Source organism: Achroia grisella, unplaced genomic scaffold, assembly GCF_030625045.1.
Source record: "Achroia grisella isolate CSIRO2021 unplaced genomic scaffold, CSIRO_AGI_Agris_v1 utg1062, whole genome shotgun sequence".
Lineage (NCBI taxonomy): Eukaryota > Metazoa > Arthropoda > Insecta > Lepidoptera > Pyralidae > Achroia > Achroia grisella.
Window position 1 is genome coordinate 189,784 of NW_026712566.1, and position 144,179 is coordinate 333,962.

Genomic DNA, 144,179 nt, shown 5'->3' on the forward strand with positions numbered 1-144,179 from the left:
TTTAGTAATAGTTTATCACGGCGTCGCCTTAAATATAAAAGGAGTAACTGACAGATTATCATAATATATAGTCCACCTTGTATATTGTACATTACATACATTACAATTTTAAATGGTACTTCAGTGACAACTATGTAATATTATATTATCTGTGGTAACAACACATACTTATTCGAAAATTCTGTTCGGTTTTGAAAATACTGTAATATTAGTATTTGTAATAATATGTACATACATGTACGTTAAGTTATATAAGTTCATTCTCTATATGACGGAATGAGCTGTAATTCTGCCTGGATATAAATTATGGTGGATGGTATTCTTTGTTTATAATCACGATTAATATCACAATATCCGTGTTACATTTACTACAAAAAAAAATGACAAATATAGTACATGGTATATATATCTACTATATTTATTATCTGTCTGTCTATTCTTATCTTCAGCTATCCATTCTTCTGTTATTTATGTTTATGTAATGACGGTTAGGTATCATCCTAACCGACATTACGACATGTTCCGCCTGAACAGAGGCGAAAGAAGTATGGTTATGTAGTGTGTACCATTGTATATGAATGCCTGTTGCCTCCAGGCATGTCAGGCCCAGACAAACTTTTGTTTGTTTCTATTTCCCTTCCCTTGTCATGTCAACTAGGTATCAAACTATTATTTGCTTTTCCATTTCTATAAATATTAAACTACTGAACATTTCGCAAAATTACTGTACTTTAATGTAGTAACGTTATAGAAATAAATTAATGACTATATCAAAACTAGTTGGTTCCGCAAATACTGTTTGTTTATACCTATTTTATACTTGGCTGGCTATATATTTTTTTTATAAACAACTAATCTAAAAATTATTGCGTAAATAATAGTCAAATCAATTAGACGATTTTACTCAAATTTCTGGCGGTTCCTAATTACGCAAAACGTGTAATTTAACCGTCTTTTGCCATTGAAAGATCCTGATAACCACCACTAAGGTCACTGTGACCTGCTTTGATTGAATACAAACTTCATAGTTCAGTTTAGTACCGTGCCGGCAGCCGTTGTGTACACACGAGTGTTAAAATTGTATTCATTTTGTTGGCGAACAAGTTTCTAATCAGGTATTCAAATTGTTCATTTAATTAATTTCTTCTATTTTGATTTTATCAAACGATTTTTATGTAATTAAAAAAAATATATTTTTTAAAATTTTAATCGAAATCTAGTGATGTGAATAATTAGCAACTACGACCTTTATTTACTATAGTGATCAGCAAGTGATTGATAACGAGGGGTTATACATACGAGACATGGCCGCAAGGGGACATACAAGGGTTAAAGAGTCAGATTTTTGATGCTTTCAAAAAGTCCTAGCCTTTCATCCTGTGAACATCCAAATTCCCAGCCAGGAATAGCTGTAATACTGGGTAGTGACTGACACACAGTTTTGTGTCCTTTACCTTGCGAAATTTTTGTCCATTAGCAATTTCAATAGCCAAGGCGGAGTTTTGTAGATATTTTTTAAAGCATAAAAATAATAATATAAACCAATTTAGAGTAACACAGTCTGTACTTTGTCTTCATAATCACTTCTGAAACATTTGGTATTTTATCATTAGTAAGGTCCTTCAGGGTATTTATTATTTTTAATTGCTTAAACACAAATTCTTATTTTAAATATCCTGTTCTTTTCACACCATTGCACTATTAATATGTTTTTATAATTTTTCTAATGTAAGTATTTTTTTCTATATATTTTACCTATCTTCTGATTTTAGAAAAACTAATAAAACTGATGCATCTGTTGTACAACTGTTATTTATGAGTCCACAAATCAGAGGTCGTATGAGGATAATTATAAAAAAAAACAGTTTAAGGAAAATTGCAGTCGTGTGGCCTACTACTGCAAAAAAGTCTTATGTACCTATATGTTTATTTACGATTCTATACGTAACTATTGAATATTAATATGTTATGTGTAACAATAATATTTTGTGAAGCATCGTCATTTCAGAGGTTTCTGTAGAAAAGTTCTGAGAAGGTTTCGTCAATGTCGCGAACGCGCAAGCGCGCGCTATGCCCTTGCTTTATCATAGGTCAACATATACTCCTGTATCTTCTCAGCTTCGGGCGTGCCGTACACTTGTATACCATATTCAAAGAACTCTATGAAAAACCATAATGATGAAAGATCTAGAAAATTTGTCGAGGGTAACATAGACGCCATTCATGTATTACGTCACCCGTTAAGCTCACTCTCCGGTCGATAAAGCGGGACATAGTGAGATGAGACCTAAATTTCGTGATGTCACATTTCAAAATTAAGACACGAATATTGAATTAATAATGGAAAAAATAAAAACGTTTCCATCCGATTCATAATATATATGACGGCCTCGGTGGTCTAGCGGTTTCGCACACCGCCTTCCTCCGATGGTCGCGGGTTTGATTTCTCGCACGGCACAAACATTTATATTCATGAGTATGATTGTATCTGTCCAGGTGTTTTCTATGTTTTATATATAGGAAAGAAAACATATAATATCTGTGTATTTGTATAGGTTATCTAATACCCATAACACAAGCTATAGCTATCTTAACTTAGGCGCTATGTGAATTCTGAGATTATTATTATTATAATATATTCTGAAAATATGTAACATCCAATAGGAATATCTCACAAATGTGAGGCCGAAGGGTCACAAAATTATGAAATTTGTGTAACATAATTCATTGATAGCCTCTAGCAAGAAGTAGGTATCCATCTGTAACTAACTTTAACAAGCCCAATCCTTATGACCTTAGCACCGTATGTCTGTTGGACGGTGCTATATTTAAATTTTTCATTTCATGAAGGTGGTTCTAATGTATAAAAAATAGTAAATTTAATAATTAATAATAAAAAATGTCAAATTTACTATTATCTTTGTAACAGATATTATTATTACCAACTGATAAATAGAGCTTACGTAAAGCATTTATTTACATTATATTTTCGTATAAAAGTTCATATAAATTCAATAACTGCATGCCATGGCAGTGCAATCGGTTACAATAAATATATTAAATATTTACCGCTGTTTGATAAATAGACAGTATAAGCATTTAGGTACCTACCTACAGGATTTATGACTAACCCATCCCAATAGAATAACACAAGTAATTAAGTATAATATTCATATATTCCCAAGTTGCATCTGATCAAGTCCATGTTATCCTACTGTTATATTTTCTTTTTTTATACTGTCTAATTTGTTCTTTAATAGAAAATCCATAAAAATAATTGAATGTTGTTTTTCTAAATCAATTTTTTAACGATTAAAGTCGTCTTTCTTATTGTGGTAACAACCAAATATAATTATTTCAATTATTATCTCTCTGCTTTCGATTTGAGATAAATAAACGTCTTAAATCCCCTCATTTACCTGCGCCACGTAAAGCGTTATCAGGTTTCGACTATTGCGATAGGAGGTCGATAATCCTAAATAACACTCGACGAGTTCAATGTCCGCCATTGGCACTCATTTGATTCAACTCAGGGCCGCAACTCATTAAAGCAGCATAACATTTATTTTCTTCGTATTCCCACATTACACTTATGCATTTTATATGCAATCACTTAAAAGAAAATAAATTATTAAAAGAAACTACAGTAAATAATTGCAGAGACTAATTACTATTAAATAACGATTACTTATTTATTGTACTTACTATTTTTTATAGCTTTATTAGGTAATCTTTATACATGCTTTGCTTTTGAAGTTGTGTTTTGATTGTAGGGTATATAATCGAAAAGTAGTAGATAGAGGGCGATCACAATAGATCTACGTAGGTCGCAGTGCTACAGGTCTTATCACCTGACAATAGCCCAAAAAGCTGAATAAAAAAAAATAGGGTACCGATAAATATGGTAGTGTAATTCAGTGTACGAAGGCATGACGTGATGTACATTGTGTTGTTCATGTTGCCACTTACCATCAGTTACAAAAAAAATCCTGTTTCATGAAAGGCTAGAATTTTTAAACGTAACGTCACACTGCCGAATCTGGAGATAAAATACAATTGAATACATATCCTTAATTAAAAAAGACGCATATATTGGTTCATAATTTTTTGACATAAATTATTATTTCTCTATATCATTAATCTTTACAATGGGTTCAGCGAGTTCACATCCACAGTCTATCTTTTGATTGCGATAATTATGAAAGTCCATATCAATAGCCGCCTGTCCTTTGGACTTTCGGAACCAAGATCCAAACCGTTTTAGACGGATATCTAGATATATTGTTTCAATCAATATGTTGTGATTGTAATATATATCGTAAATTTCAATACAGATATCCCTTTAGTTCATATTGAATTCTTACATTTTTTAAGTTTTACAACTAATAAAATTCTGTCTTATTTTGTTTATACACTGTGTGAATAAATCCGTTCTTGAATATTTTGGGTTTTGGAGTTGACTTGAAAAGTACCACGCGACACGAGTTGATCAAGGTATTTTTAATTATGGGTGTGCAATACTTTAAATTTCTGAAACAAATGTTTAAATTAAACTCTAATTAAATCTAGTACGACTGATTTTAACATTGATATGTTAAAATTAGTTTTACTAGATAGAACTAAATGCATATAGGTATACAAGTATGCTGTACTTGTTTCAACATTGTTTTCGGTGAGTCGCAAACGTTATAGTAGGTACTTCAGTTTAGAAATTGTATTAATATTGTGTATTTACATGTAAACTATTTGTATGCGCCAAGTAAATGTTTTGAAAGAACATAAACAAGCAAATCAATTAGAATGCAACGCTTTATCAACATGTTGCTAATTGAATTGATACTCATACAGACACAACTGAGCACTGTCTCCAGGCTCTGTAGCTATTATTAGTAACATACCTATACCAAGTTAATCAAGCTTGCTGCCCCTAATTGAAACTTCGCATCATTCAAGGGAGGTCATATAACGCCTGCAAATAATGGAAGGAAACCTGTAATGTCGCTTCAATATGTAGATATATACATTAAAAACTTCAGTTATCCATCCATATACTGACACCACAATACCGCTCTTGCGTTGTTATTCCTGAAGACATGTATCTTATCATGTAATGTCACTGCTTCATTTCACTCTTCAACATGGAGGAGAAGGTTCTCGATTAGGCTTTAATGTTTGTTATTTCATAACTCTGTCATTTATAAACTGTTTTTGTTCTGTAGTATTTGATAGAGTTTATTTTTAGATTAGACCAATCTAAAAATAAACTTAATATTCTTTTTGAGTTATTGGAGTCGGTTTTTTTATGAAGAAATATCTTTTGACGATGTTTTTGTTTCTGATTGACGTACTTAGTTGCATTATTTAACTAATACTAATATGTGTATTTTGTCTCCTACCAAGTATGCATAAGTAATCCTAACAAAGCATATGTAGCCAGACGTTTATTAGTTTTGTATTCATAGATGTAGATGAATAAACATAATAGGAAAACGCATACTACTGAATGCATATGCAAGGTACATGCTGTCGCATACAGTAGATATTAATAGCATGATAACATTCATTATTTGTTATACAATCAACGCACTCTCTAACAATATGCATTCACGGATGATATTTGTAATTTTTTTACATGTAACATTTACGCAATTAATAATTGCAGTACATTTATAAAAGATATTTAAAATTATATGTATAATATCTTTTGTAAATATACTCTTCTTTTATATTTAATGGAATCTCAATCTTTTGTTAAAATTAAAATTTATAGACAAACTAACACGACAGAGAGTAATCTTTACAACTAATAAATTAAAGCAAAAATAATTATCAAAGAAAATATCGTGTGACATAAAGATAATATTGTAATGATTACATTACTGTGGTTTCACGGATTTTTTTAAAATTTACCTCTATCTCTCTATTAAGAATAATACAATTATTAGTGCTGTAGTGCAATTATTAGTGAAAATTTTCAACGGCAGTAGTTCATTGAAAATTTTCACTAGTTCAACAGTGGCTATTAACAATTTGTTAGTTGATCTTAGCTTATAAAATATTTTTTGTCCAAAATAGAATAATTATTTTAGGGTGCTCATACATAACATTTCGTTGTTTAGAGGGTTAGAATTTTGTGTCTTTTTTATACTTTCATATTGTGAACTATTAACATGCAAATGTCTTAACTACATGTTTACAATAACTAGAAGCATTATACCTTGGTGAAATCGATGTTGTGCAGTTATTCTAATATCATAATGACATGACATGCCCACTTTCCTTTTAATATTTCTCGTTCTATATCAAGGTACAGATTATTTGATGTTAGATATCCAATCGTATTGAATAAGTACTAAATATTAAAGACCCACAAATATCTAAAATTTCTAATGTGGTACAAAAAATTCTGATACTAATTCAAAGAGGAAATAATGTTAAAAATATTACCTAATTAAAATTGCATTAGGTTTACGTTTTGGTCCAGAAAACATTACGAGGTAAATGACCTTTCAGGGTTAAGACTTGGTTGTGAGGAAATTACCATTTGCTACACTGGTATGCACTCGATTAATGTAAATTATTGTAAATTAACACCAATGCAAAACTGTTTAGAGTTTATTATTAACAATCTAGCTTCGTTAGTATGTGTCCAATCAATACTTTGTTAGGATTAGAACAATGTAAAGGTTTTCATCTGATAAACCTATTTATAGAGAAGGGGACTCGTTGCTTCGCTAAAAATGTACTCTAAAGTAGGATTTCACGCAGTCACCCAGGGACTAGCTGCTCCCCTAACAACTAAGATACCCTGGATGCCATCGTGGTTAAGTCCTGACAAAATCCCGGTTTCCCAATTGACCTAACTGCATCATTCTCTTCTAATTTCACTAAATTTAGCGTAGCCGGCTTCACTATTTCATAACCATTCACAAAATAAATCTATTTCACATGTGTTTTCAATAAATCTATTTCACAGGTCATAGTGTTTTCCTTTTTTTTCGATATGAATCTCTTTCTATGAAATATCTTTATTTGAATAAAAGGAACAAAACACATTATTTAAACATACCATATAATCTCATTTACTGTGGATATGCCGATTGTAGTGATGATGAAAAACAGGCCATGTTTTACATTAAGTGAATGTAATATTGAAAAAAAAGTACGATAATAATGCGTCATCTGTCAGATTCAATTATATTATTTATTTGTGGTGACGCAGATCACTGATTTTGTATTTTGAACACGCTCGTTATATGTTGAAGAATCCTTTATAAATAAATATAATAAAAACGTGTAACGAATATGACATCAATTATCTGTAATAATACTTCGCACGAATGAACGTTTTGAATTTTAGTAGATATCCCTAATTTTTTCTAGTACTAATGTTCTACGTGTAGTGTAAATGTTCTACAAGTAAATGTTGTACTCAAAGAATGATAATACAGTAAACTAATAAAAAATATAACATACACTACGAAGCGCTTGACTCACACATATATACACAAATAATAGACTCATTTATAAATTTAGAAAATAGAACCTTAATTGGGAAACTTGGAAAAATAAATAAATTATCTACTAGTCTATTACTAAGTCTACTAGAATTATTACTAAATCTTGTGAGACCACTATTTTAAGCAAATTAATTACTTTAATGTTTTTTTTATATTTTGAAGGGGCTCTTTTACACTTCATTAATGTAATAATTCGACGGGAATCTCCCATCTAAAGAGAGACGTATGGTCTTATTTAATATGCAACAATGCTCGTGTCTTTAGACCATATTGAATATTTATGTAAAACTAACGACGTGTACTGAATCAGAGTCTTAAACTAAATTCATTTTCAATAGGGTTCATGTCGCTATTTTATAGATGGGTTTTCTTTTATAAAATGGCGTCAAATGTATTATAATATCAGTGTTCATACTTCACTAAACGAATATTTATTTACCAACAATAAATAATTTTTTTGTGACTAATTGTTTTTTGCTTAAACTTTCGCTTACATATCTGGCGAATTGAGTACAAATTCCATGTTTTTATTATTACGTAAGTTCATTATTTTGTTTCATTATATCATTATGTAGTAATACTTATCAATTTATATCTATAATCTATGTACTCATATCTGTTATCGGATTTAATTATGTCAAGAATTTTATCCACAAGATTGTACATTACAAAGCATGCAATCGTTTTCCTATTTTCAAAACGGATTTAGTACGATAATAGGATCAAAATACGATATCAACAATAGTATTTTTAAAAACAAACCTTCGATATTTCATGTATATTTTGTGAAATATAGTAGAGAGAATCGCAGTTAAGCTTTAGATTTTTGGTGCTATTTTTGGAAAATTATTTTTCTGATAGATAAATACGATCCTATACTAGTTTAGTAGTTAGTACCCCCTACTTCGTCTGCTTGTTTGAGATAACATAGTATATGCCCGGCCACGTGAGACTATTTGCCGATCTTAAAACGTTTAGTCATCAATAGCAATGTATGAAACAGACATACCTTTTATTAATATTAATATCGAAGTATGTATTATATATATGTATATCAATAATTTATAATTGTGGAACACTATAATTTAATACATTTTCTGAAAAAATGTTAATTTATCAACTCATCATTGCTGAGATTTTTTTTTGTACAATAAACAATCACTTACGTATCTGTACAAAGTTCACATATTATTATTGCTTTGGTTTAATACTCGGTGGTCGCGTATATGTGTCTATGATAACCATTTAGATAATGTCTACAACCGGATTTAGACGTGACAAAAAATCTTGCATCTCTTAGGTTGATTGTTATAGTTTATTTTATATCATTTTTAGAATCGTCGTAATTGGAGTCTGGTTTTTAGAACGAACTAAATATGTATGTTCGCCGACATTTAGATATTTAGTGCATGGTCACTAAATCTTTGTTTTGTATGCAACTTGGTTTCTTTTCGACTGTGAAAACGAAATATCCTATGTATGTAGTACAAAGTCGTCTGTATGAGTACCTCTGTCTCATCATTTTATTCTGCCGCATAGTACTTTCTTTTTTAATTTTGTTTCGGATGGAGGGTCCAAATATGACAGTGAAATTACGAGGTCATGGAAGCATCTTAGTTCTCTGAAATGGCAATGCAGTAAGAAATACTATAGTTGTCATTTAACACCAGATCGGTAGTAGTAGTAGTAGTAGTACGGTACCCACCGTACTCACGTAGCTTAAGTGGTTCATAAGTATTTGTCTTTAAACTAGCGTCTACAAAACAAGTACGATGATAATAAAGAACTGCAATTAATGTTTACATGTCGATAAGACTGCCTTTTGTACCTACCTAGTTACCTATTAACCAATCTTTGAATTATCATTGTACATATTCTATATAATTTCAAATGAGGTCTACTAAATCACTAAACAAATAAATAAAGATTATTTTAATATATACGTGCGTATTTTTTACATCAAACCCCTCATATAAAGACCGTGTCCCATATAAACGTTTTCATTAAATTAAATTAAATAAATAATCAAATTTGGAATTTGATAGTCTAGTGGTTTAGCACACGCCTTACTGGTCGCGGGTTCGAATTCTCGCATAGCAAAACATTTATAATCATGAGTATGATTGTTTGTATCGGTATAATATGTATATATTTACGAATAAAAAATATATCTATGTATTTGTATTAGGTATCTATTACCTTTAGCTAGCTTAACTTGGTCCATCTGTATGGCGCTGTGTGAATTGTCCTGAGATTATTATATTATATTAGATTTTCAAAGAAGCAAAATGTACAGGTTCAAACACTGGCTGGTATTAGATTTAAACGGTTATTTTATGACAGTCCTATATGCTGAGTCATTGTCACCATATAAACTCTATTGAACTTTAATTAACATAAGTATGCAAAATTCGAACTCTAAATACCTCGATGAGATTATGAAGTTACTCGTAGAAGACGACTATAGAAAATAAAATAAAACGACCTTGTAGATTTTTTACTTATTTGTTTTGTATGAATGATTATCTGTACCTATATGATAGATCTATGTGTTTGATATGACCGTAGTGTTTACTGTTGAATAATAGATATGGTCCGTATATTTTGCTTGTTTTTAACTATAATAATAATTTTATTTATCGATAAAGCAGGCAATTAGAGCATCTGTTATTTGGCGGTATAAACAAAATAAAATTTTTGACAACGATAAAACCACACCCTATATTGCTTCTATCTTATTATTTTAATTGATAACTTTTGTTTTGTTACAGATAAAGAAACACGCCTAAAGCAAGACTGAAAAGAAACGAGATAGATGAAAATCTAGTCAAATTATTTATTATAAGTACCTAAGAATATTATAAAAATGAAATAAATTTATTAAATATATTTTACCATTTAAACAAGTTACCAGTACTTACGTTTATATATTTTATTAACAATTTTAAAATTTATATTTGATAAACATGCAAATACTTAAAGCACGTTTTGCGCTACGCGCGTCAGCCTCCCAATTTCAAGCATGGAGCTCATCAAAGACTCGTACAGCAACTACGGTAAGCAATTTTACTATACTTTGCATTTTTATAATATAACTAAAAATAATATTGCTACTATAAATTGAGATGAAAGCAATCCTATATTTCAAGTTGAATCAAATTGCACACATTGTGTAAATTAAATTTGCAACCGGTTCAGTAGTTTATGAGTCCATCTCGTACAAACAACGTGACCCGTAATTTTTACTATAAAGATGGTAATAATAAACAAGCTGACCACCACATGATAAGTAACCTTTGCCTATATACCTGAACAGCACTACGGACATTATGTTTCATATCCTTTCAACTATTAGCTGTGAAAATGGCATTAATCCATCTATGAAATCAATTACAAGATTTCTCACAGATGGGGGTTTGTACTCATCTGTGAAGTATCCAATAATTTTTAAAACTGAGGTTTCTAAAATTGTTGGATGCTGTCCAAAAATTAGCTCCTTTGCCACTGCCATTCCGGAGAACTAAGATAACACAGTTCTTTTTCTATAATATTACTGTCTTTTGTCCCCTACTAAGCAAGCTACTTGACAGCTCAAATACGTGAGACTGGAATACTCTCACGCACACGCATTTTTACTGTCTATCTCGGTATAAACGAATTATCTGTACAATGGAAGTTCATTGTAGTAATTTATTAAATGTATTAGCATTGTTATGCTCTATTTAATTGCAGAGGTATCGCCACAACTTGTCCGGTTACTCTCCCTTTTTACTGTAGTTACACGTCTTTTGGTGATAATAAGCTAATAACGTGATAATAAATGTAATTATGCTGTTATATATTAAATAAGACACTTCATCAATAAACACTAATAAAATTATGCTTTATTGCATAAAAGATAAACTATGTTAATCGGGGCCGCCTGTAATAAATAATAATGCAAAAAGAATCTCTGAAATTGTAGAAGATATCGCATTACGTACAAAAAAGTTGCCTTGAGAATAGGGTTGCCAACTTTTGTTTTCATCCAAAAGAAACAAATGATCAAGAACGAATAAAAATAACGGATTTCTCTTTTTCAGCCGCGACTAACAAACTTCACTGCAATTTTGTGGTATTCCGTGTTATTTAGACTTAAAACTATCACAAAGGTCTCACTCGCAGCTCGAGTTGGCTCCGCTCGGTGTTAATTGATTTTTGTAAATATGGGACAGTCTAGTCTTGTCCCGGCGCGGCGGGTGATTGCATTTTATGTCAGAAATATGGAAAACTACGTGAAATTTATTTGTTACATTAAGTACATTACATTAAAAAAAAATTCGAGGCTCTGTTGGCAAGTCGGCTACTCTACTTCTAGTATTTCTCTCGTATGACGCTTGATTTTTATAAGTATAGCACTGCCTGTGTGCTAGGTACATATGTCACATCGCATGTTTTAAACAATATTATATCAGGAGGTTCTATTGATGAAAGACCAATGCTTACTTATATTGCAAAAGAATAAATTAAACTCAGGGCCAACTTGTTAACATTACCAAACACAGTTACTTTCCCATAGTTAGTTATTCACAGTAATTATAACTGACGGTAATCCATATAAGAACTATATTATATTATTACTTTTGTCGTCATTATATTAACTTTAAGTTTAATTATTAGTTGATGTTAACATCGAAACTAATAAATACCTAAATCTTGGTTGGTTGTTTAAGAAATGGTCAGGATAAGATAATATAAAATTATCTTCTACTGCATAGTAAAAACGAAAACGCAATATCTTTTGTCTTGAAAAATCGTAAATTAACGTGTAATTTCTTATAATTAAGTTACCGTTACGTCTGCTATTAAAGTTATGTAGTTTCCTTACAGTTAATATTACCGTTTTGTAATTAAAACCTTACCAGTTAACAAAACTAGTTATTGTCAAGAATTTTCCTATTAGAAAATTAGAAGTAATATTATAAAAAGAAAAAAATTGGTGTATAGGAAGCTTTAAAAAATACTTAACATATATGACGGTTGGTGGTCTTGGTGGACTTGGTGGTCTAGCGATTTAGCACAACGTCCGATGGTCGCGGGTTCGGTTACTCGCACGGTACAAACATTGTATTCATGAGTATGATTATTTGTATATGTATTGTGTCTGGGTGTTTTCTTTTCTTTTTTTAGTTTGTATGTATTTTTATTGTACAAAATAAAAACAATCTATTTATGTATATCAGTAGTATCACTAGTTGTCAATATATGAACGAAACGCAAACTTAAATTCCACTATTTGTGACATTGACGCAGTTATTTTAGAAAACCAATTTGTACAAAACATTCAGCTTTTGTTTGAAATATGACTTATTAGGTACTTATTTCAACTCAAAACAAGGTAACGTAATACAAGACAAAGTCACGAGCCAAGTGTAAAGTAAAACGTTTGCCAGTTACTAAACTAACTCATTAATAAATACTACTATAATACGTCTCATATATAATATATAAGTACACTGCCAACAATCTTTCTCTGCTCCACTCATGGTTGACTGGTAAAGAATGACGTCAGGTGTTAAGGCCGCCATATGTACCTTTTGCCTTTAGGATTATGTGTATTAAAGTTAAATACCTGTCCATAAAGTGTTATCTGGCAATTATAACGAGAGGTAGATATGTGTAAATGGTGGCGTTAGTATTAAGTGTACCTAATAATATGCATTTATTATGATAAAAAATATCACACCTACTGTTAATCGATAGCCCAATACAGCCAAATCATGGTTTTGATAATTACAGAATATAAACAAATTAGTCCTTAATGTAATATATGTACTATTTTTGAATATGACTAACCTATAGATTTGCTAATCGTAACGAATAGATTCTATGTATTACTATTTACTGACGGAGATATTTTTTTATACTTACAGCTGAACACTTATAATATTTGGTTAGTCTAACAATAGACTTCTTAAGAGTTCAAAGCACGTGACAGCCTTTTGGACGTCTATAGGGTAGTGCAACCCTTTACAATCAGATAATATACACATACGTACAATCAGATAGTATGCTTGTTTGCCACCATGGTAGTATAAAAAAATAGAGTAAGGGTAATTAAAGAAGTGCTTAAATTTGGCACTAGCTGTTAGCTGCTATTTCGTCTACTTTCTTGATATAATCTATGTGCACATCATATTTCATTAAAATGCGTTTAATTGTGAAAAGGTAACAAGCAAACATATGAAACTTTTGTTTTTATAAAATAAATATGGATATATGATTAAATATTACTTATTTCCTCGTGCCACATTTCGGGCACCGATTATCTTTATTCATTATACAATATAAATATAACATTATATGATAGTATTTATACCGATAATGTGACGAGTACTTAACTATTTATGTTGCCTTATATCAAGCCTCTATACATATAATTAAAGTTTTAAGGGATCAAAGTGTGCCTGATAATGTATTTTATATTGATAACTTCCCCCACCTTTTATCAATGGACAAAGCTTGTAGCGTTCTAGGACGGTGTCTTAACTGTTAACATAAATTTCATAAATATCTAATTGTTAAATACGAATGATAAGACGTTGCATCCATTTAAGTTTAACAAATAAACAGTTTTGCTTATATTTTTTTTTCTTTATAATTTAGGGACTTTTGTAGCAACTAAAAGTATATGCCAGTCTCATTGTACCCTAAAACTAGCTTAGATTTTTACACTAGCGCAATTTAATCTGTATTACATTGTCCCGACTTTTGCAACATTTTTTCATTGGTTACATGAGACATTATTTCAAAATAGAACTTAATAGGAATGACTGTAGTATACGGACTTTGTTATTACATAAATACCAGAAATGATTGTTTGCAGTGGTCACTATATAATGACACTTTAAAACAAACACTTAAAGTAAAATTGTCACCACATGAACAAACATGATGGTGCAAACATAACATTATTTACAGTAGGTACGTATACTACGCGAAATTAAAGTGAGACAATTGAGTAAATTATGAATATCTCGTGTGTATACTTAATATGGCATAAAAGTAATTATCTGTTAGCGTTATAACACTTGTATCTTTTTTATGAAATAAATGTGTACACAATTTGCAAAGGATAAAAAAGACGTAGTAGTTATGATACAAAAAAACTGTACCTCTTTTAGTGCTATTACAAATAATGTATTTTATTTACTTTTATATATATAGATTACAAATATTATATGGCGGCTTTGGAGGGTTTAGGACACCGCTTTTTAGACGGTTGCGAGTTCAATTCCTCGTACGGTGCAACATTTGTAATCATTAGTATGATTGTATCGGTCTGAGTGTTTTCTATGTATATTATGAATGTATTTATAAAAAATATGGTATCTTAAGTATTTATATCAGTTGTCCAGTGCCCATAACACAAGCTCTGATTAGATTCGGATTAGATGGCGCTGTGTGAATTGTTATTAAGATTATTATTATTAAATCATTGCAGTATAACTAGCAGTTTGTAAATTTCTTCTTCATATGCATATATTAAATTTATGCATTGTACGATCAAAAATACTACATGTATTTATTGCTTGTATCTATGTTTAGGAGGAGAATAATAAATAAATAAATCATTGTAAAACGAAGCAAAAAAATATTCATTATAAATTATTTCCGAAAGCCGGAGCTGATTGCTAGTTAAGTTTGCAATTTGCCAATTGCGTCGTTTTACAACAGATGACAAAATATAACAACTGCCAGTGACCTATAACAGCGATGAAACCGAAACACGTTTTACGATAAAAATGTTAAAGACCTCGTTAAATATTTGCGGAACAAGTGCCTACAGTGAATACGAGCGATACAATCTCCACATCTATCGCATATCGCAATGGTGGACATAACAACATGTCTAATCGTATCACAATTTGTCAAGTACATGTGATAAAATTGACAAACAAACTATAATCATATATTTGAGTTTTGTACAATTTTGGAGATTAGGATATCTAGGTGTAATTATATATTTGTTAATGCAGGTTCTGTAGTTACAAAACTGAACAAAAGTATCCATGTAGCCTCTTATTTCTGACTATGTTAATATTATTATTAATAACATAATTATCATTAACATACATATAGGTAGACTTTGTAGAAAGTCGGCTGGGTAACTTTGTCTGACCTATTTCCAAGCAGTTTTTTAAGAAGTATACGAGCTGAGTTTCATGTAAGTTCTCAGCACGAAAGCACCCCGAACTGATGGTAGAGTTGACATATCATGAAAGTCTGTAATAGACCTATATAAATAAAGATATTTTGATTTTTTATTTGTTGGTAAGATATTGTATTTTGTTTTTTAGTATGACTTATTAATTATATTATAGTAATATGTACAAAATCCACAAAGTTATACACGGGAAAAACTGGAGCGGACCATTAGTTAACGATTTGATAACGTAGGCCAAGTGCACGAAATAAAAAAAATATACGAGATAATAAGAATTAAAAAAAAGCTACAATATATTTAAAAAAGTTTATAGCTGCTACCTATTTATAAACGACAATGATAAGTTATCAATATGTCTATGTATACATTGTTTTGTGTTTCTACCCATGTTAGGTCATTATATCTCTCATACTATAGCTCTGACATTATCGTGTTTAGTTTAAAGATAATAAATACATAATTTTTATTTACAGACAAAAAATTAACTAAATTATACGCCACTTATTATCGTGAATGTGGAATGTGGTATAAATATATAGACATTTAAAATAGAATCTATCATTATTGTTATTCATTAAACAAAATTATCTATATTTTTTTCAAGTCAAACTGTAATACGACTAAAACGGCATGCTGGGATTTACTCGCATTATTTCTTGTTTTTTTAAAAAACAGATAAATAGTAATAAAAGTATTATCAATTAGATATGTTACGAACCAATTGCCAATATCAATGACGAATTTCACAACTTTTTTAAAACAAGTAACTATTGTAACTGAGTTACATGGCTATTCGCCATATTTATTTGTAATTACTTAGACTATTAATAATTTAATTTAAGAACAGCCATCCATACAAATATACACGACTTAATTCCTAATAAATCTTATAATAATACACTAGATATTATGTTAGTCTAAAGTACATAGAGAACAATATCACGTAAAGACACACTACACTACTACACTTATTAAATTTCCTTAAAAATTACATCTTATTGCTAACAACATAAAAATAATAAGATGATAAAAACACTTTTTAAAAATAGAAGTTAAATATATTTCTCTATTACGCTTCATTTGACAGTAGGGCTTTGTATAATCATCAATTCCCACATACAATGATAACGATAATATCCGAGGTTAACGTTACTTACGTGACTGTGTCAATCAAGAATCAGTTATCACGAATATGTCGTTAGTTTAGTATCGTTACTATTGTAATTGGCAACACAATTAACGATAAAAACCACATTAACCGCAATAAGATCTGCGGACGAAGCGACCTATATGACAAGTCGTTGGATTGTAAAAAAAAATGCTAAAATTGGCATTAACTGACCTCACAATTCAGGAAACTGAAAAGTGATTCAGGAGACTGAAAAGAAACTATGTCAAATGGCAACCCCGTACATGAAATCGCAGTATTTATATGTAGGTCGAACGCCGATCTGTAATGTTTTTCTCGATTAGTGACCCCTCAATATATTTTACTGCGCGTTTATGAAGATAACTTTTTCGGGTCATCTAGTATTTACTTTTTTTTATGAAATTGGTATAAAAAATCAAGCTGACTACCCACTTGATGAGATAGTTCACTTATACATGAGCTACTTCGCAGGCCCTACTGAAGCTTGTGGCCTATATCAAGTGTTGCGAACCTTGTGGACATCATCCCATCTCTCCTTATACATTGGATCTTAGCTTGCATCGCTAGCTGTTTACTGACAGAATTAGGGGGCTATACTATACCAACTCTCCTTGGTTTACTTATATACTTTTACATTTCCAATGATATATCCGTATCATTTCCCATAATCATGGCTATAAAATAAAATATATTTTATTGAATTCCATGTTATTTTGTGCATTTATATTATTGTAAGTTTGGGGTTGTAGGTTGTGTAACATTCTGGTCCCGGACCGACAGCAGTAGGCTTTTTCAGCTATATCCGACCTCCGTAAATTGCCTGATAATGTGATTTAGAAGTTAATAACGTCGCAATTATGTTAAAGTTTTTTTGTGGTAGTCAGGTTTTCGCACTGAATACTTGTGGTCTCACACATACTAATGGTAAAGGAATTTAACAAAATACAATAATAAAACACAAGAAATCCATTATGTAATAAAAAAAAATGTTTACAGGACACGAAACCCGTGGAATACAAACCCATCAGAAGTGTTCTGGTGGCAAATCGTGGAGAAATCGCAATCAGAGTGTTCCGAGCATGCACAGAACTGGGCATCCGGTCCGTCGCCATATACAGCGAACAGGACAAATTACAGATGCACAGGTAATTTGTTTGTAATTTTATCTCCTGTGACATTTATGTTTTTCGCATTGTAATCCACTTTTACGGTACAGTATGACATTAGAAAAATGATAAATAATGTACATTTGTATATAAAATATAATAATATAAATCAGATCAGTCGTTTCAAATGAATTGAGCAACAAACGTTTATAAATTTAGAATATATTACTCAATTTAATTAAAGTAATGTAAATTGAAAATTGGTATTTTGTTCTTCTATCAACAAATGTATCACAGAGAATTATTGATAAAAGTACTATGAATATAATACAAATAAAATTATTATTTATACATTCTTAACAAAAATATATTGTCTTACACACAACACACAATAATATAAAATCCAGCTAAGGCTTATGATATTAATAATAATGTTTATATCCGTCAAGTACTAATATAATACAAAGTAGTAAAATATTTATTAAATATTTGCAGACAAAAAGCCGACGAGGCTTATATAGTTGGAAAAGGTCTGCCGCCAGTCGAAGCCTATCTCAGCATCCCGGAGATCATTCGAGTGGCCAAGGAAAATGATGTGGACGCAGTACATCCTGGTTATGGATTATTATCAGAAAGGTTAGTGTATTTTTTTATTTTCTTTTTTTATGTCGTTTCTACGGTGTTGGTTGTGCAACAATATACTCGTACAATATGTTTCGTTAATAAAATATTTGTTTATATACACTGTTTCTTACCCCAGATAAATTTTGAAAAGAGTCCAATATTTTCATAATATTATGTGATCTTTAAATACATTATATAACTGTAAAGAATTTTTAGGTCTGTTGAATAGTTTCTATTTTAATAATTTTATAGCTATTTTATAGTTCTGTATATAAATATTATAGATACTCTATGTTGATCAATCATTCCTTCCATGTGACGTAATTATCCAGGCTTGGTGTTTAAACTTTTCTGTTTGGAAACCTATTGTACAATATATAAAATATTTCATTTAGACTTGGAACAATACAATGACATAAATATTCCTTATAAGAAATTCAAAGTTATTAAAGGAGTTTGAACTTTAACTTTATTTGAAAAAAAGCTATTTATATTTTTATTTAACATTTAGCAGTTATATTAGTTTGAAGAGTATTTAGCGTGTAAGTGATTATTTATGATAAAGAACGAGCTTCCGATTCCATTGACAGATAGCATCGTGATACGACTATTTAGATGCTCTTGCCAACAAGTAATATTCCGCGCGCTATAACATCGTGATTTTATATCCATTACTCACACATAAAAAACTGTAAACATAACCTTATTCTTAAAAAGTAAAAACTTCTTCGTCACTTTCTCACAAAGAAAAAAAATAGCTTGAATTTATTTGCACGTTTACATTTCCTTAGAAAAATGAATTTGATGTTCAATATAGAATTAAGAAATAACTCCACAATTCTTCATCAGGTCCGACTTCGCCCAAGCCATCGTGGATGCAGGCATGCGATTCATAGGTCCCTCCCCGAAGGTTGTACAGCAGATGGGTGACAAAGTCGCTGCTAGGAAAGCCGCTATCGATGCCAGTATGTATTCCTTTTTTTTATATGGGGAAATCCATCGTAGAGATCCACCCGCCCCGGGGGAGGAGAACGGATGCCGTACATACTTCACACGCTTTCACTAAAATTCAAATTGAAGAACTCACGGGATCATTATAGATTTCAATTCGATTAAATGTAATTTAATCGGGTTACTTTTTTTGTAGAATTAACAAATATTCATTTCACACGAGTACATAGTTTATTTACCTTTTTTAATTTCTATTTATTTTTCTAAGATACATATGATCTAAGATGTTATAATTAAATTACTATTTGATCGTATTCAAAGATTAACCTGGTGAATCTGTTTTCCATTGAAATTATATAAGAACATCAAGAATATAGGTCAAAAATAATAAAAAAAGTATACAGCATCACGCTTCAGATCTCCAAGCACACAGATCACAAGCAGATCAGACAGATCTCCAAGCATAAACAATTAATAATTATATTAACTAGCGGAAAAATCGAATTACTTCTAATATAATTTTTGTAATATTGCAGAGGTACCCATAGTTCCTGGCACTGACGGTCCGATAACTACAAAGGAAGAAGCTATGGAATTCTGTAAGAAACATGGACTTCCTGTTATATTCAAGGTAATTAATTTTATTATCCACTAGTATGTTTTTTAATCTTGAAGATAAAATTGACTAGAGTGAGTTTTTTTATTATTTTAGACTGACTAGTGTTTTCAATACTGTGAAAACACTAGTCAGTAAATTTAATTATTTAGTAAGTAAATTTTAGAAATTTCGTAGTAAGCTTTAAAGCTAATCGTCTAAAATAAAATAAAAATATAAAACGCAAAAAGAACCCTATACCTTATTAATGATATGTTAATGCGTTTTAAATTACTGTGGTTTTGGATAGTTAGGTTTTCTCGCTGAATATTTGTGGTCTCCCACATGTTAATGATAGCGGATTCAAAGAAATTAATATCCCGCTAGGCCGACGGCATCGTCGGTTTAGCGGTTTAGCACACCGCCTTACTTGCGATGGTCGCGGGTTCAAAAATTTGTATTGATACATGAACACTTTTTCCCAACCAGGCTGCGTACGGCGGCGGTGGTCGAGGTATGCGTGTGGTCCGAGAGATGAGCGACGTGGCGTCATCATTCGAAAGAGCGTCCTCAGAAGCTTTGGGTGCTTTCGGCAACGGTTCCATGTTCATCGAGAGGTTCATTGAAAGGCCGAGACACATTGAAGTCCAATTATTAGGTTAGTTAAAGCAATGGTAATAAGAAATACGGCAAATTGAACTATGTTCTAAAAATTGAGACTATTATATATATTCTAAACTGAACTATACACGTTCCAATCTATCTCCCGTCCAATTCAATGGGAATTGAAATTATGACGACTTGAGCCAAAGTTCGAACCTTTAACGGTGCCCTCAGACTAAAGTCAGGCGGGAGTTGTCCTTCAGACGCACTATAAGTCATTGCGTGGGTTTGGAGCACCATCTGCACTCGCCCTTGTCTTCTTCTTCTTATCGCCCTGTTTAGCAAATTCCAGCTACAGCCAACAGCATTAGAGTACTTTGAAACAAAAATGATACGACACTGGCTTTCCACCCCAGCTTAGAAGAACACCAACTGTTTCAGAGATAAACAAGAACAGACAGACTTTAAATTTATTTTCTTAATTAAATACCTCATATACTTTGATATGAATTTAGTGAAAATTAAATTATAAATTAATTTCAATTTTATTTATTTGTATAGATTTATGTAATACAATTAAATTCAAATATTATGAAGACAATTAAAATAATTGTCTAACTTACAAACTTCGATGTATATTTTTGTATTAGTTTTATTCGAATGTTATAATATTTCACTTGCGTTATACAGGTGACAAGGCCGGTAATGTGGTGCATCTATACGAGAGAGACTGCTCTGTACAGAGGCGTCATCAGAAAGTAGTTGAGATCGCACCCGCACCTCGCCTCGATCCTGAGGTAACTTCGTCTATATTTGTTATTATACGTCCCTTATTTAAAAGTTATTTGACATTTTTTTATGGTCGAACTATTCTGTTGCTAAGTTTTCGTCCGTTTAGTCGTTGTTCTGTCTGTCAAGATATATTTCAGTAATTAATAACGTTATTGTTTATTTTGTATGACGACGTTACAATCTTTAGTAAAGCTAGAAAATTATAAATAGATCATAAAATAATAAAAATAAAAGAAATTGTTGATGCAATAATAAAATTAAATTTATCCAAGTTGTAAAACATTTATTTGTGTTATTATAAGAAATGATATCTCTAATAATACCATGTACATTTCGTACTATTCTTATTGACATATTAATTTCCTTGAAGGTTCGTCAAAAAATGGTAGACTGCGCAGTACATCTTGCCAAATACGTGGGATACGAGAATGCTGGCACAGTTGAGTTCCTACTAGACGATAAAGGCAATTTCTACTTCATTGAAGTCAATGCTAGGTACGTATAAAATGTCACTTAAAAGTGATTTAAATTCAGTGATAATTTGAAAGAAATAGTGAATAGAAAACATTTTCAAAATTAGGCTACATTCTGAATTAACAGCATTATCTAATATTGTAGAAAAGTTGTCGAGTATAAACCGAAACATTTCCTATATAAATAAATTTGCCTTTGGTTTTGTTGGTATTTTTTTAATTGTTTAATATATTTAGCCTTTATTTTCTTAATACATTAACTAATTATTACAATAATTATAATTAACATGGAATTTAGCGAAGATATTCTGCATAATTAAGGACAAAGTACTTTTATCTCGATCAGTTAAAATATGGCCGAAGTCGCGGTAAAAACTAGTACAGGTCGATTAAAAAAACACAAATACACAGGTTACAAGTGGAGCACACAATAACAGAAGAAGTGACAGGCATTGATCTAGTACAGTCACAAATCAGGGTGGCCGAGGGTATGACCCTGCCTGAATTGGGTCTCACACAGGAAAAGATCAGGACAGAAGGGTACGCCATACAGTGCCGAGTTACTACTGAGGACCCAGCTAATAACTTCCAGCCCAGCACTGGCAGGATTGAAGTATTCCGGTTAGTATACCAGAAGATGTTTTAACTTGAACTTGACTAACTTAACACTCTTATTTTTCTCATTACAACGCCATCTAGCGGTGTGGTTTCACACTATAATAAAATGTATAAAAAATATTTATTGTTTGCAAATAAAAAGGAATTCTCTTGATAGCCTTAAAAGCAGGGAATAAATAAATGGCTTAATATATATACGCTATACATATCAGAAAGTCTTTAATGACATGATTTTTAATAATGTTCTGCTTTTTTGGTGTATGGGAAGTTAGGTCAAAACAAGTTACGTCGACTTTTTTCTTTTGATACTAACCAAACCATATGTAAAAATTACACTAAACTAAAAAATATTGCATAGTCAGTTAATACTTGACTTTAATGCAATAATCAAAGAAAGTATGTACAGTCATATACATAATGAATATAAAAATATTAATTCTAAGCGCAGTTTTCAGAAATGTCTTTTAGAAATGAAGAAAAACTGCTCTTTATGAATATATTTACTTTTCCACTCACACTCATTATCCTTGCATTTAAACATCTCGCTATAGATCTGGCGAGGGTATGGGCATCCGACTTGATTCTGCGTCAACATATGCCGGCGCTGTTATATCACCCTACTACGACTCTCTACTAGTCAAAGTAAGTCAAAAGCATATGTACATATAAGCCTGAAACCCCTATTTTTACCGTTATATTTAAACCCATACTAAACTCCAACAACATCTGGACGTCTTTTTCCTACTTGTCGTATCGCGTCTATGTGCGAGCGAGATAGATAGATGATTATTTTATATATCATAAATTTTAGTATATAACATAATATGAAAATAAAGGATATAATACAACATATCGGACTTAAGTCTCCACCTATTATAAAACAAAGTCCCACGCGGCATCTGCTTGTGTATTCGCGACAATCTCATAAATTACTGAATGGATTTTCATGCTGTTTTAATTTCAGAGGAAGGTTTAGATGTGTAATTTGTTTTTTGTAAATTAATTAAGAAACCGGAAAAGGTAGCTGTTAGGATAAAATATAATTGAAATATATTTATTTTCTATACTAACATACATATTATGAATATTGTTTTTTCTTTGGATTGTTTTTAAGGTGCAATAAAGAGTTATAAATAAATAAAAAAAAAAAAATAACATGTAAAAACAATATAAGTCTATCAAATAAACATATATTTGTCTATATTGCATTTATTTTAATTGCACAAGTAAATATGTAATTTATTGTGCATAGAAATATATCCTAAACAAAAGGCGGCCTTATCGCTTAATGCAATCTCTTACGGGCAGAAAATATATTGTTTTTAGGTAATTTCTCACGCTCAAGATCTCCCAGCGTCTGCAGCCAAAATGAACAGAGCTCTGCGCGAGTTCCGTATTCGAGGCGTGAAGACCAACATACCATTTTTGCTCAATGTGTTAGAAAATCAAAAGTTCCTTAATGGTAAGTTAAATTGATTCTTTTGTTACTTATGCGCTTGTAACTATCTAAACAGTCCTGGCACCGTCCAACCATAACTTCCTGGCAATTGGATTCCATTTTTCTCTTCTTCGTTTTAAATATAGTTGATTCTTAATAAGAGTCGACGTTTTAGTTTTTCTGAACATACAAGATATATAAAGTAGAAGTAACTATGTATTACACCGTATTTTTATAAAGTCATTTTAAAAAAATGCGTTCATCCTATCTTTTATATTAATTAAATCATTAGCTGTTACCCGCGACTACGTCTGCGAGGAAAAATAACTTTATTTTATATTAAAATAAGCAATACTTCTGGATAAAAGTAGCATAAGTTACTCTAAAATTAGCTACCTGTGAATGAATGTCCTGTGAATATACTGTCATAAGCATTTAGTGAAAACTGGTAATTAGAAATTTCAAACAGACACTTCAATTTTATATATTTGTAAAGATATAATTTTGTTCCCAAATATGTGAAACTAATTATATTATTTACAACAGGCGCAGTGGATACTTACTTCATCGACGAGCACCCTCAGCTGTTCATGTTCAAAGCGTCACAGAACAGAGCACAGAAGATTCTCAACTATCTCGGTCAGGTGCTGGTGAACGGTCCCGCCACACCACTCGCCACCAAGATACCACCATCCGACGTCAAGCCCTACATCCCACCAGTGCCCCTAGGTGAGTGAACGAACGAAATTAATGAAACGCCGTAAAAGGGAGATTCATTTATGAGGTTAACATTCATATTAACGGGGCATGACTCAAAAGTATTAGAATTTAGTGTTCATATTGTCCGTTTCAATAGATTTAGTCCCACAAGTAAAAATATCATTTGCGGTCAAACTTTCCATTAAAATGTTCATAGTTTGATCTATTAGTGTAGATACAGGTGTAAGTTTATACATACAATTAGGAAAAATCACGGAATCTCACCACGTTTTTATTTATTTTTATTGAGTTATAGCGCGATGGTTATCCTCACCACTGGAGAGGTATATATGATGCGATGAGGTGTCGCTACTTAATTGATAGTTTATTGTATTATGTAGGTAGTGAGTAGTGAGTATACAGGTTTAATAATTGTACTATTTATTGTACATTAGTAATTTAATTGGATAGTATGCTACAAAGTTTTAATAGAAACGCAAGTACTCAATGCGGAGTCGTAATGCGGGCTATTTTACACTGAAATTACATCTATGTTAGCGGAGAGAACTAATGGAAGGGGGCTCAAGGGTTGACAGTAATATTACAAGAGTAGGCACAGAGTCAACACTGCCGAAATATCGGGAACTGAATAAAAATAAATAAAATGTGGTAAGATCCCGGCATTTTTCCTAATTGTATGTATAAATAATGACCGTGTCAAATTTAAAACAGGTGTATTTTACCTATATATTAATGTTTATTACAAAATTGTTCAATATATTGGACTATCTCTCAAAATGGTAGTTTTTGTCATATAAGAGTCTGTAATAGACCTACACGAATAAAGATATTTAGATTTGATTGAACAAGTAATACTGTTGGATAGCAGCCAGATAGAAACTGATTTTTCTTTAATATACTTACAACAAATGACTGTCTTTAGTGCTGTAAAGGCAATTTGCTTACTGGTGAAGTGATATAGTTATTAGTTTTAGGGTACAATGAGACTGGCATGTAAATTTAGTATAAAATTCCATAAATTTTAAAGAATAAAAAAGAAGTGTTGTCTATAATTAGTATGTATTAAGGTAGTAAAATGCAGTTTATTTTCATGTGGTCATACTTCAAATCGTAGCTTAAATTAAAAATTTATTAAAACATATGGTTGTGATGAAGTGTGAAATTTTGTTTCACAACTCACCTGCAATTCTCCTGGGGTTGTTGGTGTTTATGGGCGGCAGTAATTACTCACCATCAGGCGTACCCCAAAATAGTTTACCCTGGATGCTAGACAAATTAACTGTGACCTTAAAAACCTCTATATTTCTTTTACAGGCCGCTATGGCTATGGTATGTGAAATCTTATAGGAACTGTGTTTTACAGTTAATTAATTTTTAATTAGTGGTGTGTCATTTTTTATTTAATGCTTCGAATTTATTTTTTTATTTTTGAGTAATGTCAGCTAGTGTACTACTGACCGCAAAATTGGCTATAGAAAGTGTTTTATTATGTTGTTGTACTAAAATTTCATGCTTCAACTATTAAAATTTTGTGGCAATAATCATGTAGTACATATATTCGTATTAATTATACTTCATGCTACATTAGCACTAATTTTATGTATCTGCAGTATTATTACTAAATAAAACTAGATCTTAAGGCTAGTTGGGACTGCAAATGTAATTTAGCCTCATTGTATTTACAGCTAAATGTCTCTGAACAGCAAAGTTTTAGTAATATTTAGTCGAGGTTTTTTTTAATTCCACTTGACTAAATTACTAAATCAGTCTGAACTATTCTTTAATGACAGGTATACATGCATTCTTTAATACGGTGTAGCGCTGGGTTCATGTCCATTTAATTTGTATGCACACTGTAGAAATTTCCGCGCACCACCATTATTTTAGTGAACATATTTTTCAGACCTTTCCCCAGAGGCATTAAAAAGACAGGAATTAACGGGCGAGAATACAGGTAAGATTTGTTTTATTTTATGTCACGTCATGCTTTTAGCTGTTGTATGACGGTTTAATTTTAATGTTTTTTGAGTATATGGTATATAATATCTATATAGATATTTTTGCTATAACATATTTCTTGTTTCAATATCCAAGATAAATGGTATAAAATTAATTTCAACGGTAACTTTTCCTATAAAGTAACATCCGATCCGCGACTTTCATTTTATTTAATTAATATTAATCTGAAAAATAAACTCTAATAAAATTTAATTAAAAAAATATTATTCTTAACATTTATCTAGGATGCCACATAAACACACGAAAACACAGTCAAAGTTTATTACTGAATTCGGTAAAAATATCTATTAAGATATTGTTTTTACAATATTTTTTATAAATAATAATGACTCAGGACAATTCAAGATGGCGCTCATCTTGTCTCCAACTATGTAGTACAAGCTCTGCTTAGTTTGAGACAAGGTACTCATAACTATGGGTACTAAACAATTAATATAAATATATCAATATATATTTTTGTAAGTACATACACAATAATAGAAAACACCCAGACTAATTCAAACAATTATACTCATGTACACAAATGTATCGGGTGAAGAATTGAAACAGGGACCATCGAGAGTGTAAATCTGCTATAATATCATGCTAAATCGAAATATTACTTTTTTGTGACTGTGATTGTTTTTTCAATCTTTTGTATAGCAAATCTTTACCTTCTTTTAATTTCATGTATTTTTTATTCTAATGTTTATTATAAATAAAGGTATTAAAACGTATTACTTTATGTGCGGCCCGCCAAAAAATTTAAAAATTGCCACGTCGAAGAAATAAGATTGCTCACCCCTGAGCTAGAACACTGACACTGTCATAAAACATAACAATACACTGATAAATAAAAGAGTAGAGCATTAAAAATAATTCTAAGCCTTTGTCGTCCAGCCATCGAACCTCCTAGAGGTTACAAGCAGATCCTTCAAGAAGGCGGCCCTGAAGCCTTTGCTAAAGCAGTGAGGCAAAATAAAGGCCTACTCCTCATGGACACAACCTTCAGGGATGCCCATCAGTCGCTGCTCGCGACTAGAGTACGAACACATGACCTGCTCGCAGTTTCCCCTTATGTGGCGCATAACTTCAGTAATTTGTACTCACTTGAAAACTGGGGTGGAGCCACTTTCGATGTCGCCCTTAGGTATGTTAATACTTTTTATATGCTTGATACGTTGTATAAAACAAATCTAAAGCTAATATATAAAATGATCAAGTCACAGTGTTTCTGTGTGTTCATATGATCTTCTTTGTTTATATAATTCAGTAAGGCTGAGAATAGGATGTTAAACTGTTTTTCATACCTCTTAAGTGTTGAGGCTAGTCCACCCCTAAATTACTTTTTATATTTTAGTCATTTTTTTATGATCAGCATTAGAAAATACATATAACCCTTAATTATCACCCTTCTACCTTCAACCACTATTTTTTAATAGCAATATTAACTTATATGGCAAAACAACGTCGAGTTAAATGAATTCACTGATTGCGTCACGTGATTAAACTAATATCCACAGGTTCCTTCACGAGTGTCCATGGGAACGTCTTCGCGAGATGCGGCGGCTGATTCCCAACATCCCGTTCCAGATGTTGCTCCGCGGCGCAAACGCTGTAGGATACACCAACTACCCTGACAATGTTGTCTACAAGTTTTGCGAAATGGCTGTAAGTTTGTCTGCTATATATCCTCACGTCGGGAATATTAATAATTAAGCAGAGAGAACAACATAAATGATGCGTATATTTTCTACACGTTCATAATAAAATTCAAGCATCTAAAATTTCACAAACTCGTTTCTGTCCCAAGAATAATATTTTGGAATTATATATATACTTAAGATTTACATAAGTCAGATATAAAATAAATAGAATAGTATAATAGAAATTAGAAATACTTAAACGAAATATTATTAATTGACTAAAATAAAGTATAAACAATCGTACATTTTATATGTTCGTATTATATATTTTGTTCCCTAGTTGCTTGTCTTCTACTACATTAAAGTGTTTCTCTCTGGCATTAAATAAATTTTCATATTTGATGTTACTGATGTTCTGAATTTGTTTTAAAATGGAATTTACTAACGAACCTTGTTAATTTCTAATTAATGCGGTTTATTATGAAATATGCAAAATGGTAAAAGATTTTATATTGTACATTTGTAGTTATTACTCCGAATGAAAAATATGGTATAACATTTGTAGTTAACCAAAGTTTTAAGCATGTACAATTAATTAATGCACTAATATTGAATTCATATTTTCAGGTTAAAGAGGGCATGGATATATTCCGCGTGTTTGATTCCCTAAACTACCTACCTAATTTAATGCTCGGTATGGATGCGGCAGGCAAAGCTGGGGGTGTTGTCGAAGCGGCAATATCTTACACCGGGGATGTCTCAGACCCTAAGAAAACCAAATATGATCTCAAATATTACTTAAATCTCGCTGATGAACTGATTAAAGGAGGCACTCATGTTCTTTGCATCAAAGATATGGCTGGATTACTAAAACCACAAGCTGCAAAGTAAGTATCAATATAATATAACTATGCTAATATTATAAACGCGAAAGTGTCATATGTGATTAAAAAAAAATTCTGTTTAACGTTACCTTTTTAGGATTAACGAACGAAACTAAACAAAATTTATCGTATAAATATTGAGATAGTTTGATTTAGTGGTTCATAATCATTTTATTCTAAGGAAGAATTCTGTTGTCTGTCCCTGTGGATGAGAAAGCTTCTCCCTCGACAGAGAATTCATCCTCATAACCTGAGTAAGTCATGGATAGTGCCGTTTCAAAAGAATTTCCTGCCTTGTGAAAGAACCTACTCGTAAAGGCAGCTACTAGCGATATAATAAAACTACATAAAGCGGTGTGCGTGTCGCAGGCTGCTGATCTCCGCGATCCGCGACAAGCATCCGTCGACGCCGATCCACGTGCACACGCACGACACGTCAGGCGCGGGCGTGGCCGCCATGCTCGCTTGCGCGGAGGCCGGCGCGGACGTCGTGGACGCCGCCGTCGACTCCATGTCCGGCCTCACCAGCCAGCCCAGCCTCGGGGCGCTCGTCGCCTCGCTGCAGGCCACGCCGCTCGACACAGGTACCGCTCCATGTCCGGCCTCACCAGCCAGCCCAGCCTCGGGGCGCTCGTCGCCTCGCTGCAGGCCACGCCGCTCGACACAGGTACCGCTCCATGTCCGGCCTCACCAGCCAGCCCAGCCTCGGGGCGCTCGTCCGGCCTCACCAGCCAGCCCAGCCTCGGGGTGCCTCGCTGCAGGCCACGCCGCTCGACACAGGTACCGCTCCATGTCCGGCCTCACCAGCCAGCCCAGCCTCGGGGCGCTCGTCGCCTCGCTGCAGGCCACGCCGCTCGACACAGGTACCGCTCCATGTCCGGCCTCACCAGCCAGCCCAGCCTCGGGGCGCTCGTCGCCTCGCTGCAGGCCACGCCGCTCGACACAGGTACCGCTCGTACTCCCCTCTGTCTGTACTCTACACCGCGCATCATCCACTCCATGTCCGGCCTCACTAGCCAGCCCAGCCTCTAGCTCTTTTAGAAGCAAATGCATTGTGTCAATTACATTTACACATAGGTCAATTCTGTAAGTTTATACAATATAGCTTAACAATACATAACATATTGTTTATTTACTATCTATTATGTAAAAACAACCATGGAAACATTTTGATCTAGTCAATATTCAATTGGTAATATTTTCGTATATTCTTCCAGGAATACCTCTACAGACTGTGTCCGAATATTCAGCGTACTGGGAACAAGCCCGTACATTATACGGACCGTTCGAATGTACGGCGACAATGAAATCAGGCAATGCAGATGTGTACATCAACGAAATTCCCGGCGGACAGTACACCAATTTGCAGTTCCAGGCGTTCTCCTTAGGATTGGGAAGTCAATTTGAGGAGGTCAAGAAAGCATATAGGTGAGTTGTTTTCCGTATAGATATATTCCTTATTTTTTAACTGCAATAGCAAATACACTGACTCACCTGATGGAAAGTGGTAATGTCGTCTATATACAGGAACAGCACAACAGACATCAAATGTCGCGTTAACTTCCCCTCATGCGTTGCCATTCCTAAGAACTAAGGTTTTTAAAGACCTTGTAATTTCTCTGCAATATCTTTTTGAACAACAATTTAAAAAAGAAAAGTAATTTCCAAATATTCTTGAGAAATTTGCAAGTTTGGTATTGTGTTTAACAAAAAATAACTATTTTGTTAATAAACCGATTGAAACAAAAACTTGGTATAGTATATCTGTAAAAGCCGTATTCAAATTATTTAGCCGTTTCTGAGATTAGCATTCACAAATGCTCAGATAAAATTTAATGTATAATTATATATTAAATTGTTGTGTTTTATAAGTATATCTTGTCCTAAAAGACAGATAAACATTTTATAAAATAAAATGATGAACAGGGAAGCGAACTTGCTCCTCGGCGATATAATCAAAGTGACGCCCTCGTCGAAAGTGGTGGGCGACTTCGCTCAGTTCATGGTACAGAACAAACTCACCGCCGCCGATATAGAAGCGAAAGCAGAAGAACTCTCGTTCCCCAAGTCCGTTGTGGAGTACCTCCAAGGCGCTATTGGCATACCACCCGGTGGTTTCCCTGAACCCCTTAGGTAAGAATATATATTTTTTCTGCTATGATAGTATAGAGAGAAGAAATAAAGTAACGAATGATAGATCTATAAGCAGAAGGAGAAAATGTTGAAAAATTCAAGTAATTGACGACCTAGATGATCTAGCAGTTTAACTCAACGCTGTCTTTCCAATGGCTTAGGGTTCAATTCCTCGCACGATGCAAACATTTGTATTTATGAGAATAAATATCTAGTTTTCTATGCATATTATATATGTATGGTAATTCCAAAAAAATGTGTTTTAAGTTACTTGAGACTAGATTAGGCTGTGTGAATTGTATTTGGTCATTATTATTATTATTATTATTATTATTATTATTATTATTATTATTATTATTATATACATTTATACGAATATTTTTAAATTTGTTATTGAGTACGTTAAAGTTAAATTTTATTAAGTCTTCCAACCACTGTTTTTGTTCAGGTCAAAGGTGTTGAAAGACATGCCTAGAATAGAAGGTCGGCCAGGTCAAGAGTTACCTCCATTGGACTTTGACAAATTGAAAAAGGACATCTCCGAAACATACCCAAGTGTAAGTTAATGATGAAAACTAGGACTGTTTTGTTTTTTTAAAGAGTTTTATCATTGAACAGGCTTAATTTGTTATTGTTGTGTATAGTCAGGTTTACTTAACCAGTTTCGACTTTGAGTTTTATCAGACTTTTGCTTTACTTCGAGAAAAAAATATCACTCCCAACTTGCACTCTTGTTAGGTACCAGTATTTTTTTTTATCATTATGTTTATAACTACAAACTGGTCCGTGCCCTTTTTTATTTATTCTTTTTATATTTACAATTACTTTATTATATATTCGTGGTATTACGCGCTCTTTATTAAAGTATAATTAAAATTACACTACAATTACAATAAATTGAGGTAAAAGGGTGCATTATTTTTTTAATAAGTTGGGCTATTTTACTATCTAATAACGTAGCTTTTTAAAATCTATAATTATATTTTTTAAGTTTATCAGTTACAAACAAAAGAATATAGTCTTTCAACTTAATAATATAAGTGTGCATGTTTTAAGGAAGTGCTTGACGTTGCAGATTACAGACGTGGACGTGATGTCGGCAGCGATGTACCCTCAGGTGGCGAACGACTATCTTCGCATCAAGGACAAATACGGGCCCGTCAACTTGCTAGACACCAAGACCTTCCTTGTTGGACCCACGGTAACTTTTTGTCATTATCTTGCATTCTAAAAAAATGCTAAGGTCACTTATTATTAAAAAATATAGCAAAACAAACTTGTTTTTGCAATTAGAGTATAATATAATAACACTGGACAATTCACACAAGTCATCTAGTGCCAAGGTAAGCAGATCTTGTATTATGAGTATTTAGACAAGTGATGTAAGTACTTAGTTTTTAATACATGCTTAATATACATATAAAACACCCAGACCGATACAAACAATTATACTCATGAATAAAAATGTCTGTCCCACGCGAGGAGTCGAATCCGCGACCATCGGAAATGAAACGGTGTACTAAACCGCTAAATCACTAAAGCAATCAAGAGTACATATTTTGTTTATTTCAAATTAAGAAGAAAGAAACAAACAAAACAGTTTAAAATCTAGAATGTGCAATAAATCTATTTGACTTATTTTTATAAATAAGGGGGAAAATCATTAGACACTTTATAAACCAATTTTAAACATTGCATTCTTTTTAAATCGAAGTTTATGTATACTGTATGAATGATGAATTTGCATTATTGTAAACAATATTTAAAAAGAATACGAGCTATGTTTCTTGTCAGTTCTCATCTCGAAATCACTCCGAACTGACGATAGATTTGACATGTCATAAGAGTCTGTAATAGACTTACATGAATAAAGATATTTTGATTTGATTTGACTGTATATTCTGTGACGGTATTTATTTAATTTTGCCGGACTTAAAACTACAAGTCCTATGAGGTGTCTATGTAAACCTTTAACAACTCATAAGTATATATATTTAGGTCGGCGAAACAATAGAAGTGAAAATCGAGCGAGGCAAAACGCTAGATATCAAGACGCTCGCAGTGTCGGAAGAAATGACGGCGGCCGGAGAGAGAGAAGTTTTCTTCGAACTTAACGGACAGCTGCGATCGGTATTCATCAGGGATGAGAACGCAAGCAAGGTACTATACTTTACCAAATGTTAAATATTATAAGTGTTAATGTCGTATGAAAAATACTTATTATTTGGTGCAGGAATATAACATATTGTAATAATTATAATATAAAAAAACATATATTGCCTTGCATTCGGATGTGATTATTGGTGACACCATGTACGCTGTACGAGAAGAATATGTATAATTTTACAAAAAGAAACAAAACATGTGGATGGACAAAAATATTAATATATACATTCAGTTATAGAAGTATACATCCTATATATATTATGCATCTAGGGATTGACCGTCGTTGTTATCTTTACAGGAAATGAAGATTCATCCCAAAGCAGTAAAAGGCGACAAGAATCAAGTAGGAGCTCCTATGCCTGGAACAGTACTCAGTAAGTTACCTATTTATTTTAGTATTTTTAAACAACATTGTGGTAATCATCCTTCTATAAACGGGAACATAGCTTACAAAGTTTATTATATTTATAGAACACTATATATTCAATGTTACGCCACAATTGAGTATCTCTGCACTTCCAAAAGTTGACTGGTGGAGAATATCTATAGCATTTATTTTGCCTTTTATAATATGGTACATATTTTATTGGTCAATAAAACATAAATAAACAAACAAAATGTTTTATCTTTACAGCAATTAAGGTTAAAGAAGGAGACAAAGTAGACAAAGGTCAACCTATCGCCGTTCTATCAGCCATGAAGATGGAGATGATAGTCCAAGCGCCCAAAGCTGGCACCGTCAAGTCCGTCAACATTACCAATGGACAAAAACTGGAGGGAGATGACTTGATCTGTACTTTAGAGTAAATATACTATTTGTTTAGTGTTTTCTGACGTGTGAAAGTAATGGATGATAGCGTATTATGGGATGTACAAAAAACTCAAGATGTATGACTTAAAACTAGCATCATGAAACGAAATTGTTAGTTTCAGACTTTATTTTTTCGAAAAGATTTCTTTAAAACAAACAAGCAATTCGACGTTAGCTCAGAAAGCCAGTAATGGTAATCGTAAAATTGCAAATTTTTCTACAATTTTCTTGGTGAAAATAGTTCAATTTTATGAGTATTCTGTCTGGCTTCTGGTTTGGTACACCCTTTACCAGTGACCCTGTTTATTACTGTTTTCTTAACTTTAATTGATGAGTAACGTGTGGAAACAGTAATGTAAATCTTTAGTTTTTTGTACATCGATGATTATAGAGGGAAAAAAGACAATATTAGTATATATTATTGATCTAAATATAGATTATAATATATAGACGAATCAAAGCCGAATTATATGTCAATAGTATGAAATATATATTAATTACCACAGAAAAAATACAATAATTTTCCTATAATATTATAACACCATTAATATTTCTCAAAAAGACATTTAATACATTTATTGTTTTGGCGATAAGCAAATAAAATTTTTTATTATAGAAAAATGTGAAATTATTATACACATGTAAAATAAAGATTTCATTAATGTATAAAGACATTTTTGATGTGAAACATCTAATGCAGCGACTGCATCGTTACACTATATAATAGTATAAAACACTTAATACGGTGAGAGACGCCTCGTCATATGAAAGTGACTATCAAGTTTCTACTTTTTTCTTTCCTTTTATGATTGTTTTTCCAAAAAGTAGAAATAGAGAAGCGAGAGTAGACAATTATCTCTCCTAAGGCTGAAGATAACCGACTTCTTTATTTTTACAATTAACTTGTGGAATGTCGAAGGTATGATTGGTGTGTGATCGCATAAATTATAGGTAATATATATGTATACAATTTATATTTGTTTAAAAACAACCTGTGATATTAATATCACTATACAATAGTGTAGACAAGCGACTTTACTGCATCTCAGTACAAAATGTGACAAACTGGATAGTAGGTACTTACGTAATTTTTATATTAAAAATTTGTTCACTTAATTGAGAGCCTGCCAAAATTGATAGAATCGTCGCTGTCGTAAGAATTGTTTTTGTTGTTATACTACAATCTAAGCTACAAATTTAAGAAGCAAAAAAAACATACATAGTTATTTCTAAAGGTGGAATTAGACTAATCGGGCGACAATGTGAGCGACAATGTTTTACTTCTCTGATTTTTGTTTTATTGTCATCGTGGTAAAAGACGGTACAGGGAATATGAAAAACGGGATAAAATCTTGACATGTAATAGTCGTGAAAATACACACTTCGCACAATGTTTTTAGCCCGGGGACAAAACCACATGCACATGACTAAATTGATTCAATTGTAAGTTAGTACTGTAGTCATTTAATCTAAGTCCACCTTTATAGCGCATTACGTACAATTTTGCTTTTAAAGGCAAGAGATTGTTATGTTACTTTGAAACTTCATTTTCAAGTGATTATAAGTAAATAAAAGTATGAATTAAAAACAAACGATTCCTGTCAGTGAGTTGAATTGTGAATTTTCCGCAAAATAATACTGAATTCACGCGATGGTAATGGGCAAAAAATTCCTTTTCGACAAGTTATAAATTGTTAAAGTCCAAAAGACATATATTGTAATATTTTGTAAATTTATGTTTAAGCATTCAACTAAGTTGTTATTTTTACTTTTTACAATAGACCTTAGAATAATGGTGCTTTCTTGTTATTTTTTTTTTCTTATTGTTGTTTTTTTCGTATGTTTGTATTTTTTAATAAACTATTTATATTAAAGTTAATGTGTTTTGATAAAACTATCTCACAGTGAAAACTAAAGGTTTTAAGAGAAACTTCATAGTTATTTCCAAAAATTATGGCTTTGTATTTATTATATAATATAATATAGATCCATAGACAACTTTAATCATCAAATATATATGATATAAACATTATGTATAAACCTCATCAACTTACATATATTTAGAAAATTGAATTCAAAAAGTCTAGAAAAGATTCATCTTAACTGTGGAACAAATTATACTTTTAAACTGCCTTTAATCGCAATCGAATTTGTTTCAAATCAAATTCGATTGTATATTAGAATACAAAAAATATAGAAATGTAAAAATAAACTTTCAACAATGCCATAGAAAATTTTTACAACGACCGTATCAATGTCCATTCGTGTGATTTTGCAAATCTCTTGAAATATATACTAAATATATAGACTCTAAATCTTTGTGAATTCATTATTTGAGAATACATTGTCTTTTTCCACATTTCACACTATGTGCACACAAGCGTGACAAGGGCAGGAAGCAGTCAGTTTCATGATGTGATACTTATTTAAAAATTTATATGAACACAAATTCAAACATAACATGAACTATTGACAAAACGCTTCAAAACTTTATAGGATAATAAGGTTTATATTTTCTTCAAACACAATTAGAACTAATAACAACACGCTTTGAACTTTATAGAATAATAACGTTTACATTTTGTTCAAACACAATTTGAAGTAATAACAAAGCCCTTTAAACTTTATAGGATTGTAACGTTTGTATTCCGTTAACAAGTTCACGCTCGTTCTACTCCGAACCTATTTGTAATAAGGACGAAGGAAGACAGTTATGAAAGTGTGACGTAATTTATGAATGACCGCTTTCGGCATTATAAGTGTGTAAATTATCACTAAAACAGCGATGGAGGACACAATGCTACATATAAACCGCTATAATTATCACTATACTATGTGCGTATAATGAGATTTCTAACGCTAGAATAGAATGTAAGTACAAATAACGATCTTATCATTGTCAATACATGGCACACGATCGTATTTAAAATTGTTTTATTTACAAAAACGCACCGATTTCAGTTAGGCGTTATACAAACGTATAGCGCAGGCATTAAAATATATATATATGTTGTTAAAAAAATTAACATGCAATCATTCTGATCTAATTGTATTTACAAATAGTAGGATCAAGGTAAGTCTTCACGGTAACAGTAAGGCAGACGGCCGAACTGAAAGCTGTGATCCTGATAATACACAGTTGGTCGATATAATTAATGAGGCAAGGTCAGGAGGATAAAGAGAAATAAAGTAAATATTAAAATTTTCTTCTTCATAATTTCAAGAAAATGTAAATAACAATTTAGTTTTAGTTCCATTTAAATATTAATATAGATTATTTTTCTAATAAGTCGACTAATAGCAAATCAGTCGCTACACATGCAATGAGAAAGACCATTCATCAAATTTAAATATCTTTTAGACATAAATTTTATGTTTACGTTTCTATATTGACATTTTCGTCATAACAAATTCACACATATATTTTGTCATAAATACTCATTCAAACTCCATAAATCCGTTCTTAAGTACATAATTAAATTGATTAAAATATAATCACGGCTGTAATAGTAGATGGGGTAGTCATTAGGCCGGTTTAAATCTGCAAATTTTAGTGTAATCAACATTAAACGTGCACCCTCTAATTTAATCTAATTTTTTGCACAATAATGCATTACATCAATTACGTAAATAAAATTTAAAGAAGTAAATACATAGTTATTTTTAAACTTTCGTGGTTAATACACATTTTTTTATATTATTGACTACGAATATTTTAAATAGTGTTTCCATAAAATTATTTGTGTTAGGGCCCGGTTAACAATACGTATAATGTTGCAAACCTTATATAAGTCGGCAGTGCTGTTGAATATTTGAATTCATGATAATTACATGTCTCTTCTACAGTCACTTAAAATCTATAATAATCTTCATTAAAAAATTATCAACTTCGAAATTTTAAATTGATCTGAATAACAAAATAAAAGACCAAATTAATAAAGAATCTGCATAAATTGTTGCGTTTTAAATTGTAAGTGGAATGTACTATTATATTCTTGAAACCATTTTAAACCAAAACAGGAGCTAATTTCTAGCAGTTTTGAGGATGTTACATAGTCAGACATTATCACTGATATAGGCTATCTAAAAATCTAACTTTACAATGTAATTGCATAGGTATGCTTTTAACTTTTATATTATCATTATTTTTCTATATAAGTATATGGAAAAATAATGGTAAGATAAAAGTTTAATGATTCAATGTCAAATGCAAAACATAAACGTTTTTTATATTGTCATGATACATTGTGATATTACGAACGGCTTACGGCTTGGGAAATACCAAGGACGTTACCTGCTTCTTCCTTAGCCCATTTATGTTGTGTCGGCGTAATATGTTTTTCTCTTCCATTCATCCCTATTCGCAGCAATCTAGTTATTTACTCCATTTCTTACCATGTCATCTTTCACACTGTTCGTCCATCTCTTTTTCAGCCTTTCTCGGCCCTTATAACCATCCACATTCATATGTAACACCTTCTTTAAAATATTATCTTCATTCCTACGCATTACATGCCTACTAGGACGTTACAATATACCTCACACCTAGTACAATGCTGGAAAATTTAAAATTTTGAAATTAGACTGTAACCAGAAAGCTATAGAGAGTATTTTTCAAAGTTTGTAGTTTTTTAGTTAAAAATACTGGATTTTAGGTGTGCGATATTATGTGATAGCCATGACTGTTACCAGTTTCCCCATCAGCTTATTCGCTATTTCAATTACATAAAAATACTCTGAATCTCCAAGTTACTGTAGAATATATATATAAATCAATATATGTGTTTGTTCGTATTTTGTGTGCTGCCTTTACATACAATTGCTATAAAGCTTTGCCAACTTATTACTCGCACTTGGAAGAAATGCCTACGCATAGCAATATTAATGTACACAGAGTAGTAATTACTATCAAACAAAATCTCATAAACACAAAACGATTTTTTTTTCTAACTGAAAAACGAAGATTTCCTATCACACATGTTCAATAATAACATAAATAGATGAGATCGAACTTCGAAAGTTGTGTAGACTTAAATACAATCACCTAATTTTAAAATTATGATATTATTCACAGTGATAGATTTAAATAGATATTTCAATTGCATGTAATTTGCATAAAACTAACCTATAGACAAAGATCAGTGATTAGATGATAAAATTCGAGTTATGGCTTTGGCTTTATGGATGTCTTATTTATGGAGAAGATATTATTGAGTCCTATTATAATTTGAATACTGGTTAAGAATTTCCACTAATACAAGTGACATTAGTGTTCATACAAAATGAGGAATTTGTGTAATCTATATATATCTATACCTGTGATATTATAATGGATTTATCCACTTATTAATATAGTATATTAATTACATCTTAATACATTGGCCACGTAATCAAATACACCAATTCTAAACATTAAAGAAAAAATATAAGTAATTATTATTTATTAAAAACCTTCATAATGTATAAAATACTAAAATTTTATCAGTTTTAAGACAAAAACCTGTTTTCAATATTATATTAAACCCTGAAATTTTAACTCTATTGAATAAATGGCGTTCAATAAAATAAACTACTATAAATAAAAAACATTGGCAGTAGTTTTTTAGTTAATGCAGTTTATTATTAGTAATGCACTATCTTTGCAATGTCCTAAAAAGACAAGTGCTGTAACTGCTTATTCCAATTCGAAATATACAATAAAAATATTCTCTTTTGCAAAACTTTTTGTGTAGCACAAAAAGAACATTTTCTCGCCCTCTCTCTCACACACAAACGTGCACACACAGACTACTCAGTGTTTCTGTATATCTTAGATTACATCTAAGTATAACATTATAAATTAATCCACATCACCTGGATGCAATAACGATTTATCAACTAGAGTATGAGAGAATGTATCAACCAATTCTTGTGCAGCTGTGTCAGACGCGATCGCTTTCTGGACGTCCGATATCAGATCTGGAGTATCGTCAAGGTCATTGATAGAAGTCACCGAGTTCTGATCACTGAGACTCAGGCTCGAGTCGGCTTCATCGCCATAACACCGCCTTTTGTGGTCTGAAGGGAAGTTCTGGTAAGAATGCTCTACTCTGATCGCTTGCATTGTATTGCTGCAACAAATGTTAAAATTCTGATAATTGGAAATACCCTGTAATCTCTTTAGACAGGGGACATGTTAAGTCGACCTCTACGCGGTTCCTGCAATAAACCAAGAGACTTTATCACAATGGGATAACTGACCTAACCTCATTACCATCTTATCATCCTCCACTATTAACTTATAAGACATCAGTTTTCCTTTCCACATCACTACATTAACTTCTTTCACAATGTATAGCTGATGGAGAATGGCATATAGCATTGAGCAAACATTTAATACCACCAAGGCAGGGAGAAGGGTATGGTAATTGTTAGGACTAATGTCCCCATTGCTAGCAATGTACCATGGCAGTTTGATCTCCACGCAGTTCCCCTGGAAACCATTGCGATTAATTCCTGGTGAATTTGTCATGATAGGCTAACTGACCTGACCTCGTACTCATTTTATCATCCTCTACTAGAGCCCCGCCAACGTAAACCGTTAGCTCTGGCGGTGATCCATTTCATTATCATCTATAGAAAAATACCACGGCCTCTATTGTCTAGCTGTATAGCACACCGCCTTACCTCCGATGGTCGCAAGTTCGATTCGCACGTCTCAAATATTTGTATTCCTGAGTGATGTGCTGAGTTCACTGCAGTTTCAATAACAACATAACTAAGGGTAAAACATATCACTGACCTTGTCTTCCTTAGAACTGGACGACCCATCTCTACTTGCAATTCTAGAGAATACAATTTAGCCAATGACTCCAATTTTTCTCTCTCTTCCGGGTCATGGAAACTCGGCAACTTCAACTCTGTCTGACATGAATCCTGTAGAAACTTAGATAGCTGCTCATTAGCTGCACTCAGTATTAAAAAACCTGGACGCTCTTCGCGGATTCGCCGACAGCCTGCTCGTATCTCTCTAACCTCTGCCATCGCACCATTCCCCATTGAATGTTCACTACAATAATGATCGCTTTGAGGAGATTTTTCACTCTGATTCAAGTCACTGGAGGATGTTTTCTGCAAAGAGAAATTACTACGCGGCGTCTGGCTAAACAATTCATCCTGCTTGCTTGACTTCTCTTGGAAAGCCTGAAAGGATTGAAAAAATGATTCGTTGGCATTCTGACCTAGCACACCTGCATTTTTTATATCGCTAAAACTAGTAAAAGACGAGTGTGGCTGAAGAATATCTCTGTTTTCTTTAGGTACGATAACTTCATCATCAAACTCAACAACAGTTTTGGAGTCCGACATCATCGCGTCATCATCGTTTCCGGAATCGACTTTCGGTCGTTTTTTCTTGAATCTATTCTTACAGCTAGCCCAACCACTTTTCACTAATAACTTCTCCTTTTTTAATCGCTTTGGTGGCGGCATATTGTTCATCGAGGTTGGAGAGTTATTATTTATAGATTTTGAGGATTTGAAAGTGAGACTTTTGTTAAACACTTTCAGCTCCTCTATGCCAGGCCAGTCTGTGAGTTCGTCATCACCTTCTCTATCACTGTCATTTGTTACAACGCTATCAGAGTCACTGCTGCTCAGTGAGCTTGATTCATTACCAGCACAATCCATTCCGCTGTTTGAATCATCAAATTGTAATCGGTTCCTTAAAAAGTTAGGTGGATGAGATTTATTGAGCATTTTGAATTTCCTCTGATATTTCCCAGTACTAGTGGAAGGGTTAAAGAATGGTGGCAGTTCTGTGGTAATCTTGTATCCTGTCATTTTAGTAAGAGTTGGTGTTCCGTTCTTGCTGTTCTTGTAAACAAAGTTAAAACTGGAACTACCAGGCAATGAAAGAGTGTTTGTGAATGTGGATGTTTTCATACCTTCTACATTTTGAGATTTGAGAACAATTTTCCCAGGTTGTAGCACAGACTCCTTTCTTTTCTTTTCATTGTCATATTTCTTACATTTAAAATCATTCTTTGTGAAAAATGTTGACTTAGATGAACAACCCCCACTGAATGATCTTTCTCTCATCTCACACACATCGCCTTTGTCTCTATGTGACCACTTTCTTTTCCCACAAAAGGCATTCCTGTAAGTGTACAAATAAAAGTAATGTCTATATAAAAAAACAAGTAATAAGTATTATTGGAATGGTATAACACTAACCTTGATTCTGGTTTATGTTTATTCAAATGTGCTAATGATGATAAACCATGGGTTTGTAGCATGATTGTTGCAGGCAAAGTGTTAGTCTGAAAAAGAAAAGGTTATTTTTTTGTTGTAAATTCTGTTTTATCTTTGTAATTTGACAACACTAATAATAAATTGGATATTTTTTTTATTCACTGAATTATACAGTATATATAAATTATTTTAAAAAGAAAATATGATAGAATAATTTTCTTATTTTTCTTCCATCTGCTGTTTTTATTTTACCAACTGAAATAATATATAATATAAGAGGATATTTGATTTGGCATCTCTTAATTTGTATCCTTAATAAAGCATGAACCTATCTACTTTGTAGCTCAAGTTACTGATTGATTATTTCGACCAGCATTTCTAATACCATAAATTATATTACACTAACTTAGTAGTTATTTTTACCTTTTAATTAATTATTATTTAATTTTAATTATTACAATGTTACTAGTTGTGTGGGAGAGGGGCCACACAACATTACAGACAGATATGCACATAACAATAAAGCCCCATTTGAATATTTTATTAAAATAATTACATATATTAATATCTACATTATAACAATTATAATATTCTGATGATATTCTTTATTATTATTTAAAAATTTTTTAATAGTATTCCCAGAAGTTACTTTTAACTTAATTTTTCAAATATTTTTCAATTCTGTTTTTCTTTTCTACATATGTTTCCAATGTCACATTTTTTGACACCTCATTGGGGGCCTTAACAGGTGACATTTGTTTAGCAAACCATCTATTATATTCTGATGATATTCAATTCTTAAAAATTTTTTAATGGGAATACTTCCCAGAAGTAACCCTTCAAATATTTTTCAATTTTTTCTTTTCTATATGTTTCCAATGTCACATTTTTTTGACACCCAGGGGGCCTTAACAGGTGACATAGTTTTGATTAACCAATAAGTAATCATGTGCTGTGATTAGCTAAAGACTGGTTTAATTTATAATAGAAAGTATTAAGTATAAGTACTTTTAATTTAAATTTAATAAAAATACATACCTCAGTTGTGACACTTAATATTTCAATTGGTGGGGATGTCTTTCCATCAGCATATTCTACAGGCATCTTTTTATATTTGCGTTTCCGTCGAGCATTAGCTGGTCGGGTCGGTGAAAAGTTCTCATTGAATGAATCCGATTCAAAATTGCCTATCTGACAATAGTGTCTAGATTTGAGGCTTGTCGACTTATGCAGGTTTAAGTGTGGATCATCCGAGTCTGATAGTGGTTGAGTGATGAGTGGAGCCTGAGGTGGGCTGCTGGAGCTACCATCTTCTACCAGACTCACAGTGACAGCGGCCGCTATGGATTAATGTACATTTATTAAATTCCTCACATGGAACCTATATATGTTTGTAACCATAAGTATGATTGTTTCTATTGGTCTAGGTATTTTCTAGGTATATTATCATATATTAAATAAAAAAAAGTCTGTGTATTAATATCAGTAGTCTAGTACTACAACACAAGCTCTGTTTAGCTTGGGACTAAATGGAGCTGTGTGAATTGTACAGAGATATTACTATAGCAATAGTAATCATTTGTAAAAGTTGATAATATATAAGCACTAACTAGGTAATATTCAAAGTTTAAATGGATAAATTAAGGTTCATATTATAAACCTATAGCAGATAGTATATGGACAAAGAAAGCTAAGGATAGAGAGAGATGGAAAATGTTGGAGTACAACTTTACCATCTAGTGACTTACTGACAGGTTCTCAATGACTAACTAGTTTATATGGTGTATATCAGTACACAATAAATTTATAATGTAAAGATTTTTTTTATCTATCCTTAGCTTTCTACTGTCTCAATAAAGGCTTATATTATTACTGTTCTCTGTGGCCACAATTGCAGATGAGTGAAAGTGAAATTTCATATTCCCTCTTTCACCAATGATTCACCAATGATACCATGACCCCATACTGTTTACTAGATATTTAATTTGTGGATAAATAGAATAAACTTATAATGGTGATGTTTTCTATAACTGAACAATAAAAACATGCTGAGACTGTTTACTAAATGTTCACTTTAAAAAGTAGAATTTTTATAATAAATTATAGACTTAATATAATTAATATACTTATAAAATACTTTTATGTAACTTAACTAACTGACAAAGTTATATTATTCATATGATTATGTGTAAGAGACAGAATGTTTTAAACTTTTTCTGTTACTGAAGATTCTATAAAAATGAAGTCAAACTTACGCAAGTTCCCTGCGGAGCGAGTCCTTCTCCTAAGACCAAGCTTCCTTCTCTCTTGCCGGCCGCAATTACTCTCCTCGAGCGCCAGATTCAAGTCATGAGACAATCGTTCCATTCTCACAACACTGATTTACCCCAAATCACTAGTCACTGCCATTCCTAATCTAGAAGTTCTAGAACGTACGATCTTGATATCTAGTAAACTGGTGATCATTTCACTATAATTCAATAATAACAAACAGAAGTTTTATAGTTTGTTACTAAGTAAACTATATTTCACTTAGGAATCATCAAAAAAAAGAGTTTATCTAAATTTTATTGTTTACACGACAACAAAGCGAGAGAGCAAGATGTATCCAAAACACTGTATAAACTACTGTGTAACAAATCTAATATTTTTAAGTGATGAAATATTTACAAAATGAGTTGGAATAACATTTCTAATATAATCATATCCATTAATTAAACGTTTTGCTATAATATAGTGGTGAACAATTAGAAGAAAGTTAAAAAATACAAAACTGAAAGTTATTATGCCCACAGTGCCCAATGCACTTGATTGACGTACTGACAGTGGCGACCAGCGAGTTTTGTATAACTGACAGTAGCATGACAAGAGCAAGATCTCGTTATTTATTTAATTATCCAATTTTATAAATGGGTCCCCATTTTTATTGAATATTTTTCTATTTTTTATGTCTGCTTTAAAATATACAATTGTATTTTTGTTTATTACAATTTAATTATATAATTCAGTTTTTATTTTCCTCAAACGCGCAAAAACTATTCGCGATAGTGATAATCAGATAATGCAATCGGCAAGAATCGCCGACCACACTGATAATCCAGTTATTAAAATTAATAAAGGTTAAATAATATGCTCTCTGCTGCTCTGCTTTTCAGCACTCTCCAAGAGGGGTTAAACATATGACATTGACATATTTAAGTCAAAAAATCATAGGAATTGCACATTATAAGTTTTTATCGTTATTGATATTCAGAAGTGTTTTCGATAATTAAAAAAAAATTAAAGACCATTACTTTCTTTGAAGAAAAATAAGAACCACGTAATATGTATAAACTAAAATGCAACGGACACAACTTTTAAATATTGCGTAGTGTAGTATCAGTGGTGTTATCTCATTCTAATAATTATCGTCATTATGTATATATGTATCACATACTCATAACACTTGGAAATAGTATTTGTAGGTACACATATTACCTATTTCAGATTTGACAAGAATCAATATTTCACATTATCGATGTCCTGGAAACGTAATATGTCACATCCCTAAAATAAGAAAAAAAATGACCGTTGGCTTACCCTCTATTAAATGTCAACTTTTGCGCCAATTTCGTTTGTTTTGTTGTTTTCGATTTTCGTCCGTATTTCATATTTTAACAATTATTACTATTTCTATTCTTTGTGGTGGTAAGTTGATTAAGTAATTAATCATGTATGTTATATTATTTTAGTGTTTAATAGAAGATTTATTGTATTGTAGAAGATTTAAACTTTTTGATAGTTTCAAGAAACTACAATTTTTACTACGTTACTTTTATTACAATCCAATGAATTTTAATATACAACCATAGTTCTACTCTATATATATAACATTTATTTTCATTAAGTAGCTATATGATAATGGTAACTTAAGTATATAACTTATATTCTTAAGTAACATAATCTGTCGATGTTACATAAATATATATTATATACTATCTGTTTTCTGCGATTTTGTTTGCTGTTTAAAAATAAAAAATACCATACGTAGTTTCTGATCATACTAGCTATGTCCACATTAAATATCATTAAGATCTGATGAGCCATTGAAAAGACAAGTTTGTGTTATTTTTTTTATCTTATTTCATTATGTGAAACAACAATAAAAACCAAATTTAATTAACAAGAGCATGGTTTGCCTTTTGTTACATTTCAAGTGTTGTATTTATGGAGATAGATTCTGTAAAATTGTCTGTGGGTGTTGCATATTTTCTGTCTAGTAGCTTCTTTTGTAATTATTTAAAATCGTAGAATAGCAAGTGCAATGTTATAGCATGATATCCTTTATTCTTTGTCATATTATAGATTATAGATAGAGATTCTTCATTTATATAGGTTGATACAGTTCACTCACCTCACTGGAGCTACAGTTCTCTCCCATCAACAGATTCCTACAAAATATATAAAAGCTTGGTAAGCTGATTGTGAGATCTATATTATTACAACATTACTTATTTATATATGGAGTTGGCAGAATAAGGTGATAAAGAGGTACTTAGAATAAAACCAACAATTTCTGATAACAGTGTTCTTTAGTCTTCTTTTTTTGTGAAGATAATGGAGGGTGCGGTGACTCCGGAGGGTGGGCGCCGCACTCGTGCAGCCCTGGCCGAGATCCCTGCTCGCTTGGACCGTCTCCGAGTCACACCTTTACAGCCGCTAACAAATACTAGAGACCGCTCACCGGCTCTACCTCCCAGCTATCTTAGTCCGGCGCCATCACCTGATGAATTGCTTATTCAACAGAGAGGTAAAGAAGTTGTATAATTAGTTACAATTTTGTGTTAGAATTTTTTTATATTGTATAATAGATGATTTTAAAAACTTTTAATATTAATATCTCCAGACAATTCTCCCAATGCCATCAAGTACCAAGGTACATATAACTTGTGTTTGTAATACTATATATAATAAACTAATACAAATAAATAAATACATATTTTTTGTTTCTACATAGAAAACATACAAACTGATACAATGATACTCTAACTACAAGAGAGTATATTAGATATAATATCACTTTAGAAAGAAAAGGCTATTCAATTCATTATTATAGTAATATAAGTCTGATAATTCTTGGTGGTGGAAGAACTAAAGTGTAGTCTTTAGTTCTTCCACCATCAAGATTATGATATATATATATTATATTATGATAGGTTTCTGATGTAGGATTACAGAAAAAAATATCTAGGTTAAGTGTATGTATTGGTATTCCACAATGCTGACAGTTTTCAATTCCTTTTTATTCTCAATTATTATATTTCAGTCAGCACCTTAGTTTTTGATGGCATTTGAAAGTATATTGTATGTATTTTGTTGTTTTTCTATATAATTTTATCTGAGTTTACAACAGGTCGCAAACGTCTGCCGGTCACGTGGTCGCCGGACATTGACATAAAAAGAAATTCTACATTCCACTCGGCTGTTCGCACGCCACCTAAAAACTCGGGCCGCTTTTCTCCACTGAAACCAGCAGTTACTTTACGGTCCACGCCACGTAAACGTTTACTCCTAGGCGACTCTGACAGAATTCCTTTGACACCAGAGAAAATAGACTTCAGTGATATAAGTACACCACAGAAATTTAAAATAACCAGCCCTATTAAAGGCACTCCTCCAAATAAAAGACCGAGGATTGAAAAAACATTGGAGTGTAAGGGACCTATTGATGTGGCGTTGAAAGGTTTAAGCCCTAGTCAGCTAATTGACATTATTAAAACGGTCACATATAAACATCCGAATATTGAAGATGAGATCAGAAGAGATATGCCGATGCCTGATTTGTCGCCACTTGAAGAGAGACTTCATTATTTGAAGTCAAATATTTTTAAAGGCCTTCCGACGTCGCGACTCACTTCCAAGACCGATTCGCCGGCGTATTCACGTGTTTCCACTCACTTGGCAGCATTCAAGAAGTGTTTAGTCGAACAAGGGAAACTTTTAGTGGAATCTCAACATTGGGAGTCTGTCATTCAGTATGTTTTTCTGGCTTGGAATTACGTCAGAGCCACGCCTGTCTGGGATCATCAGGCGCACAACACTTACAGAAAGCAATGCTTTCGTGCATTGACTACATTCTGCATGACAGCTCTGAAGAAAGGGATTTTGGAAAAGGATCTATTGATCGATATCCAAGACAAGCTACAGAGCATGATTGCAGATAGTGAAGAAATCCAATCATGTTTAAAACAAATTCATGGACAACTACTGGATTTGTGAGTGGTTACGATTATTTTAAGAGTGTTCCTTTTTTATTTTTCTTACTATTATGGCAAATATTTGTTTTTAAGCTATTCTTTGCATTTTAATTTATAATTTGATTTTATGGTTTTGTTTGTCAGATATTATGGTATGTTTTATTCTGAAGCCATAATCATGATTGGAATCAAATACTTCATGAAATTTTAAGCTTGTGTTCCTCTATTTCTTTTACCTAATATGGTCTTGTATTATGCATTTGATGAAGCATATTTGTTTCTTTTCAATGAAGCTGTGAAAAATACCAAAACAATTTTCTTCCATGTAAGATTATAATCATTGTTAATTCTATAAATATGTGTAGAAGAATGAAATATGGCAGTGCCTTTGCTGTAATTAGAAAAGACTGATAAATAAATGCAATTATAAAAATCTAAAACTAATAGGTACTTAATGGAAAGAAAATCGTACCTACAATTATTTATGTCATGAAAACAATCCCTAAATTTTTGGCTGTTTGTAAAAGTCATATTATTTAACAACATCATTTATTAATGTTTAACACACATATTTATAAGACAAGACTATGTTCAAGTTAATCGAGTCAAACCAATATAATTTTACACTCGAAACTTATTTGAGCCTATTTCAATTTTGACCGAAATAGTACGGGGTTAATCCATGAAAATAATCATTAATCTTGAACTTAATACTTTTGTAAATGTTCTTTCTCAATAAGTAACAATATAGTAGTGCCTTTTGTATAAAGTACATTTTTTTCATTGCATAGTAATACCAATATATTGTAATCGTACAATAAGTAGTTTCTAAAAATGTCATCAGTCCTAGTGAAATGATAATTTAGTGAATAATGTATATGTTTCGTCTAATTGTTTGCGATTAATTAAATACTTTGTTCAATTTAATGATGTGCCTTAGTTACACAAATTGACCAAATATCATATTGATATTATATCCAATTTATTCATTGTGTATTAGTTTTAAGCACGATTTTACGCTTAATTAAATGTATTTTTTTATAAAATGAGTGTTATATTTTTCTGAAGACCATGACTCAATATACCGTATTAATATATAGGGCTATCCCTGTAATATCTATAAACCGTGTTACAAGTTAACGGGTAGGGATAAGATACATTGTGACAAGGCGGTGGGAGGGGACATAGATTTGTTGACGTCACATTTAAAAATCTAATATAGAAATATGTATTAAAATAAGAAACGGGGCGGATGATGAGATGAGCATGAAGTCAGTTTCATAAGCCCATCGTAAAGAACCAGGAATAACCATGATGGTTTCCAGAGAGGCCTTGTGGAGGTCGACCTGATGGTACATTACTGGCAAATGGGACACTAGTCCCCATAATCCCCTACCACCTGACGTATGTTTTTTTAATATCATCCATTAATGGTGTGTTTCATCTGCTTGCGTTTTTTAATGGAGGGATATGATCAATTAGCCCATGTGTTTCATCATGGTTTCATTCCATTCATTCTAATAATGGGGTTATTAGTTAACACATTACTAGCGATTCCATTTACCACCTCTGGCGTGTGTATGTTTTTAGTATAATTATTTACTAGTACATAATACTGGAACCCCATCCCGGGTTTGCCAGGCTTGAAGAAAAGAACGAAGCCTGGGCAAACCAAGAAATAACTTCAATGAACTAATTTGCAGCGCGGTGGTTATCCTTATCACTGTAGCGTTATATGTATATGTTGTGATGAGGTGGCGCTACATAATATATTACTTATTGGAGTATGTAGTTAGTGAGTATACCGGTAAAATAATTGTACTATTTATTAGACATTATTAATTTTATTGGCAGTGTGCTACATGGTTTATTAGTAACGCGTACAGTCGACGCGGAGTCGAGACGTAGACTGATTTTACACTTAACTTAAGTCTATGTTAGTGGAGTGGAGACGTAAACTAATGGAAGGGTCTCAAGTGTCGACAGAAATATTACAAGTGTAGGCACAAGTTAATAGGGCGTTAAGCGAAGTGAAAAGTGAGACGATGCTAGTATACCTACCCTCGACGCTAGAATACCTACCCTACTGTATTCTGAAAACGAAAAACCACCTGTTTTGTTATATAAAAATAAATTATAAATGCAAGGGCGTTACATTATCATGTCCTATATCAAATGTAAGGTCAAATAATTGTACATAAATATTATATTGAAAAATGAATACAATAATACAGTGTCCTATAAAATATCATAACATGTTTGGAGACAATATTGAATTTGACTTCCGTAACACCTGATACAATAAAATATTGTCATCATAACCCATTTTCGTCTAACTGCTGGCCAAGCAGCTTGGTATTGAGTTCTATTTCGAGTTTGATACCTCTTACAAGAGGCATGAAACTGCTGGCAGGAGCCAACCTATTATTATTATGTGATTTATTCCTCTAATAGTTTCTACGTTATCCCGGGATTGAAAGGGGGTGATGACACCTATATGTATGCATGCTTGTTGCTTCATTATATAAATACTGTAATATAGAATAAGTTTATAAATAAAGCGGCGTTAATAACATGTGTCATGAATAACGTGACCATGTATTCTTTGACTCAAAACGGGACATTTATTTATATCAATTAATAGACAGTCAATAAAGGAAACAATTTATTAAAGCTAATTCTTTAAAAAAAGTATTACTCCCGTAAAAAGGGAGATGTAACATATATAAAAGAATAATAATAATTAACTCTTTTTGAGACAAAATAAACAATAAGAAAATACAGTAAATAGAAAAGTAATTACAATAGGCAGTCTTCACGCTATATGCAGTCTCTTACAGACAACCTAGAGGAGAGGACGTAAAGTCGATTAAATAGAAAAATGTCATTTTTAAAAATTAGCCTTTGTTGCCACCTTTTATAAGTCAATTAAATTAACCACGCCGTCTTAATCATTATCTAAATACTTTTAAAATGATATATGATACTTCTTTGTGAATTTAAAACTTTAAAGGTAGAAATAATTTAAAAACTAATTGCTTGTCTACAAGACAATACATCTACATCACAACCGGCCCGCTCGACTAAACATATTTTCACCGAGTTTCCAAAAACGGGACAATTTTGCGTCCCAGAGTTAATTTCGGGGACACCGGGACTTGTTGTTATAAAAAGGGACAGTCCCGTTTAAAACGGGACGTCTGGTCACGTTAGTCATGAATAAAGTCTGCAATAACAAACTATTGAATAATATTGCAATGAAATGCGAAAATAGTTCTGTCTGTCTATATGACATGTATCTACCTATATTATATTAAAGTAAAATATGTATGACCTAATAAAAAATAATTAGGTACATTCAAATATATCATTTTAAAACAAAAGATGAACCAGAAAACATTAGTATAAAAACTGTGCGTTGATCAGATTAATAATTTGAGTAGCAAAAAACTGACTTATATTTAATTATATTCAAAATTATATGAAACAAAAGAGAAGCCAGAAAAGAGTATATTTAAAAAACGGTGATCTAAATTCTTTATTTATTTTCAATGGCAGCAACCTGTCAGCCCGTCTAATGGTAACCGCACAACGGATGTGTTATCGGAAGTACCACTTATTCCTGAGAACTTATTAATAATATAATTTGTTAATAATTGGTGAAATATTCCATAATGATGTAGTATCACAACTTACTGCACGTCTGAACGTGTTGTAAGATCAGTATCAAATATGATAAACCATAGAGCGTGTGCGTGTGATAAAGTCTTATGTTATTTCAATTGAGGTCACGTACTATCAAAGTTTTTATGTGACCTGCAGATCTGAATACCGGCCGTCGCGTGTCGTTTTTATATATAGCACCACGAAGATGACGTTTCCATGTAACGCTCGTTCCTTACCATTTTATAAGTGCCATGCCTATACTTATTCTGCCATATCACTAATGTATGAGAAACATAGCTTACAAAACATGCTTGGCAGCAAAAATAGGCGACGCTTAATTTAAATACTAAAAAAATCTAATTCGCGCTACACATTTAATTGGGCCATTCCCGCCATTTTTACAATACATTATAAGCAGACTCCGCAAATGCACAGAGTACGTTATAAACATCCACTAAAATCTTATGGATAAATTAAAAGCAAAAACTATATGTATAGATAAGTACTACAATTTTATACAATGTTTAACTTGTTACATAACTCAAACAACTAAGGTAGACTCAAACAGCAAAGAGTACCATAATATGAGAGAAGTAGTACCATGACACTCATGTTCGTAGAATAAATATTAAGTAGTTAATTATATCAGAATATTCTCACGAGCAGGCGATTCGATCCCAATTTTTCCAACTTAGGAGAAATATTTAGCCCACTAATTTTACGCAGCCGAAGACTTCCTATTGGCTTCGTTTATTCGCTCTGTGCTGGTTATTAAAGTTGTTTCTTACATTTTAGAATTAGAAAGATACAAAAAGGACATGAAGATCCGAAATATATTGTCATAGGAGTAGCATACGCCACGACAGGCTGACTTGACTGATGATGCATCGCCAGCATATGTACCGTTAGCTTATACGGATGCAACATTTCATACTTATCTATTAAAATATCTTCATTATGAAGAAATTACACTAACAATTGTCATTTGAAACACTAAAATCTACAAGTTTGTATTTTTAAGGTCTTTAACCTTAAAAATTGTTAGCAACTCTCAAATTAGTCGTAAAAAATAGTATTTCTTTAAGATAAATGTATTCTAAAATTATATAATCCACTACAATTAAGAATTGTTAGGCATTCCGTTATCTCATCTTTTTGTGGGTGAAATTATATTAAGCTAACGAAATCGCGGGTGAAAGCTAGTCATTAAATGAAGTAATTGTTAAATTTACTTTTAAAAACATATTTGCGTACTTATTTAAAGTATTTACGTCGGTACTTGACGTACCAACTTGGTCAACAATAATTGTCTACTGCGGCTTATTGTTTGTTATTTATACCTAATAAATAACAAACAATAAGCCAAACAATAATATTTTTTTAAAAAGATTGAAAATAGGTAGGTACCTAGGTAGGTACCTACCTATTTTCAATCTTTTTAAAAAAATAATTACGGTTTGTTATCTAGTAAATATCAATATTCAATCAATTTTAGAAGAATATTAATATTTCTAATTAAGTATTTCTTTTATATATGATTTTACAATATTTAATTTATTTTTTAATTTTATCCACAAATTAGTTTTTGGTATATCTATATTCATACTGTTAATATAATTAATACCTACATTAAATTTTACATTCTTTACAAATAGATCTTTTAATATTACTGGTAAACATAAACCAGCCAACATTAAGGAGTGTGTCTACACTCCGTTAGGTTGCAAGGCTGGTAGAGAATGCTATTAGGATTAAGTCGCCCTATTGTACAAAATTCAATAAAGTTTATATTATCATCATCATTACTAGATTGTATAATATAAAGTCACTATCTGTCCCTAGGTATGCTTAAATCTTTAAAATTACGCAACGGATTTCGAAACGGTCTTTTTAAATAGATAGAGTGATTCTAGAGGAAGGTTTATATATATATAATACATGTACACCCGTCCGAAAATGGGGCGAGTAGCTAGTACATTAATAAAATACAGATACGTTAAATTTTCAGGTACAGGAGTATCATGCAGAAAAGTTGCAAAACTATATATTAGTAGCTGTGCTGTACCGCCTTCATCCGCATAAAGTAGTGACCTTGACCGAATAATGAAATATCTAATATTTAGTAATCTAACCCAATAAAATGTAAATAAAAAAATTTCATCGTTCTAACTTCAAAAATTACGAATTTCCTTAAATGCTGTCATCCCCTATTTTATTTCACCTCTTTATTTCTATAAACCTCGAATTATTTAGATATATTTAATCAGAAGTCTCAGAAATAAGTTTCAAGTTTCAAGCGTTAAAAATAACGATCGTTCCTTGCAACTTTGCATCTCCCCTTTCAACCCTTTTTTCGGATTAAAAAGTAGCCTATCTTCTTTCTCAGATTCTAAACTACCACCAAATTTACTTTAAATCGGTTCAGTAGTTTTGGCGTGAAAGCGAGACAGACAGAAAGGATTAAAAATATATTTATACACGTACTACAATATGTTTCTAACTAGGGACGGCCTAGCACCGCCAGTTATTCCAGGGTTTCTATACAGCAGAGTGATATTGAGATTATGGTAATGTAAAGCAGAGTCAGTTATTAGCAGTTTTATTATATTGGAGAGGATAACTATTTACAAATTAGAATTGGTATTAAATCGATAAAAATGATAGGTATATATATATATCTATGAAATCACAGGTCTGAGTACTCGTTCTTGGGATATTAGTCCTTAGGAATAACAACGCATGGTATGAGAGATACCACATGCGCCAACATGTGTTCTGTGATGTACATCGCCTAAGTATACTATTTGCCATCACTTTCGAACATCTTGTTTTGCCGCTCCAAGTTCATACAGAAAATATTCGATTGTAAGACGCAAATTGTAAATAATTATAATTTTTGAAAACAGTTTGTAAACTTAGATCTCACAGCAAGTAAGTATTTTTACAACTTATTTACATTACGTATTTTAACAGTTGCGGCTTGTTTATATTTCTGAATTTTTTTTAAATATTTTGTGACATCTAAGTTTACAAAGACTGCTTTCAACAATACTATTTGCCTGTCATGGTCGCCATTTTGTGATGGACGACAGAATATTATTATATTACATGTTTTGTTTCCACTAAACTATAACTAAGTATAACTCGATATCAGAAAAAATATTTTTTGCAAAGAAACTACATTGTATATTTTTCTTAGAACTAAAATTTATAGTTTAAATTACATATATATGTTTTTATAGTATAAAAATATTTTTTAAGCGGCCAGTAACATAGGTCCTATGGAGTCCACAACACGTAGACTATTTTCAAGAAGTACTATTTTCTACCGCCTTCAAAACTAAGGTAAATTAGAAGATTCTTAATGAATAAATATTCGGCTTTGGAACAATTATTCAGTATACAGACTATTATGATTTTGTATGAGATATTCGACAGTAAACTAATTCGCTATCAATGAACCCCTGGATATGTATATGGCGAGATTCAGCAGCGAAAATCTATTCTAATTATGATAAAGCCATAGTAGCAATACCTATCATAGTTAGTTATACTTTGTAAGTTTACCAGTTGCCTGAGGCCTGACAATGATACGTAACATATCTCCTTACATATATAAGAACCAGAGGATAACTGAGAAATGAGTCAGTCAATAAGTGTTGTGAAAACATGTCGTGTATTGAGTTTACGGTTAACGAAAAAAAATGTTCAGGTAAGATACAAATTTTTAAATATTTGTACAACAAAGGCGTATTCGAGCGTACGTTTAATTTCGCTGCGTATCTTTTTTTTGTCGGACTACTCTGTCGGCCGCAGCAAACCCGTAAACGGACTTGACTGGCCAACTCCCACCTGACGGATACGACTTTAATCTGAGGGCACTGTAAAGGATGTTGCGTATCGTGCATATTTTTTTTCGGACTTCTCTAATGCTGTTGGCGGTCGCTGGCTTTTACAGCTTTACCGGACGATAGGGGGCGAGTGCAGTGGCACTTCAAATCCGCGGAAGGACTCATGGAGTGGCTGATGGTCAACTCCCACCGGGCGGAGCGGTTTTAGTATGAGGGCACCGCTAGAAGTTCGAAGTTCGGCTCAGGCCATCGTAATTTCGATCCCCGTCTGAAGTGGACGGGGATCGATCGGAGGGGTATCGTGCATATGCATGCTGCATTATATATCAAGTGTTTCATTCATCAATACATTGACAATTTGTCGTGAAGGTTTATTTTATTATTTATAATATTTATTTACTCTATTATTAAAGTTTTATAAACTTGTCGATTTCATGAGATCTCAATTGTGTACGATCATATCATTAATGTTTGTATTAGGAGCGTGATGTTATGTAATATAAATGGCATAGAAGAACCAGTAGAAATTTCCTGAAATTAGCGTGTTTAACCATACAAATAAACAAAGTGTAGATTTATATATAAATAAACTAGACCCTTAGAGACTACTTTTTAGTGCGAAAAATGGGTTGTAAGGGAGTGGAGTTTTTTTATATATTACAATTTGACCGCAATCAGATGAAAGGTTGTGTAAAAGTATCGTCATTTTTGAAGTGAAATACCGAAACTTTTTTGGGTTTTATTTTAACTAAATAAATTTTCTTTATTTAGTCAAGGTCACTATACTATCCGGACGATGTCGCGGGCACAGCTAGTATATTAATATATACAACACTAACTCAAAAGTCCTTTACTTTGTTTATATTGTTTATATAATTGTCCTTGCAATGACAATATATTTATTGTATAGATAATAAATATTTTCTTATAGGTACCTACATCGTGTCTGTGATTGTACCCTATATAACATCTGTTAAACAAAGTAATCACCAAGTTTGTCTAGTTTACAAAGTCAATAGAACTCAGTAATAAAAGAATACATATTTTGCTGTTTACAGCGTTCACGTGTGCTATAAGAAAATAAAAGTACAGTTGTTTACATAAATATCTACACATATAAATAAAATTGGAGTGTCTGTTTGTAAAAAAAAAAAATACATATGAATATTTCACCAAAATATTTTTTTTACAATTTTTGTCTGTCTTTTGGATAAAAACGGTACTGAGTGAGTGAGTTGATGTAATAAGTAGTAAATTAGGTTACTTTTATTTTAGAAAAATTCCTTTATTTTAATATAGAAGAAAAATAAAAAAACAAATGTTAAAAATAAATGTTGAGATTCTTAAATATATTGCACATAAATAAATCCAACAGCACCCGTTCTATTTTTTTATATTTTTTTTATTCTCCCTTTAAAAATATATATTTTTAATTTCAGTGGACAATACATTTATAAAAACTCATCCCGCAGTACGACTCAAAAGAGTTATGAACGCGTAACAATAACCGATTTTACCTAAATGTCGTTTGGCTGTTAATTCGTTTTTGCAATTGCGTAAGGACGAAGAGTCTATTATAAATCTGCCACGAAAAAAGATTTAAATGGCGCGTTCCTTTCAAAAAAGCGCGCTATAAGAGAAGAATTTGTTAACGATAATAATGTTTTTCAGTTAATTCTATAAGTGGAATAATTATTTAACAGATATCAACGTTTTTGTTTTGTATTTTTATACGTTTAAAAAGAGCAACAACGACGATTCTTCTTGTGATGAAGATAAATGTGATCAAAATTTTTTCAAAAGTGCTTTTTTTATTTGAATAAAGATTATTTCTATCCACATAATTCATATGTTTTTTCAAGATTGTCTATTTTTAATTTCTTAGAAATACATAACTATAAAGAGTCGTTAACGGAAAATAAGGCTGCGGCGCATGATGCGTGTCGGTGCGCGCGCTCAGAGAGCGTCAAATGCGATATCTTAATTTGCAAGTGCAATAATTATGAAGTGTTTTTTTTTTGATCGTAATTTTTCTACTATATTATTCTTATTATTAAAAACTGTATTAATATAAAATTTCTTCCTTCACTGAAGATATTAGACTAACGGAAAATGAATATGATAAATTACGTCTAATGCGATTTTTATAAACATATTTCTACTATAATTCTTATTATTCTGTAAATATTTTATTACCTCACATTTTATGCAGTAATCCATAATTGAATATTTTATACACATTTTTTTGAAAAATACAGAGAGAGTGTTAAATCATCTATGTAAAAAATGTATTCATTACATTTATATCCATGTATGTGCATGATCGACATTTGGCAAAGCCTCTGATAACCTATTCGGAAATTAAGTTGTAAGATTATGTAACTTATTTATTTAATCTTACCTTGAATTGTTTCAGTGTTTGGTGCTGGTGTTCTCCTGTCATGGCTGGGATATAACTACCATCGAAGGCGTCGGGAACCGTCGCAACGGTTACTCCGACATCCAGAAGCGGTTCAGGGCATTCAACGCCACGCAATGCGGATACTGCACGCCCGGCTGGATCATGAATTTATATAGGTAGGTAATGTTGTCAATGGATTTTCGTGAGTAGTGGGGTATAAGATGGCCTATGAACAGTGACTTGAACAAAAAAGATTCTATACGAGCAGCCCACGGATGAATTGTGCGTGTGTGTCTAATAGTATGTAATATTATATTATCTGTGCTAATAGTAACTTATATGTTTTAATAGACAAGGTCATTTTTTCAGTACCATGGATATCACGTCAATTCTCTAATAAAATTTCTAAAATTAAAGTAGCCTAAGTTATAATATTAGTTATCTGCAAGTGAAAGTCCCGTGAAAATAGATCCAGTCATTTCAGAGATTTGTAAGAACAAATAGACAGTTTTTTTTATTTGTGTTTTTATGGAAGTACTGTACATACTTTCATATGCATTTAGTGAAAAGCTGCTAATTTGAAGTTACATATAGTTATGTTATTATTTAGAAACAAAGCGTAATTATTAAGTTTACAGGATAAACATCTCACAACAGCTGAACTGGAGAGATCGTTCGGCAGTAACACGTGTCGATGTACAGGATACAGACCTATATTGGACGTGATCAAGTCATACGCAGTCGATGCCAGCCCTGAGTTACTACAGAGGGTGAAGGATATAGAAGATTTAGAAACATGTGATAGGAAATCGAGTAATTGCCAAAGAAAATGTTCAACGCATAGCATCGATAGTGACTGGAGCGTAATTGAGAATTCATTACCTAGATGTGAAAAAACTATAGTTTTAGATTTCGGAAATGAAATAATGTTTAAAGTTTTCGAAGAAAAAGATATTTTTGAAATATTTCATGAACATGGTGTAGATTCTTATCAACTCGTTGATGGAAATACTGCGAAAGGTACCTACATAATTATACTTATTGGGTAAGCATTTTTATAATGTAATTTGAATGGCAAAGAATCTGACGAGTGATGGTAAACGGTAAACGATCGGAACGGAAACGAATAGGTACATGAACAGCACTTGGGATATACCATGTGAGATCCGTGATTACATTTATGCATTGCCATTCCAGAAGTACGACTTAGTCGTCATGTTTCTTATCCTCTATTTTAACTGCCTATCGCAAGCAGAAATAAGCAGGTAATAACTGAGCACGCAGACGACATTTTACAGTCCATCTCGCTGATTTTAATGATTGTTAATTAATTAATTCATATTTATTTATTATCCATAATTTTTTTGTCAATTACTTATGAATAAATGTATAAACACTTAACAACAACATAGAACAGACTTATGAATAATTTTAATTACATTTTGTTATTTTATAGGTATCTATGAAAATTATGAATATCCTCGCATACTAATAGACATTAGCAATGTGAAATCGCTAAAAGGATATAAATGTGATCAGAATCTGATTCTCGGAGCGAACACATCATTGGAGGAATGTAGGAAAATATTTCAGGATGTAGCGCTGTCTAATGATGATTTCAGTTATCTGTCTGAGTTTGCTAAACATTTTGAGAACGTGGCTCATATATCCGTAAGAAATGTGAGTAATATAAATTTTATATAACTTAATTGAAATATTAGTGCAAAGCTGGGACATGTCGCTAAAAAACCTTAATGCTATTTTGCTTCATGCTATTTTCATCCATTAGCAATGTTATATCTAAATGAAAATGGCTTAAATGTGTAATTCACATTTAAACCTTCTTCATTTAGATATAACTTTGTTGATGGATGAAAACGCGTACAGTAATTTTTGAAATTCTTACGAACATATAGACAGACACGCCGGAGTACTATGTTACATATTGGAATATAATACAAGGAGGACAGAACTTTTAGTCATGGGGATAATTCTTGAGTCGAAAATATTTATTACCTATATTTTATATTTACTTCAGATCGGATGTCTGGCCGGTAACTTGATGTTGAAACACAGTATGCCGTCGTTTCCATCGGATGTGTTCTTGCTTTTGTCTGCGGTTGGTGCAGTTATTACTGTCAGTAAGTATGTAATTCAGGATTTTTTTTATTATTGTTTCGGGTTTTGAAGTCAATAGTGAAAACATCAGTGAACTTTGACACAGCACTCTATTTTAGAAACTACTTACTAGAACTATTATTATTGCTATAGATTTATTCAACATAATGGTGCTGTATTGAATACCTAAGTGAAATTTAAAGTTATCTTTTGACGCAATCGTGTTAGAACATGATACTAAATCATGTTCATCATCAGCCAAATTCTGGGTTTGAAATTTCAAAGTAAGTCTATTGGCACATGGAAGACTCTTTCTTGTAAAGTATTGCCTTTACAACATATTTTCGCTTAATAATCGTATTAAAGGAAAACTTTTTATAATTAGTCTAGTAGTAGTCTTCCATGATCCAATCATATAACTTTTTAAAAATTGGCTTTATAAGGAGGCTACTTTCCATTGTCACCCACCATAGTAATATCTTTAAGTTACTAAGTGGTAATTATTTTATTTGCTCTTTTTCAGGAAATTCAAAGGGCCAGATAAATAATATAAAAATGTCACAATTTCTCAGTTATAATATGCAAGGAGTATTGATACAGTCCATATTGTTACCTCCTTTAGGTGCTTTAAGCATTTTTAAAAGTTATAAGGTAAATTTTTTCACTTATTCTATATATTAAATTATATATTATAGATGTTTTAAAATTAAATTAGTAATTATAGTCTAATTAACTAACAATGTACTTATATTTACTGTTTTCATAAGAATTATATAGTACCACGGAATCCAAAGTGCTTTGCGGTGAACAAAAGTAACATTCTTCAGACTCATAAACTTACAAACTTGTGCGGACTTACTAGTAATGATGATGTAAAGGCAAAGTGGTTTTGTATTTGAACAAAAAACAGCAACAGATCAGTAATTAACGGCCACAATAAAACTGACTTCAATTGTCCGGGTACCAAATTATCAGTTACTGATTTGCAACAATAAGTCCAAATCAATAACTTAATTTAAGTCGAGGAGTTGGGATTGGATACTCTTCCAAATATAAAAATAATTAAAATGAATTTCATAGATTTCCTTCAATATTCATAAATATATAGAAGAACTTAGTTTAAGTTAAAATAAGAAAGACAAACTGTATATATATTTTTTGAATATGTCTTCTATATGAAAACTGCCAGTAATTTTTATTGTAGATATAATAGTAGTTACAAAGTAGTTCTCATATAATATCAAATTAACATATAAATTTTCAGATTATGCCGAGAAATCAGAATGCTTTAGCTATTGTAAATGCAGCATTCTTACTAAATATGGACAATAACAGAATAATAAAGGAAGCTACTTGTGCGTTTGGTAATATTTCGACGGAATTTATTTATGCTAATCGTACTAATATATATTTGCGTAATAAAAATATTTTTAATAATAAAATATTACAAAGAGCTATCAAGGAATTGAATGACGAATTACGCCCAATTGAGTATACTCTGTATTCGAAAGAAACTCGCAAGAAACTAGCAATTGGGATATTTTACAAGGTATAAACTTTTTTTTATATGACTTAATATGATATTAATTAATGTTTTATTCTCAGTCTTATAATAATAGTGCTAAATAAAATATTACATGACGAAATATGACATATAAAATAAGAACGTACGAGAATTTATAAACAACTGCTTTATTTGTTTGTTTGTTACGCAACCTTTAGTATATATGAGACCACAATAATCAATACGAAATCCTGACCACCAGGAATTGTTACGATCTTCTCTATTGATGATCAAATTCCGGCCGTTATTGAGTCTACACACATATTACGACACGTGTTTCGTCTCAGAACGAGACATCAGCAGGTCATTGAAGAGTTGGGATATAAGTTCCGCGACCAACCTGAGACGCTGTAGCGTAATTAAACAAAATAATATAAACCATTAAGTAATGAAAAGAACTTCCGCAATACACGCAAATAACACCCAATGCTATGAAATAATAAAGAAATAATTTGTTACAAACGTTCAGACGACCATGTGTAAAAGCATTTTGGTTTCTTATTGTAGTTTCTTAGTCTGTTTGTAATATGTTATCTTTTTTGAAATTATAGTTCATTTTGAGCATTGCACCGTCGAGTTTTATTGATCCTCGCTATAGATCTGGACGTGAGTTGCTGCATCGTCCGATTTCTCACGGAACTCAGTCCTATCAAACAGATTCTTCGCTATATCCTATCAACCAGCCTCTTCCCAAGTTAGAAGCATTACTTCAGAGCTCAGGGGAAGCACAATTTGTAAACGACATTCCGTCATTTCCTCTAGAAGTATTTGGCGCTTTTGTTTTATCCACAATACACGTTGGGCAAATTGATTCTATAGATACAACTGATGTTTTGGTAAGATTAATTTAAATTATCTTAATTTTGCTTATGTGTATTATTATATTCGTTATAAATATAATAGATAACTAGTAATATTATCTAATAAATATATTTTACCTAATGGTTGTCCCACAGGGCGAGTCAGACCACAATGAATCATAAATAATTAATATTTTGAGTTTTAACATAACTTTTTTATATGTGTGTATGTCAAACGTATGGTATTTATTATATATAATTTGTACAAATATATTTTGCTTTTTTTTTTTTATTCTTTTTATCGAAAGGACGGAACCCCGAAAAGAAAAAAGGCCAAATCCGTAGAATAAAAAAAGTATGACACATTACGTACGTTTATTTTGATGGTCATGAAATCATAACAAAGACATAATTGGTCTACTTCACTGTATGAGTATTATTATTGTGATTACTTTAGACTTTGAGTTGTATAAATAGACTTAGCGTATTTTTTAGTGTTTCGTATAATTCGCACGTATTACCATTAGCATGTGAATACACAAATAATTAAAATTACAATTAATTACAGAATATAGACGGCGTTCTAGCTGTATACACTGCGAAAGATATTCCGGGAATAAATTCTTTCATACGGCCGGGGGTACAACAAGAGAAAGTATACGAAGAGATTCTTGTAAGCAGTGATGTTAAATATTATGGTCAACCATTAGCCATCGTTGTGGCAATAACACAAACACTAGCTGCAACTGTTGCTAAAAAAGTTAAAGTAACATATAAAAATAAAAGTTCCTGCGATCCCGTAATCACTATAAATAAAGCTAAAAAAGATAGCAAAAGATATGTGCCAGCCGATGGTGGTCTTAAACCTAAAGGTCGTGGTAATAATGTTACAAATATTGTAAAAGGTTCATATGAAATTGAAACACAATATCATTATTATATGGAGCCAATAACTTGCGTCGTGGTGCCAGTAGATGATCGACTTGAAGTATATGATTCTACGCAGTGGATGGATCTAAGTCAAATGGGAATAGCGCAATGTTTGAAAATGAAAGAAAGTCAGTAAGTACTTATTAAAACTACCAAAATTTGCTTATTGCGCGATTTTACTTGTTGAAACGTCTTCATTAATATGTGACTCTATCTAGGGCTAGATTGAGTTATGTGGACTAATTAAGCAGAGACGAACTTTGTAGCATTCCATGGATTCACTGCGCGGGTGCCGGGTCCATCGTGAAAATCGTCTGAGACAAACGATGATTTTATTTTTACAAAATGAATTTAATAAGCAATTTCGCTTAATGTTGTAGTTCAGTTCCATTTTCTGGTATATTGAGTATAATGTTTGTGATTTTTTAACTAAATAAAAATGTATATTCATCCTATTTTCAGAATATTAATGAAAGTGCGTCGTTGTGGTGGTGCATTTGGCGGCAAAATTAGTCGAAATGTACAAGCGTCTACAGCTTGCGCTTTAGTCGCTCGGAAAATGGCATTGCCGTGCCGTTTCATATTGCCAATACAAACCAACATGTCCATTTCCGGTGGGAGGTTTCCAACACAATGTAATTATGAGGTAAAAATTGTTATAAGACTATGATATGGAGTCAAGTCTATGGATATTTTCTAGTTCTATTGAATTGGTTGTTGTTTCACCTTCCTTTCCTTTCTTTCACCTTCCATCACCTTCACTATCTTTTTATTTCTCTTTTTTATGTGAGGACATTTAACTACAATAGAGAAATAGATAATCTATCTATTTATTATTGACATTTGCATACTCATTCTAAACCTGGATTGCTACTTAGCGTCCGTAAGGTCCTCAAATACTATGTCGTTTTCCTGTTATTCACTTTTTGTCATGATGAATTTAAAGTATAGTATTTAATTGCGCGATAAATTTACGAAGTTGTAATTGGAAATTAGAAGTAGAGATTTTGCTAACATTATTATAAGAGGCAACTCTTGCCTATACATATAAACTGCACTATCACGTGATACCTACCACTCATCCATTCTCATTCCGGACGACTGAAATATCATGCCTCTTTTAATATAATGTCACTGCCTTATCTCAATTTAGAACAGAAAAACAGTTTACAAAGTAAGCTTGGCAGGCGAAATAGGTGGCTAAATTAAAGTACCTACCCGCAGATGATTTACAAAATTTACGTCGCCGAAAATGGTGGAATGAAATGCAATTATAAGTTTTTTATACCAAAAATATATTTTTACAATAGATCTCTATTTTCAGTGTGCTTTTTGGCATACGCCTCCTCCAGTGACTTCCATTGGTATCTATCATGTGCAACTCTTCTCCATTTTGTGGCCACTGTTGATCTTAACTTGTCTTGCCATTTCATTAACTGCCTACCCTTCTTTCTCTTTGTATGTATTTATTTAATATGAGTATAGTTTTCAGGTAGGTGTGGATGCTAATGGGAAAATTCAGTACTTACAAGCAATGGTGGTGCAAGATCAGGGCTACTCGTTTAATGATTTTCTCCTTCAACCTTTTGTGGGAGGTTTCCCAAATTGCTATAATTCTGATTACATGAGCTTGAAAGTGGCTTCTGTGTTTACCGATTTGCCTTGTAATACCTTTGTACGAGCGCCAGGTACGATTATAGTAATACTAGCTTTTATCCGCGTCTTCGTCTTAAAATAAAAGGTTGTTTATGTCTGTCCTCATGATATAATCTATTTTTACGTCAAAATTTAATATTTGTATGGAAATTTTTTGACACTCAAAATTTATACATATAAAATCACTTTAAAATACTACATAATATTATACTACACAATTTAAGTTGGAATCCACATTATTAGTTGGCAACATGAGCTTACTTACTTACTGTCAAAGCGCTTATATTCTGACGATCAGACAGACACGATTCCTCATTTATAATATTATTATGGACATTTTACCTTCAAGTAATCATAGTTGTGTTGAAGACTATTTAGTTATCATCTCCGCATTTACACTGGTAAGGACTAATGAGATGCGCTAACATACGTTCGGAAAATTGTTATTTATAGATACAGATAAATAATGAAAAAAGTAGTAGTATAAATGTATGTCCATTATTCGGTAAATCCGTTTAATATTTTGTTTGTATATATTGTAGCGACATCAGAAGCTATTGCTTGCATAGAGAACATAATGGAACATATAGCATATGTTGTAAAAAAGGATGCCATAGATGTGCGTCTAGCCAATATGAGAAAAGAAGATAACGATTTACCACAACTCATAGATATATTAAGAAAAGAAGCTGACTACGATGCTCGAGCGAAATTAATTCAAGAGTACAATGAATCGAATCGTTGGGTAAAGAAAGCTATACATATCAGTCCAATGATTTTTCCAGTTATTTACATTGGTATGTTTTCAGCTATGGTGTCTATATATAGAGATGGTACAGTGACAGTCACTACTGGTGGAATAGAGATAGGACAGGGTCTGAACACCAAAGCAGCACAAGTATGCGCACACCAATTAGGTATTCCATTGCAATACATAACTATATTACCAAGCATGTCTTTCGTAGCTGCTAACAACGTTTGCACAAGTTCAAGTACATCAAGTGACAGCGTGTGTTATTCTATAATAAAAGCTTGCGAAATATTAAACAAGCGATTGGAACCAGCAAGGAAGCAATTGACAAATCCTACATGGGAACAGGTTGTCTGGAAGGCAGGGGAATTGTTGGTAGATCTGACTGCAACTTATACGACGTCTCAAAAAGATTTGCCGAATTATAATACATTTGGTGTAGCCATTCTAGAAACACAGTTAGATGTTCTAACAGGGAGATATCAGTTGTTAAGAGCAGATATATTAGAAGACGTAGGATTAAGTGCCAACCCAGAGGTCGATATTGGTCAGGTTAGTAAATATGTTATTTAAAAACGTAGGATAATAATAGTAATATATCGGGACAATTTACACAGTTCCATATAGTGCCATGCTAAGTACAGTTTTTGTTATGGCTACTAGACAACTGAAATACATAGATCTTCAAGAATCTCCATACAAAGAACATACAAATCACTCAGATATCAAACAATGATACTCATAAATACAAATGTTTTTACCGTGCAAGGAATCGAATCCGCGAAGTAAGCCGGTGTGTTAAACCGCTATACCACCGAGGCTGTTGAGAATTTAAACAATTTATTATTAAAGTTTATTTTATTTTATACCAGGTTGAAGGAGCTTATATATATGGTTTGGGATATTTTACGAGTGAAAAGATTATTTACGATAAACAAACAGGCAAAAAACTAACTAACAGGTCTCTAACATACCACGTACCTCTGGCCTTAGATATACCAGCAGATTTCAGGGTTATGCTTCGATATAATTCTAAAAATCCGAAAGGTGTGTTAGGGTCTAAAGGTAAGACACCAGCTGGTTATACCTACTCATGAGTTTTTCAAAAGTTCTGTTACGTGGGCTAAGGGATATAATATTTATTCAATTTCATATATTTTTCCATTTAATAGAGTATTTTCTTATCAAGCCTTGTCGATAGAGATAGAAACATATTTAACAATAGATATATCCAAGTGAACACTATTCGGTTGCATACCGATATAAATAACCTTACAAAGTGGATCAAAAATATTTAGATTCTCATTTGTTTGACATCGTTGGTATTTTCAATTATAATTAAAATCTTTATATCCTATATAATTAAGTCGCCTCCACTCTCTGTTCGCTTAGATCTTTTAAACTACGCAACGGATTTTAATGCATTTTTTAGCGTAATTCATGAGAAATGCATGTAGATCCGGCTAGATAGCTAGTATGTAATAAAATGATCACAACTTAGCTCACTTTTCAGCTGTTGGTGAAATGGGCGTTTGTACTACTAATGGAGTGACACATGCTCTAAGGAAATGTATAATGGAATCGAGAAAGAATTCTGGATACGACCCTACAGAGTGGATAAATATAGGTAATTAAAGGATTGAACAAAAAAACTGACATAGAATAGTAATGAAAACATCTTTAGTGAAATTAAGATATATTAATCGGGACTAAATGTTCTAAAACTTAGAGGGGGTAGTCCATCCTCTATGATATAATAAAGATAATAACATTTTTATATGTCACGTGACGGCCGTAATATCACACATACGTTGTCATTCCGGAGAACTAAATGTCACTCCTCGCTAATCTAGTTATAAACAAGCAGATCTTATATTATGGCACTCTCGGTGTATGTAATGTAATACCAACATACTTTTTTTTTGTATATACATAGGTACATCTCTATAGAGGACACCGAGAGATGAATATAAGCAATAATATTCATAAGTACAAATGTTTATACCGCGCGAGGAATCTAGCCCGCGACCATCGGAAAGAAGACGATGTGCTAAACCGCTATACAACCGAGGTTATCTATATTTTAATCATCATTACATACAAAGTCGCTGTTGTTGTTTGTCCCTATGTACGCTTAAATCTTTAAAACTACGCAACGGATTTTGAAGCGTTTTTTAATAGATAGAGTGATTAAAGAAGAATGTTTATTTATATAAAACATGTACACCCGTGCGAAGCCGGGGCGAGTAGCTAGTGTAATATATTATCATCTTGTGTGGTTTTGTTCCAGATAATCCATTCACTACGGATTCTATACTAAAAGCATTAGACGTTAAATTAGAGGAGTTTGTTTTCAAGCTATGAATATTTTATTTTATTCTAATGTGTTTCAGTACTATTGAGTGGACATGTAAATAAAACTATACATAAAATGTTTTTACCTTTATTTTTCTCCAAACAAAAAGATTAGGTAGATGTGGTTTTTATACCCAACCTTTAATATCTTAAGATTAGAAATAAACCATGGTGAAACTGCAGGAAGGTACTTATAAATTTAGCATCGTGGTTTATTTCTGATGAATTTTCACTGATCCTTACTCACCATCGTCCTATCATCCTCTTCTGGCGCTCTGTCGGAGTAAAACCTACGTCGACGGGCATCAATCTATATTGATCTGTAAAACTTATCGAGTAATGCTAGAATAGCTCCGTTATAAAAAAAAAAAAAAATTAAAAGATTAGAAAAAACATCTTAGAAAAATTTGCGAAATTTAACTGTACTAGTTAAATTTCTCAAATTTTTTGGTCTGACTGACACTCCATATCAATAACATATAATTCGCATCTTGTGGTGGCGATATGGTATTCTTTAAATGAGTGATAATGGATTCAGTAAAACATGTATATTTCTTTTGCCGTTGTAAAAATCTGTTATTGAAAAGTAAATCATAAAAACTTTAAATATAGAATGTCGATTATATAATTGAATAACACAAAAACCTTCGTATTTTAATTCCGTATTCTTTTTTGTAAGCAACTATTAAAAAGACAGACATTACTATTTTCGAGAACTACTGCAGGTTTTTACATACATTCAAATTTGCGTCAATTCTCATAAAGGCGCTGCCAAGTCAAATAAAAAGTAGTCTTTTAAAATATAGGAATCAATTAAAATTTATCTACTACTGTAGATAAATTCAAATTTAAATTATTATTCAAATTTAAATTCAAAATATCTTTATTCATGTCGGTCTATTACAGACTTTTATGATATGTCAAATCTACCGTCAGTTCGGAATGATTTTGAGATGAAAAGAAATGACAAGAAACTCAGCTCGTATTCTTTTCAAATACCTAAATGTTGTACATGTTTTCAATTGTACACAGTCATTAAAATCTAAATTTGGAAGAATAAAGTGACCACCAGCATATGCCATTGCAAAAAAACAAAAAATCGAATCATTTATAAGTTAGACGTATATGGTTTACAAGCTTTTAGCGGCGACTTCGTATGTTTTTAAACAAAATACAGCCATGTCCGATCTCGTGATGCCGAGTCATTAAGGTAGATTCTGGAAAAAAACATATGTAATATGCTTGCTATGTTGAAGGGCGAGATAAGTCTGAAGTTAATTTCAGGATAATAAGCTTAACATTTTATTCCTCCGGAATGACAACGCGTGAGCGGTATCACTTACAGCAAGTAACAAGATATGTATATGAGCGAAGGTTACCACTTACATCTATCTATTCAAACGTTAGCTTGTGTGCCATTCTTATTACAGAAAAATCGTGAAACGAAATGGTAAGACAGACAGAAAGATACACTTCCGCATTTATAAAGTTAGTATGGATTCAATTAAAAGCATATATTGACTTTGGCACGTGAACACTTGCCGATCGCATGTTCGCCGATATTGGAAAAAACCGGTTCACACTGCCTCACAAAGTGTTCAAGTTAACACTTACCACCTGTTATAATTTTTATTCTTATCGTTATGATGGAGTGTTGCACCCGCCTGCGCTATCGGATTTCGCTGGCGGGGCACCAGTGGAGGATGATAAAATGAGAATTAGATCAGGGTAGTTAGTCTATCCTGATAAATAGACCATGAATTTATCACGATGTTTTCCATAGGAAACCACATGGAGGTCAACCTGACATAGTATTATACATTGCTAACAATGGGGTTATCAGTCCACATTACTAACAATCCCCTTCCCCCATCACCTGTTATTAAGGGATACATCTTATGATATCGTATCACTCAACTAAGGCATTTCATACATGGTGCGTTTTTATACACGGTAAAAATGTACTAAAGTATAAACCGGTATTATAATCAGCCCGAAAGTATCATCGAAAGCCTTATGGATTAGTCCCTGAAGTAGAATCTAAAGTATACTCCAGTAAAGAGGAACTGCGCGAGGTACATACTTAAACCTTTAACGGAGGGTGGAGAAGATCTTGTCGAGGTTACTTTTATACATATGTAAATGTCAAGTAGAGCCAAAGTTGTGTCGCTAATGCGATGGAACACATAGTGAATATATTTTTATTTTATATCTATTTCGTTTATGTTGTATATTGTATGTTATTACTGATAATAGTATTAACATCGCGCAAATAGCCAGGACACGCTCTTCATCCTACTGCGGCTGCGCACCGTGCAATACTTATTGTGCACCTGTAGCGCATTACATTTGCGCGGGAAAATGAAAAAAATCAAAATGGTTTCATCTGCAGACATACGGATTAATTGTTGTGTTCTTCATTTTTAATTATTTTATACTATTCTATGTACTATTTATGTCTGCTATTTACTTTTATTATAATAAATACCTATATACACATCAAACATGAAATACAGGCACTAGTAACATATCTAACATTGTAGACTCTCTGGTATTTTTTTATAATACAAATATATGGCTCATGCCAATCGGATTCTTCTACTACCAGGCTGCAAAGTTAGATTTGATAACCTAACATTATAGCAATGTACCGGTCGACCACCGGACCAGCGTCGTCGAGGTTCTTCTCTACACGCGCGATTCCACTTCGAAGTCTTTGTGTGTTGTGTATGAAGTCACTTGAAGTCACACATTGACTGAATCTAAATAGCTACCTATCTGTAATTTTTTGTAAGTATGGAAAGAAAGTTCTCAGTTTGACAGTTGGTCAGCACGATTGATCAAGATTTTAAGTAACAATGCCATATATACTGACTTAGGTTTTATAATTTCATGGGAATTTCCACACAGGCATTTTCAAGATAAATATTACCTATATTTTTTACGACTTTTATTGGAGCAATCAAAGACAGTTTCAATTGCCAAAGTCGTGGTAGAATGCAATACTTTCCACATTTAGTTTGAATCTAACATTAATTTTGATATGTTATCGAGTGTTTGTTTGTATGCCATCAGCGATGACTCCGTCAAATTATAAATTATACAAACATTTTTTATTATTAGTCAGATTTGAACTCACGAAATTGGTGTCTGTCGGGGAAGTAATCCGACTAGTCTTCGTCGCTCTCCGGGCCACTGGGGTCGCGGTAGAATATTCTAGCCATCCCGTTGCCTCTCCATGGTCTCAGGCCGGTAAGAGTTCGACTTCGAGGTGAGCAGATCTTGGCAAAGGATTTTCAGCATGATAATAAAAATTCAAATTAAAAAATCATTTATTCATGTAGGATATTTTAGCCGCTTATGAACGTCAAATTTTTACATTCTAATTTTATTTTTTTCCCTACCGTCCAGTTCGGTATATAGATCCAATTGAGAAGAACTGGCAAGAAACTCAATTGAATTACTTTTTTTTTTTAAAGCCAGTTTATTTACAATGTATATTTATATAGGTGTCTATGTCTAACATTAAATGAAAATTCAGTGCATGAACAACTATTGCCATGCACACTTGTCATTCAAGTAATCGTTTAGTGAGTAATAGGCTTTGCTCAGTAAATATGATTTTACAAGATGTATTGAATTTAATTATGGGTAATTCCAACATATCCTTTGGTATTTTATTGTAAATTTTTATACCTATTCCCATAAAAGACCTATTAACTTTTTCTAAACGATACTTGGGGACAGCAAGTTTGTCTTTAAATCTAGTATTAATATTATGAATATTGCTGTTTTTTGGAAATAAGTCAAGGTTTTTCTGAACATATAGGATATTTGAATATATAAATTGAGAAGCAACGGTGAGAATATTTGCCTCTTTGAATTTCTCTCTTAATGAGTCACGACTGTTCATACAGTAGATCGCTCGAACGGCACGTTTTTGTAACATGAATATATTTTTAATATCAGCCGCTTTTCCCCATAGTAATATTCCATAAGAAAGTAAACTATGAAAATAACTAAAATAGACCAATCTAGCAGTATCAGTATCAGTGTACTGTCTAACTTTACGCACGGCAAAAGCTGCTGAACTTAGTTTCGCTGCAAGGCTTTGAATTTGTGCACCCCATTGTGTTTTATTATCTAGTGTGATTCGTAGAAAGACAGTAGAATCTATAACCTCGAGAGATTCGTCATTTAATTTTATGTTGCAATTAGTATTTAAACTTTTAGACAGAGAAAATTAACACATTTTGTTTTTTTAGCGTTTAATATAAGATTGTTAGTTGTAAACCAGTGCAGGAGACGCCGCAAAGCACTATTTACATCGTCATAATTATTAGTCATTCTATTAACTTTAAAAATCAATGAAGTATCGTCTGCAAATAACACTATCCCGCAACTATCCTGCATGGCATATGGGAGATCATTAATGTAAACAAGGAATAAAAATGGACCGAGAATAGATCCTTGAGGTACACCCATTTGCACAAGTGACCCGTCAGACGTAGCGTTGCTAACCTTCACTTTCTGTATTCTATCACATAGATAAGATTTTATTAAATTTAAAGCATTGTCTTTGACGCCATAAAAAGCAGGTTTTTTTTAGCAATGTATTATGATCAACGCAATCATAGGCCTTAGAAAGGTCACAAAAAACACCTATTGCATCCATTTTAGTTTCCCATGCAGCAAATACGTGTCTAAGCAACTCTGCACCTGCGTCTGTAGTTGAAAGACCTTTGGAAAAACCGAATTGACTATTGTGGATTAAATTATTTAAATTGAAATAACTGACAAGTTGCATAAGGATTAATTTTTCAAAAATTTTACTGAGTGCTGGGAGTATAGATATAGATCTATAATTTATTGGGTCACTCCTATCTCCAGATTTAAAAAGCGGTATGATTATACTAATTTTCATTATGTTAGGAAATTTACCTTCATCTATACATTTATTGAAAATAAAAGCAAGAGACGGCGCAATAATTTCCATTATACTATCCAGTATTTTAACAGATATACCCCATAGATCCTCTGTTTTTTTATTATTAAGCTGTTTAAATATTTTCATTATTTCTACTGATGTTGTATATCTAAAGTTAAATACAGCTGATGACTTGCTAACATTGTCTGTTAGTAAAGTTTCAGCAGCAGACGGGGAAGATTTTAGAGCCTGTGTCGTAATTAATGGAATATTAGTGAAATAAGATTCGAATGTATCCGCGACCTTTGTGTCGGATTTACTAATTTGTTATTAATATTTAAAGCTATTTTGCTATTTTCAAAATTAACTTTTCCAGTTTCGCTATTTATTACTTTCCAAGTGGCTTTTATTTTATCTTTAGATTTAGTTATTATTTTACCTAAATAGAGAGACTTAGCTGTATGACAAACCTTTTTAAATATTTTCAAATAAGATTTTACATGTTCATGAAATAAGGGATCGGATATATAGCTTCGTTTTTCGTAAAGTTCGTAAAGATTAGCCCTAGACTTATAAATACCAAATGTGGCCCAGTCACAAAACTTTGATTTTACACTAGTTGAAAATGTTTTTGTTCTAAATTCACTGCTAGCTTCATGTTCAATTAAATTAAAAATATGTTCACATACAATGTCCGGGTCATATTGAGGTACTACGACTGTTTAAAAATAAATTGTTTTAAATGAAAAATCTTGATCTTGTTTTATCTAGGTGTATTGTTCAAAATCACAGATTAATTAACATTTGACAGATTAAAATAATTACTTTTTTTTTTTTTTTTAACACGAGTCCTGGCACATAACAATGACAAAAGAGGTTGTATACATATATTAATTAAACATACCGCCGCCCAAAGGACTACTATAGTCCTTTACAGATACTATAGGGTGAAACCAGTACAAAAGTGAAAAACATAAATTTACAATAAGTTTAAAAACAAAAGTATCAGTTATTATTGTGTGAATAAGGTATACAGTTATCAAATGAAAAAATTCAATGGTAAGATACAAAACATCAAGCAGAGTTTTTACATGTGCATCAGAGACCATTAGTTTAGAAAGTGACATTATTACTCAAAATAATAGAATATTTTAAATAATTTGATATCTCTGCAATAACTAGTCTGTTCTAGGTATACTATCAAGAAATGGATTAACAGTACATAACTTACTGCTTTTATGAACACATTATGTTTGAACTAAGATCTTAATTTCATTACTGAAATTGATAGCTTGTGACCAAGGAATACATGTAAGTAACGTATTTTTTATTTCAGAAGCAGTTGAGTAAGAAGTGTAATCAACTTTGATTAAATTAATGTTACTTTTACAGCAGTGAATAAAATATAGAATTTACATGAAAGCAGTTACAAGAATAAATTTTAAAACATTTGAATACGTGTTTATGAAATCATTAACATCATTATTTACAGTTGTACAAATTTAAGTATTCATCTTTGTTTTTATCTCTTTATACTTGTTATAGGATTATAAGAATAAATACTTACAATACTGTGAGTTTGACTTAAAAATTCAGGCCCATTCCACCACAGTTCTGACTGTCTCAAATCATTTGGACTTAAACCACGTGACTCTACATTACTAGGATTGTTAAAAGTATGAGTATGGTTACAATTAGTGAGAATTGAAATTTGTGCAGTTTGATAAGCAACAAATGTTATCCTAGTACTTGAAGTTTTACTTAACCAGTTGAAAACTATAGTAGAATTAATTCGTGCGAATACACAATGATCAAGTAATTTATTAACAGTTATAAGGCTGTACATAACACCAGCGAAAACATCGCAAAATGCATCACCAAAACAATGTGAATCTATCCTAGTAGTGGTATTTGTAATACTGAACCATCTTGGAAAGGGAATGCATTTTATGTGTAATAAATTACTAAGGTAAGTGAACCATTGAGTTTTTAATTCTGATAGTGGCTCCACATCCCAGTCCAAGTCAGCTAGCCAAAGTTTCTGCATACATATTTTAAGTACAAAAATATAACAACATATAAAGTGTACAATAATATAAATTGCTAACCAACCAAAAGAATCGAAAGTTTCAGTTATCGTAGAGATTACATTTCGTTTAGTAACATTGTGAGATTTAAATTCTAAACTTAAACATAGTTCAATATTATCAATTCGTAAATACCATACAATATCTAAAGTTTTAATTGTGTTTTTTACCTTAATAGTGAATATAATAGAATAATATTTTATTTGGTTCAAAATTTGATACAGTAACAATTTACTATTAGACGACCATTTGTATAAAGGTAAGCTACCTTGACTTAATAATTCAGTTAACCGATTTTGAAGAAATATGGCATTTTCCTTTCTTGGTATACGAGTTAACAATTTATCCATACAAAAGTCTTCTTTCAGTATTTCAGATTCCTTGAGAAATTCACTGCATTCATCGTCTGTCAGTTGGTGCAATAAAGATGTACAAAACGGATCAAAAGTAATAGTAAGTAGCCTGTCTTTCTTAGCTACAGGTATTTGTACATACATTTTCAGTATATCTGCGAGTAAACAGAATTTATGTAATTTCCATCTCCTTATAAAGTATCGAATGTCTAATACAGTTGGATTAATCAATAATTCATTATTTAATGATTTTCTGTTCACAGATGCAGCACTATCGAGGACTACATACAACTTCGTACTCAAGCTCGTCGGCCTGAGGACAGCATGGTGAGGTAAGTAGTATATATGTTTTTTATTATTAGTGTTAAGTTCTTTTTCAGGAATCATCTTCATGTATTTGTGTGATAAGTATTCATCTATAAAATTACTGTAGTGACATTTAAATTCAGGTTTGTATAAAAATCGCTTCTTCATTTGTCTTAAGATATTGACAGCCAAGATTTTCAAATCACCAAGACTTGTGGGAGGATACTCTTTAAAAGGTAAGTTAACGATGCATCGACCATCATCATTGCGTGTACTATTTTCGCATTTTATTTTTAAAGTTGACATGTGTTTTTTGTGAGGTACATCTTCGATCTCCCAAAACTGCCTAGGTAACTGATCCACCTCCAAATTTGTGTGAGTGACAATACTATTGTGTATTGGTGCATCAGTATGTGACACGCTGCCAGACAACAACCAGCCAAGGCAAGAATTAAGAGCAACGAGAGACTTGTGTTTGTGTATTCCATCGAGAATTATGTGAGCGTGCACATCAGCACCTAATATAACATCTATAGAACTTGGCTTGTGGAAGTCAGGATCGGCCAGATCTAGCTGCATTGAAGAAGGCCAAGTATCTTGTGGGAATTCTCGAGACGGTTGCAAAGAAGTCAGTTTTCGAAGTACATAGGCATTGACTTCAAATTGTGAGTGTGATGATTTTGTACTGTGAATTGTGAGAGTTACCATGGACTTAGTAACTGCATGTGAGTTGGATATTCCAGTGATTTTACCATTTACAGGTGTGCGATCAAGATTTAACAATTGTGTAGCTGCCTCTGTCATAAATGAAGCCTGAGAGCCCTGGTCTATGAGTGCCCTGAGAATGTGAGTAGAACCATTTTTAGCGATTACTTTAATTCGAGCTGTAGCTAAAAGGATTTGTTTATCATTTGTTTCAGTCTTCGTGCTAATTGTGTGACAAGACGTGGAAGGATTCTCTGTAGACTCATTGTTCTCAGTTGTGGTGTCTGACTCGTTAAGGTTTGTATACATGTGCAGCAAAGTGTGATGACGTCGTCTACATTTCTTACAAGTTGTGCTTTGCCGACACTGGTTCACAGAATGACCCTTAACTAGACAGTTGAAGCAGATGTTATTTGTTTTTACAAACTTTTGACGTTCAGCTGTAGTAAGCGTAGCAAAATTTTTACAATGACATATGTAGTGGTTCTGTGAGCAATATGTGCAAGTACTATTTACTTCAGTAGCATAAGATTTGACAGATGTAACTTTTTGCGATGCATATGGATTCTTAGAGATATCTTTTACTTGTGTGGAGCTAATCATCTCTAGTGTTCTGAATCTGTTCTCCAAGAATGAAGCTAAATTGACATAAGTAGGAATCTCAGTAGAGTTACCAAGAGACTGCTCCCAAAGTTTGTGTGATTCGGTGTCTAACTTCCCGACAATAATATAAACTAAGATTGCATCCCAATTAGAAACCAGTATATTGAGATTCTTTAGTGAGTCAAGACATTGGCTAGTAGTATCTAATAATTCTTTGAGGCCTTTTGCTGATTCTATAGTTAACTTTTTCTGACTGAGCAAACGATTCAATATATTGTTAACAATAACTCTTTTGTTATCATACCTCTCTTCCAGTTTCTTCCAAGCATCTAGATAATTCGCTTCGGTAAGTGTAAAATTCTTTATTAAAATCGCTGCATCGCCAGTCAAACTACATTTAAGATAGTGAAATTTTTCAATTTTTGACAAGCTGTTATCGTTGTGAATCAATGAAATATATAAATCTCTGAAGCTAATCCAGTCATTATAATCTCCTGAGAATGCAGGTAGTGGTATGGGTGCAAGTTTAGGTCTCGAGTGTGAAGAGTTGGTGGTGTTATTATCATAAATTTTAGTACTGTTTGTCTCATGTTCATACAACCAATCTTTTATCCATGTTTTGAGATCTAAATAAGCCTCTTCGCTAGAATCATAATTGTCTTGTGGTTCAAAATTATGTGCTCTAAACTCTGATTCAGCATACGTAGTTGTAATATAGTCATATTGTTTTTTGTAAGACGACCAGTACTCACATAGCATCTCCACACGCGCCTCCAAATATCCTCTTGTAATTTTAGCTCGAGCACATTTCTTCGTATTTGTAAGTAATTTCACTATTTTATTTGAATTGTCCAACAACAAAGTAATATGTGGTTTAATATCAGCCATTGTAATATGCAAACAACAAAAGTCCAAATTGTATGAAAATATATTGTATCACTGAAGTTAAATATAAAACTATTTTGCGTATAAGTACTGCACTATATTTATTTTCGTTAATATCGGCGTAAGAAGGACCATAAAATGTTTAAAAATAAATTGTTTTAAATGAAAAATCTTGATCTTGTTTTATCTAGGTGTATTGTTCAAAATCACACATTAATATTTGACAGATTAAATAAATTACTTTTTTTTCTTAATAATCGTACTGGCACATAACAATGACAAAAGAGGTTTTATACATATATTAATTAAACAACGACACTAGATATTTTATGTTTTAAAAATAAAATTTATTTTTAAAACGTGCTTAATTCTTTTGTATTATTTGTCTGCATGTAATTGTTTGAGTCCCTTTGGATCCCTTAGTTTCAATTATAACTTTTTGTCCATAATGATCAGATCCAAGACAGTCGAAATTCATTTTCACCTTTACTTCACAATTACAAAAAACATTATCTATACAAGTGGCAGAATTTCCTGCGACCCTAGTGGGTTCTAAAAAAAGATTGTGCAAATTAAATGATTTAAATAAGTTAATCAATCTTAAGCTTATTGAGCATTCCGATAATAAATCAATATTAAAATCGCCACATACAAATAATGTTTTATTCCTCCGTGCGACTCGTCTCAATGCTTCCTCCACAGCCAGTTCAAAAGAATCAAAACAAGCCGATGGCGGACGATAAACGCAAATTATTATACAAGTAGCTAATTCTACGCATGATAGTTCAATTGTTTGCTCAATAGAAATATTTACAATGTCTTGACGGTTTTTAAATTCTACATCATTTTTTAAAATAATAATTGAACCGCCATGAATGGCATTGTTCCTAGCAAAAAAACTAGCTATATTATAATGTTCAAAAGGACAAATTATTTCATATTGTTTAAGCCAATGTTCTGTCAGACATAACACCCGTACATTGTTAGATTCTAAGAAAAGACTTAATTCTAATTCTTTGCTGGAGAAGCCACGAATATTTTGATGAATAATGACCATATCCTGTGGCTTAACCAATGTCGTAGATGTTAGTTTAAATTAACACATGTCACATTATTAGTATAATTACTAATATTAGTATTTAAATCCGGTATAGTACTTATAATGGGATCATAAATGTTATACGCTAGTAAACTAGCAATAGTCTTTTTTTGTTTTTTAGGAAGATAAAAATTACCTCCCGTCATATAATAGTTTGTAACAAATTTGTTACTTTCAAAATAAAATATATCATTACAATGATACTCTTTTCTGTCCTATACGATCCTCTAGCTCCTCGGTATCTCAAAGATAGATTTCTATTTCTAAGTTCATCACACTCTCGTGATCTTCGCTCATCTTCTAATCTCCTGCTGTATACTCCTTCTCATCGTTCTAACTTCTCATCCCAATTCTTCACTATTTCTGCTATTAATCTTTGGAATGCACTTCCTGTTGACCTCAGAAGATGTCAAACCAAATTTTCCTTAACGAGATCCTTGCGTGAACACTGCTTGAAATTCTTGTAGCAATATTCATTCAAACCACTGTCTCAAGATATATGTCATGAAATCATATATATTGTATATTTATTATAGTTTAATATTATATTTAAATTGTATGATAATTATTAAGCTTATGATATTTATTAAGCTTATATATTTAGCTTTATTTATGTAATTATATAATTTTAGAAGTATATTTGTACGTTTATATATACATATATACATTTAATACTTGTAAAATTGCACCGCTATACTATCTCTGATCAACGCGACTGTTGACTGGTAGAGAATGCCATCAGGTATTAAGTCCGCCATGTATACAATTTTGTGTGCAAAAGAATAAATAAATAAATAAATAAATAAATGATATGTCATCGAATAAATTAAATTATTTATACTATAAATGAACTTATTCTGTTCATTAGTCAGGGATTGAGAGTAGGGAAATGCGCATAATAACATTTTGCCTACACCAAGCTCCACTATATTATATAATGATTTTATTGAATTAACTATATCAGATTTACGCATATGCAAACAATTCCCTAACGCTATTACTAGGGTCGTGTGAATATCATATTTTTCATTTACTATATTTTTTATAATCTTATATATACCTGATGCCGGAAAACAATTATTTATTACTTGTTGCGAGAGGCAGTTCGATAATAAATTACCTAAATCCTTGCCAAATTCATCTGAATAAATAATTGTTCTTCTGATGGTTTCACGTACAGCGCTGCATTTATTTACTTTTGTACTGTTTCGTGTGGGTAAACATGAAACGTCTGGCTCCGTGACGGATGGGATATCGATGTTCAACTGATTATGGTGGGGACGGTTGGATATAGTTATCAGATTCTGGTGATTTACAGTGACATCTATCCGTAAGAGAAACAAACCGCTCCATGTTGTAGTTACCTAATTTTATTAAATTATCCAACTGATCAGAATATTCATGTATTTCGTTCTTAGCTGATTCGTATTTCAAAGATAAATTGGACAACGAGATCTCTAATAGTTTAATTTTTTGTGATAATTCATCTATTTCTAAATCTTTGTTATATATTTTTTCTTTACAATTATTTAATTCTATTGATAAGTCAATTTTTTGCTTCCTAGTAATAATTGATTTTAAACACTTTTTATGACTTTTCACTAAATTTTCTGATTTTCGAATAAATTTATTTAATTTTACATATTTTTTTAACTTCTTATTACTATTGATAGGTACTTTATTAGGACTATAGGAGTTTGGTGTATTTGTCAAATCTATGGTCACAAGGGGCAGAGCAGATGTTTGATCACTAGTAGTATTTAACATTTCTGTATACAGATCCAAGGTCTCGTTATAACTACTCAACCGCCCGTGATCCAACAAAGATTTATTTTGTGATTGTCAAAATTTTGTGAAAAGGTGTGGCCTTTTCACAAAATTTTGCTGCTCTCTTAGTACTTTAGATTTTTATAACATTTATTACTTTAACTGTACATGAAAATAATAAGATGCTGACTGTACATTACAAGCCTACCACGAACATGCCTGCATATAAGAATCCCCACATGATAATTACTAAATGATTCAGTCGGTAAGTATTGTGAGAAGCATGACGTGTATTGAGTTTACCGTAAACGGAAGAAAATGTTCAGGTATTGTAATTATAGTATGTAATTACCATATATCATATTTTTTTAAGTAGCCAGAAACTCAAATTATATGTTTTTTTTGTAAAAAAATGTTTTTTACAAAGCTTAAAGTATATAGTAAAAACTAGAAAAGCTACACAAATTTTTGAATTGTATACAAAGGACTGTATTTGCTTTTCTTCCTAAAAGTAGTGGTCCAACCCGGCTTTACTTAGCTGCTCACAACTTTGCAAGTTTTGTATAGATAAACATAATATGCTAACAATAAAAAATATTTTAAAAATAATTTCGCTGCTTCAAATTGAATTGAGTTTACCTTTCAAACAGAGAAAGTATTTTTAAGATTTGTCAAGTACTTCTTGACTTTATCTGTTACAATCATATATACAGTCAAATATTTCACATTTATAATATGAATATAGACTAGTTGATTAAATATTGCACGCGTAGTACTAATTAAAAAAAATATAGATTTCAGTTTTTTTTGATTAAGATAAATATAATTTTTGAAAATTTAATTTTTTTTTCCTTAATTTGGCAAATGGTTGAAGTTAGGCCTGTTACCCTTTAATATTATTTACAATCTATTTTTACTTGAAGAGAACCGCCCATGGAAACCCGCCCGCTCTAGTGAAGGCATCCCTTGCGAAGAACCTTAGTTAAAACCTTAGTACCCCATGAAGCATTTATAATTATAGAAACGGGAATGTAATTTGTCACCTATTAATAATAATAATAATCTAATAATTATTTCAGAACAATTCACACAGCGTAATCTAGACCCAAGTTAAGCTAGCTAAAGGCTGTGTTATGGATACTAGACAGCTGATACAAATACATAGATATTTCTTTTTTACACCCAGACAGATATAAATAATAATATCATCATACTCATAAATGTAAACGTTTGTGCCGTGCGAGGAATCGAACCCGTGGCCATCAGAAGTAAAGCTGTGTACTACCGAGGTCATATATGTATTTATTTTATGTAATTGGACTGAAAAAAAAAACAGACCGGCCTAAAGTTGTAATTGTAATTATGTATATACCATACATGAAATTTTACACGTTGCGCCCCTGATATACACTTATGCGTAGAAATTCAAGAAGGCTAAGACGTAATTTCTCTTATAATGTAATTTCATTGAGTTTCACATCCTTCATCTGAAAACTGCTTGACGGGTGATACATGTAGACAGTGGCACGCATCAACATTTTATAAGTTGTGAGTTAGTTAATTTATACATCTACTTCAAAACCATTATATAAGTTACTACACATCATCGTCATTACATAGCATAAAATAAAGTCGCTGTCGCTGTCTGTCCCTATGTATGCTTAAATCTTAAATTATGCAACGGATTTTGAAGCGGTTTTTTTAATAGATAGAGTGATTCAAGAGGAAGAATTATATATATAATACATATACACCCGAGCGAATCCGGGGCGAGTAGCTAGTTTTTACTAAAGCTGTTTCTAAGTAGATGCGTACTTTTAAAGTAACTACCTACTTTCTTATTAAATATATATAATAAAGTCACCATTTCTATTTAAAGACTCGAAACAACTTGAGTAAATTAACAAATACTCATTATTTAACATGGAAATTAATTGTAACATGAAACTCTTTTGTTTAACTCGTTATAATAATAGGGATTAGTATGCTAATTGATGGCTTCAATATACTTATGCAAATGCGGAACGATTGTTACGTTTGTATTTCGTTATTTCAAAAAAGGTAGGTATATTTTCTTCAAATTCTTGACTTCAAAAGGTACTATAGACCTTACATTGTAAGGTATGTTTTCCTAAAAGGTGCATTTAAAAATAGTTTACTAGATGTGGCAGTGAAATTATAGGGTACGGAGATAATACAGATTACTCCCCCGGAATGGCCATATCGGAAAAGACCCACTGGAGTTTCATGATGATGTTATAAATAATTTTGAGAGGTACTTATATTGTAAGGTTTATTTCCGTTAAAGTTGAGATAGTGAAATTACAGGGTAGAGAGGTAATACTGATTAGTTCTCTGGAATACATGAGAAATACCACTGGCGCTTCATGATGATGTTATATCCGTTATAAATATATTCGACAGGTACTATCGACCTTATATTGTAAGGTGTGTTTCCATTAAAGGATGATATATGGCAGTGAAATTACAGAGTACGGAGATAATACAGACTAGTCCTCCGAAATGACAATACATGAAAGTACAACTGGCGTTTCATGATGATTTTATATCCGTTATTCTGTTTTTGTATATACGTAGCCATTTCAGTTATAAAAAATGAGTTTGCGTTTTTATTACTCCCTGAGACAAAGAGGGGTTGTATGTTTCAAATCGTGGTTATAAAGCAAAAAACCGCATGTTTTTTGCTTGAAAGCTGAGTTGATCGAGATAATTCTTAGTTACAATATATTAGATATTTTTTATAATTAAGTGATTACTTTCTTATTCAATTATTTGTTTTGAGTGTGTTTTTGTAGTCTCTCTTTCCGTAACCGTGACGTATTTTGATTTGAGACTACTTATTACTACTTAGAGATTTAATCTCGATCCCCATTCCATCCCCTTCGTGAATTAGTTTCATTTCACGATAGCTATGACCTAGGTACTATTGGAGTCTTATGAGGTTTTCGACTGTGGAGATACAATTTTCTGAATATTAGATTACCAAGTATGTCCACTGGACGTACCTGATACAATAGCTCCATTGCCATATCATTATTGTTTGTCTCACGCATTGTCACAGTAATTCAGTACGTACCATCATAAGTAGGCTCATTGGGATGATTGCTACTCTTTCAAATTATACACATGTAACTTAGTTTCATATAAATAAATTGTATAGAAAACTTAAATCCAATTCTAATTTTTGTGAAACGTAATTGACATAAAAATTATGTTGAAAATAAAACGGCCATTCAGTGCTGTTCATTATATATTCTGTTTCGTATAATAATAAAGTATGAAAAAGTAATGAAATATGTATATATATAGGTATTATTTATAAAAATAATAAACAGACTTGGTGAGCTAAACCTTAAGGTAGGTTGCTACGTTGTATGTTACTGTATTCACACTAAGAAAAATAAATAAAAATATTCTATACGGTAGTATCATAAAGAAAATATTTATTAAAATATATAACTTAAAACAACATCAAATATTTTTTTAAATGTAGGCTTAGGGCAGTGGTATGGTTCTGAATTTAAGGTCACTCTGAAGTTGGACGTTTAATCACGATACCATCCTTATGAGCTGAGGGTAACTGGAGCAGAGATTAAGTGCAAACGACGAGACGGCAGGTGTAGCGGTAGTAATAGCAATACGGTGTTACTATGCTCACGCGATTGTCCAATGATATCTTTGCTATGTTTCAAATCCAGAACTAAATTCCCTGGAAATTACCATTAAACACATAATTACTAAAATGTCCAATTCTTTATCCTGACTGCAACATCTGCGTGATGTAAACAACCAACATATCTAGATATCTTGATGAGGCAGTCAAGGTTTATAATAAAAGCAGAAGGACGGTTACTTAAATCTAATTTAAACTATTTTATAATATTTACTAGGTACTAACAATGATTTCTAGTTAAAGTAGGTAGTGATACTAGTATTATCTCAATAACTAATACAATGGAATATTATAATAAATCAGTATTTAGAAATTATATCGTGGTGTAATAAGGGTTTAATGAATGATGTCAATGACAAGAAAATGACAAAGCAAAGCAAAGCAATATGCATTTCTACTTACAACTACTACTTAAACTAATAAATACGATAAGTGCATAACTTACCTAATTATGAGGATGTAATCACAAACAAATTATAATTAGTTCGTTTTAAAATATGATTTTAGAAAAGAACTTAGGATTTATCAATAAAATATAAAAATGTAGCTGTGCGAACGTCAACTCGCTCGACCGTACGTAATGTTCCTTTTCCGTGGGTAGATCTTGACATTTATTTGTCGGTTTGCATTACGTTTACGACGTTGCGTTTTATTACAATGCAGTAATTAAATTGAAACAGATAAGTATTCGACATTTAAACTAATAACAAAGTCGTAATAATAGTATGTGAATTGATTTATAATTTTAAATTGGGGTTGAATAAAATTGTTTGCATATTGTTATTATATATATATAAGGATTATTATAGATGTATGTATAGACTTATTTTATTCAAAAAAATATATTATTATATAGGTACACACGCTAACCGTGACAAGGACAGTAATGAAATAAATGAGATTTTTTTAACATAGGTATACATATTATTTACGTATTACGTATTTTTTCTATTTCTTTCATATATATAGTAAAAGATTTCAGATCTGATATTTTAAATATTTTATATTTAGAATTATTTGTGTTCAATAGTGATTGGTTATTGTTTTGTTTCTGCGTATTAGTTTGCAGTTAACACAAATTCTTTTTTACCTATTGTCAAAATATGAAATATTTAGAGTTAATTTTAGCAATTTGATGATAGGATTGTTAACTATACAAATAGTTGTATAATATATACTACAATAAAAGTTAGATAGAAAATACTATTATAAAAGTATTCATCTCAAATCAAACCTAAAATTCATGAAATTGTAATACTATTTTAGGCAGGTAAAAATGGCGTTTCGACACTGATTCGCTGTACTCAGGGACATACTCAGTTCCTACGGAAACCGAATGTAATCGATCCATTTAAAAATACTACAATGTAATCTTATAGTAATAATTCATAATAATGAATAATTATAAACCATCCGTTATAACATAAATAATACTGATTGTTTTAAACGTGAAATACCAACGTTCAATTACAAGACTGATGCCTCCATTACATAATTATCTAATTATATTTACATGAAACATTGTTATGAATACGAGAGAGGCGGTTTGATTTGAACCTTTGGTAACATGTATGTGGTGCTGTAGTTTTATTTCATTTGTGTATTAGTAAAACTATTAACAAGACAGAATGAAGTATATAACAAGAGTGTACTATAAAATAACTATAAATATAAATACATATTTAGAATAAAAATTACATTTCCAATTAGCCAGATACAACATGTGGTATGTATGTATTGTGCATAATACGTAGTGTATAATTATGTAAATGTTATCATACCTGAATTGATTTGGAACTAAATTTATATCTGGAGTATCAAGAATTTATATTTATATTTAGAAAGATAGTGTATTCGGTGTCTTCTATTGTTCGTAAATTTTCACTGCTGACATATTATTATTTTAACCAATTATATATACATATTTTACTTTTGTATTTCACTATATTTATTAACATTGCATACTAAATGCCTACAATGGTAATATTTTTTACAGTGTCCAAGAATATTTGACAAAAATGAATAGGTACTTTCAAATAAAATATTTCATTTCAATTCATTAGAGACTTTATTTGTATCTGTGATCCGAATCCGGATCCGAATCGAAATCTGTGAATCGTGCGGATAGCCTCAATAATATCATCACACTGACTCAAACAAAAAAAACGTCTTCCAAATTAAAGTTAAGATAATTGGTTAAACAAAACGTTTGATCGTCTCCGGGACTCATTAGTTAAATTGTCTCTGTATTGTGCTGAACTATGCTTGCGGGTATGGCAGTTTATTTCTTTATGCGTAATTGGAGATATTTAATAAGATTGCGTGACTTTAAAAAAAATAAGTCACGCAATTATTATCAAATGAGAGGTCTCAAAAATGTTCATGCCTTGACTTATTTATGTGACCTTTGTATAAACTACTAGTGGTATTAGTGGTATGGCCATCGACTGTTCTATAAATTAATAAATTAACAATTGTTATATTTGTTATGAGAATTATCTTTACTTCATTAGATTTAGGCTAAACAAATCTCAGTAGATCACATAACGCGTGGATTTATTTCATATTCTGTGAAAATGTTGTACTAGCTAAGTCTTGGTAAATTTGATACACAAAGAGATAAACAGACAGTTTTTGCCTTGTTTTAATTTACGATTATATTATCTACTAGCTAGCTCGATAGATGTTGACTGTCTTAATTATGAAAATATGATTCGCTTTGGTTTAATTATAAACAAAAAAAAAAACTCTGCGCAACTGTTCTAATTTTTTCTTTCATAACAACCCTCTCTTCACAATAACAAACACAACAAAAAAAGAATTAGCGAAATCAATCCAGCCAGCATACCGGGGTTAATTTTTATACATATAGATAATAATTATTGTTTTTGTATTGTATATTTTTTCATTGTGACCTTAATATACATATATATAATATATTTTTAACCGATAACCGGCCTTTCACGACTAGAACCATGGACCACACAGTTATCTCGTGGTGGGTACCCCCTGAGTTATAATTCCTGAGAAATTAGACGTCATTTTGCGAGGTGCGACCGTGTACCTGAGAAAATGGAGTTGAACTGTTATTATAACTTTTTTTATAAAGTATGTATATTTAATTCTAGTGGACGCCAGAACTCCCCGCAGTACGACTCTGAACGCGTACCTCAGATACGTGTTGTCGTTGCCCGGGACGAAGGCCATGTGCCACGAGGGAGGCTGCGGCGCGTGCTGCGTGTCGGTGCGCGCGCTCAGAGAGACCTCCGGCAGGAAGGAGACCTTCTCAGTTAATTCTGTAATTAGAGCTTTTTTAAGGATAGGTACATAGGTAATAGTGTATCTACCTGCGTGGTATACGCTTGTAGGGCGCCAGGTGAGGTTAATACAAAGAGCACGATGTCAGATCAGATAGCCCATGGTGGCGAAATTACTACGATCAAGCACGCTTGTTTAAATGGCGGACCGCGTGGAGACCGTCCGTGATACGGTACAGTTTAATAACGGAGCGACTACTCTTCATTACTAACAATACTATTGTAATGAAGAAGGGTAGGTATTGTTACAATACTCTACTCCCTTAAGAAGAGTATTAATATCTACATTATAATTATATTATGTATCTATCTTTTAGCAAGTGGCAAGATTCCATTGACAAGTGAGTAAGCTCTTAAATTTTGAATGAAAATTATTATTTATTTGACGACAAATCTAATCGTATGGTTAACAAGCAAAAGAAACATATTGTTCATGTGAAACGTCATATAATAATATCCCTAGACAATGTGTTATTGATACTATCTACAACACATTTTCTAGGGATAACATTTTAGATAAATTTGATACATCAATATACAATGATACGTCAAATTTTTACATTATAATTTTATATTTTCCCTATCCGCGCATTTTAATACACATTTAAGTATCAACTACAATTCGTTTAATCAATGTACACGTGGTTATCATTGTTTCAGTGTTTGGTGCTGGTGTTCTCCTGTCATGGCTGGAATATAACTACCATCGAAGGCGTCGGGAACCGTCGCGACGGTTACTCCGACATTCAGAAGCGGTTCAGGGCATTCAACGCCACCCAGTGTGGATATTGCACGCCCGGCTGGATCATGAATTTATATAGGTAGGTAACTTATGTGTTTTGATAGGACAGGACTATTTTTAATTGTCGGTGGTGGAATAGTGCTTCCGTCTACACAGCCATTATCCCATTATATGAAATACACTATGTCGTTACTGACGTGATGACATGACCCACCATACGCCTGGTATATTTGTATGTTGAAGAAAAAAATTCTAAAATTGTAATGTAATAGTATAAAAGGCTGTTTTTTTATTGAATTGATATTATTTCTATTTATTTGATCGTAGAAGGATGTGAGTCACCGCATTTGTTTGTTATGGGTGGTTCCGTCAACAAAACTAAGTATGTAAAAACTTCTAGTGTCGCTCAGATATGAACTCACGACTTTTTAAGTGTAAGTCGGGTATTAAATCAATAGTCCAGGATGGCATCACTAATAATACTACATCACTAGTAATACGCTGTTAAATTAATTCATGTACATATGTATGCCAATAGCTCCGTATATGCCTTTCTGATACTTAAAGGTGGTTTGTAAAATGTACGGAGTAATGACCGGATTAACCGTCAAAGTTACACGCGTACGGAGCTGATATTGACTGTTGATTTAGCTGCGAAAAAGACTAATTAATTATCGTCGTCGTTTTATTCAGACGATTGTAGCGTGTTAGCGTGAGTTAGAGTCTTCAGTAAGAATTTCAGGACGAAAATACACACTCAAAACGTTTTAATATAGCGTCTTTATAAAGTTGATTACTACTCTGAATTACGCCCAAGAGGTTTTGATTAGAAATCTGGTACAAACAAAAAACGGTGTTAATACTTCTAAATAACTTCCGGTGAAGGAAATTCACACACTATAATTAATCCAAGAGATAGTGGTAGGCTGGCTCACTGCCACGTTGGAAATTAAATATACCTACAGAGCAACATGTGGGCAATGGTTGCCCATTGCGTTATTAGTGTAACTATGTAATATTATATTATTTGTGGTGTAACCGACTACCCTATCTAGGATAATAGTCATGACGGTTTATATGCATGTAAATTGTAAGGTTCTAATATCACGTGACCTGTAAGTACCTATACGTTCTCTTTGCGATCATAACAGCCATTAAGTACTTATAAAAAACAAGACTACTAATTTAAAAAATAGAATGCGTTTATTCTGTTGCAGCATTGTTTTGTTTCTTTTAATGAAATTCAGTATAAAATTATATTTTTCTATTAGTTAATTTCGATGTTTTAACACAAACATTTAAGTATATTGATTTGTGCAATATACCTATATATTCACAAAGATGAATTGTCGCTTTGAATTTGGTTGTCGAAAAACAAGTGTTTATTTAAAATACTGACACATTCCGTGACTTCATATCCATGTAATTTTTTTGTTAGTAATCCGATAGTTACTCTAATCTGGTAAGTTACTAAAATTCAGCTCACATTTATTGTTTTGGGTTCTACTACGTTAACAAAGTCCTTCTTTAGCCGACTTAAGAAAGGAGATTCTATGTTCGATGGCTGATTTTCTAATATGTAACAGTTTTGGGTTTGCATTCATAAAAAGAATAAATAACGCCGACTAATACTCAATGAAGTTCTATTTTTGTATATTGTATATTAAAATAATAGATATTATTAAGTTTACAGGATAAACACCTGACAACAGCAGAATTGGAAAAATCATTCGGCAGTAACACGTGCCGATGTACAGGATATAGACCTATATTGGACGTGATCAAGTCATACGCAGTCGACGCCAGCCCTGAGCTACAACAGAGGGTGAACGATATAGAAGATTTAGAAATATGTGATAGGAAATCAAGTAATTGCCAAAGAAAATGTTCTACGCATAGCTTCGATAGCGACTGGAGCGTAATAGAGAACTCATTGCCTAGAAGTGATGAAGCGATAGTTCTAGATTTTGGTAAAGAAAAAATATTTAAGGTATTCAACGAAGAAGACATTTTTGAAGTATTTAACAAACACGGAGTAGATTCCTATCAACTTGTTGATGGGAATACCGCTAAAGGTGATTATTCAGTTCAGAAACCTATTATTCTATTTATTACTAGTAGAGGAAGTGATATTAGCTTATCAAAAAGAGGTAATTATATTAGTAATAGAGAATAATATAATAGAGACCTAGAGGCCTCTTATATTGTAATTTCAACGTCTGATCTGGCCTTCAACCAAAATATTGCTTACAAATCAAGCTGCTTGACGGCTTAAATATGTGAAAATGAAGTATCCATGAAGACGACTATTTGCAGTTTAAGTATAGGACTTAATTTAATATTCTTTAATTGGATTTATATCATAGTAGGTTTCTAATCGCCAAACGTATATAACGCTTTTTTCTAGGTATTTATGAAAAATATGAATATCCTCGAGTAGTAATAGATATTAGCAATGTGAAATCGCTAAAAGGATATCAATATGATCAGAACTTAATACTGGGAGCCAACACATCATTGGAGGAATGCAAACAAATATTCAAAGACATGGCACATTCAAATGATGATTTCAGTTATCTGTCTGAATTTGCTAAGCATTTCGACAAAATTGCTCATATTCCCGTTAGAAATGTGGGTAATGTAGATATTTAACTTTTGTTCAACAGTATTAATATTTTTTTATTAGTTACAACGGAATAATGCAGCCGTCTGCGGTACGCAGATGGGCACCAGTGGAGAACGAAGTCAGGTCACTACCGACGATGCAAATTCATTAAGAATTAATAGCTATGGTTTTCGTAGGAGTATCACGTGGAGGTCAATCTAATAGGGTAGATTACAAGCCCGATTGCTAATAATATACCTTGTCAGGTTGACATGATGCCCGCTACTGCCTTTTACATCGCACCGCCATCGACAGAGAATTCATCCTCACACGTTGGACTAGAAGGGGTTTCGGACAGAGCAGTTTCATCCAGCGTAATGTACACCGCGATTGGCAACGCGCCCATGTGGTTTTTGACCAACGCGCCCTTGACCAACTTGGTGTTTTAGGCGTATTACAGGCAACTGTAATCGTTTGCCATCAGATGGGCCAAATGCTTGTTTGCCACCATGGTAGTTTAAAAAAGAACCTCAAAGTAATCCCCCTTGGTAACCATCGTGCTCAATTTCCCATCAAATAATACCTACTAAAAAATCACTTCGTACGTTCAGATTGTTATTAATAAGAATAATACACAGTCACGACTGTTATCACAGTAGTCAGCATTGTCCAATTAATTTTATTAGGTATCCGTACTTCCATCACTGAATGGTTAGTCAGAAATTGTAAATTGATAAAAATAATAAACCATTAGACCACGATGTCCCGTTACGAATATAGATTTTTTTTATTATATATTATAATATATATAAATTCTCAGTTTGACAGAATTTTTAAATTTATTTCAGATCGGATCACTGGCCGGTAACTTGATGTTGAAACACAGCATGCCGTCGTTTCCGTCGGATGTGTTTTTGCTTTTATCTGCGGTTGGTGCAGTGATTACTGTCAGTAAGTTTATTATGTATTTATTTGAACAGCGTCGCGAAATACAATTAGTTAAATCGTATATACTCTTTAATTAAAAACTCTTATTCATTGGCATTAAATTTTCAGGAAATTCAAGCGGACAAAAGAGTATTTTACACATGCCAAACTTCCTGAGATATAATATGCAAGGCATGCTAATACTCTCGATTGCATTGCCTCCACTAGGCGCAACAAATATTTTTAAAAGTTATAAGGTACGATTAATTTTATGGCTGTTCTCGACGATGTTCCATGAATAGCATAGCAACCGTTTTAGGATATTTACTGTTTAATCTACAACACTTGTAGTACAATTGTTTAATTTACATATATTTAGAAATTGCTAAGTAGGCAATTTGACTTACTAATATGAATGTCTCAATTTAAACCTGAAACAAATGAAGCTACAAATAGATGCACTGGTTGTTTCTAGAACAGAAATATGTGAATTAAAATATAAATATTTGTACAAGTTATTAAATCATGAAACTGGTTATTTATTATTCAATATAGAAAAATACCGAATATATATGAGGTGGATTAAATTATTATTCACATCTTAAAAAAAGTATAGGAAATAAATAGGAAATAATTTCTTAAAAATAATAATGAACGAAGATCAATTATTATAGCAGGTCAATTATTTTAAAGAGAAGTAACGACAGAAATAACAAGTGTCTAAATATTTTCTGATTTGGACTCACGGAACACGAAATTCAAACATAGAGTTCTGTATTCGGCTAGATCGCTAATTAATTTAAAAATCCACAGATAATGCCGAGAAATCAAAATGCTATAGCTATTGTAAATGCAGCATTCCTACTAAATATGAGCAACGATAATAAAACAGTAAAAGATGCTACCATTGTATTTGGTAATATTTCAACAGAATTTATATACGCTAAACGTACTGAGGACTATTTACGGAACAAAAATATTTTTGATAATAAAGTACTACAAGGAGCTATTAAGGAATTGCATGATGAAATATGTCCAGATGAAAATAGTTTTTATTCAAAGGATATACGTAAGAAATTGGCAATTGGACTTTTTTATAAGGTAAAGTCGTTTTAAATTTCAATAAATTGCTTGCTGGCTTTTATTAAAGAAACGATGTTTTTTTTTATTGCTTATTATCTTTTTTTATACTTTTTTGTTTAGGTCATAAACTCTGATATATTTTTATCTCTACCTTGTGCATCCATATAGTTACATCATTTCAAAAGTATATATCTTGTGATATTCTTATTAAAAATATGCTTACTTCCAAGATCAATATTTCATTTAATATATATTTAGATATGAACTGATTATATATATGTTTTACTTGATTTTTAGTTTACTTTGAGCATTGCCCCGTCCAGTATTGTTGATCCTCGCTATAAATCCGGAGGAGAATTGCTGCATCGTCCGATCTCTCACGGAACTCAAGACTTCCAAACAGATTCTTCGCTGTATCCTATTAACCAGCCCCTTCCCAAGTTAGAAGGCTTACTTCAGAGCTCAGGAGAAGCACAATTTGTAAATGACATTCCGCCGTTCCCTTTAGAAGTATTTGGTGCGTTTGTATTATCTACAATACATGTTGGGCAGATTGATTTTATAGACTCAACTGATGTTTTGGTAAGAGTAAATTGTGACTTATTATTGATAATTTTTCAGTCTATTTTTTTTAATAATTCGTACCTATCAAACTCTCTTTCTTACTTATACAATAAAATTTATATTATACTTACCATGTTCTATCATATTTTTGTCTATATATCTCAACATATGTATATGTGAGGTAGGCAATGAATTTTTGCTTTATGTATTATAAAAATAATGTTCAGCTATAATTTGTATAAAAATTATAGAAAATAGATGGAGTGCTGGCTGTATATACTGCAAAAGATATACCCGGAGCTAATTCTTTTATTCGCCCGGGGATTCAACTCGAGACTGAAAATGAAGAGATTCTTGTGAGCAGTAATGTCAAATATTATGGTCAACCTCTAGCCATTGTTGTGGCGGTTTCCCAAGAGCTTGCTGCAAATGCTGCAAAGCAAGTTAAAGTGACGTATAAAAACATAAGTTTTGAAGTACCTGTTACCACTATAGATAAAGCTAAAAAAGACAGCAAAAGATATATGCCAAGCGATGTAAGTATTGAACCTAAAGGTCGTGGTAATAATGTTACAAATATTGTGAAAGGTATATATGAAATTGAAACACAATATCATTATTATATGGAACCAATAACTTGCGTCGTGGTGCCAGTGGATGATGGACTCGAAGTATATGAATCTACGCAATGGATGGATTTAAGTCAAATAGCAATAGCTCAATGTTTGGATATAAAAGAAAGTCAGTAAGTACCTGATCTAAATCTGAATTTAAAATTACTAACTATTTATATCTTTTCATGTTAATGAAGTTTATAGATTCATTAGAAAGTATCAACATTTTATTTTCAGAGTTTTCTTGAAAGTGCGTCGTTGTGGAGGTGCATTTGGCGGTAAAATTAGTCGGAATGTGCAAGCGTCTACAGCTTGTGCTTTAGTTGCCCAGAAGATGGCATTGCCGTGCCGTTTCATATTGCCAATACAAACCAACATGTCCATTGTTGGTGGTAGGTTTCCAACGCAATGCGAATATGAGGTATGTATTTATTTACAGATTTATTATATATAATATATTTTTTTGATTTCCTGCTATTATTACGTACAAATATAATTTTATCTATTAGTAGAAATTTTATTATTAGGTATATGTTATGTTTTAAATGGCGCTGTTCATGCAACTTATTCAAGGATACATGCTTTAATTAGATAAATAAATAATATGTTAATTAATTTATAATAGTAAAAAATCCACATAACCATTCTAATTATTTACATGATCATGAGATATAAATGAAATACTCGCAGAAAATATTCTTAAAGTTGGATAAACGCAGAAGCCATCAATTATTGAATACTATGTATGTATATATATTGTTTAGGTAGGTGTGGATGATAATGGGACGATTCAATACCTAAAAGGGACGATCGTGCAAGATCAGGGTTACTCAATCAATGATTCTGTCATTTCTTACGTTGCGGGAGGTTTCCCAAATTGCTACAATTCTGATTACATGGACGTAAAATTTGCTTCCGTATTCACTGACTTGCCTTGTAATACATTTGTTCGAGCGCCAGGTGAGAATATAAATTATTATTAAAAAATAGTAATTAATATTAAAACAACGTTAAATTGTGAGATGTTAATCTTAGTTTGATTTGCTTATTTTGTTTAACGAAATTTTACATTTGATAAAGGTACATTAGAAGGTATCGTTTGCATAGAAAATATAATGGAACACATCGCGTATGGTGTACGAAAGGATGCAACAGATGTACGTATTGCAAATATGAGAAAGGAAGACAATGATATACCACAGCTCATAAATGTATTAAAAAAAGAAGCCAACTATGATGAACGAGTGAAATCAATCCAAGATTATAATGAGTCGAATCGTTGGATAAAGAAAGCTATACATATTAGTCCAATGCTTTTCCCAGTTGAGTACTATGGTAATTATTCTGCCATGGTGTCTATATACAGAGGAGATGGTACGGTAACAGTTACCACTGGTGGTATAGAGATGGGTCAGGGTCTTAACACAAAAGCAGCACAAGTATGCGCTCACCAATTAGGTATTCCATTGAAGTATATATCTGTATTGCCGAGTGTCACATCTGCAGCAGCTAATAATGTATTCTCTGGTTCTAGTATAACTAGTGAATCTGTCTGTTACTCTATAATAAAATCTTGCGAAATACTGAATGAGCGACTGCAATCGGTAAAACAAGAGTTGACAAATCCGACATGGGAACAATTAATTTGGAAGGCCGGGGAAATGTTAGTGGATTTGACTGCTATTTATATGATGACAGATCAAGAAAAAGATTTGTCGAGCTACAGTGCATTTGGTATATCCATTTTAGAAACAGAATTAGATGTAATAACAGGGAGATACGAATTGTTAAGAGTTGATATATTAGAGGATGTGGGCTTAAGTGCTAATCCAAGTATCGATGTTGGACAGGTAATTTTTAATATTATCAAGTTTAATTTATTTATAGTCATATTTTATTAATCATATATTTCTTTCTATAAACCAGTTAGAAGGAGGTTACGTCCAGGGTTTGGGATATTTCACGAGTGAGAAGATCATATATGACGAGCACACAGGCAAGAAACTCACTAATAGATCTTTAACATACCACGTACCTCTCGCCTTAGACATACCAGCAGATTTCAGAGTGAAATTTCGATACAATTCCAAAAATCCCAAGGGTGTATTGGGATCAAAAAGTAAGTGTATTAGTAAGTGTACTACCATTTAATATGAAAAATACTGTAAATTATTTTGAAATATATAATTTTATATTTCCAATTGATTCACATTGATATTGTAAAAGTGAAATTATAACTGTTGTATTTTATCACACCACAATGAAACGACTAAACAGTTTTTAATTAAATTTAATATGTAGATTTGTTGCCTTGGCATGGACACAGGTTATCTTTTTATTTTTGGTTAATAGCTCTATGCTATGCTTCCAGCTGTCGGAGAAATGGGTGTCTGTACTACATCTGGAGTGACGCATGCTCTTAGGAGATGTGTGATGGAATCGAGAAAGGATTCTGGACGCGACCCCACAGAGTGGATTAACATAGGTAACTTACTGAATTTACGCAAGCGACGCTGCCTGCGTAAATTAGACTAAAAAGTATTATATTTGTAAATCTAGAATTTTATGTTTATCATATCACTGTGCTGACGTTCAGTGAATATCACGATATGTCCTGATCGAGAATCATAATATATACTGAACGATTAGTTATCGTCTAAAGACTATCAAATTATTACGGAATTTATTATAGCGCTTTGTGAAATATTTCATTTATAATACATTGTAGTTGGTAAGCTAGTTTACACACTAAGGTATATAAACAAAATATGTAGATACAAACTATCGTTGTTCGGAATACAAAGACGCGGGCGCAGCTTTGAATTATGATAGTGTTCATGTGTGTATGGTTGTTGTATGTCATATTATTGTTACAGACATGCCCTGCACAACAGAGTCGATGCTGAAGGCATTGGATGTGAAATTAGAAGAATTTGTTTATAAGCTATGATGAAGGCAGTCTTCATGAAGGCAGTTCGACTGACATAATTTTTTTTGTTATATTAATTATTTATCTAATTGCATTTAATTACAGAATCAACTATTGAAAAGGTGTTGTTACAAAAATCTAAATATATGTTTTTAAAAGAAAGGGATTTTTTAACAATATATCAAATACTTAACCAATTCAAAAGGAGATCGATATTATGACGGCCTGAGCCGAGGTTCCAACCCCTAGCGGTGCCCTCAGATTAAATTCGTATGCGACAGGCGGGAGTAGGCCTTCAGCCGCTCCATGAGTCCTTTCGCGGGTTTGGAGTACCATCTGCACTTGCTCCCTATCGTCCGGTGAAGCTGTAATGGCCAGCTGCGGCCAACAGCATTAGAGTAGTCCGAAAAAAAAGCTGCTTATAGCGCGGCGTAAGTAAGTATGTACATATACTTTACCTATATGTAAAGTATATGTACATACATGTACGTATATGTATATACAGCGTGCAGTGTACTCAGCATTTTAAGAGAAATTTAAAATCGCTTTATTAGTATGAATTATTAGTATAATTGAACTGAAATATTGTTCTTGTATTTCATATATGGTCTAATTTTCTCCGAACGGCATAAGAACTCCTGTTCTGATAACTATGACTATGTAATATTTTCTCATCTGGCCTATGACGGATTTATTCATACTCAAGACACATTGGAAATATAGCTTTGCTATAAATGAATAGAAATAATTTTATTTAAATAAACTTGATATAAGCTCTTTTGAATATTGAATATTTTTTTATTTTACTACTCATTCGGAACGCAAACTTATTACAAGAATAAAGAACAAGACACTTGCGTGTTGTTCTTTTAAATAAATGTTGTTATAAACTACATTCATAAGGATTTTGTGTGAATAGAAGCTACCAAATAACAAAGACATAAATAAATGATTTTACTGTTCATTTTTAAAGTCATAAAGTGGCAGACTTCAACTTGCAAATTCGAAGAGCTGTGTTGGTCAAAACTGTCGTAGTACTGCTCGCTGAAGCAGGCGTGTTCTAGAATGGAGACAGCGAATTGGCAACTTATCACACCCCGGAGCTGGGTGTAGCGATAATATAAAAAGGGTTGCGAGTAATAACTGAACGAGAAGGGCTGAAAACCCTGCCCAGATTATTTGAATCTAACGTTTCAGAGAGAGAATGAGTAAACCAAATAATGAGGATAATATTGTATGTCTCTAATTATACATAAGTACATATATGGTTAATTGATTTAAATTCAGTTTTCCTTGTAACTTATAACAATAAAGTAATTTATTTAGGTATTCTGAAATTATAACAACAATGTCTTATAAGTGTTTTATGAAATTCATATACTGTCTTGGATTGTTGTCATGAATAAGCTAATAATACGGTTTTGAATTGAAAAATCATTTGTGTTGGCATAACCTATGTTCATTTACTACGCTGTTAGCTATTAGATACATCACGCTACAACTAAGTATTATATTATTATTAGGATTGAAGTATCAATGAAAAATATAAAAACGGGGAAAATGTAACCCAGACGTTTACGGTAGGATACACAGGTAGTCAATTATGATCCTCATGATAAGTGCGACAGCAAAATAGGCGGTGTTTGATAGTCCTTCATCTATTTGTATGGTAGTTGAGTAACTCGTCGTTGGATTGTTTTCTGAGAAAGTTAAAAGAAAAAGAAAACATCAATCACAATAATATAATATGCTTCACGACTTATACCAGATGAGGTAATCTGACTCTTTGTCAACTCGTTTGTTATGACGGCCTCGGTGGTCTAGCGGTTTAGCACACCGCCTTACTACCGACGGTCGCGGGTTCGATTCCTCGCACGATACAAACTTTTGTATTCATTGAGTATTTGTTTGCATTGGTTTGGGTGTTTACTATATATATGTAGTATATGTACCTGTGTATTTACGAAAAAAAATTATATCTATGTATTCGTATCAGTTATCTAGTACTCATAATACAAGCTTTAGATAGCTAAACTTAGGTCTAGATTGCGCTGTGTGAATCCTGACATTATTATTATTATTTGTCAACTGTCATCACGGCGAATGCAATACTAAATATACCCACATTACGCTCATATAGGCGGTATATTTGAATACAACGTGGCAGGTGACATATCTACCAACATCACTATATTAGAACAAAATAATCTTACTTTGCCACGATATCGATGGATAAACTGTAAAAACGCATGGTTATATTCGTAAGTTTTTTGATTTTTTTTCTTACCTTTTTAGGTAAATTTATATGTGTAGTACCCATCGTACAAGTTCTGTTTGGTTTTGAAACAAATAGCGCCATGTGAAAATATGGTCACGGTTGTTTACTATATAATTGCTATTAATTTATAAAAATAAAGTAAATAATCAAAAAGTTACCTTGAATCCTGTGATGCATATTACAAAAGTTGCAAAATATATTGAACTCAAAACCGTGGATAATATTAAAAATGAGTTCATAAGTACGAAAAAATTGTCTCCAAATAATGCTTCAATTAGTGTTGTTTTTGCAATTGATTTAATTTTTCCAAATAGACCGCTCCAAAAACTATCATTTTGAGAATATTTTTGAGCTTTATTATAGCTCACATTAAATATTATCAAACTTAAAAAGTTACTGATGGTGAGCACAAACCCAATAATCTGCAATGAAAAAGTATACAATATACAATTTTTTTTTTCTAATAAATATATATGCTATATATATTTTGACGGGGAAGGGGAGATTTCTGAGGGCAGGTCTGAGGGCTCGATAAGGGTCAAAACCTCAGAACAGGTCGTCGTAATTGCGACATATCTTATAGATATAAATATATATACATATATATATAATATTTATTCACACAAGACATTATATAAATCTTATTCATATTATAAATGTGAAAGTTTGTAAGTATGGATGGTTAAATTTTCAGCAATATAGCTTATAAGCTACATTTTTTATTGAAAGTTAACATGGGTGAAACGTGGACACAGCTAGTAATAAATATATATGTATATAATAATTTTAGTTTCGTAAAGCTGTTAGTAGCAATTCTTAATTATGACTCATTAAAAGCCAGCTAAGTTGTAAAGTTCTTTATTCCAATTGTGGTTTTGAAAAATGTATATTATTATAGAAATATAATATAAAATATCCATAGAGTATAATAATATAAATATATCTATACAGACTAGTATATTAAAAATATACTATTCTGTTTTAATTAACAATTGTTAATAAAAACGTTATATAATTAAGCCATAAAAATATAGAAATTTAATGAAGACAATAAAATATGGATAATATATACTAACAAATTGACGATAGCGGACTTATAAGTGTCCATTTCGAACCGCTACAGGGATCTGAAAAAAACAGGCAAATAAAAAATAAGTTTCACTTGTATGAAACAAGAAGTAAATACTAACATCTAAATTGTGGATTATCATAGATATTCTAATATGTATATGTCCTACATAGTCTCAGCCATTAAATATGTTACAATTAAAAATAAACAAAATGTTATGTTTGAATTTGGAATCTGTCATTGTTTTATGAATATTCATAGTGTTTTCTCATTTTCGCGCAATCGATTGTCAAATATTTTGTGACATTAATATGGCGTGGATTCATTTTTTTACGCTTCGATATATGAGCAATATTTAAACAAGCAGAAGACCGTCCTATTTCATGACTAGTGACTTGAGTAGGTAGAGCAGGTTTATGCTTGCCATATGATTGAATAATATGGATATTCCCGAATCTCAGGATTTGTTTTTTGAGTAAAAAAATAATAAAAAGCTATTCGGAACCAAACCTGCGCGAAGACGAAAAATATATATGAATAAAAAAAAGTTACTTACGCCTTACTGATATTACGTATGAGGCCATTTTCTTTTACTTTTTATTATTTTGACAGAGAAAGAACAACATTGCTTCCACTTAAGTATAAGGACGGTTTGGAGGACAAACAATAAATAGATAGAAACTTGCTTCATTAACTCCACATATGTTTTTTTAAGTTGTTTACAATTTCATATATTTATACAATTTGGCTCAACAATCATGTTAACAGGTGCCCGTGTTTCGTGTATAATGTCCATAAAAATATATTTGTCAAAAGTTCTTAAAAACGATCCTGCCGTCATGATTGATGATGATTGAAAAGAACAAATAATTTGTATATAATCTAAAATAATAATTAATAATTGGAACATTTACATTACATAATTATATCAGATTATCATTAAGAAAGCGTGTGAAAATGAATTATTCATATTAATATTGAGGGTAGAGATAGATATTTTTCCGGTTCTTTCTGCGCGGCGGGTTTTGAAGTGTTTAGAGTGTATAAATATGACCATAAAAATATATTTCGAAACGGTTTTGCAATTGTATTTAGCTGAAAACTTTCGGGGTTTTGGATCTGTATAAATATGACTAATTGTATATTTTCATCAGTATCGTTAATATTGAATATTTTCAGTATTCAATGTGCCTCTTACAATCCGGTAATCCCGTACAAAATTATGATATATATAATACACGTAATAATATGTTATCTCGTTGACAAGATGGGCAATATCTGCATTTTTGTAAAATATTGTTATGCGTCAATCCACGTCCATTTCATGGTGTTCCTATGATCCTAATATATGTAATATTTCGATAATATAATTATATACATATAAATCTTTGAATGTCTGTTTGTAATGTTGAAATGACCGTTTTTCGGATGAATTAAATACGGTACATAAAACATTTTTTCATCAATTTTTGTCTGTTTGTTAAAGTCCCCCATGATAACGCTATGAAATGGCTTTGGACCTATTTGGCTCTGGAGATTGATTTTGGCAGGTAGCTGATATAATAAGGAGTCGAAGTTGGAACTACATTGGATGTTCAAAAAATACCGTTTAAATTCCATTATCATTTAAGCTACAGTCTACATCTCTACATTTAAATAACATACATAATATAAAACAATATACGACAGCCTTGGGACAATAGAACTACTAGGAAAAAACATCCAAAATTATCTATAAAATACTAATAATTTCTGTTGGATCTATAATCCACGACATGGAGTGCAATCTGGAACTGCTAGTATATTAATATTTCTATTAAATGTTTAATTAAATTGTTAACAAAATAGTCGTCGTTTTTTTTTTCCATAATAATTTATTCGAACCTTCATCAGTGCACAATTGGATGCAGCTACCATGATTTCTAAACTAGTGTGAGCTGTCGGAGGTGTGAGGAGTCAGAGATAAAATCGCCGCGATATCAAACATAATTATACATGTTTTGTTACACGCTGAATCAATAGGTATATATAATTTTGACCCATGAAGAGATGCTATACATATAAATAAAATTGGAGCTGTCTGTTTCTTAATATTGACTCATTAAAAGCCAGCTAAGTTTAAAGTTCTTTATTACAATTTGCAAAATGTATATTATTATAGAAATATAATATAAAATATCCATAACAGTATAATAATATAAATATATCTATACAGACTAGTATATTAAAAATATACTATTCTGTTTTAATTAAAATTGTTAATAAACCGTTATATAATTAAGCCATAAAAATATAGAAATTTATATGAAACAATAAAATATGGATAATATATACTAACAACATTGACGATAGCGGACTTATAAGTGTCCAGAACCGCTACAGGGATCTGAAAAAAACAGGCAAATAAAAAATAAGTTTCACTGTATGAAACAAGAAGTAAATACTAACATCTTAATTGTGGATTATCATAGATATTAAATATGTATATACCTACATAGTCTGGCCTTAAATACTGTTCAATTAAAAATAAACAAAATGTTATGTTTGAATTTGGAATCTGTCATTGTTTTATGAATATTCATAGTGTTTTCTCATTTTCGCGCCAATCGATTGTCAAATATTTTGTGACATTAATATGGAGCTTTTTGGATTCATGATTATTTTTACAATTGAGCAATATTTAAACAAGCAGAAGACCGTCCTATTTCATGACTAGTAACTTGAGTAGGTAGAGCTACTCTATGCTTGCCATATGATTGAATAATATGGATATTCCCGAATCTCAGAGATTTGTTTTTTGAGTAAAAAAATAATAAAAAGCTATTAAACCGCCGGAACCAAAGAAGAAAAAAATATATATGAATAAATAAAAAGTTACTTACGCCTTACTGATATTACGTATTAGGCCATTTTACTTTTACTTTTTATTATTTTTACGGAGAAAGAGACAACATTACTTCCACTTAAGTATAAGGACGGTTTAAAGGACAATACAATAAATAGATAGAAACTTGCTTCATTAAATCACATATATTTTTTAATGTAACAATTTCTTATATTTATACAAGAATCAACAATCATGTAACAATTTCTTTTACAATACAATTTCCATAAAAATTTATTTGTGCCTCAAAAATCGATATGATTGATGATGATTGAAAAGAACAAATAATTTGTATATAATTAAAATAATAATTAATAATTAGGAAAATTTACATTACATAATTATATTAATTATCATTAAGAAATGTGAAAATGAATTATTCATATTAATATAAATGTTTGAGATCCATGATCCTAAATAGCCCTACCTACTTCGATCTGTGTTTAGGACATAAAAATATATTTATGTTACCAATGTATTTAGTGAAAACAAACATACTGTATAAATATGACTAATTATTATATTTGTCACTACAATAGTAATTAATATTGAATATTTTACAAGCAAAGTATTTAATTTGCATCTAAAATGCCGCGAATTACCCGTACAAAATTGTGATATTCTGTTACGTAATACACGTAATATTATGTTATCTGTGGTAATACGGACAATATACTGCATATTATAGTAAAATATTGTTATGCGTCAACTAACGTGTCAGCATGGATGCTATGATACCTACATATATGTAATATTTACGATAATATACATTACATACATATAAATAAAATTTGAGTGTCTGTTTGTAATATTGAAATAACCGTTTATTTACTACATGCATATGAATATAAATAAATTTTTTTACAATTTTTGTCTCTCTCTTTGTTTGTGCCGGCTAATCACTGAAATGGTTGGACCGATTTTGACGGAACTTTTTTTGGCAGGTAACTGATGTAATAAGGAGTAACTTAGGCTACATTTATTTTAGAAAAATAAAGTTAAATCCATTACATTTAAGACATTCTACATCTCTACATTTAAATAACATACATAATATAAAACAATATACAGAAGAGTAAACAATAGAACTACTAGCAAAAAACATAAACAAAATTAAATCTGTTAAAATACTAACAATTTCTGTTGGACCTATACATCCACGTGGACGAAGTCGCGGGAACTACTAGTATATTAATATTTCTATTAAATATCTAATTAAATTGTTAACAAAATAGTGTTATTTAACCTTAAAATGACTTTTTTTTTAATACGCATAATAATTTATTTGAACCTTCATCAGTGCACAATTTGATGCAGTCCTGATTTCTAAACTAGTGTGAGCTGTCGGAGGTGTGAGAGTCAGAGACTAAAAAACTGATATCATTAACATGATTTGTTACACATGAATCAATAGGTATATATAATTTTGATGCTATGAATGAATCTATACATATAAATAAAATTGGAGTGTCTGTTTGTAATATTGAAGTAACCGTCTTGTACTACATACATATGAATATATATACATACACAAAAATAACATTTTTTACGATTTTTGTTTATCTGTCTGTCTGTTTGTTTCGGCTAATCTCTAAAATGGTTGGACCAATTTGGACGAGACTTAGGATTTTTATTTTAGAAAAATAAAATAGTAAAATTTATTCCACGCGGATGAAGTCGCGAGAACAGCTAGTTGTAATATATAATTTTAATGTGCGTATGAGAGTGGCAAATTTCTCTTAGCATTCCATGGATTTTGGAAAAAATTCAATATAACTGAATAGGTTGTTCGGAAAATAATTTATTTTTCACGCTGTTTAATTGTAGTTTTTCGAAACCAACTTCGCACTTTGCCGCGTAATCATTATATGTTTTGACAGTTGATATAGCAAGGCTTTTTTTTACTCATGATTATTTTTTCCCATTGGACATATTTTAACGAGCAGAACGGTTTATGCTGAAAGCTCTAAGAAGTGTCCTTACTTGTCAACAGCACTACGTGAATATTATCCTACTTCAGAGATTGTTTGGCGGGATGTTAGATATGAATGAGTAATTAAACCATATTTTTGTGAAGAAGAATACCATTCTTGTGTAGATGGTTAATCCCCCTTAACAACACCATGTTGCATAATCAAGAATGGTCCTTTCAGTAAAGCTCTATCCCCAAGCTTGGTTGGAAACAAACGTTTCGGGCTACATCAAAGCTGAAGACTGGCAGTCATCTAATCCCGATATTACTCCACTGGGTAATGATTTATGGTCAGTTGTAGAGAGTGTGGCTTGCTCTATACGCCATGGTAATCTTTGCTAACTAAAGCAAACCATAAGATTGGCAGTGAAGAGCTTATTTGACTGAATTATAAATGGTTCAGTAACCTATTTGGTTATAGCTCTCCAAGGGACTCTCTTAACTAGTGTCATGTTGAATTCGGAGTCAAATTACTATTTTAATTAAATAAAACCTTCTGCTCTATGTGAATTCTTAAAATATAGATAATTATCTACAGCAAATGCTACAAAATATAAAAAAAAATTAAATAAAATTTTTCGTACACTTAATAGTTGATTGGCCCAAATACATACCTGCTTGTACTTGCAAAACAGCGAATAGACCACAAATACCGCTGTTCTAACCGAACGTCGCCACTGAACAATGTGACTATTCAAAATAATGAATACAATTAATTATATTAGGTAGAGAATGAGACGAATGTGTCATCCACAGAGTGATACTGTCACTATAATTGTATAATTAACTACCTACAAACAAATTATGATAAGCCACTATTGAACATAATTATGGGTATAAACCACAGCCACCAATTATTAGGAGATTGGACCTTAAACTAGATCTGAGCTCTGTATGTTAGGAATCTAGAATATAGTCATCTCATCATCTTAATCTAGCCATCTCAGACGCATTGTGATGACTAAAATGAGCTTATCTACAAATGAAATAAAAAATAAGTAATATAACAAGAATAACTTAAACCCAAAAGGATGTAATTTAGTGCTAATAAGTAGCCCAGTAATTTTATTTTTTTGAAATAATATTAACCTAATTACATACCTGCCAAAAAAAGTCCCGTCAAAATCGGTCCAACTATTTCAGAGATTAGCCGGAACAAACAGACAGACAACAATTGTAAAAAATGTTATTTTGATTTATATGCATTTAGTAAAAAACAGTTATTTCAATATTACAAACAGACACTCCAATTTTATTTATATGTACCTATAGATGTATAGATTAGTCTCGTTGATCTAGCGGTTAAGTAAACAGCCTTACTTCGAATAATCACATGTTAGACTCTTCCCAACTATATAACCTAACGTTTGTATTCACGAGCATGATTGTTTGAATTGGTCCAGGCGTTTCCGTTTATATTATGTATATATTTACAAATAAAAGTGTATATCTATAAGTTATTTAGTACAATACAGATACTGTTTCGTGTGAATTGTCTTGAATTATTATAATTACTAACCATAGTTATAAAATTGTTTGTCTACTGACTGTAATCACTATTCAAGACAAACTTTAATATATAAAACCATATCTCAAAACTACTAGGTGAACGATAATTTGAACATACATAGGTTTACTTATAACGGAAAACATATACAAGAGAATAGAATAGAAAATAATTTATTCAAATAAACTGAATTTAACTATTAAATAGTCATAAGTATCATTATTTTAATCTACCGCTCATTCGGAAAGATGTCTCATCACAAGAAGAACGTGCAAGAAACTTGCGTGTTGCTACTTTAAATCGTAACTTTACATTTCCAATTTCCAATTTCGAAACGTGCGAATGCAATTGTAGCTTTGACGTAGTCTAGTGTTTTGAGTAGTCATGCTCACTAAAATGTCCAGACTTGTGTCGGCGTGGTGGGCCGGGTCATTGGGCTCCCTAAAATATGGTCGAGCGCAGTGTTGGCTGGCTCATCCGTCATACTCGTGAACGGGTGCTGCTTGTAGGGACTGGTCTGCTCTTATCACTATGACTGATTTCCTCTTATTAATTGTTTAACCAGTTGGTTATATATGCAATATTTTTTCTATTTAAGTATTTAATTGAATTAGTGCTAATTTGTAGTTTGTATTTACACACTTAAACTTAAAAATGTAAAGTAATAACAAAATTATTTAAAAGAGCAATACGCAAGTTTCTTGCTCGTTCTTCTTGTGATGAGACAGTTTTCCGAAAATAAGCGGTAGATTAAAAATGTAATGACTATTCAAAAGTGCTTCAATGTAAGTTTATTTGAATAAATGATTTTCAAAAATTCTATTCTATTCTACAAACCACTATAGAGTTAAAATTTTATAAATTGACAATATAATGGCTTCGTTTTACTTCTGAAGATCGCATTTCGATTTTTCGCACGGTGCTAACTTTGTATTCATGAGTATGATTATTTGTATCTGGTCTGGTCTGGGTGTTTTCTATGAATAATATTTGCGAAAAAAATATCTATGTATTTGTAATACTTGTCTGGCACCCATAACACAAGGTAGCTTAACTTGATGGCGTTGTGTGAATCGTCCTGAGATTGATATTATTTAAAGTATTAACTCTAAATTCAGTATTATTATATAAAAATAAATTATCTGTGGTACTATTTAGTTCAAACAGACTAACCAAAGACTTAAGGGACTCTGTGTACCTACATAACATGCAGACATGGAGGTAGGGTGGTTTATTTAGTGTCTCCATTGCTAGCAATGTACCATGTTACGTCCACTCAACGCGGTTCCCCCTGGAAAGCATCGTAGTTAATTCTTGGTTGTTTAGGTAATCACGATGGGCAAACTGACTTGATCTCATGCTAACGTTATCATACTCCACAGGTAAATCCGCCAGCGTAAACTGATAGCGCAGGCAGATATTTCTTACAGATATTAAGTATTATAGTTAGATCTTTATTTCTTTAGGTTTGGTTAGCTACCTTACAGGTCAGTGCCAGGGTGAGGCTAGCGCTTCACTCTGCCCCACCGTGTCCATTATGCCCATGTATGCAGCTTGTGTTAGAACTAACTTGTTAGTTGAATAATGTTAAAGCCAATAATTAATTTCTAGAACAGTTTGTGCTAATTATATTCATACGGCGTTTTAGTATTTATCATTTGATACTTTCAGATTTACATACACACATTATAACTGATCATCTAAAGACATTCGATATCATGTTAAATTAACAATACCATATTTGAGGTGACATTCTTGAGGATTAATATGTCATGCCCAATACCCTAATTTCACTGCTCTATCTTAATTATCCTTAAACCTAACTTCAAAAACTATCTTCCTTTTGGATGAATTGCAGTAAAATTACAGGAATTATACCTAATAAATATACTTCCTTTATAAATAAATATAATAGGAATATCATCAGCACTCTGGTTGAATGACTTTAATACTGAAATATGTATGACATAATGTATAATTCTCATTATAGCGATTATTACTCGTTTAGAACCTAGACTTTGTGTCCAGACTGCAATAATGTAGCTAGTTGGGAAGGTTGTTAACCTTGACCCGTGCTACTCCATATGTATATATCTATGTATTAGGGAAATATATTATCAACCTCAGCTAACCAATAGTGTATTTGTCTTTCTACAAAAGTCCTCCAGGAATAAGAACGCATGAGGAATGCAAACTGCGGGCGCAAAGTAATGTGATACTTGTAGTGCTGTTCATGTCTATAGGAAAAGGTTGCAACGTTCCAAGTGAGGCAGTCTAATTAATTGAAAACTAAAAAAAGAAAACTAATCCCTAAATGCTGCGAGGTACAGCTTCACTGGCGTAGGACTTTTCTATCTATTTCCACTAAGTGTCAGACATTTTCATTGGAGTATGTGAAGAATGTAAACTAATTATTTATTACAAGTCTTTATTATAATATAAAAATAATAATGTTTACGCAAATACATTTAAAACACTTATCGGGTATTGTCTTCGCTACACAACACCCAATCTTAGATTATAGTAAACTTATATATAGAGGGTTTGCTAAAAAGAAGAACATGTTACACGTGCTTAGAAGTTAGTCTTTCTGTGACTCGAGTCAGAAGCTAATTGACTAAAAATTTCTACAGACTGGTTCTTTAATCATCTATGAGACTATTTTTAGGAAGATAACTATATAATATTATATAATACTAATCATATTGAATTATTCTATGTCAATTAATATTTTCATTAATAATATCATAGACAGGATAATGTTACATAATAGTATTAAGATAATTATGGGTGCTGTATATCCCGCTCTTCCCAATCAGGTAAACATGTGAAAATAACAGTGAAATAAATTAACAACATAATATTATAAAATATTTTCGTATCTCGTGTTCTTGTTTTTAGAGTTCCCACTTGGACTATGAAAATAACCTTACGTTATATCATAGAACTGTTAATATAAACTAAACTGTAAACATAAAATAAACAATTAGTACAATAGTAATTTAAGCTGAGACGAGGACGGAACGGTCATGTAATACCGTTGCACAGTGTTTGTTAGCCTCCATTTTGGTGTACGTCATGTAGATCATCACGAGCAACAGAGTGTAGGGCACTGGAAATCATAATTCAATTTAAAAATATTATAAGATTATAACTTAGATTAGATTAGATTTTAAAAACAACTACTTGTCCCAAAATGGTTCTATTTTGGGACAACTAGTTGTTTTTAAAATAGGGATAGAAGGGTGAAAATTAGGGTTGTATGTATTTTTAATGCCATATTGTAAACAACTAAAATAGAAGTAGAATAAAAAAATATGACTATTAAATAATGTTTATATTTATAAAGATTATTTTTATTTCTATTTCTAAAAAGTACTTTAGTACAGTCTTAAATTCTTGTAAAGTAATTTATTAATGGTTACGTTATTGCAGTCGAATGAAAAAGGCCGCTATTCTCTATACTTATGGACTTTCAGGTGATGCAAGAAACTTAGGTATATCTTATGCTTTACTTTATCCGTGCGAGGCTGGGATGACCCGCTAGTGTAAATATGAAAGTGGTAATAAAATACTTACCTGAAACAGTTATTACAGCCGGTACAAATATGATTAGTACGTAGTTCAAAACATTCATAATGACACCAAATATGAAATAGGCCTTCACTTGCCCGGATTTTGTCTGAAAAATTATAATATCATTAATTTAAATCTATGTAGACTTTGTACAAAGTTGATTGTAAAGATCTGTTTTACTATGCTAATACTACTGTATACTAAACGCAAACGTTTAGTATACAGTAAGGTAACTAAGGTAAAATATTATATAGACTTGTCTCAATTAAGGCGGCGTTAGTAGTCCAGCGGTTTAGCACACCGCTACCGATGATTGCGGGTTCGATTCCTCGCACGGTGCAAACATTTGTATTCATGAGTATGATTGTTTATATCGGTCTGGGTGTTTTATATGCATATTATGTATGTATTTACAAAAAAAAAATCTAAGTACTATATTAGTTGTATACTACCCATAACACAACTTTGCTTTCCGTGGGACTAGATGCCGCTGTGTTAATTGTCCAGGGTTATTTATTCAAATTCTGTTAATGTGTATACTACATATTTATTAACTTTTTAGTGATTCACGAGAATGCCCAGTACCTTATAATTTGTTACTGATGGACCTTTTGTTCCAGGAATATGTATCTCAATCATCGCAATGTAATTAATATAATTAATATTGATATATAAATACAAAGTGTTCTGTGTGCGTGTAGTACACATACATATTTATTCTATAAACCTTTCCTTCAAGTAATCTAAGACTTTGTACACTGCTACTATTTCTGTAAGTGGGTGATACTTGATACAACAATTTCAGGAATATATTTACATAATATAAAAAGTCGCCGCCGCTGTTCAGATCTTTTTCAGCAATAAACACAAGAGAAACATACTTCGACAGAGATCTGTGCACGCTTCTTAAACCGTATTACTGTCTGTGCCCTCAAAACAGTGACTTCTTTTTAACCAATTTTATCCTTATTTAATATAAAATAAGATTGCTCTTGGTTGCTGCGACTGACGACGGACATTCGAAAGGTTAATGAATTTTTATGGATAATTTGAAAAAATATTAGTATTCTGCGATCCTTCTTATTTCTATAAAACTATAAGTATGGAAAATTTCATACTCCTCCGTCCGCGACAGGTACAAAGTTTTTGTTTCTCGTATTTATATAGAATGTATAAATAACGCTTACCTTTATTAATCCGTTGAGCAACAATACGGAAAATGCGAAATATATCAAGCTCAACATCAGGCTTACACCTAAAATTATATTTACATAAATAGCCTGCTCGTATAACTTGTTGGCTTCGTCTGTCTGCTGATAAACGTTGTTCACTAATTTGTAATCAGTGGGATGTAGAGCTTGATAATAATGAATGTCATACCATACCAGGCCTGCAATAATACCGATGACGAGTATAGAATTGATAATCTGTAAAAAATAAATATTGTGAGTCTTCTATTCTACATTATAGATAAGGTAGTTTTACCTACTACAACCTGTCTACTCCTGACAGGAACTAATTCCGAATAATTGCCATTTCATTGGTCCGATTAATATTAAATAATATGCAATACTGTGGTAGTGTATTAAATAGATATGTATTAATTAGATATTTTATGGTCAAAGAGGAGGATATCGGTTGTAAAGTGGACTAATGAACGCGGTGCCCTCTGGAAAACATCATGATACATTCCTGGTGAATTTGCCACGATGAGTTAACTGACTTGACCTCATGCTCATCTTCTTTTTTTACACAGGTTTTCCCGCCAGCGTAAATCTTTATCGAGCAGGCGGATGGTCCATTCCATTTTCATTAATTAAAAAAACAAACACTGTAATCAATTTATTAGGTTCGGTCTTAAAAAATCAATCATCGTCTTAAAAAAATCGTAGAAATAAAATTAAATTGGATTGAAATTGACAATTAAATTAGACTCCAGTATATAATAATATATCCAGCGGGTACGGGATTCTTGAGTTTTGATACCAAGTCAACATCCTCGTACAATTTTGTGCGAGATTTTTATAAGTAGGTATTTATTTAGAATCTTCTATAGTTCTTCATTTTGTACGTTTTTTTTAAATAAATTACGGTATTCGCATAGAAATAACTGTGAAACAAGTGTAAGTTAGATTTCACTTTTTCATTGATAGATTGTTGTTTCTTGAATTGATTGACATGGATTTTATGTTCTTTCTGACAGTAAATGCATTGAACAAAATCGCGCTACACCTTATTGAGTTAATATGATGACCTCGGTGGCCTAGCGATTTAGCACACCGCATTACTTCCGATGGTCGCGGGTTCGATTTCTAGCACGGTACTAAAATTTGTATACATGAGTACGATTGTTTGTATCAGTCTAGATGTTTTCTATATATACCATAATGTGTAAGTATTTACGAAAAACAAAAATATGTGTTGGTATGATCTAATACTTATAACAAGCTTTAACTAGCTTAACTTGGGACTAGATAACGCTGTGTGAATTGTCCTGTTTATATATATTATTATTGTTACTTGTTACGAACAACCCGAGTATATAAATATTCGGATGACTAAGTCCTGTTAATGTGTATTCAAATTAAAATTAAAAAATCATTTATTCATGTAGGACATTTTAGCCCCTTATGAACGTCAGTTTTATATTATAATTTTTATATTATTTTGTTGTTCAGTATACAGATTTAATTGAGAAGAACTGGCAAGAAACTCAATTAAATGTCTTATTTTTTTAAAAGCCTGTTTATTTACAATGTTTACCCATATAGGCGTCTATATTATTATTATTATTATATCTAACATTATATGATAATCCCGTGCATGAACGACTATTGCCATGCATGCTCGTCATTCAAGTAATCGTTTAGTGAGTAATAGGCTTTTCTCAGTAATATGATGTTTAGATGTTTGTATTTACTTAGAACAACATATATTTAAAAGTATAACACGCAAGTTTCTTGTTCATTCTTCTTGTGACGAGTCACACAATTAATACCTATTTTAAAACAATGAGAGATTCCAATTTCAAATGTAATATTTTGTTATTCTAACTGTATTTATGGCTAGACTATGTATACTTATGTGTTTTTTTTTATTTCTTTGTACAAGGTTAAAAGTTTTAAGATTGGCACTAGTTAGAATATGTTTATACTTCGTCTGCGTATATACCTCTGTCTGAACTGTTTCAGTCTACAAACAGCTTGCTTTGGAAGCAGTGTTTAGGTTCGGAAGGTGAGTGAAGTTACAGAGTATGGGGTTTAGGAGGCACCACTGGCGTCTTTTTCACACATATACGCACACACACACGCAATCGCGTTTACGCTTACACACTACACACTTGGTTTCGGCTTGTAAGTGCGCACAAAGCGTAAATGTTTTTTTCTAAATTATACTAACCATATTGATAACAGCGAATATCATAGATCCAGTCTCTACCTTCATAAAGTAGCAACATTTTCCGGCGTAACACATTGTGGATCTGGGAACGAGAATGAACATTAGTAAGTACCTATAGGTGCTGTAACGATCCGGTCGACTCCCGTACAGGGTGTCTAATAAATAAAACACCGCCATCAAGTGATCTTGCATAATAATCGAAATGAACTTTAAAGTTACCGAGCATAAGGTCTATATTAAGGTAGCGGTTTAGCACACCGGCTTACTTCCGATGGTCGCGGGTTCGATTCCTCGCACGGTTTTTCACTTTTCAGCTCTCCAACCATTTTGCTCCAAAATCCTGCTACATCAGTCCAATCCAGCCATCAATCAACTTGTTAATGTCACAAAGAGGCTCTGGCCTCTGCCATTCCGTTTCAGGTTACTCTGAGTGCCTTAGATAAAGGAACATGATAATTGATTTACCATTTTTAATTAATGGTGCCTCACACGATAGTTAACATTATGAGTATGGTTGTTTGTTTGTATGTTTTCTATATACATATATAATTACAAGTTTGAACATTATTAAGTTTATATTGTGATAACAGCATATAGAACTTAGATTACATTAGTAACAGCACAGAAACAAGCGTCGCTTTGCTGATTTGATAATTAACAATATTATATATAATTTGACATCGACCTTTTCTTATCCGTCGTGTAATATACCTTGTCGTGGATTTCATAGTGTATAAAAGGGCCAGTTAAAAGCCACTTTTTTTAATTTAAAAAGTATACATATAATTTGAGTTGTTAATTTTGTGACATAAGAAAAATATACGATTTTATTTTACTCTTTCTTCCATCGATTTATTTTACATAGTTATAGTACTTTATAGTAGATGCAATAGCTTTCTGCACACAAAGAAGCGGCATACAAACATATAATACATTAAAAATTTTCGACCTACATATACAACAGGTATGTACCTGTTGTATATGTAGGTTCGTAACGGAAAAATATTTAAACAGTATCTTATTAATGTGTATTTAAAAGTAAAACAAATATTAACTTTGATATGGTAATACGTCATCTGTCAAGTGACATTACGTGTGTTTGTTGTTTTTATGAAATTTTCCACGAAAGTGGTGAAAGAATGTCTAAGAAACCACTGTGGTCACAATCCAGGAGCATTGTTTATAATGTGTACCGAAAGATCTTTGAAGAAGGCGCAGGTCAAATGCAATCTTCGATTTTAGACCGCGTGCAAGCGTTGACTGGTTAGTATGACGTAAAATTTTGATACTTTGTTTCATATCCATTTAATTTACCATTTTTAATTTTCATTTATATATTTGTACTGATACTGGGCTTTGGCTTATTAGGGGTCAGGGGTTTCCACTAGTATCTAATAGTAATTATTGTAGTACTAATAGTAAATAAGTAATACTAGTAGTAATTTATTTTATTTATTTATTTATTAAAACTTTAAAGCACAAATACAAAAAAAAAATAAAGGTGCAAATGGCGGACTTAACACCATAAGTAATTTTCTCCCAGTCGACCATGAGGTAAACAGAGATTAGTGGGCGGTGCATTATTAAGAAAATAACATGAAAATAAATACAAGTAAGTAGGAATAAATAAAGTAAATATATATATCCAACTACATACATACTTATATATAATGCATAATATATAAAAACATAAATATATAAAGTTATACACAAATACATACATACTAAAAAAAGACATCAACAATGAATAGTCCGGTTAAAGCAAGAGATAATTTTGACAATTTTCCATAAATTAGTGTCGTATTATTAATTACCGATGTCCTTGGAAAGATGTTTACGTACTTTGGATTTAAAGGTAAATTATTGGCGAAAGTCTTATGAACATGTCGTAAAAGTGGAAAAGTATTTCATAGAACAGGACAGATTGATGAAACCGCAGCACGAACGGTTTACATATAAATACAGCCGTGTCTTCGTCATCCTCATTAGATGAAGACCTTAGAGTTCCTGGAACCATTTTCAAGTTATTCGTAGTTGTTTGCTTGCTTAATGTAAGGAGAAAACACAAAATGAAAAACTTCTTCATATTTGGTGTGTAAATAAAGTGTAAATAAAGTGATTTTAATTCACTATTAAATATTGAATGGGTAGATTTTAATTCACTATAAAAATACATAATTTCTTGAATAAACTGCAATGTTTTATACATTAAGTGTAAAATATTTTTTTTGGAAAAAAATATCACTAATTCTTTTTACCATTTTTGTCATGAGATTCTGGTACACCGCTAATGACTATCTATGAATTACACAACAGATAAGAATATTGTGTATTTTTATGCATAATTAAAAAAAATATTAGCATTCTGCACTCCGTTCTTCTTCTTATTAATATTACAATAATTCTGCTTGTCTGTCTGTCTGTGTCGCTTTCACGCCAAAACTACAGAAATGATTTAAATGAAATTTGGTAAACATATAATCTAGACTGAGAAAGGATATAGGCTACTTTTTAATGCGAAATAAGGGATGTAAGTGTTTGTAAGAGGAGATAACAGGCTGTATGCACGTATCGTCATTTTTAAAGCGAGATCACACTTAATTTATAGGCTGTTTAAATATAAATTAATATAACATTCAAAGTTTGTTACGTTGCCTTTAAGAGGGTAAAATAAAATAGGGGATGTAAATTTGTATCATAATTATTATAAACCTTTTTTTGTCATTTTTGGGTTAAATCATTGAATATTTTTTGTTTATTCGGTCAATGTGTATTACGCGGACTCAAAAATATTGAATGTTTCGGTTTGTGATACAACACCACATAATGCTACCTGTATTATATGGTGCTGTGACAAGAAAAAAAAACTATGATATTGTCTGATCGACCGTCGGCTTTAATAAAAGTTATAAGTTGGCGAATTCAGGCAATATTTTAGTTTTCTTAATACTTAGTACCAGTCTTATGTCGTGAAGATGGAAATATGTATTGAGAGTAACTAAAAAAATTGTTATATTAGTAAGTGACGCATCAATTGGCCATTTCGCCCTGTATTCCGCTTTTTCTAAGCACGCCGATATGTAAATGAGTAGATCGGTAGTTCGATCGATTGTGATTATTCAGAATGCATTTTTATAAAAAATTTGGTGCAAATCAAGAGCAAATAGACTTACCGCAAAGTTCCAATCCTGTAATAATACCGAACAGTCTTCAAACTTAAACACCTTCAAGAGCAGCGCAACGCAGCAATGTGCAGAAATGTGATATTCAATATTAGTCATATTTCATACCTACTTGGAAATAAGTGTTGCCAACGAAAATTGTGCAAGTCCACTAGGTGCAACCGTGCAAAGAGCAGCAATCCATCAATTCTTAAAATATAAAAACTTTAAATTACACAAACATTAAATATATCAAAAAAACTAATTTTGCTAGGTGCGAACAAATCTAGACTAAACTTCACAAATTAACTTTTCGAATGATTCTTTAAAAAAACGATAATTTAGTCTTCTTTAGTCCAGAAATAAAATATACCCACTAAAAGGGAAGGGGTATCAACTTAAATGGCAACACTACAACACAAGCGGTACAGAACTGTATATTCCATGAGTAATAATATACCTACCACCATTGTAATGTTATGCAATACTATAGAACGGACGGATTTTTAGTTCAAATGTTACCAGTTGATCTTAGAAGTAAGTACAGTTATGCTGTCTGTGGTACAGTCGACTCAATTGTTTTAATGACCAGTACCTTTAAACCAATATTTTAATTATTATTTCAATTAACAATAATAATATTGCAATTTTTAAACACGAATCTAATATTATTAATATAAGTTTGTTCATTAGACACAAAAAGTCTGATTGTGTAAATATATAAGGTCCAGTCAGGCAACACTGTTCCCACAGTGTTGCCTGATTGACGTTATTATACGTTCATCCTCTGCATGTGTGGAATCGACATGTTTGGGATGTGTTTTCGTTGCAAACTTATTTATAGTTAGCATCAAGGCTACTGTTAACATTTTTATGATAACAGTAGCCTTGATGCTTGCGTTGTATGATTTTTGTTTTATTACAGCTTACATACCTACATTTTGTCTCTTAAAGCACGCCAGTTGGCATGGCTTTACTGCATTACTTATCTATACATCTATACGTATGAATAAAATTGGTGTGTCTGTTTGTAATATTGAAATAACTGTTTTTTACTACATGAATTTTACAATATGAATATAAATTGTAAAAATGACATTTTTGTTTATCTGTCTGGCTGTCTGTTTGTTCCGGCTAATCTCTGAAATGGCTGGACCGATTTTGACGGGATTTTTTGGCAGGTAGCGGATGTAATAAGGAGTAACTTAGGCTACTATTATTTTGAGAAAAATATTTTATTTTAGAAAAAAAAGTTAAATTGCCCGCGGAGGAAGTGGCGAGAACAGCTAGTTATTATAATATAAATACCGTAGGTATTAATGATTATGTGTCCCAACCCAATGTGCCGCAAAGTACATTTGTGTCGAGGTTGGTCTATGATATTGATATTTTATTTATGCAGAGGGCAAATAAGTAAACACCATTTTATTCGCAGTTGTCTTTTTATTAATATACATGCATTTTCTTTTTTGTATACAATAATATATGTCAATAATACAAAGGAGTTTTATATCCAACATATGATAATAAAGGAGCAGCATTATTATCTATTGCTCTATAAAATGTGGCTCAATTAAGGAAGTGAATATTTCTTAACAGCGATATACTTTATTAGCTGTGTCAGCGGTTACACCGGCTTGAAGATTTTAGCCTATATATTACACTGATATATAAGCTATATCACTGTAAAGTTTCAACAAAATCAGTTCAGTAATTTCTGCGTGAAAGAGTAACAAACAAACAGCCATCTATACTGACAAGATTTCGTGTTAATATATAATAATAATAATAAGATTTACATAATTTTTCCTTTTCCACATAAAAATATCATGTCATACTATATATATTTTACTAGCTGCACCCGCGACTTCGTCCGCGTAAAATACTGACCTTGACCAAATAATGAAAAAAATATTTGATGACCTAAACCCAATAAAAGCCAAATCGACACGTCAATAGCTGCCTTTATACGACACGTCAATAGCTACCTCTAAATGACATATCAATGGCTACCTTTATCTGGCACGTCAATAGCTGTCTTTATACGACACGTCAATAGCTTTCTTTATACGACCCGTCAATAGTTGTCTTTATGCGACACGTCAATGGCTACCTTTATCTGACACTTCAATAGCTGTCTTTATACAACACGACAATAGCCGTCTTTAAATGACATGGCAACGGCTACCTTTAAACACTTCAATAGTTGTCTGTATACGACACGTCAATGGCTACCTTTAAATGATATGTCAATGGCTACCTCATCTGACACGTCGATAGAAATAGAATGTCCTCATTTCAACGCCATTACAACCCTTTTTTCGCATTCAAAAGTGTCCTATGTGCTTTCTCAGGATCTAGACTAATTGTGTACCAAATTTCACTTAAAACTGTTGAGTAGTTTTGGCTTATAAGTGAGACAGATAGACAGACAGAGTTACTTTCACAGTTATAATATTAGTAAGGTATTTAATAACCTAACTCAAAACGGCAATGAAAAAAGTTTCATGCTTTTAAATTCAAAAATAAGGAATTTACATAAAAACTTTCATCCCCTATTTTATTTTACCCCCTTAAGTATAACATTTTTTCAAACTTTGATGGCCTATTTATTTATATTTAATCAACAGCCTCAAAAATAAATTTCAAGCTTCTAGCTTCAAAAATGACGAATGTACATAAAAACTTTCATCCCCTTTTTTATTTTACCCCCTTAAGTATAACATTTTTTCAAACTTTGATGGCCTATTTATTTATATTTAATCAACAGCCTCAAAAATAAGTTTCAAGCTTCTAGCTTCAAAAATGACGAATGTACATAAAAACTTTCATCCCCTTTTTTATTTTAGGGGTAAAATAAAAAAGGGGATGAAAGTTTTTACGAAAAGGCGCAAACAATATTTAATCATCTATACAGATAATAAAACTTAGAGGTCGAATGTCTGTAAATAGTAAATAAAACGCCAAAAACGCCTGAGTCAGGGAGATGTTAGAAGTGAAATAGAACACATGTAGATTTTTTCAAATACTTTGTTTCTCTTTCTGTTTGTACAGGTTGATATCCAAAACTGATGGACCCATAGAAATGAAATTTTTATTTTGTTCATACGCGCTAACCAAAGACTTCAGTGGCAGCAGTTTAAAATATTATGTAAGTAGCAAACATACCCGCGATATTGCTGCAATTAATTTTTCCGTACAAAACTGTTACACCCTATAGCACTCTGTATTTCTATGTTATTTTTTGGGTCGACTGTCGAGTATCACCTTTTTACGGATATTAAGTATCGTAGTTAGTACTTAGATATGGACATGTAATAGATAGACATAGAAATACAGAGTGCTATAGGCACTCTCTATTTCTATATTATTTTTGTGTATTTTTTGTGTCGACTGTCGAGTCACCTTCTTACGGATATTAAGCATCGTAGTTAATACTTAGATAACTTGTTTCTTAGGTTAGGTACCTTACAGGTCAGAGCCAGGGTGGGGTTAGTGCCCCACATTTCCCCACCGTGGCTACGCCCATTTAAAAAGAGTTTGTGTTGGAACTTACGATAGTTCTTATAATAAACTAACAAGTACGTAAGTTCCTTTAGTAAGAGTTATTAGTTTAGTAATGTGAAAGCAAATATTGCTAGCATAGTTTGTGCTAATCATATTCAACAGGCGTTTTAGTTTTTATCATTTGATACTTTCAAATTTTCATACACTTACATATGTTATAGCTGATCCTCTTAAAGACATTCGTTATCATGTTAAGCCACTAATACCATATTTGAGTTGCCATTCTGGAGGATTAATATGTCCTGCCCAATACCCTAAACTCACCGCTCTATCTTATTAAAATAAATAAATTATTCTTAAACCAAAACACATCCAAAAGGAGAACTTTTGGATGAATTGTAGTAAAATTACAGGAATTACATTTTATTAAATACATTTCCTGTATAAATAAATATAATATAATAGGTATATTATCAGCACTGGTTGAACAACTTTGAGACTAAAATATGTATGTCATAATGTATAATTCTCATTATAGCGATTATTACTCGTTTAGAACCTAGACCGTGTGTGTCCAGACTGGAATAATGGAAGTAGCAAGTTAGGAAGGTTATTGTTAACCTTGACTCGTGCCACTCAATATGTATATGTCTATGTATTATGGAGATATATTATTAACTTACTAACCAATAGTGTATTTGTAGACTTTGTACAAAAGTCCTCCAGGAATGGGAACGCATGAGGAATACTGCGTGCGCAAAGTAAAGTGATATTTGTAGTGCTGTTCATGTCTATAAGAAGAGGTTGCCACTTTCGATAAACTGAGGCATTCTAATTACTTAAAAACTAGAATAAAAATACTAATCCCCAAATGATGCTACGTACAGCTTCACTGGCGTAGGACCGCAAGACGGAATCCTCCGGGCATAAACCTTTGCTATACTGAAGACAACCATTTTAAATGAATGTTTAGTAGGTAGATAAGGGTTTATAGAGTGATAACATTTTCATTGGAGTAGGTGCAGAATGTAAACTAATTATGTATTACAAGAGTCTTTACTATAATATAAAAATAATAATGTTTACGCAAACACATTTAAAATACTTATCGGGTATTGTTTTCGCTACAAAACACCCAATCTTAGATTATAGTAAACTATGAAGAACATGTTACACATGCTCAGAAGTTAGTGTGAATCGAGTCGGAAGCTTCTTTAATAGAGCCTTCTATGAGACTTTTTTTAGGAAGATTAACTATATAATTTTACATAATACTAATCATATTGAATTATTCTATGTCAATTAATATTTTTATTAATAATATCATAGACAGGATAATGTTACATAATAGTATTAAGATAATTATGGGTGCTGTATATCCCGCACTTCCCAATCAGGTAAACATGTGAAAATAACAGTTAAATAAATTAACAACATAATATTATAAAATATTGTCGTATCTCATGTTCTTGTTTTAAGAGTTCCCACTTTGACAGGGAAAATAACCTTACTAACGTAAGGTTATCTTCCTTATAATATAACTGTTAGTGTAAACCAAACTGTTAACATAAAATAAACAATTAGTACAATAGTAATTTAAGCTGAGACGACGATGGAACGGTCATGTAATACCGTTCCACAGTATTTGTTAGCCTCCATTTTGTTGTACGTCATGTAGATCATCACGAGCAACAGGGTGTAGGACACTGGAAATCATAATTCAATTTAAAAATATTATAACAACTTATTAAAAACAACTATTTGTCCCAAAATGGTTTTATTTTGGAACAACTAGTTGTTTTTAAAATAGGGATAGGAGGGTGTAAATTAGAGTTGTATATATTTTTCAATGCCACATTGTAAACAACTAAAATAGAAGTATAGTAGACTATTCAAAAATGTTCATATTTATAAAGATTATTTTTATTTCTATTTCTAAAAAGAGTGCACTAAAGTATAATGCATTCTTAAATTCTTGTAAAGTAATTTATTAATGGTTACGTTATTGCAGTCGAACGAAAAAGGCCGCTATTCTCTATACTTATGGACTTTCAGGTGATACAAGAAACTTAGGTATATACCTATTATGCTTTACTTTATCCGTGCGAGGCTGGGACGATCCGCTAGTGTAAATATGAAAGTGATAATAAAATACTTACCTGAAACAGTTATTACAGCTGGTGCAAATATGATTAGTACGTAGCTCAACACATTCATAATGACACCAAATATGAAATAGGCCTTCACTTGCCCGGATTTTGTCTGAAAATTTATAATATCATTATTTTAAATCTATGTAGACTTTGTACAAAGTTGAATGTAAAAACCTGTTTTACTATGCTAATACTACTGTATACTGAACGCAAAGGTAACTAAGGTTAAATATTATATAGACTTGTCTCAATTAAGGCGGCGTTAGTAGTCCAGCGGTTTATCACACCGCTACCGATGATCGCGGGTTCGAACCGCTTGTCTCATTCTAATTTTTATTTTTAATAAGTGTTTCGAAATTAATTCAATGCTGTAAAAGTCTTCGTTTTGCCATTACAAAGTGACCTACCATATTCTACACCATACAATTACAAACAGACACTCCAATTTTATTTACATGTATAGATGTATCTATGCATGCACCTATAGAGTGTGCATTTAAAAAACGAAAAATCCATTTTAAGCATATTAGATTTAGGAAAAGACAACTATCTACGTTACTAACTAAATAAAATAACCTATAAATAATTTATCAATTTCAATGTATGTAAATTGAATTTATCATTATAACTTAAAGGTAAAAGAAGGAAAGTAGTAAAAGTGTAACAAAATATTTTGAATTAAGATGAGAAGCACGGATCGGTGGAAATATAAAATATACCTATCAATCAAAAGTATGATATACATACAAACAGACACTCCAATTTTATTTATATGTAAAGATGTATAAATAACGCTTACCTTCATTAATCCGTTGAGCAACAATACAGAAAATGCAAAATATATCAAACTCAAAATAAGGCTTACACCTATAGTTATGTTTATGTAAATATAATTCTGATAAATGTTGTGCACAAAATTGTAAGCCGTGAGATGTAGAGCTTGATAATAATAAATTTCATACCATACCAGGGCTGCAATAATACCGATGACGAGTATAGAATTGATAATCTGTAAAAAATAAATATTGTTAGTCATCTATTCTACTTTATAGGTAAGGTAGTTTTACCTACTACAACCTGTGTACTCCTGACAGGAACTAATTCCGAACAATTGCCATTTCATTGGTCCGATTAGTATGAAATAATTTGCAATTATGATACACTAATAGCGTATAATAATAAATAGATATGTATTAATTAGATATTTTATGGTCAAAGAAAGGGGAGGGTATCGGTTGTAAAGTGGACTAATGAACGCGGTGCCCTCTGGAAAACATCATGATACATTCCTGGTGAATTTGCCACGATGAGTTAACTGACTTGACCTCATGCTCATCTTCTTTTCTTCCACAGGTTTTTCTTTATCGAGCAGGCTAATGCTCCATTCCATTTTCATTAATTAAAAAAACAAACACTGTAATATATTTATTAGTTTGGTCTAAAAAATCAATCATCGTCTTAAAAAAAATCGTAGAAATAAAAATAAATTGGATTGATAGTGACAATTAAATTAGACTCCAGTATATAATAATATATCCAGCGGGTACGGGATTCTTGGGTTTTGATACCAAGTCAAAATCCTCGTACAATTTTGTACTAGATTTTTATAAGTAGTCATTTATTTAAAATCTTCTATAGTTCTTCATTTGGTACGTTTTTTTAAATAAATTACGGTCCTCGCATAGAAATAACTGTGAAACAAGTATTTCATTTCTGTTGTTTCTTAAATTGCCGATGGTCACGGGTTCGATTTCTAGCACGGTACAAACATTTGTATTCATGAGTACGATTGTTTGTATAGCTCTGGATGTTTTGTATATATACTCGTAATGTAAGTATAATTTCGTAAGTATTTACGAAAAACAAAATATGTGTTGGTATCAGTTGTCTAATAACCATAACACAAGCTAGCTTAACTTCGGACTAGATAGCGCAGTGTGAATTGTCCTGTTTATTTATATCATTATTGTTACTTGTTACGAACAACTCGAGTACATTCGGATGACTAAGTAAGAAAGAAATTAAAAAATCATTTATTCATGTAGGACATTTTAGCCCCTTATGAACGTCAAAGTTTTATATTATTTTGTTGTTCAGTAAACAGATTTAATTGAGAAGAACTGGCAAGAAACTCAATTAAAGTCTTATTTTTTTTAAAACCAGTTTATTTACAATATTTACTCATATATTATTATTATTATTATATCTAACATTAAATGATAATCCCGTGCATGAACGACTATTGCCATGCATGCTCGTCATTCAAGTAATCGTTTAGTGAGTAATAGGCTTTGCTCAGTAATATGATGTTTAGATGTTTGTATTTACTTAGAACAACATATATTTAAAAGTATAACACGCAAGTTTCTTGTTCACTCTTCTTGTGACGAGTCCGCGTTCCGAATATGACTATTCAAAAGTGCTTATATTAAGTTTATTTGAATAATGATATGTCTATACCGTCCGACCTTCAGTCAAAATATGACATTATTTGTGGTTGAAGAGTTTCTAAATTTAATTTGGTTCCATACCTACTTTTATAAATTTAAATAAAGATTTATAGTTAGTGGTAACAGTTTAATGAATTCATAGATGAAGTTCAATCTACGTCAAAAGACACATTATATATTTTATTAATACTAAAGAGTTTATAATACCTACTTTATGTAATGCTATCACAGCGAATCGGTTCCTTTATCCATACACTATTCTAAAATCACAAAAATATTTAACAACTGATTGGTGCGAAATTGAGAAAATACAATTAATACCTATTTTAAAACAAAGACAGATTCCAATTTCAAATGTAATATTTTGTTACTGTAATAGTATTTATGGATAGACTATGTATACTTACGTGTTTTTTTTTTAATTTCTTTGTACAATGTTAAAAGTTTTAAGAGTGGCAATACTTAGAACGTGTTTATACTTAGTCGTCTGCGTACATACCTCTGTCCGAACTGTTTCAGTCTACAAACAGCTTGCTTTGTAAGCAGTGTTTAGGTTTGGAAGGTGAGTGAAGTTACAGAGTATGGAGTTTATGAGGCACCGCTGGCGGCTTTTTCACACATATACGCACACACACACGTAATCGCGTTTACGCTTACACTCTACACACTTGGTTTCGGCTTGTAAGTGCGCTACAAAGCGTAAATAATTTTTTTTTAAATTATACTAACCATATTGATAACAGCGAATATCATAGATCCAGTCTCTACCTTCATAAAGTAGCAACATTTTCCGGCGTAACACATTGTGGATCTGGGAACGAGAATGAACATTAGTAAGTACCTATAGGTGCTGTAACGATCCGGTCGACTCCCGTACAGGGTGTCTAATAAATAAAACACCGCCATCAAGTGATCTTGCATAATAATCGAAATGAACTTTAAAGTTATCAAGTATAAGGTCTATATTAAGGTAGCGGTTTAGCACACCCCCTTACTTCCGATGGTCGCGGGTTCGATTCCTCGCACGGTTTTTCTCTTTTCAGCACTCTAACCATTTCGCTCCAAACTCCTGCTACGTCAGTCCAATCCATCCATCAATCAAGTTGTCACTGTCACAAAGATTATTTAGGCTCTGGCCTCTGCCATATATTCAGATTTTGATACTTTGTTTCACATACATTGAATTTTTACCATTTTTATTTTTCATTTATATACTTATACTGATACTGAACTTTGGCTTATTAGGGGTCAGGGGTGTCCACTAATATCTAATAGTAATTATTGTAGTGCTAATAGTAAGTAAGTAATACTAGTAATAATTATTGGCGAAAGTCTTATGAACATGTCATAAAAGTGGAAAAGTATTTCATAGAACAGGACAGATTGGTTGAAACCGCAGAAGGAACGGTTTACATATAAATACAGCCGTGTCATCGTCATCCTCATTAGATGAAGACCTGATGAAGACTTTAGAGATCCTGGAACCATTTTCAAGTTCTTCGTAGTTGTTTGCTTGCTTAATGTAAGGAGAAAACACAAAACGAAAAACTTCTTCATTTGGTGTGTAAATAAAAAGTATTGAATGGATAGATTTTAATTCACTATAATGCAGACATAATTTCACTCTTTTCTAAAAAAATATCACTAATAGATTGGTAGGTATCACTAACAGGTAAATAGGTTTTTTTTTAGGTTTTGTATTTTATGTTGGGCTAAAAAGGACTTGTATCCAGAGCCGTAAAATATTAAATAAAAAAAAAATAGGTAGGCCCTAATCATGTCATCCGCTCATACTAAAATACGACTAATTAACCACCACCACTCTTGAATAAACTGCATTATTTTATACATTAAGTGTAAAATATTTTTTTGGAAAATATTCAAGTATCAAAACGGTTTAATCCAATCTCCCCAGTATTGCGAACATCAATTTCTTTTTACCATTTTTGTCATGAAATTCTGGTACATCTATAATGACTGTATTTTTATGCATTATTAAAAAAAAATATTAGCATTCTGCACTCCGTTCTTTTTCTATATATTCTTATTAATATTATACTAATTCTGCCTGTCTGTTTGTCTGTGTCGCTTTCACGTCAAAACTACAGAACTGATTTAAATATAATTTGGTAAACATATAATCTAGACCCCCAGAATATAGCCTATATCCTAGGCTACTTTTTAATGCAAAATAAGGGCTGTAAGTGTTTGGAAGCGGAGATAACAGGCTGTATGCAAATGTCGTCATTTTTAAAGCGAGATCACACTTAATTTATAGGCTGTTTAAATATAAATTAATATGACATTCAAAGTTTGTTATGTTACCTTTAAGAGTGTAAAATTAAATAGAGGACGTAAATTTGTTAACATTGTTCAAGCATTATTATTGCTTGAACGATGAAATTCTTTTCTTTGGCATTTTTGGATTAGATCATTGAACATTTTTTTTTATTCGGTCAATGTATAACACGCGGACTCAAAAATATTGAATGTTTCGGTTTGTGATACAACACCACATAATGCTACCTGTATTATATGGTGCTGTGACAAGAAAAAAAAACTATGATATTGTCTGATCGACCGTCGGCTTTAATAAAAGTTATAAGTTGGCGAATTCAGGCAATATTTTAGTTTTCTTAATACTTAGTACCAGTCTTATGTCGTGAAGATGGAAATATGTATTTGAGAGTAACTAAACAATTTTGTTATATCAGTAAGTGACGCGTTAATTGGCTATTTCGCCCTGTATTATTTTATTAACAAATTCGGTGCAAATTAAAAACAAATAGACTTACCGCAAAGTTCCAATCCAGTAATAATCCCGAACAGTCTTCAAACTTAAACAACTTCGAGAGCAGCGTAACGCAGCGTGCGGAAATGTGATATTCAATATATGTAATTCATATTTCATACCTACTTGGAAATAAGTGTTGCCAACGAAGATTGTGGAAGTCCACTAGGTGCAACCGTGCAAAGAGCAGCAATCCATCAATTCTTAAAATATGAAAACATTAAATTACACAAACATTAAATATGCCAAAAAATTACGTAGTCCTGTAATTTTGCTAGGTATGAACATATCTAGACTAAACTCTACAATAATAACTTTAAAAAAAAAAAGTTTTTTAAAAAAACGATAATATTTAGTCTTATTTAGTCCAGAAATAAAATGTGCCCACTAAAAGGGAAGGGGTGTCAAATCAACTTAAATGGCAACATTACATCACAAGCGGTATAGGAGATTGATTAGCGGGCTTTTAGAAGAAATAGACGCGAATTGAAAAGATCCCAAAAAAATATTTATATTTATTGTTAATTTCACTGTATTATTAGACAATTAATAGTCACAATTTACTGTTTTATCATTTATTGTTTTATTATACGTTTCTTAACGGTTACACATTCTTCTAACAAACTTATCCAAACTCCTTTATGACAGCTTGTGTCATTTGTCTTTTGACACTGACTTATTTATACAACATAGATTATATATCATTATTACTACTACATCTTCCCCTTTAAAGAAATTAAATAACAAAACTAAAATTCACAATCATAGTCCTTAAGATAACTAGGAGCATTAATTTTCCTTTTAAACCTAACTACATTTTGATTTTGTTCATTATGTTCTGTATTACCATTTATAAGACTCTCACTATTGTCACCTTCCACATTTACCTCATCTTCATTAATACAAATATTTGATTCAGGGATACACACAGCCATTCTATCCTTACAAGTTGGAGACAATTCTTTTATTATCTCTTCACCTCCTCCTGTAGTGATAGATTTACATGGTTTTACCTGAGATGTATTTCTTCTTAATACACTTCCATTTTCATCAACAATAATAATAGATCTAGGAGAATTGTGAAAATCCTTCACTTTTCCTTTTAACCATACAGTATTTTTCAAATAAACTATATCCTGACCTATGTAAAATTTATCATTACTTGTTAAAGCACATTTATCATAATTACATTTATTAGCATTGTCCCTTTTAGCTTGATAGTCATTAAAATCGTTTACAACTTTAGGAAGTAACAGTTTGTCATGAATAGGTATCTTAGACCTAATTAATCTACTGAATAACAATTGTGATGGTGAATATGGTGAACCCAAAACAGGAGTATTTCTATATTCTAACAATAAATAATGTATGTCTAATTTATTTTCAGAACACTTCTTTAACATATTTTTAGCAATGCCCACAAACCTTTCTATAAAACCATTAGATTTTGGATATAATGGACTGGATGTTATTATTACAAATTGCCATAATTTTGCAAAATTTTGAAATTCCCAGGAATTAAATGGCATATTATCAGCTCGTATTACTTTAGGAATGCCATGTATTGAAAAAATACTTTTTAATATTTTTATTACTGTGGAAGCAGACAATGATGATACTTTAACCAATTCAAACCATTTTGAATAGTAATCAGCTACAATAAGATAATTTTCTCCAGAATAATTAAAAAAATCACAACCTATTTTCTCAAAAGGTAAATTAGCTCTTATATCCAAAATCATGGGTTCCTTTGCCTTCCTAGCACTATACTTCTCACACAATGCACATTTTGACACTACATTCATGATATCCTGTTTAATGCCTGGCCAATAAAACAAAGAAGCAGCTCTAGATTGTGTTTGTGTTATACCAAAGTGTGAACTGTGCACTTCATTGATAATTTTATTCCTTAATATTGCTGGAACTATTATCTTATGATCTACATATACTACCGAGTTTTCATAATAAATGTTATTTTTAAATTTATAAAATGACTTTACATGATCTGGCACTTTACTTATCTTATTTGGCCAACCATCTCTACACAATATTATTAGACTTTGTAATATTATGTCATTCTTAGTTTCCGAAATTATCTCCTTCATATATGCATTAGAAACATTTACTGTATGAACTACTTTATCAATAGACAATTCAAAGTTTTCAATACTGGCTGTACTCGACGCCCTACTTAATGCATCAGCAATCAACATTTGAGATCCCCTAATAAACTGCAATTCTAAATCATATATAGCCAATTTAATTCTAATTTTCCTCAATCTCTGTGAATTTATCTCATGCAATTCTTTGTTCATTAAAGCTATGAGTGGCTGATGGTCAGTCTGTACAGTGATGTGTCTACCATAAATATAATAATGAAATTTACGACAAGCAAATAACACAGCTAAGAATTCTTTGTCTATTTGCCCATATTCACATTCAATTCTACTAAGACTTTTTGATGCAAATGCTATAGGATGCTTATTTTGTAACAGTACACATCCCATGGCATTCTTGGAGCTGTCTGTCTGTATTACAATTGGTAATGAGGGATCAAAATTTTGAAGTACTGGTGGGGACATTATGAGCTGTTTTACTTTCTCAACACATTTTGTGTGATTTTCATTCCACTGAAAAACTATATTCTTTTTTAGCAGTTCACGAAGAGGAGTTATTATTTCAGACAAGTTGGGAATAAAATCTCTCAAATAATTAACAAATCCTAGAAATCTCTGTAAGCTCTGTTTATCATTAGGCATATCATAATTAATTATTGCTTTTATTTTGTTACTATCTGGCCTCAGGCATCCATCTACAATTTCATGACCAAAATAGTGCACTATGTTTGGTAAATATTGAAACTTATTTATATTAAATTTAATATTCAATTCCCTAGCTCGCAATAGTACTTTTTTTTATGCTACATCATGTTCCTCTTTAGTGTTACCAAATACTAAGAAATCATCAATATATATGAAAAGATTATCTATATCATTAAAGCATTTTTCACAATTTTCTTGGAATATTTCAGCAGATACATCTAACCCAAATGGTAAGACATTAAAAGAATAAGTGCCAAACACTGTAGAAAATGTACACAACTTTGTACTCTCCTCTGACAACCCTATCTGCCAAAATGATTCTTTTAAATCTAGAACAGAAAAATATTTAGCTTTACCTATTTTCGTTTTCAAATCATTAATTGTAGGAATCTGATAATATTTTTTTAGTATACATTTATTTAAGGACTTAGGATCTAAACATATACGTATAGAATCTTCATCTTTTTCTACTATTACAATCCTATTTATCCACTCTGTGGGTTCCTCTTGTTTCTTAATTATTCCCTGGTTACATAAGCGATCTAACTCTACTTTTAGCTTCTCTTTTAATTTTATAGGTACTCTATGTGGAGGTTTAGATACAGCTTCAGATCCTGGTTTCAATTTAATTCCATACCTTTTAGGAAATCTCCCGGACCCTGTAAATACATCCATATAATCATTGATAATGTTACTTCTGTTTGTGTTTCCTTTAATATCCTTAACTCCATTTACATCCCTTCTTAGCACTAGACCAATCAATTCACATCTATATCTTCCTAATGTCGGTTGAAGACCTGATTCTGTGACTATAAATTCAATTAAATAAGTTTTAGAATTTAATTTGACTTCTAACAATACAAGCCCATGCACTTTAATACCAGATTTATTATAAGCATGTAACGTAATTCTACATTTATTTAACAAAATCTTTTTGCTCTTCAAAAGGTTTTCATATATATTGTATGGAATTAAATCTACCTCTGAACCTGTATCCAGTTTGAACTTAATATATATGTTATTTTCTACTAATAATTTTTGCACCCATTTATCATTATTGCTATTGTATACTGACCCACAGTAGCACTCTCCTTCAGAGCCTTGTGGCTCCTGTTTTTCTACAGCTTTTACATTCTGCTTCAATCTCGTACGACAAACAGATCCAAAATGGTTAAGTTTCTTGCATCTGGAACATTCCTTTCCTCTTGCTGGACACTTTTCCATTTTTGCCACATGTATTTGACCACACCATTTACAGTTGATTGTCCTTTCACTGTGATGTTTTTGCAATACCTGATCCACATGGTTATCTTTTTTCTGGATCTCCTCCACTTGCCTCTTATCCATCTCTGATATTCTCAATCTTTTTATGACTTCTTCTAATTCCATGTCTCCTTCTACCAACAATTTCCTTTGACATTTTAAATCTGACGTGCCCAAAACTAATCTATCGCGTATTGCTTCTTCTTCAGATTGAAATCCACAGTCTTTCACTAATTTATTTATATCCGTCAGGAAATTATCAAATGGCTCACCTTCAGACTGACACCTTTGATAAAATAAGAATCTACAATACAACTTATTCTTCTTAGGCTCACAATATGCTTCGAATTCTTGTAATATTCTAACATAAGTTTTCTCTTCATTTTTCAAGTTGAAATTGTTATAAATTTTTATACCTTCTTCTCCCACTAAATTCAACAATATAGCTACCTTTCTTGCGTCTGGTATTTTTTCCAAGTCCGCAGCTAGTAAATATATTTCAAGCCCTTGCTTGAAAGCCCTCCATTTCTCGGCCAAATTTCCCGAGAGTACAAGTTTTTCCGGAAAATAACACTGCATCTTTTTATATGGTTTCGTTTCGTCTCGACTGCGCCATGTATTATTAGACAATTAATAGTCACAATTTACTGTTTTATCATTTATTGTTTTATTATACGTTTCTTAACGGTTACACATTCTTCTAACAAACTTATCCAAACTCCTTTATGACAGCTTGTGTCATTTGTCTTTTGACACTGACTTAATTATACAACATAGATTATATATCATTATTACTACTACATTCACTGCAAATACTTTATTTTTCCTTATATAGATAATAATTACGTCGTATATAGTTATTAAATACCTATCTTAGTATCATGCCTGAGGGGGACGGCGACGCCCCGTCTCCGGGCCGAAAAACTGCGAAGAGACAAGAAGAGCAGTTAAACCGTTTGGTTTAGTTAGATTGACTTTTTTGTATGGAAGTCTTCCAGACTATGTGTATTTAGATATATTTAAATATAGATAATATGAATACATGGCTCCTCTTCTGCAATGCTATAAATCTTTCAAATTTAACCATGATGCAAAGTTCTGTAAATCTCCTCAAAAGTATTTAATATGTGCAGGTGATCATCAGTATTCTGAATGAAAAGCAGAAATTATTAAACAATGTATTAACTGTGGAGGTCAGCACCTGCTATCTCTCGAGATTGTCCTGTTAAAAAGTATAAAATGGAGGAAAAAAACAATAATTTTAAATATTCTCAAGCTGTGAATTTTAAAAATGTTGACCCAAACAATATTACAAAAAACTATGACACTAACTTTCCCACATTACGTTCTAGTTCTAGAAACAATAATAATACTCAAGTCAAAATAAATAATAAATCATCTACGGAAAAATTCCCATTACCAAGTACACAAGTTGAAAATAAAGAACTTATTGAAATAATTCTTAAAAGTGATCACATACTAAACGGTCTTATTGGAGCATTAGTCTCCTTAGGAAATGATAGCAGGGTACTGACGTCCTCAGTTATTAAGGGCATAATAAAAAGTCTTAAAAGTGATTAAGCCATTAAGTCAAGAAACTCTCAATTCAATATACAAAGTATGTATAATAAAAAACCTTTATTTATTAATTATATTCATGAGAATTATATTGATATTTGCTTGTTAAATTAAACATGGTTGAGAGAGAATTGCTACTTTAACATGCCTGGTTATAACTATGTAAGTCAAAATGATATAGGTGGATATGGAGGTGTAGATATATTAATAAAAAACGATTTTAAATATATAATTGTACCCCACCATTTTATGACTTCATGCAATCTGTAGCTATAATATTAAAAACACAATTGGCTAACTTGGAAACAAGGCTAATACGTCGATCTAACTCTTTTGAGTGATAAGTATACAGATTTTATTGGAATTGTGAAAGCGGTGAAAAATGTATGCGGTGTTTATGTGTCGAAGTACGACAATTAAATGTCTCAACAAATTGTTTATACACGTTCCTAAATGCCCAAAACGTCGAAAACAATTGTTACAATTGGCACGACGAGACCCACAGTTTACATCTGATATGTCTGCGAAATTCTTATATGAGGATCACTTTGGTGTAAGTATTTAGAAGAAATCAATATGTTAGTTTTCCAAAAATAAATGAAACCTAACCTAACTTTTTAAACCATAGAATAAACAAGCCTAATTTCTACCTAATGACACTTAGGTTTTCTTTATAACTACCTAATGATATGGAAAATTTCATCCAATACAGTATAATTGGTTCTATTGGTAAAGTAAACATTGTGAACAACCTGATTTTTGTTCAGAGTTTATTATTTAAATAATAAACTCGGCAGTTTAAAAATAAACTAAATCATATCAATTTTGCCATAATCAAACTCGGACTCACCTGTATAGACTGAAAATGGTTCTCAACCCAAAATGTCCTGAAGAATTCCAAAATTGCAATGAAGATGAAGATTTGAATCATATTATATTCAAATGTAGAAAATACGGACTAGACAGATTATTACTCATTCACGAGATTCAAGAGCATAGTAATGACGTACCGAAGTCTCTAGAAGAGATCTTATCAAAGCCTATACTATTCAAGACTTTATATAAATTTATTTCCAACACTGTAAAGAAATTGTCATTGTTTTTAAGTTATTGTACTTTATGTTGGGCTAAAAAGGACTTGTATCCAGAGACGTAAATTATTAATAAATAAAAAAAAGCAATATAGAATTGTATATTCCATGAGTAAGAGTATTATTCCATAAGTATGAGTAAATAATATATCTACCCATTGCAGTTTAATGCAATGTCACCAGTTTATCTTAGAAGTAAGTACAGTTATCTTGTATGTGGTACAGTCGACTCCATTGTTATAATCACCAGTACCTTTAAAAATATTTAAATAATATTACAATTAACAATTGTTGTGGACTTCATAGTATATTGCTGGCCACTTAAAAGCTACTTTCTTTACCTTTAAAAAGTATTGTATAAATTTGACTTGTTAATTTTGTGACATAAGAAAAATATACGATTTTATTTTACTCTTTTTTGCATCGACTTATTTTACATAGTCATAGAGTAGATGCAATAGCTTTCTGCATATAAAGAACCGACATACAAACATAATACATATAATATTATCCACCACAACAATAATACAATTACAATTTTTAAACACGAATCTAATATTATTAATATAAGTTTGTTCATTAGACACAAAAAGTCTGATTGTGTAAATATATAAGGTATAAGGCAACATTATGGGATGTTGACGTTATTATATAATACCTACATTCTCCGCATGTGTGGAATCAACATATTTGGAACGTGCTTTTGTTGCAAACTTATTTATAGTCGCCAAAAATGATAACAGTAGCCTTGATGCTTGCGTTGTATGATTTTTGTTTTATTACAGCTTACATACCTACATTTTGTGTATTAAAGCACGCCAGTTGGCAAGTTAAGTCGTTGCTTTACTGCATTATTTATTGTTATGAAATATAACATGTACAATATAGTCATACTGAAAACAAAATGACTGTAAATTTTGAGAAAACAAAATATATGCAATTTCGTAACACTAAAGCCATCCCTGTAAAATTAGATATTAATTTCAATGATAAACAGATAGAAGAAGCGTCATCTATTAAATTCCTTGGAGTATGGTTGGATCAGAATTTTAATTCGGATATACATATTAATAAAGTATGTAATAAATTAAATCGATTCGTTTTCGCCTTACGACGTCTTAAAGAAGTAAGAAGTACTATGCGAAGGTAAAATGAAGTTGTCAAATGGACTCTTTTTACAAAATAGGAAGTTGGGTTGAATAGTTTCAGGTTCTATTTACCTTAGTAGCACATGCAATAATAATTTACCTATCCAATGTAATTTTATACAGTCAATTAACAGGCAGTTAGAGGAGTTGAACGAGCATGCGAGCACCAATTCGTTGGTACCACTACGCGCAACATTGATGAAGGTTTTTTGTACCCTTGTCGTTGAAACAGTCGCCATCTGTCTGAGGTTTTTTCAGTTTAATCGCATGAGACGAGTTATATAGAGATATATATTACACGCAATACATTTAAGCGGCAGTCGGGTGTTGTCATTGTTGACTATTCGAGAGCATCAACTTTATCACTAGTTTACTTATCTCAAATATTTTCAAATACGTTTATGTTGTTTGGAAATAATCTTACTTTAAGTAATAAATATGTATAATGTATTAAAATTATTGTCTAATTTTTCTTTATAGCTATTTTGCCATAAACACTTGCTATACGCAGCCCCACAGGAGTTTCTGTTCAATTTACGAAATATATGAAAACTAGCCAAGTTAGCCCTTAGGCTACAGTATATTATCCTAAGTTATAAGAAAAAATGATATTTTATATTGTTATAAATACATTTCAGGACAGACCATTGAACTTGGCACCTATTTAGATCTCACCTCTTTTGTCGTAGAAGTCAACAATCAAGGCATATATCATAATATTAAACTCGGCTATCATTTCACATTTATGTTTTTGATGGGATATCATTACTTTTTGTACATAAATTATACGAGGTACTTATTTATAACTAAATTAATACCAAATTATTTTTGATAAATTACTGTATTTTCGTATATTTACGGGGTATAATTGTCTTTTTTTTGTGTTATTTTCTATATTTTCTTGTAACTTTTAAATGTTCAAGTTCAATGCCAATTCAGTATCAGGAATTTTTGGGCAAATCGGGGCGGTATAACGTCCACAGATGGTTGTACTCTACAATAGAGCTCTCGTGACTTGGATCTAAATTGTTAAGACGTACTCCATCTAAGGTTTTAACTCTGGAGATTCCAACGTAAGCCTGCCCTTTATTAAATATAGAGGAGCCTATGTTGAGAAGAGGACTGCCAAAACTAAGGCCTTGTGATTTGTGGATAGTAATAGCATATGTTAAGCAAATACGGAATTGTTCCCCGTCAACATATACATTATTTAATATCTGAAACTTGGTATTGACACGTTATAGTTCGTAAAGACGATTATGTAACAAATTGACTGTTATCTATTGAATTCTCAAGAAAACAATTTGTTACCAATGAGTTCTCATTCTCGAGATAACTATACATTCCTACTTATAACTATACTAAAATTGTTATTAATTTTTGGTTTAAACTATTGTCTATACCATACGTATTTACTAAAATAATGTAATAATAATATAACCACAAATATATAAGTATAATTTAAGAAAACTATGAATTTCGTAGCATAAATCGCAACCTTATAGGTTAGATCAACGTTTTATCGCACCGCTCCCACACGGCGCCGCGGCGCCCTATACCGAAATGCCTATTATTTAATAATTATTTATAAAAATAATGATCTTACACTATCGATGTGCGCTAAATATTGAAACAATAAGTAATACCAACTCTCAGTTAATAACATAATAAATACGAAATTCGACTATACTCCTAGTTATAAGTACGAGTATATTTTAGACAGAATCTAAATTATAGCAACTAGTGTTTACCGCTCAATGCAATATTTGAAGTTTGCTAGTTATCGACACTGATGTGAAGGGGTTAACGTAAATTGGCAATGATCGACGTTTTCATACAATATTAGTTTCCGTCCAGTACAAGATGAGCTATTTTGCCAGGGATCAATGTCAATTGGTGGCTATCGACGTTTTCATAGAATTTTAGTATTCGTCCAGTATAAGTTGAAATAGAATCAATTAAAGTGAAAAATTATAGTAAAATGATAACAATTTACCAGTTTCAGATTTTTTCCTTTATATTCACCTAATTACCTATCTGCATGCCAAATTTGAACTTCCTAGGTCATCTGGAAGTGGGTTATAATTTTGATCTATAGTTGATCAGTGATAAAAATGGCGATTTTTTGACATTAATATCTAATTAACCGTGTTTATGAAATTTGGAATACATATTTATCTCGCAAGTCTCAATATATGAACCAAATTTGACAGGTTTATGTGAAAGAGTTTTTGAGTTATGAGGGGGTCAAAAGTGGCTCCAAATGGTTCGTGTAAATATACACACGGTGCTGCTCGCCAGTTTACTTGAAACTCGGCTTGACACGCTACCGCGTGTCTAGATTTGAGTTGCTATTCTGGAGGATTAACATGTCCTGTCCAATACCCTAAACTCATCGCTCTATCTTATTAAAATAGATAAATTATTCTTAAACCAAAACACATCCAAAAGGAGAACTTTTGGATGAATTGTAGTAAAATTACAGGAATTACATTTTATTGTATTTTAATTTATTTACACATAAATTTATACAACATAATACAAAACAATAAGCCGCAAAACTGCTAAGCAGTTTGTCTGCAGCAAAAGCTAATTAAATACTTTTCCTGTATAAATAAATATAATATAATAGGAATATTATCAGCTGTAGTTGAACAATTTGAGACTGAAATATATATGACATAATGTATAATTCTCATTGTAGCGATTATTACTCGTTTAGAACCTAGACTGTGTGTGTCTAGACTGCAATAATGTAGCAAGTTAGGAAAGTTATTGTTAACCTTGACCCATGCTACTCAATATGTATATATCTATGTATTAGGGAAATATATTATTAACCTCAGCTAACCAATAGTGTATTTGTAGACTTTGTACAAAAATCCTCCAGGAATGGGAACGCATGAGGAATACTGCGTGCGCAGAGTAAAGTGATATTTGTAGTGCTGTTCATAAGAAGAGGTTGCCACTTTCTATAAACTAAGGCATTCTAATTACTTGAAACTAGAATAAAATTACTAATCCCCAAATGATGCGAGGTACAGCTTCACTGGCGTAGGACTTTTCCCGTACTGAAATACAGCCATTTTAAATGAATGTATAGTAGTTATATATGGGTCAGATATTTTCATTGGAGTAGGTGAAGAATGTAAACTAATTATTTATTACAAGAGTCTTTATTATAATATAAAAATAATAATGTTTATGCAAACACATTTAAAATACTTATCGGGTATTGTTTTCGCTACAAAACACCAAATCTTAGATTATAGTAAACTTATATATAGAGGTTCTGCTAAAAACAAGAACATGTTACACGTGCTTAGAAGTTAGTCTTTCTGTGACTCGAGTCGGAAGCTTGACTAAAATTTTATATGGACTGGTTCTTTAATAAAGCCATCTATGAGACATTTTTTTTAAGATTAACTATACAATTTTGCATAATACTAATCATATTGAATTATTCTTTGTCAATTAATATTTTCATTAATAATATCATAGACAAGATAATATTACATAATAGTATTAAGATAATTATGGGTGCTGTATATCCCGCACTTCCCAATCATGTTAACACGTGAAAATAACAGTGAAATAAATTAACAATATAATATTATAAAATATTTTCGTATTTCGTGTTCTTGTTGTTAGAGTTCCCACTTGGACTATGAAAATAACCTTACGTTATATCATAGAACTGTTAACATAAAATAAACAATTAGTACAATAGTAATTTAAGCTGAGACGAGGACCGAACAGTCATCTAATACCGTTCCACAGTATTTGTTAGCCTCCATTTTGTTGTACGTCATATAAATCATCACGAGCAACAGGGTGTAGGACACTGGAAATCATAATTCATTTTAAAAATATTATAACCAGATTTTAAAAACAACTATTTGTCCCAAAATGGTAATAGTAAAATAGGGATAGAAGGGTAAAAATTAGGGTTGTATATATTTTTCAATGCCACATTGTAAACAACTAAAATAGAAGTATAGTAGACTATTCAAAAATGTTCATATTTACAAAGATTATTTTTATTATTATTTCTAAAAAGAATGCACTAAAGTATAGCGCATTCTTAAATTCTTGTAAAGTAACTTGTTAATGGTTACGTTATTCGAGTCGAACGAAAAAGGCCGCTATTCTCTATACTTATGGACTTTCAGGTGATGCAAGAAACTTAGGTATATACCTATTATGCTTTACTTCATCCATGCGAGGCTGGGACGACCCGCTAGTGTAAATATGAAAGTGGTAATAAAATACTTACCTGAAACAGTTATTACAGCTGGTTCATATATGATTAGTGCGTAGCTCAACACATTTATGATGACACCAAATATGAAATAGACCTTCACTTGCCCGGATTTTGTCTGAAAATTTATAATATCATTATTTTTAAATCTATGTATGTGTCTTTTTAAATCTATGTACTTTTTTTCCTTATAACGGCTGATTGTGTGTGTGATACATGCAAATATAAAAAATTGTCCAATAATCAAGGATAATTTTTGATAATCTTAGTGTGACGAATGTGGGGTTCGAAATTTAGATGAAAACTTCAATTATTCTGTTCATGAGTTTATTAATTAATTATAGGTTATCAGAACTTGAAAATGGTTCCAAATACTGCACATCCATACAATAGTCTTCATTGGAAGGGGAAGACGAAGAAGACGCAGTATTTATGATAAACCTTTCCTCCTGCATCTCAGTTAATGATCTTGTTCTATGAACTAATTTTCATTTTTTATGTTGACAAGATTTTTGCCATTCATCGATCCCTATTTGAGAGAGCTTCTACTATTAAAGATTTTATGTCACTTGCAGGTCTATTGACGTTTTATCTGCAACTTTTTGTTTCATTATTCCCCTGATTTATTCTATGGGGTTTAACGTACAATGATATGGTGGGAGCCTCAAGACTTCGTGGCCGTACGATTTTAAAATCTCATCTATCTCATATGTAGGTTCAGACTTATGATTTTTCACTGCTTTCAGTAATTGATATTTACGACAATTATCGTCGTAAATGATATTGTATGATTGAAGCTATGAGCCAACAAAATGGTACTTGGACAGTCCATGACAATTAGAGAAGATTTTGTAAGGTTGGGTATCAACGTCTCCGTAACCCATTTTGTAAAGTTATCCTTATTCATATCATATCATTCATATCATATAGGTACTGTTCGACCTATACACCAAACAACAGTTTGGCACAAAACCATTTTCTCCACAAGCATGTACAATGATCCATCTAGGCCCTACCGAAATACTTTTAGATGGGCCTGCAATATCTTTATTTTGCCAGCATTTGTCACTGAACATGAACCGTGTATGTAGGTTTCATCTAAATAAACTACATCTAGCTTATCATCGGCTTCCAAATACTTGAATCTTTATGTCATGTCGTTCCATTAAAATAGTCCTTTTTGATTGGCACTTCACGAATTCGAATCCGATATCTTTCAAAGTAAGTCTGAAGACAAAATAAGATTGTTATTTTTAAATTACTATGTTTTTAGATTATATTCAAACCGAGAGAAAATGAAATTAATTTTTGTTACCTTAATGATTCTCTTCCTCCATTGAAATTGATTTCCTCCCGAAGAATTTGTAGCAATTTCATGATAGTGGGTATTTGTTGTCGTAGAGTGTAAAACTCATTTATCTTGTTTCTGATCAATTGTAAATCAATACTATCCAATTTAATTTATTTTTGCCACCTTTCATCTTTTTACCGGGCGTACTATATACGCCTTTGTTAGATCTGCCTTCATCAACAATTCGTCTTATGGTAGTATTAGAAACCCCTGAAATAAAACAAAGTTTAGTATATACATACTATATAATACACACGAAAAATGCAATTAACCATCAGGCCGTGTCATTCCAACTAACCAGTCAAGGCTTGCACACGCGCACACTTGTTTGTTCTGCACCTTGTTCATCAAGTATTCTTTGATGAACATTTAAAACAATAATATATACTTACCACCATTGTACATACCATATTCTGACAAATTAATATATTATTATTATTATTATTAATATTTCTTGCTTGCGATCGAAGAGGTTTCTTCGACATTTTCGCCACTTTTCAAAAGAAATTTGAAATCAAACCAAATAAAATTCCTCGAAATTTCAGTTGACAGACATATTTTTTTTCCATCAGATTCTGGTAGACCTATATAGAGTGTGCAAAAAGTTCCATTTTAAGAATATTAATTTTAGAAAAAAGCAACTAAATAAAATAGCCTATAAATAATTTATCAATTTCAATGTAAATCTGAATATTGAACACAAATGTAACTATTTGTGTTCATTATTCAGATTTACATTGAAATGAATGAATTGAAATTGAATTTATAATTATAACTTAAAGGTAAAAGAAGGAAAGTAGTAAAAATGTAACAAAATATTTTGAATTAAGATGAAAAGCACGGATCGGTGGAAATATAAAATATACCTATCAATCAAAAGTATGATATACATACAAACAGACACTCCAATTTTATTTATATGTACATAAAGATGTATAAATAACGCTTACCTTTATTAATCCGTTGAGCAACAATACAGAAAATGCGAAATATATCAAGCTCAACATCAGGCTTACACCTAAAATTATGTTTCTATAAATATACAGCTGGTATAACCTTGCAGCTTCGTGTGTATTCTGGTAAACGTTGTTCACAATATTGTAATCAGTGCGATGTAGAGCTTGATAATAATGAATTTCATACCATACCAGGGCTGCAATAATACCGATGGCGAGTATAGAATTGATAATCTGTAAAAAATAAATGTTGTGAGTCTTCTATTCTACATTATAGATAAGGTAGTTTTACCTACTACAACCTGTGTACTCCTGACAGAAACTAACTCCGAACAATTGCCATTTCATTGGTCCGATTAGTATTAAATAATATGCAATACACTGATAGTGTATAATAATAAATATGTACTATATAGATAGATAGATAGATATGTATTAATTAGATATTTTATGGTTAAAGAAAGGGGAGGGTATCCGTTGTAAAGTGGACTAATGAACGCGGTGCCCCCTGGAAAACATCATGATACATTCCTGGTGAATTTGCCACGATGAGTTAACTGACTTGACCTCATGCTCATCTTCTTTTTTTACACAGGTTTTCCCGCCAGCGTAAATCTTTATCGAGCAGGCTAATGGTCCATTCCATTTTCATTAATTAAAAAAACAAACACTGTAATCAATTTATTAGGTTCGGTCTTAAAAAATCAATCATCGTCTTAAAAAAAAATCGTAGAAATAAAATTAAATTGGATTGAAATTGA

At 31.8% G+C, this 144,179-nt stretch overlaps 11 protein-coding genes across 12 annotated transcripts in view; 4 read left to right on the forward strand and 7 right to left on the reverse strand.

The window, feature by feature from the left end:
• Positions 1-979: 979 nt before the first annotated feature.
• LOC131853570 (pyruvate carboxylase, mitochondrial) lies at positions 980-34,548 on the forward strand. The gene is made up of 25 exons (XM_059204535.1): positions 980-1,115; positions 10,292-10,576; positions 17,873-18,021; positions 18,478-18,618; positions 19,456-19,571; positions 20,094-20,188; positions 20,642-20,810; positions 21,446-21,552; positions 21,918-22,042; positions 22,432-22,641; positions 23,190-23,280; positions 23,965-24,100; positions 24,623-24,805; positions 26,700-26,750; positions 27,695-27,944; positions 28,318-28,465; positions 29,068-29,327; positions 29,694-29,908; positions 30,542-30,752; positions 31,251-31,457; positions 31,906-32,014; positions 32,533-32,658; positions 33,456-33,617; positions 33,922-33,997; positions 34,258-34,548. Exons 2-25 carry the CDS (start codon positions 10,487-10,489, stop codon positions 34,428-34,430), a joined length of 3,600 nt encoding a protein of 1,199 aa, XP_059060518.1. The 5' UTR covers positions 980-1,115; positions 10,292-10,486; the 3' UTR covers positions 34,431-34,548.
• Positions 34,549-40,156: 5,608 nt separating this feature from the next.
• LOC131855470 (uncharacterized) lies at positions 40,157-45,409 on the reverse strand. Its single transcript, XM_059206750.1, has 5 exons — positions 44,922-45,409; positions 43,705-44,006; positions 42,649-42,734; positions 41,216-42,571; positions 40,157-40,544 (listed from the first exon to the last, which is right to left on the reverse strand). The coding sequence occupies exons 1-5, from the start codon at positions 45,031-45,033 to the stop codon at positions 40,274-40,276; spliced, it is 2,127 nt and encodes a 708-aa protein (XP_059062733.1). The 5' UTR covers positions 45,034-45,409; the 3' UTR covers positions 40,157-40,273.
• Positions 45,410-46,243: 834 nt separating this feature from the next.
• On the forward strand, positions 46,244-49,915 carry LOC131855059 (uncharacterized). The gene is made up of 3 exons (XM_059206274.1): positions 46,244-46,353; positions 47,260-47,455; positions 48,059-49,915. The coding sequence occupies exons 2-3, from the start codon at positions 47,263-47,265 to the stop codon at positions 48,922-48,924; spliced, it is 1,059 nt and encodes a 352-aa protein (XP_059062257.1). The 5' UTR covers positions 46,244-46,353; positions 47,260-47,262; the 3' UTR covers positions 48,925-49,915.
• A 6,293-nt stretch (positions 49,916-56,208) lies between these two features.
• On the forward strand, positions 56,209-69,003 carry LOC131854459 (uncharacterized). Its single transcript, XM_059205579.1, has 15 exons — positions 56,209-56,280; positions 58,836-58,996; positions 59,452-59,840; positions 60,277-60,500; positions 60,859-60,961; positions 61,462-61,589; positions 62,203-62,487; positions 63,054-63,338; positions 63,871-64,364; positions 64,695-64,878; positions 65,725-65,920; positions 66,431-67,191; positions 67,512-67,704; positions 68,153-68,266; positions 68,930-69,003. Exons 1-15 carry the CDS (start codon positions 56,209-56,211, stop codon positions 69,001-69,003), a joined length of 3,663 nt encoding a protein of 1,220 aa, XP_059061562.1.
• Positions 69,004-72,164: 3,161 nt separating this feature from the next.
• Positions 72,165-78,863, reverse strand: LOC131854469 (uncharacterized). The gene is made up of 3 exons (XM_059205591.1): positions 76,179-78,863; positions 75,489-75,962; positions 72,165-72,275 (listed from the first exon to the last, which is right to left on the reverse strand). Exons 1-3 carry the CDS (start codon positions 78,861-78,863, stop codon positions 72,165-72,167), a joined length of 3,270 nt encoding a protein of 1,089 aa, XP_059061574.1.
• Positions 78,864-82,009: 3,146 nt separating this feature from the next.
• Positions 82,010-98,770, forward strand: LOC131854909 (uncharacterized). Its single transcript, XM_059206095.1, has 16 exons — positions 82,010-82,052; positions 88,549-88,718; positions 89,398-89,558; positions 91,166-91,554; positions 91,887-92,110; positions 92,933-93,035; positions 93,141-93,268; positions 93,825-94,112; positions 94,392-94,676; positions 94,910-95,403; positions 95,510-95,693; positions 96,037-96,232; positions 96,353-97,122; positions 97,199-97,391; positions 97,644-97,757; positions 98,149-98,770. The coding sequence occupies exons 1-16, from the start codon at positions 82,010-82,012 to the stop codon at positions 98,220-98,222; spliced, it is 3,816 nt and encodes a 1,271-aa protein (XP_059062078.1). The 3' UTR covers positions 98,223-98,770.
• A 282-nt stretch (positions 98,771-99,052) lies between these two features.
• On the reverse strand, positions 99,053-109,159 carry LOC131854478 (uncharacterized). The gene is made up of 5 exons (XM_059205603.1): positions 109,085-109,159; positions 107,019-107,081; positions 103,887-103,934; positions 100,638-100,901; positions 99,053-99,901 (listed from the first exon to the last, which is right to left on the reverse strand). Exons 1-5 carry the CDS (start codon positions 109,157-109,159, stop codon positions 99,860-99,862), a joined length of 492 nt encoding a protein of 163 aa, XP_059061586.1. The 3' UTR covers positions 99,053-99,859.
• Positions 109,160-110,322: 1,163 nt separating this feature from the next.
• LOC131855196 (uncharacterized) lies at positions 110,323-114,963 on the reverse strand. Its single transcript, XM_059206444.1, has 4 exons — positions 114,887-114,963; positions 112,675-112,914; positions 111,491-111,593; positions 110,323-111,023 (listed from the first exon to the last, which is right to left on the reverse strand). The coding sequence occupies exons 1-4, from the start codon at positions 114,959-114,961 to the stop codon at positions 110,914-110,916; spliced, it is 528 nt and encodes a 175-aa protein (XP_059062427.1). The 5' UTR covers positions 114,962-114,963; the 3' UTR covers positions 110,323-110,913.
• A 7,651-nt stretch (positions 114,964-122,614) lies between these two features.
• LOC131855216 (uncharacterized) lies at positions 122,615-129,033 on the reverse strand. The gene is made up of 5 exons (XM_059206463.1): positions 128,953-129,033; positions 126,887-126,968; positions 124,507-124,716; positions 123,714-123,816; positions 122,615-123,260 (listed from the first exon to the last, which is right to left on the reverse strand). The coding sequence occupies exons 2-5, from the start codon at positions 126,959-126,961 to the stop codon at positions 123,151-123,153; spliced, it is 498 nt and encodes a 165-aa protein (XP_059062446.1). The 5' UTR covers positions 126,962-126,968; positions 128,953-129,033; the 3' UTR covers positions 122,615-123,150.
• A 2,830-nt stretch (positions 129,034-131,863) lies between these two features.
• On the reverse strand, positions 131,864-133,612 carry LOC131854483 (uncharacterized). The gene has a single exon (XM_059205616.1). The coding sequence runs from the start codon at positions 133,610-133,612 to the stop codon at positions 131,864-131,866; it is 1,749 nt and encodes a 582-aa protein (XP_059061599.1).
• A 6,727-nt stretch (positions 133,613-140,339) lies between these two features.
• The window catches only part of LOC131855201 (uncharacterized), a 9,516-nt gene continuing 5,676 nt past the window's right edge, over positions 140,340-144,179 (reverse strand). Inside the window, exons 3-5 of one of the 2 annotated variants that reach the window (XM_059206448.1) lie at positions 143,413-143,652; positions 141,127-141,229; positions 140,340-140,694 (exon numbers count right to left, since the gene is read on the reverse strand). In XM_059206448.1, coding sequence (XP_059062431.1) covers positions 140,585-140,694; positions 141,127-141,229; positions 143,413-143,652 — 453 coding nt within the window. In that variant the 3' untranslated portion in view covers positions 140,340-140,584. Of the gene's footprint in view, positions 140,695-141,126; positions 141,230-143,412; positions 143,653-144,179 lie in introns of those variants that run through there. The other variant, XR_009358099.1, reaches the window with a different exon arrangement.

Bases quoted from the DNA above. Each gene is read 5' to 3' on its own strand.
- LOC131854909 (XM_059206095.1), top strand. From the start codon at position 82,010: ATGACGTGTATTGAGTTTACCGTAAACGGAAGAAAATGTTCAG. The intron at 82,053-88,548 runs GTATTGTAATTA...ATTTAATTCTAG, and splicing joins AAACGGAAGAAAATGTTCAG to TGGACGCCAGAACTCCCCGC. The intron at 97,758-98,148 runs GTAACTTACTGA...TTATTGTTACAG, and splicing joins CACAGAGTGGATTAACATAG to ACATGCCCTGCACAACAGAG.
- LOC131853570 (XM_059204535.1), top strand. From the start codon at position 10,487: ATGCAAATACTTAAAGCACGTTTTGCGCTACGCGCGTCAGCCTCCCAA. The intron at 19,572-20,093 runs GTATGTATTCCT...GTAATATTGCAG, and splicing joins GAAAGCCGCTATCGATGCCA to AGGTACCCATAGTTCCTGGC. The intron at 24,101-24,622 runs GTAAGTTAAATT...TATTTACAACAG, and splicing joins AAATCAAAAGTTCCTTAATG to GCGCAGTGGATACTTACTTC.
- LOC131855059 (XM_059206274.1), top strand. From the start codon at position 47,263: ATGGAGGGTGCGGTGACTCCGGAGGGTGGGCGCCGCACTCGTGCAGCC. The intron at 47,456-48,058 runs GTAAAGAAGTTG...AGTTTACAACAG, and splicing joins ATTGCTTATTCAACAGAGAG to GTCGCAAACGTCTGCCGGTC.
- LOC131855470 (XM_059206750.1), bottom strand. From the start codon at position 45,033: ATGGAACGATTGTCTCATGACTTGAATCTGGCGCTCGAGGAGAGTAAT. The intron at 44,007-44,921 runs GTAAGTTTGACT...ATTAATCCATAG, and splicing joins TCGCTCCGCAGGGAACTTGC to CGGCCGCTGTCACTGTGAGT. The intron at 42,735-43,704 runs GTATGTATTTTT...TTTCTTTTTCAG, and splicing joins TATTAAGTGTCACAACTGAG to ACTAACACTTTGCCTGCAAC.
- LOC131854483 (XM_059205616.1), bottom strand. From the start codon at position 133,612: ATGCAGTGTTATTTTCCGGAAAAACTTGTACTCTCGGGAAATTTGGCC.
- LOC131854478 (XM_059205603.1), bottom strand. From the start codon at position 109,159: ATGGAGACACTAAATAAACCACCCTACCTCCATGTCTGCATGTTATGT. The intron at 103,935-107,018 runs GTATGTATTTGG...TGTTTTTTTCAG, and splicing joins TGTTTTGCAAGTACAAGCAG to ATCCCTGTAGCGGTTCTGGA. The intron at 99,902-100,637 runs GTAACTTTTTGA...TAACTTTCTCAG, and splicing joins TATGCATCACAGGATTCAAG to AAAACAATCCAACGACGAGT.
- LOC131855196 (XM_059206444.1), bottom strand. From the start codon at position 114,961: ATGTGTTACGCCGGAAAATGTTGCTACTTTATGAAGGTAGAGACTGGA. The intron at 111,594-112,674 runs GTAAGCGTTATT...ATAATTTTTCAG, and splicing joins TGCTCAACGGATTAATAAAG to ACAAAATCCGGGCAAGTGAA. The intron at 111,024-111,490 runs GTAAGTATTTTA...TATGATTTCCAG, and splicing joins GGCTGTAATAACTGTTTCAG to TGCCCTACACTCTGTTGCTC.
- LOC131855216 (XM_059206463.1), bottom strand. From the start codon at position 126,961: ATGTGTTACGCCGGAAAATGTTGCTACTTTATGAAGGTAGAGACTGGA. The intron at 123,817-124,506 runs GTAAGCGTTATT...ATAAATTTTCAG, and splicing joins TGCTCAACGGATTAATGAAG to ACAAAATCCGGGCAAGTGAA. The intron at 123,261-123,713 runs GTAAGTATTTTA...TATGATTTCCAG, and splicing joins AGCTGTAATAACTGTTTCAG to TGTCCTACACCCTGTTGCTC.
- LOC131854459 (XM_059205579.1), top strand. From the start codon at position 56,209: ATGAGTCAGTCAATAAGTGTTGTGAAAACATGTCGTGTATTGAGTTTA. The intron at 65,921-66,430 runs GTACGATTATAG...TATATATTGTAG, and splicing joins TACCTTTGTACGAGCGCCAG to CGACATCAGAAGCTATTGCT. The intron at 68,267-68,929 runs GTAATTAAAGGA...GTTTTGTTCCAG, and splicing joins TACAGAGTGGATAAATATAG to ATAATCCATTCACTACGGAT.
- LOC131854469 (XM_059205591.1), bottom strand. From the start codon at position 78,863: ATGGCTGATATTAAACCACATATTACTTTGTTGTTGGACAATTCAAAT. The intron at 75,963-76,178 runs GTAAAAAACACA...ATATGTATGCAG, and splicing joins CTATTATATTCACTATTAAG to AAACTTTGGCTAGCTGACTT. The intron at 72,276-75,488 runs GTAAGTATTTAT...TCCTTTGCCAAG, and splicing joins TAAGTCAAACTCACAGTATT to ATCTGCTCACCTCGAAGTCG.